Source organism: Erithacus rubecula (genome assembly GCF_903797595.1).
Source record: "Erithacus rubecula genome assembly, chromosome: 5".
NCBI classification, from domain to species: domain Eukaryota; kingdom Metazoa; phylum Chordata; class Aves; order Passeriformes; family Muscicapidae; genus Erithacus; species Erithacus rubecula.
In genome coordinates, this window is record NC_136687.1 from 25,246,635 (window position 1) to 25,371,181 (window position 124,547).

Here is a 124,547-nt window from a genome sequence, read left to right on the forward strand (position 1 = left end):
AAACCTCAGGAGAATCCCTTGTGCCCACTTCTCAAGCTAGTCCAAGTCTCTCTGGCTGGCATCCCATCTTCCAGGTGTGTTAACCACACTTCTCAGCTTAGTGTCATCTGCAAATTCACTGAAGGTGCACTAGATCCTTTTGTCTATATCATTGATGAAGGCATTAAGTAGTGCTGGTCCCAATACAGACTCTTAATATCAGTTACCACTGATGTCCTTTGGAGCTGTTGTCCTCTACCCTCTGGATGCAACCATCTAACCACTTTTTTACCCATCTCACAGCCCACCCTGTAAATCCATCTCTCTCCAGTTAAGAGAAAAGAATGTTGTGGGCTTTTGCAGGCTTTACAAAAGTTGAGATAAATGGCATCTGTAACACTGCCCTTGTCCACTTTCATGAGTGTGAAGGGATTTCTGCGTTCCCCTTTACTTTCCTAGTTCTTTGATACAAGATACTTATGTATCTTGTTTACAATAGCCTCCTTTTCAGATACTTTTTCCTTTGAAATCTACAGTTCTTTTTTCCTGGTTTGTTTCAGTATTTCATGGAATCATAGAGTGGTTGAGTCAAAAGGAACCTTGAAGATCATCCAATTCTCCTGCCATGTGCAGGGAACCTTCCACTAGACCAGATCACTCAAAGACTCATCCAAACTGCCCTTGAACACTTCCAAAGAGAGTATCCACAACTTCTCGAGGCAACACATTCCACTGCTTCACCACCCTCACAGGTAAGAATTTCTTCCTGACATCTAATATAAACCTGTCATGTTTCAACTGAAGGCAATTTCCCCTTCTCCTGTCACTACAGGCTCCTGTAAAAACTTCCTCTCCAGCCTTTTGCAGGCTCCCTTTAGGTTTTGGAAAGTTGCTGTGAGGTCTCCACAGGTCTTGTCCAGGCTGAACAACCTAAACTCTCCCAACCTATTTTAAATGGAGAGGTACTCTATCTCTCCAGTCATCTTTGTGGCCCTCCCATGGATTCGTTATACCAATCAGTTTATTTTCTGAAAGAATACATTGCCACTTACTCTCCATTACTCATGAAGATCCTCATGGTGTTTTTCTCAGGTGTAGAGTGTATACAAAATAGTGATGATGCTGACTGTTCTGTGTAAAATCAGGGTAGAAACTGTGGTTGTGAGAGAATCCATGACACAGTCTTTGCTGCAAAGGAGAAAGCAGCATTTTGTGCTGTTGCACTAGATGACAAGTATGACAGAATTTCTGTAATGAGCTACTTGTAACAGGTTTATTTCCTAAATAACAGAATTCTACAGAATAACACCAAATTTTCCTGAATAATAATGTACTTTCATACTGGTATACTTAACTCATGGGGTTTTTACTTTGTTACTCTACTTACGTATCTCACAGAGAAATCAGGTTTAGCAGGATTGATGGTTCATTAGTTTTGTGTAACAGTCATGAAATTGAGAAGATGGACTAAATGTAATACTGGCAAAAGCAAAGGAAACCCCAGTGGTTTCAGCAAAGGTGTGCCTCCTTGTTCTACCTCACTCAACAATTTGTTTTCAAATACCTGTTTCACAGTAGCAGATTGGTAATCAGGATTAATGCTGTGCAGCACAGCACCATGCTGGAAGTCTTGGAAATTACATTGAAGGGATGGGCTTACCTACATCACACTTAAGCCCTTGGAGCAGTGCTGCAGAGACCAGCAAATGTTTGAGGTCCAGGATCCCTGTACTGTGTGGCATGACAGGCTTGGTTAGCTCACTTGATGGACTTGAGATAAGACAAAGAGAAGGAAAGTCTCAAGCCTGTTATCCTTTAATCACTTTATTTGTACATTACCTGCCTAACAGATGCCGGTTCCACAGTCCGCAGTTTCCAGGTGATGAAGAGCTGTGGTAGGTATGATGTGAAGTTCTAAGTTTCTAGGCTGAGCTGCCCATGATGCTTGAGCATGTGTTCACAGCACCTGGTGTGCTTGAAGCCTTCAGCCCTGGACTCAGCAGTACTGGACTGCCCTCAGAGGCTGCAAGCAAACTCCTCATTTTGTGCAGCTTGTTCTACCACACACGCTGAAAAAGGCAGACCTCTCCTTTGTTTCAAGAAGTATCAGTGAGTTGTCACTTCTCCACTGCTGATGTGCCAGCCCTGCCACCAGCCAGGTACTTCCAAGTCCAATGCCTTTACATCACAGTTTGCTTATAACTGTTTCAGTGTCTACTCTGTCCCAACACTGTGGAACTCCCATTTACAGTTCATTGTCCTTTCTCTGGGAACAGTGAGAGTAATGCCAGGCTCATACTGATTGCATTTTAAACAACTTAACTCTCATTATATCTAAATAAAGATGGTATGCCTAAAGTCCAAATTGAGAGGCATTGTGCTGTTACTCCAGGTAGCAATAACCTCCCTTCCCAGTGACTTTCCTTACTGCACAAGGGGAGAACTTATACCATGTACAGATCTCTCTGACAGAGGTACTCACTGTCCTCAGAGCTGCTCTATAAGAGTTGGATACTGTAATCTAAACCAGATTTTAAATAATTTCTTTCTATGCAAATCTCTATTCCAGTTCCCTCTGTCTTTTCATTTCTGATTTTTTTTTACTTTCCTCTCTTTTATTGTTTTTCCCTCTCCTTTTTTCTGTGTTTCTATCCCAGTTCCCCCTTTGTAACTGCTTCTTTCCCCTGCTTTCCTCTGACATCTCAGTTGTTACTCACCTCATTCCTCACAAAGTCTTTGTCTTGTTTCTCCCTGTCTTTTCCTTTGTTAATTAGTACATTGTTGGAACTTCTGAAGGAAATCATTTCACACAACAGGGCATCAAAGAACAAGCAGCAGGTGCAGGCGTAACCTTGTTCTTTGAACTCCTACCACTACTCAATAGCAAAGCAAAGTTGGCAGGAACAGCTTCTCTTTCCATGATTAATTAAGAGAAGAGAGGTAGCCAGAAGGAAAACAAAAGTGGATGATGATAGCAAGGGAAGGGGGCAAGAAGGGATGGTGCAGAAGCCAGAGAAGAGAAGACAGAAATAACATACACTGCAGAGGGAATTTTAAAAAGCTGCAGAACTGTAGCAAACCTCTAAGGGCACTCACATAAGGCTGTGCTTTTCTTGATCTGCTCTGAGACTTGATCATCATCCCTTCCATTGACACAGAGCAACCTCTGAGTTGGCTCCTCTGTCCTACTTAAATGTCCCATTGCCCTTGACAAATCTGGATAAAGTGATCTGATGTACACATTTCTGCTAATGGCATCTGTGACCACCATGCCCTGAGCTTTAACAAAATCAAATTAAATTTTATAAAAATTATTTACTCTGTTGCAGAAACATGAAAAGGCAAAGTCAGGAACAGGTACGTAGCTAAAAATAGTTACTGTTAGAACTTACTGTAAAACTTACTGTTAGTCACAGCATGGTATTTGTTTGTCTGACCAATTTCATTATGTCATTTCATGCTGATTAACTGATTATTTTGCAAAATCCCTGTAAACCCTAAATAAACTAACCAAGATTTTCTATGCAAAAATCAAAGGGAAGTCTTGACACCAAACCATTATGCTAAGTCATATTTCTGTTTCTGACTTTATGATGCAGGATTGAGTGAGCTCAACTGAATAGCTCCACTTTATGTCCATTTTTATTAGTCTTTTTCCCTTCTGTCGAGCAATTTTTTTTTTTTGGTCCAACTTCCTACATTGCATGAGGTTAATGAGACGAGTTCAAAAGATAGCTATATATAGAATATAGTATTTCTGTAAGAGATTCTTTAAAAGTCATAAATAAAGTACAGAAAGCATAGATTACATGTAAAGAGAAAAGCAGATGCTTCCTTTTCAGAATTCCCTTAACATATAACAAAATGAAGAATAGAGTCCTTGTAGTACCATGTCTGTTAAAACTGTAGATGGATGAAGTTGGATGCTCTGGATCTTTCAAGGACCAAATACCTACACATTACTGAGGGCAGAATCTCCTAATCCATAAAGAATTTGTGATATGCTTGACTTTAAGATCTACTTGTGTTTCACATAACCTACAGGATAAACTCTTGGCTGGTTTTAGGCATTACACTGGGTTTTGTTTTCTTCTTGTAGGACTCATTGACATCAAATACACATAGCAACTTGTTTCTTCTCTTCCTATCAATATTAGAATCTAATGCAACATGCTGCTTGGCTTTTCAGTTTTGTTGCTTTTCTTGGTTGTTTTTTTTTTTACTATAATCACATCAATTAAACAGAAAAAGACAAACTTTTAAATTTTATGTAAGATTAATTTAGCATTGAAGCTAATGGGGTTTTATTCAGTGCTGAGAAACCAAAAGCATAAAGTCCACTAAAGCTAAATGTAAACAGAACTATATAAACATAGAAATGGAACAACAAGTTTTAGGTTTTAAAAACTTTCTTAAAATAGCAGATGTAAAATATCAGTCCTTTCTTCAGAAAGTCACCTTCAAGAACAATATCTGCTGGAGGTGCTGAAAACAAGTATAGAGGAGTAATGTGGGCTGAGTCCTCTGCTGTATATATTAGAGATAAAGATACTGTAACTTGGGTAAAGCTGTGGTCAACTTCTGTTCTAAAAAAAATGGACCAAAACATTCCCACACCAGTATGATCAATGATAAATGCAGGCCTCCTCCAGCTGCTATTGGAGTGAACAATTCCACCTCCCTGAATACCAGCACAGATTTTAAATTAATGTCTTTATTTTTTCTTGTTTCTTTGTTTTTCCATCCTTCCAATGCCTTCTTGTAGCTTATATTTATTCTGAGGACAGCTACTTCCTTCTTGATAAATATGACTGAATGACTAAATTTTTTGCACAGTCTTAAAGAAAAGTGGGTGACTGATTAACTACTGCAACAGAACTATAAATCTCAAAGTCACTGTAAAAAGAAGGAAGCAGCTTTTATATTATGAAATTGTTAAAATAAGATTTACTAATCTCTATTAAGGTGAAATGCCTTCATGTAACATATTTTAGAGAATTAGACTATGCCTTTGTCCATTTTTGCTTGAGAATCGAAAGTTTTTATCCTGCTTAAAGACAAATACCCTCTGTTATGCCACCCACATGTGCCCAATCTGTTGGAAAGCTAGAACTATGTAGTCCTTTAGGATTGAGAACATAATTCTTTCCCTGTCAGATTATTCTGACAAATTACATTATAATTACTTCCTCATTAGTTACTGTGACAAATGTTGATCTTAAGAGAATGGGGAAGGATGTCTTTCACATAAAATCATTAAAACATGAACAACTGAGATTTCCTCTGAATACTTTCAAGTTCATTAATATTTGGGAATGCTAACATGTTCATTCCTATTGCATATCAGCAAAGAGAGATTTCTAGCACCAATCTCTTTTTAAAATGTCATCTTTTATTTCCTTTTGCATATCTTTAACATAACATACTTTCTGCTTCCAAGTAGATATTTTTTTCTGTCAGATAGTAATGGGAACAATCCTTAAATAATGAAAATATATATATTCTTATTATGAGTTGTTTAAAGTGTGAAAAATTGATGTATAGTGGAATATATTACATTTCTAGAGTATGATTTCCTCAAGGAAGGTAGAGAACAAATAACAATTCCAGCTTTTGGTAAAGCATGAGAGAGGGGAATAATTTGCAAACTCAAAATAAATTTATTTTCCTTTCAAACCAAGAGAGACATTGGAAAATAATTGCCTTTCTGCAGGATCATTTCTTCAAGTTCATTTTTGACTGCTGACAGTCTCACCCTAAGCATCACCTGAGGCAGCTCAGTGAAAATCTCTCCTTTATCCAATCACTATGAGAGTGTGACAGTGTCTTGATGTGTGTGAGAAGAAGCAGCAAAGGAAAAATTGCACATCTGATTTGAGGGCACTTTGTGACCAGATTCACTGCAGGTCCTTTAAGACATTGGAGCAGAGTTTTACTCCCCTCAAAGGGTATCAATTCCAGCCTGCAGCAGAGAGTTAAATCAGTGAAGTCTGGGTAACTGATCTGTTTGGCCAGTTTGTACCAGAATGTTCTTGCAAGGAGAATAGCCTATGTAATTTCTTACCCACGAAGGAATGGGAAAGCTGCACTAGGCTTCCTCTGCCCAATGAGTTATTGAAGTGCAATCAGTTTCAGCAGACTCTCTGCAGTTGTTCAAAGTGCCTTATAAAGCACTGAAAATTACTGCAAGACGCTGAAAAACAGGAGATTTTGGGGCAAATCTCAGTTCTGCAACTGTCTTGCTCTGGGCACCTTGGACAAAATTGATTGAATATGTACACCTTTCCCACAGTGGGTGAATTACTGGCAGGGCTCTATTAATTGGGATGCTCCCAGGGGTTTTTCCACTGGGTAATATCTTAACATACAAGTGTTGTTTCTATGTATGCATCTAGGAAGTGTGATCATGGCTTTTATTTTTATTTCTTTGGTATCCTTGAAAGACCCTTTGTAGCTCTGGAGAATGACCTGACCTCTTTTGTTCCACTAGCCTGAAAAAGGTCATATTTTGTTTAACTAACCTTTGAAAACACCAGGCCAAATTCTACTCCCACTGCACCATTCAGAATAGTTGCAGAGTTATTCTGTCTTACAACTCTGAACTGAGAGTAGTATTTAACCCAAAGCTTTCCATCTTCTGACTTGTAACTAGTCTGTCTTAGCAGGTCTGAGAGTGCAGACAGCCACACCTCTTATACACTGTAGTTTTACTTGTATTCTAGACACGTACATGTTTTAATAAGAATATTCATTCCTCAGCTCAGCTGAAGTGTAAGAGAAAGAACACAGACTACTAATGTGGACACAGTTGTGTCTCAACTACTCTTAAAACTTTCGATTTCTTTTTGGCTGTTTCTTTTTTCATCTGGTCGATGTATCATAGTAATTTTTTTGCACAATAAATTTGTTACTTATACCTTCACGGTTACATCTTCTACCAGTTTAGGTTCCAATGTTTCTTCCTTCTTCAGAGGGCTTCATACTGTTTTAGATTATTTGGTTGGTTTGGGGGAGTTTCTTTCATTTTAATGTATTTTCTTTCCTAGAAGAGTGGTCTGAACTTTATAAAATTATTTTCAAACTTCTATTGTACTCTTTCCATTATATTTTGACATAGCCTCAATATTACAGCATATAAAATGTTTATATGCTGTTTATATAAAAGCTTTGAACTAATATACTCTACACAAGTAAGCTTCAAGTACTTCTGAGCAAAATTAAGAATACACAATTGCATGCTATAAGTCATTATATTACATTATATTACACATTATGTTACATTATATTGCATTACATTACTTCATATATTGTAGCTCCACCTAGGTATATTTCCTGTTGTAAGATCTCAGAAATATAAGTAAGTTTCACAAAATTTAAAAAAAAAAAATACACCAAAAAGTTAAATGGTGCTTTGCCTTTTGTTCTTTTGACGCTTATCTATACTTTATTCTCTTTTTTTTTTTTTTTTGCACAATAAAACATGTGAAATTATTTTGTTTCCATGATTTTTCAAATCAAAAGCTTCAAATACAAACTTGGACAATGTATTCATGAGAAATAAGAAGAGTCAGACTATGCAAAACTTTTTTCAAATTTTTTAAATAAAAATCTTCATTTTGGTTTCATTTTGATGTGCTCATGTTGTGTCCTTCTTCAATATGTTACTTTCTTCATAGGAAAGCAGAAGCAGGATACTTCTAACCTGTATTTCACTCAGATTCTGCTTCCTGAAACTTCTGGTTTTGTTCCTATATTTTAAATTGATGATTTAAAATTTATTTTAAATACATGTAAAAAGATGAATGTGATAGAGGGCTGCTTCCAGCAGGCCTTAGATATTTGTTTTCACGTAACAGCTGATCAGGCAAAGCTAAGACTATATTGTGAAAATGGAACCAAAGAAGCAAGAGGATTGGTTTATTTCTTGTAAAGGTTTACAGATTGTATCAAAATCAGATCAAAGTTTATTCTGAAAAAAACCTGATAATTTTGGTACATACTGTTTTTATTACACATCATAACAGCAAATGTACAGATGGAGAAAACCCAAACAAAAGAAACAGTTCCTGTTGGAGCAGTGGCAAAACATTAAATAGGCAATGAACAGGGATGGTATAGGGTAGAGAACAGGAAGGATGCAGCAGAGCACTACTTCCACACTTGCTCTAGGCGCTCTGTGAACCTTAGTTTTTAGGAGTACAAATCCAGCATATTTTTTAGACAACACATTCCCTAAAATAATCAACAACTAAAAATTAAGTCAGTATTGTTTCAAAGTGGATGTTAAGCAGAGTTTGTATGTGTCTTTAGTAAAAAAAACCCCGTAACATCAAAGCCTGTTATATAAGTCAGAAATGTGTCAAGTTTTCTCTTAAAACTACTTATATTTCATATTCCCATTGGTAAATCCCACAAAAAGTTCCAGAACCTTAATTCACTCAAAGTTAAAAGGGACTTTTTGCTTTTCTTCCATGCTAAATTTCTACATGGCCCGAGTATATCCACCTGTTTTTATGATTATAGTCTTACCTCACTGGTATAAACAAAAATCCTCACAGACTCTTCTCTTCTCATGAGGCTCCATGTTCTTCTGATTCTATGTTTCTAAAGCTGTTCACTGGATGTGTGGGATTTAATTTTTTTTTTAGATGGACACAGAAAACTGTCTGCCATCATTGATGAGGTTTCTCCACACACAGGGTCGTGGGCATTGACCATCTCCATGGGTTTCTCCATATGATGTGCTCCAGAGTGCACATGCACAGTATTTCTGTCTCCTTAGTGCAATGGCCTTACCTGTTCTGCTCTGTCATACCTGTCACCTGACAATACCTCAGCCATGCTTTGTAAAGACAGATTAATGTGTGCGGGTGCCCCAGTCACAATGCTGCATTCAGCCATGGAGCTCTTAGCTTATGTTGGCTTTGTCATTGCACTTCTTCCTGTACAGCACTCCAGCCTCCACAGGTATCCACCTCACCTATTTCCTGTGAATAGTGAAGTCCTATTGTTTCTGACAAGAAAACAAATTAAACAAAGTAATTCAACTGCTTCTGAGACTTATCCTTGAGAACTCGACCATAACTGTACTCCTCTCTGCTTTCTGCATTTGGAGGAGTGGTATTATTCTCCTTAGGTAATTCCTACATCAGTCTACAGTTCGTAAACTATCCCAAATCCGTACTTTTGTTACAGGAAAAAGAAAGAAATTATAACCATTTTATTTGTTTAAGTTGTGTGAATTGAACTCAAAATTTAGTTTTCTGACTGTGAAATAGCTCCTACAATATGATATGTTTGATGACCTCTTCATTTTTCTCACAAACAGCATTGAATGTTAGTTAAACGTTGAATTGAATGTTAATTGATTGTTGACTTGAAATGTGGTATTTCCTCTGGTTGAAAATTCAGAAGACTGCTTCGTGGTCACCATTAGGCAGAATGCTTCAACCTAAGCATGACACCTAAGGATCAAAATTCACGAGGTCTGAATTTCAAGGAGAGAAATGGAATGGGATGATTAGTATTACGCAGAATGGAGTGGGATGTTTAGTGTTACACAGAATCTCATGTTCTTTGTTGGAATGGGGCAGTATCACTACAAAGAATCACTCTTGTGTTGATTTGTGGTACATCACTGTAAAACCAAAACAGATTGTGATTGGTGAGTTCTAGAGTCCACAGCAGAATCCATCCTTGTTCTGATTCACATGACCTCAATTCACATCTCCATCTCCCAACATAAAACTTCACTGAGGCTGCTGCAAGGGTTTAACTTCATCCCCTTTAAAGGGAGACCATCACAGCTTTCGTTCACACATATCATGTGTAACAGCCAGCAATTTTAGCTGTTAGAGCTGTAAAAAACGGCCAGTAATGAAACCAGGGCCCAGACTGCCTGTAGTGTTAGGCCTGATGCTGCCCCATAACTGAAGAGTGCTAGAAACATGGCAGACTCAGAGAAATACCAGACTAGACTGTGATCTCACTGGGCATTTTCTTATTCAGTCTCCTTCACAAAATGTCTTAAAGAAGGCTGCTATGGTGAGGAGACATAGACAAAAGATTTTTGCTTCCAGACACTGAAGGGAACCCATCAAAGTGCTAACACTCTTTTTAAGAGTGGGAGAGAATTAAGGCAAATATATGAGCAGACCTCACTGACTTAGGAAGAACCTTGCAAATTTCGCACTCTAAATAAAATATGTAACAGAATTAAGCCTTCTGGCTGCTCTTTGCATGAAAGTTGTCACTCTAGGCCTGCAGGTGAAAGCAAAAGGACTGAACTGGGCTGTGAAGGGAAACAGCCAATGAAAGCTACTGCTGGAGCTCTTTGGAAGCAGTCATTTAGCACAAGTGGTCATAGTCGCCCTGAAGGACTCGTAGAAATTTGCTGCTAATCGTGTGAATGAGTAATTTTGTGAATAGCACCAACAACGTGGAGTAGCATCCTCTCTCCAAAGGCTGGAAGGGGTTGAAAGACATAGCAGGTTTCTCCCTATAGAGAGGTGGCCACTTCCGCTCCATCTGGAGCTCTGTGTCCCGCCATCCGCCACCATCCCCACTCCAGGAGGTGCGGGAGGGCACTGGGGCAAGAGGGGCTCACCAGTCCCGGGCAGGGCAGCCGGGGCCTGTTCTTCCTGAGCGCAGGAGTGCCCCTTCATTCCCTCGGAAACGGCCCCGTTCCCTGCAGGGGAGGGGGCTGCCGTGCCAAGTCTAGGTGGGGTGATTTATGATCGGGGATGGAGACTAAGGAAATCTCTCACGGAAGGGAAGGGCACCGGGGGCCCGCATCTGCGGGGAAAGGGGAGAAGCTGCCTTCCCTCTCGTCGGTCCGCGGTCAGCCCGCAAACCCTTGGGTGAGCCCGCTGGCCGCCGCCTGGCTGCGAGTCGCTCTCGGTGAGAGCTTCGCGCCCCTGCCCTCGAGCAGGGAAAGGCGGATGCCCGAAGATGGGCAGAGTGCGGGGAGTGCTGGGGTCTCGGCCTCCACTCTGCCCTGTTTCCCCAGGCAGCGAGGAGCTGTGCAGGCAGCACGGAGCGCTCACATCCCCGGGGCACGGTTCCCGTTCCCGGTTTGGCCGCCTCCTGGCCCTGCTCTTAATGAGATTCTTTGAAATCCAAAAAAGCGAGATTTAATGTTACATCCTTATCTTTGGAGGAGCGCGGTTTTCTTGCCGCGGCGACGTCACTTGTTAAACAATCCGCGGCTGAGCCCCTGAAAAGGGAGGCATTGCACCCTTCGTGCTGAATACGCTTCTCAGTGCGCATAACGCCAAGGCCTTTTGATGTCTCACAATGCGTGTTACGCCCAAAGATTGTCTCTTTGGACAGATCTACAACGCTTGGCTTCATGTTTGGAAGTTAAATGGACAGCGAGGTTGTAGAAACTCCCACGCTTGAAGCTGGCGCAGACACTCAGTACTTTCGCCTGTTACTTTCCATGAGTGAAAGCGGCAGGGGTGGAGGGAAGGGGCTGCTGGTTTAATCCGTACTCCGAGGCAAAGGGAGGGGGAAAGCAATCCAGACTTTTCCTCTCTTTTCTTCAGTTTATTCTTTGGCAGCCTTAAAATAAGAGCTGTGTGCAAAGCGTGCGCCCTGCCTAGGTAGCTTGTGTCTGGAAGTCGCTGGCAATGTTGCTGCTCCATGAAATCAAAATTTATGATTATTCAAATGTTGGGGACTGTGAAAAGAGAGGAAGAAAGAGGGAAAATTAATATTGCAGCTGTTCTTCTGATTAATGAGAGATAATTGCTCATGAAAAGTCACCCCTGTGGCATTTTGTTGTCTCCTGGATCTTTGTTCTTTTCCACTATTATTGAGGACTTTCTTGAAGACTAAGCGGTTCTTTTCAATTTTTGGTATTCAGAAAGTGTTGCTTGGTTACAGATAATGGAGAAATCTCGGGCTATATTGGGTAAGATGTGCCACAGACAGCAATATCACAATGCCACTTTCAGAAAAGGATGGATACAAGTTAACGATGCGCTTTCAATAAAACATTAATAGACTTGTTCACGCTTTTATAATGACCTCCTTAATGGGAGCTGGGGGCAAGTCCTGTCTTTAGATTGCGTTCACTTCAGAAAGGCCAGCTTCGGGATTGCCGATCACTTTGGAAACTAATAGGAAATCGATGTTAGAGTAGCGAATAAATGCGATTATAGCGCAGGAACCCGCGGCCCCTCGCTTACCCACGCACGGCTTTGTTTTGAGCGGGACTTTCCCGCAGGGGAACTGCCCCAGCCCGGGGCGCAGCCTGCCCAGCGCCACTGCATGTCACCCCGGTGTGACGTTTGCGACCACGGCTGCTCTGCAGGTGTTGTTTTGGGCTTGTTGTTTCGGGTTTGCGTGTTTATTTGGGTTTTTTTTTTTTGTTTTGGTTTGGTTTTTTTTAGTTGTTTTGTTTGGTTGTTGAGGTTTTTTTCTGCTCGAAACGTGTCCCCGGGCTGCGGCGCTTTCCGCTGAGGCAGCTCCTCTCATGAACTCCGCGGAGATGCGCGCTTGAAAGCCGGCGCTTTCTCCGGGCGGGCATGGCTTTTTCTTCTGCCGGGAGCTGACGGGGTTGGGGGAGGGAAGGGAAAGAGTTGCTTTTGTCATTTAAGCCGTGAATCTCTTCTACATAAAGGTGTTAGAGACATCTGGAAGAAAAGAGGGACCAGCACCCAGTCCTGCGCTCGGCGGACCAGGGGAGCGGCTCTGATGTTCTTTTTGAACTGCTCCACTTTCAAAAGGGGGCAATTTCGTTACATTCTCATTTGTTACACTGTCTTGAACTAAAGGCAGACAAAGCTATACTCTGTCACCCCGAGCAGAATGAAGGGAATCAAAGGATTTTCCCTTAAAAGGACTAATTTTCTCCTTGAATTATGAAAGTAATGGCTAGGTAACAGCCTGTGCTCTGTACCCAACTGCTTAATACCTTCTAAATCCTTCCACGTGGCTCTCCCAGTCGTAGCAATTAGAGCTCATTATAGGCTCATAAGAGCTCTCATTTTGGGGATTACTTAATGGACAATGAAATTTTATCGGACAGAATTATTGAAAAATAAAATTGTAACGAGGCCGATGTGATGTGGGCGCACGCCTTGCATCATTCCGCCTGGTTTGGGATGTCTTTGCTTTCAAATGACTTCTTTTCTTGCTCTGGCTTTCAGGGGTAGTTTTTTCTTAGTGATTTCTCTCTCTCTCTTTTATCACTGCATTTGGTTTATTATAACAATTACAAATTGCAATTTTGATCCGACTCTTGTTCTGTCTGCCTTCCCTTACGACAGCCCCCTCCCCAGATCCACTCTATCACTGCAGACAGTTTCTTTCACTGAGATTGGGGTTGTGTTATTATATTTTCATCTTCCAGAATTACCCCTCTGAAAGGGGAAAAAATTTTAAAATTAGAATAAAATGCAGATACTAGTTCAAATGTTCTCCAGATGTACTTTGCTTTAAACGGGGAAAGCCGAACCAGAAAACGCCACGCTTGTGCACGGTGAGGGCGACTAGAATCTCACGGGCCCCACTGGAGCTGAGGAGGCAGAGCCCCCGGGGATCCCCGGGGCCGCAGAGGCTGCGGGGCCTCGGCTCAGCCCTGAGCAGCAGTTTGGGGAAAAGTAGGTGAGGTTGGAGCCGACCCGCCTAAACCCCGCGAGCCCCTAATTGTTGTCACAAGACGCGGGATTAACGCATTGCTGGAATAGCTGTCTGTTTACACTCAGGAGCCCCCGCCGGCCGGTAAACACTTTCTAATTGAATTCTAATCACATTCAAATAGCCACATAACAGGCCTCAGCTGCAATTCATAAAACTTTAATTGCTATCCATAAATCCTCAGATCACCGAGCGCGGAGTGTCCCTAAAAACGCTCTTGCATCGTGCCTGCCCGGGGAGGTGCGGGGGGAAAAGGGGAACAGGGCTAGGGGACAGCCGGTCCCTGCACAGGGAAATTGTACAGCGGCTCTGCCGCGGCAGCTGGGGATGGTGACCAGGACGGGACAGCACAGCCGGCCGCGACCTGGACCCAACTCTTGCTCGAGTTATGCCGCCGAGCCTTGCTAGTGCCAGGGGTGAGGAAATACCGGCTCTGTCAGAAGGCGGTTTTATTTTGCTGGGTTTAACAGTGGGAGACTCTGTGTGCGGGAGGGATGGTAGGATGTCCGCGGCCCGGCCCTTGCGAATGATAACCGCTTCTAAACACGTTTCGGCTATTGCTGCACTCCCGAGTTTCTGTTCAGCCTCTGGTAATCAGGCGTAGTCTGTGTTTTCTGCTTTAAAGCACAATTGTCACTTCCCTTTCCCATTGTCAAGTGGGATGGGATCCGCAGTCTGTTTTAAACGCCGCTTCGCATCTGTTAAACAAGAACGCGATAGCCCTTCTATTAACGATAAGTCTCTTCTTAAACTCCCATAAAACAGGTCATTGGAAAATCGCGTAATATGCTGCGAATACCTTGGCTTTGTAATGCACTCTGAAATGCTTCGGAGCCACCGACCGTATTTAGCTGTTTATCCAATTTTACTTTGAATGATTGCTTCAGCAAATTTGGTGGAGATCAAAGAATCCCTCCCTGACATGTTCGCTTTTCATTAGCACTGCGGTCCTGGAGCGGCCGGGGAAGTTCGCTTGGAAGTTTTCCGTTTTGATACCGTTTGGCTGAGAATTGTCCAGATATTTGAAGGCTTTGTCCGTTGCAGTAATTGCCAATTTGGCAAGATTCACTTGAGGTGAAAAGGGCGAGGAGAAAAAAAAAAGGCACCCAACCCACCCTACGTGCATATGTAAGCGCAGACGCACAAACACGCTCCATCCCTAACTTTATATCCATGTCTGCACCTGTGTACCTGGGTCCTCTGATGCAGAAAGTGCCTCCTGAAGGAATCCTGAGTGCAGGGAGTGGACCAGGTTGGGGAAAGGTGTTGGCCCCAGGCTTCCGTGGGATCTAAAGCCCTTTGGATGTTCTTTTACTAGGGGTGAGGGGGGGCGGAGTTGAACCGCTTGTTTCAGGGCATTACCTGCTCTCACCTCTCGTTCCCTCCCGGCGAAGGAAAGGAGCGCTCTTCTCGGGGAAAACCCCCGAGCAGAAACTCCTTCCGATTAATTTCACCCCCTGCATCCCGGGTGTGTTGACAGGGGGACATGCCTGCGAGCGCGACGTGTGAAGGGGCCGCGGGGCAGCCGCCCCCTCCCAGCTTTCTCTGCTCCTATAATTTATTTGAGGCGGAGGCAAAGGAGTGAAGTCATCGGGCAACGAGCAAGCACGCACACTTTGCCCCCCTCCCCTACCCCCTCTTTGGTTCCCCCCGGCAGCCTCTCCTGCCGGCCTGGGAAGCCGGGGAGATTTAGATCTGCGAGGCTTTCAGCCATCACGTGTTTAAATACTTGATATAAAACCCCGGCGCAGGGGATCCAGGCGGGGGGACTTTAAGACCAGCCCTCTCCAGGGACCCTTTTGTTCAGCTCTCAAACATAAGCACCTTCTCGACTCGCCAGGACTTCAGTGGCAACTTGGCCAAGCAGGAAAAACCCGACTTGGGAGAGCCGCCCCCGGCCTCGCAACCCTCCGCAATGTCACGCTCCTTCTATGTCGACTCCTTAATCATCAAAGACTCCTCGAGGCCGGCTCCATCCCTTCCTGAGCATCATCACGGCCAGGACTTCTTCATCCCTCTCAGCATGCCTTCCCCCCTCGTCATGTCGGTGTCGGGCCCGGGCTGCCCGTCCCGAAAGAGCGGCGCTTTCTGCGTCTGCCCGCTCTGTGTCACCTCGCACCTGCACTCGTCCCGCGGCGGCGGCGCCGGCGGGGCCATCCCTCTGCTCAAGAGCCAGTTCCCCAGCGCCGCGGGCGAGGCCCAGTGCTGCCCGCGGACCGGCCACGCTCACCACCCGCCGCAGCACCCGCCGCCCGCCGCCTCGGTGCCCGCCGCCGCTGCCCTGGGACACCCAGCGCATCACCCACCTGCCTGCGCCGCCACCACCTACAGCGTCAGCGACCCCCGGAGGTTCCACTGCCTCGGCATGGGTAGGAGCCCTGCGGCCGCCGGGGAAGGGGGGCAGCGGGAAAGGGGGTGCCCCCGAGCGAGAGCGGCTGTCCCGGGTCGGAAAGCTGCTGGGAAGTGTCTTCTCTCTCTCTTTCTGTCTGCCTGTCTGTCTGTCTCTAGCCACTTTCCCCCACTTTCCCCTGTCCCGCTGAAGTTCGCATTTCTCTCTCGTCCAGGAGGGTCCGAATCCAGCCAAATTCAAAACGGGAAACGGATGAGGACTGCTTTTACCAGCACCCAGCTCTTGGAGCTGGAGAGGGAATTCTCCTCCAACATGTACCTGTCCCGGCTGCGGAGGATCGAGATAGCCACGTACCTGAACCTGTCCGAGAAGCAAGTGAAAATCTGGTTCCAAAACAGGAGGGTGAAACACAAGAAAGAAGGCAAAGGCACCCAGCGAAACTCGCACGGCGGCTGCAAGTGCAGCACCAGCCAGGGGCATTACCCCCGGTCGGAGGATGAAGAGTCTCTATCCCCCTCATCGGCTACCGAGGATAAAGAGATCTCCCCGTTATGAGCGCGGCTCGGAGCTCCGCTCCTGCCGGCGGGTGCCAGCCCGGAGCGAGGTGGCGGCACGGCAGCTTACCTGGCACCGCTGCCCACGGACGGCAGCCCGCCAACCTGCAGCGGGCTGGCCCTCGCCGCCGAGGAGGTTTAATTGTCGTCCATTCGCAGTAATAGAAAGATATATATATATATATAAATATAAATATATTTTCGGAATGTAAATGTTTTAGTCGTGGGAGTTCAACCGAAATGTTATTTATGTAACCCCAGGAAAGGGTACCTGCTTTTTCTAGAATTTAACATGGGACAAGGCTCGCATGGCCCAGGGTGCCTGCCTCTGTATCCCCACAGGCAACTTAAAGGAAAATAAAGAAACTTATTTGAAACCGAAAGGTGATACATAAACTCCCATAAACAAACCTGAAAAGCAAATTAAAACCTTAGAAAACCTTCTGGACGGACTTCTTAACAAATACAAGAAAAGACATAAAAATCGCCCGTTTGGGTTTGGGACGGCTGTTTGTCTGTGAATAGTTTTATATAAAAATTATATTTATATTTATTTAAATAAATGAGATCAGACAAGAATTTAATTTTTTTCTTCTTACCCCCCTCCCCGCGACCCTTCCTCACATCAAGTGCCAGCCCAGTCGCAGCAGCGAAGGTGGAATGGCTGGGCAAGGTGCAGTCCTTGTCCTTCAGTGAAAGCATCGCTGTGTATGTGTCAAATCTGCGCCAAGAGTGAAAATAAAAACCATCGGCTACTAACACGAACATGTTTTCTGTTCCCCTGTGACTCGGGGCGGCTGGGGGGTGGAGGAGGGGGGGACTCCGCTCCGGCCGGAGCGCAAATACAGCCGATCCTCTGAGCCCAGCAGCCTTGTATTCCTTCCCAGCCGGAGCCAGCGCACGCCCTCCTGGCGACTGACAGCTTTCTGCCGTCTGCTGGCCCGGCCACACCGCATTGGGGACACGCGGCTGCCGCTGGCCCTGGGCCGCTGGTCACGGAAGGGATGCTGCACACATCCCCCGCATCACCGGCCTGGCAGCCGCGGCACTTCCCCCACCGAGGGGGCTGGCTGCGCACCTCGGCCCCTTACCAGGCTGAAACTCCTCTTAAGTTATTATACGGGACGATGTTAAGCATAGATCAGGGGATCTTTTTTAATTTCCCAACCCCTCAGGGGGCAGAACAGCGTTAGCTCTTTTCGATGCTGATTTTATTAGGAGCCCTGGCCAGACTTAGAGAGAAGATCTGAGTGCAAACCCGCTAGGCTGAGACGTGGCTGAAGTTCTCTGCAATCTGTGTTGGGCAGTGCCCAGCCACAGGTCCTGTCCTGCCTCTGCCTTGGGCAGCCCATCCTTAGCTCCTTGCAGGGGTGTTACAGGTGGCTGGTGAGAGTGGGATGTACCTGGAGCTAGTCAGTCCCAAATGAGCCCCTTTATAACTTTTTTCCTAGCTCCTGCAGTACTGGCAGACAGCAAGTCTATATGCAGCAAGCAATATAAGCAAATTAGAAGTACCTTTTACACATTATGCTATTTTTCTCATCTTTTCCTTGGATGGCTTTTCCACAAATCCAATATACACTTTTGACTTCAACCTCTTAAACTGTGCCAAAACATTTTTCATAAATAACTCCCTCAACAATCCCTATATCTATCGTGCTTGATCCCTAACTTCAGAGCTTCAGCTTCATGTCTCCCTCCAATTTGACTTGCCTGCAAGCACCCTGGATGCTGAAGAGAGAGGCAACCCCAGCCCAGTGACACTTGCACTGCTTGTCTGTCGTGGAGGAGAGGCCAGGTGCATCGATAGGGCTGGAGTAGGATGGAGAGAGCCTGGAATGAGCACTTCCCCACAGCCTGGGCCAGCTTCAGGGCTTGGAGCAGAGGCAGAGTCAGTGCACCCTCATCTAACAGGAAGGGAAAGGAAAGGCAGGACTGAAGTTTCTAGCAAGGACTTGGAAAACAAGTACAAAATCTCACTGATCCATGCCAGGACCATTTCAGTGCCTGAGCTGACTACAGAGGCCAGCAGCCCACATGCCAGCTGAGTGCCTGGGGATGTTGGCTACCCAGTGGCAGTTCTCTCTCTTGCCAGGATGGGGAGACCTAAGAGCCAAAGGCTTGAGGTCCTTGTGACTCCTTCCCAGGGCGACTTCATGAAGGGTGTGGCTGAGGTGGTTGGCGTCTCTTCCCCTAAAATCTGCTGAGGTGGAATCTGAAAACTGTTGATTCTCTGCTTCAGTTCACCTGTGTCTGATTTGCTTCTATAATCAGAGTGGGTCTTTTCCAACCTTGAAGCTCTGTGAGGAGGCATTAGTTCCAGAGAAAGTACTGCCCACTCTCTCAGCAATGTCATCCCATGCTGTTACAGGAGGAAATCAACAGGCCTGCAGCAGCCTGAGACAGCAAAACTTTGCTGGGTAAGAAAAAGCACCAGCCTCTGAAATCTAAAACTGCTAAACTCAAAGGTATTTTAAAATTGGAAAGATTCGCTTAATAGAGTGTATATGTTCTCAGTGGAACTCTGTGGAAACATGCACCTCAGTGAGTAAACTGGTATTTCCCTCTGTTTCTAGAAAATAAACAGTGATACTTCTCTTCATTGCAGTATTTAGCAATTTATTAATAATAACAGAAAAATGAAATTAGTTGATCTTGTAGTAATCAATGCTTGCATGTATTTATCAAGTTTGGGGTGTAATTCTAGTATATTGTCACCATCATCATCACCATCATCATCATCATCATCACATACAACTGTCATTGGGACAGTTGAGATAACATTTTATTTCAACGTAAATATTTAATATAAAAAACTTTGGAAAAGAGGAATGATGCAATGGTTTTCCCTGATACATCTCAGAAGGCTGATAAAACCAGCTTGACCTGAACCTGGTAGCGTGAGAGAAGCTCCACTGGAAGTTGAATGTACCATAATTTGCAGGAAATGTTTTGTAAGTTTCCCACATCCAGCATTGAATATTTTGAAATGTAGGCAAATTTACATTAAAATTTGTTGGGTTTTTCCTTCTGCACCCCACCTCATCTTCTTTCTACCCTTTTTTTTACCTCCCACAAAGTGTGAAGTGCGATTTTTCCTCTCACTCATCCAGTGCCAAATACAGGCAGCATTCAGCTTCTGACACAACTTGATGTCAGAGTAGTTGCCTGTGTCCTGTGTAGATTTCAGGTATGGAACAGTCCCTAATGGCCCTCTGGGTCACTTGGCCCTCCAGCTGCTGCACTGGACCCCCTACAAGCAAGGATCCACAAGGGGAAAATCACAGAGCTAAAGCCTGAGTGTTTGCACAAGAGATGCAAGTCAAGGTTGTGTGAGTGACCCTGCTACTGACCTTCTGTGACGTGTTGGGTGAGCATCCCTCCGGAGCTTTTCTCTTGAGATATTTACTTACTAACTGTAATTCTATTTAACTCTTAAAAAAACAAAAAAATCAGAAGAAGAAAACATCCATCTTGAGGAGTTTCCTTGACCTTGGTCTGCATGATACCCACTCCCATGTGTCCTGATGAGATGTGTTAGCCCACAGGCAGCATTGCCCGTGGGCTGCTGGAACATTGCAGCACCGAAGGCACCGTGCTCCCTCGGCTGCTCTTTTGAGCCCTGCCCTGAAGTCCCCACAGTGCTGCTGAAGCCTTTCCCCATTGTCTGAGCTCTTGCCTCAATGCCCACTGCCAGCACCTCGCACCTCTACCCCAGCATCGGCGAGTGAAGGCCCTTGGGTCAGCTCCTTGCTTCCATCCATGATGTAGCTGGAACTCTCCAGACACTCCCAGACCGAAGAGCTCAGTGTTCTGGCTGGAGAACAGAACCCCTCCCTGGGGTGTATGGGGCAGGCTAAGCCTCAGCAGTGAAGCCCCAAGCACTCATAGAGAGGAGGGCTCACAGTGCAGGGATCCGGACCAGGGGATTGCGGGAAACTCTCCTTCCTCAATTTGCAGTTGTGGCAGAAAGGGGACAATCTACCTAATTCCGCTGCATTCACCTCTAGTTTGTCCTGATTTCCTGCTCCCGCGCCTCCCACTGACCGAACCCCCATGGGACACGGCCCCGGGTGCGGCTCCCCGGTGCCTCTGCTGCCCTTGCGGGCAGGAGCAGCCGAATCGGAGGCTCAGCTGCTGCCCGGGGCTCCTTTTCCCTCTTGCGTGGTTCAGTCGACGGCACAGCCGCAGGACGAGGCCACGACCAGAAAGGATCACTGGGGAGTTTCTGTGTGCCCACGGGGATAAGATGGTCGGGAAGGGACAAGTGTTATTACCACCGCCCCGGAACCACAGCGAGCGTCCTGACACCAGCTCGGTGGGCAGGGCGGGGAGCACTCCCATCCTGGATCCGGAGCCGAAAGCTGCTCTGTTTTTTATTCTTTTTTTTTTTTTTTTTTTTTTTTTCTTCTTCTTCTTCTTTCTTTCTTTTTCTTTTCCCACTGTTGCTGTTGCGTACGATTTCGCGGCTGCTCGAAGAGCGCGTTAAGTACGGGAGCGGGAAGCCCACCCCGCAGCATCCGCGCACCTCCGTCGGCCGAACCGGGTTTCGGGCAGGGCGAGAAAGCCCGGGCACGGTCGGCAGCCGGGCCCGGGGGTCCTGGGTGGGACCCCGGCCCTGGGGAGGCTCCGCCGGGGCCCCGCCGGTGGCGGAGGGCCCTGCCGGGCAGCTGCCGGGGAGTCCCGCATGACAGCGGAATAACAAACAGCCCGAGCCCACTGTGCCACTCGGAAAAGCTCGGGGCGTGTGTCCGCGCTGCAGCGCGCTCAGCCTCGCCGTGAAAGGGCCGATTTCACGCAGGTTCTGCTCCGCGCCCCTCTCCGCCCCCCTGCGCGCTTCCCAGCCGGCCCCGCTCAGGGCGATGCGCCCGCAGCGGCCCCTCCGCGCCTCCCCCCTGCCCCGACCCCAGCCGCCGTGTCCGGGGGGATTTCACGTGTTGGAAGCGAACCCAAAGAGATCGGAAGCGTGTGCTGTGTGCTCTGGAAAAATAACTAGTTTCAGATTAATGAAGGACTGACAATTTCAAGGCTAACGTTGGCACTGCCCAAGCCAGAGCGTGGGGAGCTCGCCAGGCTTTGCTTTATATTGTCTGCTTTTCTGAAGAGCAGACAAAGATGGATAGAGAGACATTGAAAAGCAGGAGGCGTATTTCAAACAGTTCAATAAAGAGGGTTGTCACTTAAAGACAGGAACCATAGTGCTTTGATGACTTTGTATTAGCCTTACCGTTTCAAATAAGTGACTCTACTCTCTTTGCGGAATTAACCGAGTTTTAGTAGATGACACTTCAGTGAAGCCGCTTTAGGAAGAAATGAGAGCTCGTAACTGCGGGGCAAACCTCCTCTTCGGGAAGGTTTTACATAGAATATTGTCGAACCGGTGCTTTCTTTCTTCCCGTCCTTAAATTAAGGAACCTTGGTAAAACCGAGGTTTGCAATTTACATGGGACCGCTGTATAAAATAGGGAAAAACGCTCCGCCTCCGTGTGAATGTAGAGAAAGCGAAAGGGACGGCGCGAAACGCTGCCTCCCGGCAGAGCCCAGCACCAGGGGCGGTCTGTCCAAACCACTTTCTGCACCCTTGGAAGAAGCACCGACCCAGGGCGCTGGAAATAAAGTTGCGTGGAATTCCCCAGGCAGCCCAGGCGTGTTCCCCGGCACGCCGGGTCACGGTCCCGCGTGTGCCCGCAGTGTCCCCACGGCCGTGTCCCCTCAGGTCTCCGGCTTTTCCTGCCGAGCTCTGGTGGGAACATCCCTCCCCTCTGCCCCGGGCAGCCGGGGTGCCGCAGCCCCAGAGTGCGAAGGGACAGACGTCGCAGCCCTGCCGGGGCAGATTTTGCTGTCAAACCCGATAATTATTTTATATATATATGTATAAAATCTTTTTTAAGATGAGGACCCCCGACCGCTGCAGCCCCCCAGGCTTTGAAGGCACAGCGAAAGGGCTTCACTGTGGGTTTGAGAGAACCATTTAGTCACTGTTTCATTAGGCACTATTTGAACCTTGCAACATGTGGTAATTTCTAGGGCAAGCTGAAAAGGGGGGATTATGTAGGAGGGACACAAGGAAATTAGCTAACGGTTAATTTAACTCGTTTTCTGGTAGAATTTTCGATACATTCCTAATTGACTGAGGAGGCAGGTGAAGTCTTCAGTTCCAGGCAGACTCATTCACGGTGAGAATAAATGGCTCTTTTTCAACTCTCACTGCTCACAATATATCATCAGGGAAAAGACATGCAATGAATATGTTGATTTAGGGGGTTTTTTATCATTATTATTAATGGAATTACACCCTGCTACGCAGGTGTGAGGGTAAAACCTATACTGCGATGAAATCAGATTAACAATGAAATGAGAATTTTATTAGCTTTCTATGTCATATAGACCTGGATTTAAACTGTCAAAACAAGAAAGAAGAGGGGGGAAAAGATAAGTCTGAAGAAAACAATGCCAATCAATGGGCAGAAATAGTAGCTTGGATTCCAAATGGTAATTAGCTATAATTCACGGTGAATATTGACACTCCGTACTCTACACCATTTATATCAAATAGAGAATATATGATTAGCCCATAATGGCAATTGTCTTTTGGGCCCGAGGTTCACCACACCAGTTTACTATGAAACCGGAACACTTGGTTGTAAGGTCCGAGTTTTAATAAAAGGTCGTGTTGAATATAAACTGTCTGACATTCTTGCCGTGTTCGCAAAGGAAAAGGGATCCGGCCAGATCGGAGCGTCCCGGGATGGTTTGGGAGCAGCGGAAAAGCAGCTGTGATCCTGCACCGCGCACCTTCGGACAGCGGTGGGCTGGAGGTGACCCTGAGCTGGGCGCGGTGGGCTGGAGGTGACCCTATTCTAAGGGCTGTGGGTTGAAGGGGACCCTGTTCTGGAGGCTGTGGGTTGGAAGTGACCCTATACTGGGGTCTTTGGGCTGGAGGTGACCCTGTGCTGGGGGCAGTGGGTTGGAGGGTACTCTGTTTTGGGGGCTGTGGGTTGGAGGTGACCCTGTGCTGGAGCCGGTGGTGGCGAAGGCGCTACCTGCGCGGTGTGCGGAGGTGTTGGGCGCAGCCAGGCAGGACCCGCCGTCGCCAGAGGAGCCCGCCACGTCTGCCAAGGGCCCCTTTGTAACCTGCTATAGAAAATGGAGATATTCTGCATGACAAAGCCCAATTAAGCTCGCTATTCAGGACTTCTGCAGCTGGTAGCCCATTGGGAGAGTGGGAGGAAACGCGAATATATTCATTATGCGAAGGGGCGGTGAAAAGTACCAACAACCGCGGGTCTGGGTTGGGTGTTGGGTATGTTTGTTTGGTGTTTTATGTGTCATTCCCGTTATCTATATATGTAATTTGGTGGCAGGGGTGGTAGGCGGAGGGGCGGGGTGGCGCTGCCGGGGGCGCACAGGTCCCTGCACACGGAGCCCCCGGCGGGCCGGGTCTCGCTCACAGCTGAAGGAGCATTCTCCTGCGAAGGGGAGCAAGGAAAGCTGCCTGCCAGGCTGCAGGACAGCGCTGGGAAACTGTCGATTAATATACTAGCAAAGCTGTGGATTTTCTGTAAGAATTCTCTCTCTCTTTCTTAATTGTCACTCAACAGGGGTCAGCTGTGAACTGCCAAGGGGCTTTCACAGGCTGAGGGGCATGAAACCCCAGGGTGGACTGAAGGCCATCCAGACAAAATACTGGAGACCTAACACTAAGATTGACCCAGGCAATTAATTTATTCATTTGCTTTCCAGTTCTACTTTCCTGAGCCAACAGGCCATAATATATGCATAGCTGTAGTTGGTATGTAAAACACAATTTCTCAAAGTGTCTGAGAAATAGCTTACATGTTGTAGTCATCTTACCCTAAATAATCTGACTCCTATAATAGCAGAGGATTTTTAGCTCAGGCCTATGTGCCACTGCACACAGAACTGTATTTGGGACCACAGAGTCTTCAGCACTGACCACCAATGCATACATGTGAGCACAGATCATTCCCTTTTCTTCCATAGAAGTATAACATGACAGAGAAAATTCCATTTCTCCATGCTCCCAGTCTTCTCAAAGCGCCATGAAGTTTAAGCCAGAATGTGGTCAACCACACATGAAGAAGATGAAAGTAGCACTAAGCCAAAGAACATAAGACATGCAAAATGCGTTTGATTTGATACCAAATACTTGGTATTCATTTTTTCTCCTGTATGTTTATATTTTAACTAACCTACCACCATTGTTGTATTCTTCTAGAACAGTTTTCAAAGTAATCATGACCTCATATCCTCAGTGTTGCTACAGAAGAGCAAGTAGATATCTCCAGTTTATGTACTGTGAAGGAGGGAGATTTTTTTTTAATTTTCTTTTTTCCATTCCCTTGAAAGACCGGTCTTTTGATACATCTTCTGGAGTGGATAGACAGGTATCCCATGCCAACTTGGTTTGAACTAGTGATCATAAACAGACTACATTTTGTCTTAGACATTTTTCACAATTAGACGTGATTCCCTCAACTAAATACAGGAGAACAATGGAGGTGAGTCAATTTAGCTTGTCACAAATCTGTAAGAACCCTGAGGGGAGCTAGAAGAGTAACAGAAAAATTGCTTCTTGATGCCATCAAGATCAGTTTTAATTTTGCTGTCATCATTTTCATCCACTCCCATAGTTTTGTTTTGAAATTGCATTTTCTGACAGTCAAATGAAAAGCCGTAAGGAGGGGTGGTTTTCTGTTTGTTTGTGCTGGTGTTTTTCAGCATGACCTGTCAATTTCATATTGCCAGTTTAAAATCATTGTTGAAATAGTGCTGCCATTAAGAAAAGATCACCAGAGTTTTTGGGTGTTTTGGTACTGTCTATTTTCTATTGCTAAAACATTTTTCAAGACTGATTTGTCTTTCGTAATTATCTCAGGACAGAGTGGGTTTAGGCAATGTACAGTTTAATAGATTGTGGCAGTTCAATGCACTGAATTTTTAGAAAAAGTTGTCAAATTGCAGTAAAGCTGTCAATTTTTTTCTCTTTTCCAATTGCTATTAAATATGAGCAAGTGGTTGTATGCACAGAAAGTAGCTCTCAAGCTTTTTTATTTTTTCTTTCTTAGGCAAAGGTAAAATTTATTGAGTTCCAAATGCACGTTACTCCCCACTAGTCTGCCTCAGCAATGGGTTACTTCTTGAGACAGTCTCCCTGTTTGTGAGAAAAGGAGCAGGCTTTTTATCTTCAAAACTAATTATCAGAAAGAGTTTAAGCTAGAAATTTGATTTAGGGATGAAATTCAGAACTATACAGGTGAGCTGCCATTATAGAGGAGCTTGAAAAGAAACCCCCAGCTAAAGATCTTTTCCAAAACAGGCATTGTGTCCTTCAAACTCCTTGTTTGGGACTTGATGCTTTTGGAAACATTCAGGAACAAGACTGAGATTATCACCTTTATACTTTGAGGGTTTTTTAATTGTCTGTACCATCAGCACTGGTAATAGGGACAGCAGTTACTGGAGGTGTCTCCATGGGGTGGGAGGACATGTCCCCTGCCACGGTCCTGACCTGAGCCACTGGATGCTGCTGAGATTGGAGCAGCAGGGCTAGAGCTCACCATCCTGAGGGTACAAGCATTGTACCCCCAAGCAAAGGGGGTAATGCAGCTCTTTGCATTGAGGGAAATCCTGCACAAGTAAATGAAAGTGAATCCTGAGAAGTGCAGGCTGCCAGAATGATGTGTGTCAGCCTTGTTTATGCTGGAATCTCATGACAGAGTACAGTGTTGTTGAAAAAGCTGGCCTTTGCCTCTGGTCATTCACAGTTCTCTGGACTGCTCCATGTTTTGCTCTTTTATTCTTTTCTGTGGAAACTTCTGCCCTTGCCTTCCTTCCATTTCTTGAGAAATATGCAAAATCAGAGGATGTGATCAGGTCATCCTGTTTACTGCCCTGCACCTACATGGGAGGAGAGAGCATCAGTACTGTATGACTTCTACACTTTTCTAATTGACATTGGCTAATAGATACCAAAATTACAGGGGAGCTGAGTGGGTGGGACAAACTTGAGAAACACGCAGATGAAGGTTCAGACAGATTGCTATCATAATTTTACTCTCTTTAGAATATGAGATTTGCAGTATCATCTGCTGGCAGAACCTGCACTCCCATAGCTGCTAGGTCAAAGTTGAGACAGTTTAAATAAAACCTTCAGTGTAAATGCAGGCTTTGAAAGAGTTTTTTCCAGAGGAAGACCTCTGCTGTGCTTGAGATATAGGAATATCAGCAGGAACCACAGTCTACCTGAAGCCATAGAGATGGCACACTTTGCCTATAAGAACTAGGGTGTTTTGACTTAAAAAGACTTGCATAAAATTACAGGAAGAGGAGAGAGTAAACATAGTGCATATTTAGAGCAAAGGACAGCACTGATCTGTTGTTGTTTTCATAACTGTTTTTTTTTCTCCTTGTTAGTCTTGTGTTTAATTCTTCCCATATTCTAAAGAGATATGGAAGAGATTCACTATTTTTTCCTTATGTTTGTGTTCTCCCTGATGCCCTTTCCAAGGCAAACTCTTGGGCATTTGAAGAAATTTGACATTCAAAATTAAAGACTATTTTTTGTGTAAAAGGTAAACAGGATATATAGATGTTTGAAAACTGTTTCTGTCTTACCCTAGTTTAGAAGGGCCAACTTCAACTTCCTCAGCCTCTGCAGCAAGCTGCAGTCCTCAGCCAGCATGTCCCTCTCTGTATCTTCACCTTGGCTTTTCCATTTCATCTTATTGAGGTTTCAGCTTGTCTTGAGGGAACCTGTGAATCTTCTAGGTCACATTTTGCAGTAATAATTTTTTTTAAAAAATTATAGGAATGCAGGGTATATTACACCCCAGCCTGTCTATTATATAATGCTGTTTTTCACAGAATTAATAACAGAAACAACTGGTTTTCTTTTTTTGGAGGCTATTTGGGAATGAGACAAGGAAATGTTTCTCTTTCACCTTTTAAGATTTATACTCTTTGAAAACAAGGGGGATAATGTTAGGCAGTGGTTTATTGTTCTTTTGTTGGTTTTATACACATGTGTTCTATTACACATATGCATGCACAGTTCTTTCTACACACTGAAAGGAACTATAGAAACTAACAGATAATTTTGTATTTGAAAAGATTATTTACTAATCAAAATGGTATACACTTGCAAACATATTTTTTGGCAGGGGCTGGAAAACCTACAGAATTAACAGCTCTACAGATGAGCAACATCCAGGTCTGAAACAAGGAGTGAAAGAAGTGGTCCAGCCAACTTGGAGAGGGATTTTAATGGGACTGTCCTTGGAGCAATTTGCTCCGAGATAGAATTTGAACTAATGCCACCTAATGGAGAGTGGGAATCACTGCGGCAGAAGAAAAGGTTGAAGTTTAGGGTCTGTTCAGGGGAGCTGCGTGGTGGTTCCCCCCTGGGATCTCTTTGGAAGGTGTGGAGAAAGCAAAAGGTGAAAGTTGAAAAAAAAAAATGGAGAACAAAAGTTTTGCCTAAGAAAAGGAGTATTTTGATTCACTGGTGATTTTACTGTTCAGGCTGCCAGACTGTATAAAAGAGGGAACAGGAATGACCATCAAATCAAAGAGGGGACGGGGATTTGAAAACTTCATTGTTATTGTAGCTGGAAGAGAAAATGGCACAACATGAATCCATTCTAGGGGCGATGATTGTAAATGAGAAAGGGAATGGCACAAAGGTAACCCTTTCCAGTCCTAACAAGGTACACTTGTGTGGTCCTAACACCCTTTGGCTCTCTATTTTGTGTACTTTGCTTGTTTCTTTGCTAGAATGACTGCATGCTTGTAGCCCTGGAGCAATGAATTAGCAAATACATTTTCATCTTTGGAAAACAGAAGTTTCCATCTTAATTACATTAATGCTAACCAATAAATACATTTTAACTCTTCTATAGCATCATGAAAGACATGTTAGAGTTACTAAAGCAATACTTTCTGTATCAGCTTTTTCCATCCACTCAGAGCACTCCAAAACATGTTTGGAGTTTGTTGGGATGTTTTTGCTAAGATGAACTGTATTCTCAGCAAAAAAGGTCAAGGGGCAAACATTTCAAACCCTGTGCCTGGCTCAGATATGTGCAAACACAACTGGAGGTACAAACAAACCTTGAAGTGTCCATGCAAACATAAGTTTGCAGAAGCAAAGCAGGATGTACATGAAAATAGGAGTTTGCTCACATACACCAACTAACTGGAGCAGAAAGTAGCAGGAGAGTTTTACTTTAATTATTTTAGAAAGTGAAGCATGATGGTGATATTTTCCTGGGCCACTTGACACTGCTGGCCATTTCCCACCCTCCTGGGAAAATACTGAGAAGGCTTTGCTGGTTTGTAGGCACAGCTTGGTGGGTTTGCATACAGCTACAAGAAAAGTGGGGCAGGAATTCAGGAGTGAATTACAGCAAGGGTCAAACAGATCCTTGTGGAAAACCTTCTGGGGACTGTAAGAGAGCTGTTGACTGTTAGAGAGCTGCTAAATCTTGAAGCCAGATTGGAGTAAGGCTGCAGCAGGACCGAGAGTTAAGTGTGGCCAAGGCGAAAGCCAAGTCTAGGTGATTCTCTAACTCTTATGGTATATTTTTTGAATATAATTTGAATTTGTTAACAGAATTTGTTAAAAACTGATTAAAAGATTTTGTGAGTACTACAGATATCTATGTATCTCTCAATATATCTCTCTACATGACATATTGTCAGAAAGTTAAGAAATCCCAGCATTATACATCTTTTAGCAAATAAATGACAATTTTAAGGGCTATTTAAGGGGGAAATATAACTAGGTTAAGGTTATAATGTAAGTTATATTTAAAAAAAAGATACATACTACAGATAAGGAGATGGGATGGGTGATGGCTTCACTTTTAGGTCTCAATTAGGTCTTCCATCTAACACAAAAATTATTCTTATACTTTTGTTTTAATTATCTGTGCCAGAGGAATTAGCTATTTTTCCCAATTTCCATTTCCCAGCAGTTTCTGCTACTTAATAATCAAAAAATGCTCATTTTTTAGGACCCTATTGCCCTTCTTCTATTGTGGTATTTGGAAGTTACCCACCATGTATGTTAAATTTATTATCAATATTCTGAGTCAAAGGAATAGGTTTAGAAGCATAAGAGAAGACTGGAAGTGCTGTGCACTGAAATAAGTGCAAGTGTTTATTGGAATGGGTCACAGATTCGTTTTTGCATCTCAGCAACATGAGGGAAAATAATTTCCCAGATAGTAGTTTATGAAATAGCAGGAGGTGCCAATGTGTTGTCTAAATGCAATTTGTATTCTCTCTGAAGGTTTATATTCAAATGCCAACCTGAAGAGACTGATGTTTGTATTGTAGTTAACCACAGGAAAAAGAGCTAATGCTTTTATGCAGCAATGGCATCATCAACAATGCTGTGGGCAGCCAGAAATAACAGCAGTGCAGGAGAATTTCCATCAGCTTTGTTTTTCTACTCTTCTAAGGTTTCATTAGTTCAATATTAAGCCTCAAGGAACCAAACTACTTTGCTGCATTTGGTATACAGAGCAAACTACCCCTTCATTCAAAATAGATCTCTGCTAAAATAATATGGAAAGCTGTCACTGTTTTTACACTGCTGTAGCAGATTTTATTTATTTATTTAGTTTTCTCAGTTTCTTGTAGAAAGTATTGTTTGTTGGAACTTTCCCTGCTCTGTTTCTTAGAGAACAACTAATGATACTTCTTGTCTTATATTGAGTGTGGAGGATGAAAATAATGCACCATTGAGTACAAATGTGAGAGACAAGACCAAACACCAAGTTTTGCAAATGCTGCTGTCTGTGTTCCTCACCACTCAAGATCAGCCCAGTGTGGAGCAGAGCTGGTGAACTGCTGATGCATTTGTTTGTACCCTGGAGCCACCTGACCTTTTTTACCCATTCAACAGATTGTCATTCCAGCATTCTATGTCTTCCTATAGGTTACTTAAAAGTTTTTAAGTAAGGAAGTGTTTCACTTTGAGGAATGCCTGCTCTTTAGAGCATGTTCCTCTGAAATCAGTGACAGTGACAAAGTGCTCTTTGATTCCATTGACTGCAGGGTCAGTTTCCAAGATAGTATTGGCTGATGTAAGAACTTTGAGAACTTTGAGCATACAAACCCTAGACTGTAATGTCACACAGGGCAGCTATTCCTGTGATATTCTTCTATGCATTGTCAGGCATTACTCCTGATACACCCACATTTTCAAACAACAACAACAACAACAACAACCAAAGAATGTGCCTTGCTAAATGCTCAGGGAGATAATTTTTACCTTGAATTATTGTGCACCCTAGATTTTACTATAATTTTGTGGGCAACAGACTGTTGGCTTTGAGATCCAGGTATCCTACTAAAGCTTTACTGCTAATTTTGGGAGATATATGTATTTCTGGCATTCAGTGTGAAAACTTGCAGCCTTTGCTCTGAAGATGGTGAGGCAAGTGCCCATTCATTCAAAAAACCACAAAAAATACAAATACAAAAAAAATTTACATTCAGTACGGCGTCTTTGGTGGAAATATGATTTTTTTCTGGTCTTTTTTTTTCCTTTCAAGTAGAAATGTGCATACAGGTTATTTTCTGTTAATACTGAATGGCAACAAGTACATGCATGAGAATAATTTTATTTTAAGCACAACAACCCAAGAAAAAATAAAATAACATGCAAAAAGCACAGTTTTGGCCCATTTCAGCATACCTATTTTCCTTCATGGACTATATTAAATAATTCAATTCAATTCTGCTTGAATAAACTCTTGGACTGGAAGCCTGAAGTGAGACAAGATGAACCCTGACTGGCAGGAAGAAAAAAACAAAGTACAAGGATTGGTGATGCTATATGTTTTACAGGGTGTCAGAGCTGACAATTATTCCACATTTCCTTGGACTGCAAAAATGTGAGAACTGTCAAAATCAAGACAACTACCCACTCTCTGCTGTAAGTAATGATCATAAAATGTTTTAAGTATGCCTCAGCATTTTCACACATGCTTCCTTTTTTTTTTTTTTTTTTTAATGGAATAGAGTATACAACATTGCCAAGGGAATATTTTTACTTCTATCATGCCTTAAGTATTCAGCAGTGTGCCCAAATTCTTTGGAAAACAGTCATTGTACTAGATTTCAGCTTGAAATACTCAAAAAGCACCAGAGAGAGACACACACACTTTACTGTTAGCAAACATTTAATTTGCTTTGAACACAAAAGCTATCTTGTTTATAGTGTTTCAAGTGAACCATTTTAGAGGTACTGTAGTGGATTTACAAGATGAGTTGACAGTGCTATTGTTAATCCCACTCATCAGTGTAAGTGCACAGGCATTTCCCCTTGGGAACCAAGTCCAACAGGCCTTTGAATCAGAAGACTTTCTTATGTGATTTCTTTACTGAACTGGTCCTGCTTCTACTTCTGCAGTAGGTCAGTAAGGCATGTGCTCTAAAGAGAAATCTCTAGAGCAGTTTCTAACTAGAGGAAGCAGGGGATTGATGCTCTCAGTGTTTCATGTCCATTGCATTTGTCATCACTATGGCTATACACTGGAAATGCTCCCTTTTAATTAGAGAATTCAATATTGTTTGAGCACACTTCAGAGGTTAAGTATGTGATTAAGTGCTTTCCTGAATCACTCTCTGGAGACACCTCTCTCTTTCCATGAATGCAGAGGCAACCAGCTGAGCTTGGGTACCTGCATATATAAGGCTGGATAGAGCTGGCTACTCTAAGTTCCTTGTTGGTGGATATGACTGTAAAAGGAGGTTGCAGGGTTAATTAAAAACAAATTTTCATTTCCAGATCACATATATCAAGGACCATCAGCCAGTGTCCTCTTCTTCAGGTCTGTCTGGCAGTATAAAATCCTCGTTCAAACTGGTTTTACAGTCTCTTGGGCAAATTCTGCTGCTCATTATGCTGTAGCTCTGAAGGCTGCAGCAGTGGGTGTCTTCTACTCACAAGTTTGTCTGGCAGTCCCACTGACTTTCTTACTACTAAATATTAATGCTTAATGTTTGGGAGAAAAATATTTGTGGATGTATTCCCTGCCAGCTCCGAAATTGTTATGAGATTTTCCTACATTTCCCCCCCCTTTTTTTTTTTTTTTTTTTTTTTTTTATTTTTTTTTTTTTTTTTGAGCACAGGGGAATGATGTAGAAAGAATTAGGAGGATTTTTCAGATGTGGGTAATTTTTATGTGGGTGGGAGGTGTATTTTCCTGCCCTGACCATATTCATATATTCATCTTCACCTCTGTGAACTTTTTCTGGATCTTCCTGGGGAAGGTTGCTCCTCAGAGTGAGTAGTAGCATCTCAAAGGGGTTTTGTTTTGAATCAGGTGATCTACCAGAAGAAACCTGGAATAATGTGACTTAGGAATAGCAGTTATGGATAGATGCATGGTCAGTCTGGTGTATAATTAGACATGAGTCATTTGGTAAGCAAGAAATTAAACCCACTGGCCAGAAAATATGGAATAAGTGAGGTCAAGCCCCATGTTCCTCCCAGTTCCTCCATCCCCATCCAACCTGTCCAATGACTGTCAGAGTGTGGGGTGTGCTTCACAGTGAACGCAGAGCAGTTCACACTTGGTTCCTCTATGGCATGTAAGTAAGGAAGTAATACAGGCTGTGATTTTCTGCTCTCACTGCAGTCAAGAGCTATTGAGTGAACACTGCTCATGCAGTGCTGGCAAAGAGGCAAAGATTGGGCAAAAAGCTAAAAGGCCTGACTGGTATCTACTGTGCTATTTTGACAACTTTATAAGACAAAAAAGAGAGGGTAGTACCATATTTATCTAATACATGAACTTCTGTGAGGATACAGTTAGAAGCATATTTGCACATGATATAGATTAGTTACAGATGGAGAAAGCACATACAGGGCAAAATAGTGCATACGCCTTTATTAATGGCATTGCTTCTTCATTTTGGTGTTGAGCTCACTTTCAGATCATCTTTATAAGTTTCTCTGTTGGGCCCTAGATTTACAGTACATGTATATTGTCCAAAGTGGGAGGATTTATTGGTATTCCTTGCTCCCTTTTCTTAAACACTGCTAATTCATGAAGCACTTCTGCAGTACCACAAATCTGGGAGACTCATGCTGTACACCAGTAATTAGATCTGGCATGTTGAAAGAAACTTTCTTGTGATGGGCAATAAAGAATGACACCTTTTAAATGGAAAATAATCTATATTTTAATATGCAAACACACACATATAAAGATTTCTTTTTCAACTACATATAATACAGATGAATAACTATTTTAACAGGTGCTTAGTTTGGCAAGTCTCAAGTGATTTTCTGGAGTAGTTTATATAAAATGGCAGGTAACATACAACAACTTGTTTATTCTCTTACCTGATTCTCCTTTTGTATATCTAGAGTGCAGAGATGGTGCTAATTCAGTGGGGTTCCTCCTGTTTTGGACCATGTAGGCAAGAGTGGGATCTCTTCTGAGTTGATGTACATTTTGTTACACTGCTCAGGAAAATATTTTGACTGATGAGAGAAAATGCCTGTAATACAGCACTCAATGTGTTTAGTTGGGGTTGTCATTTAAAATAGTGGGCTGAGCTTTGACAACATAAATGTTTGTCATCTTTTCCCAGGAAACTAAAAATCTTATTTCAGTGGTGCAAAAACTGGCATATCAAGAAAGTATTGTGATTTCCAGAGGACTTAGAAAATTTTCAGATTTATGGGGCTAAGTCCCTTACAGATGGGTTTAAAATACAGTTATAATGAGCTGTGTGAAGGTTTCAAATGATGCATTAGAGCAATATTGATTTTGCAGTAAAATGACCAACTGTTATTTCCATTCCTTTAGAGTTCATAAGAGTTATGGCCTCTTCCTGGAATTTGGAAAACAGTGTTGATTCACTCCACTTTAAAAGCAACATTAAAGCATGGAGGGAAAATGTTGCATACCACAACTCTTTGAGCAAAATTGCCACTGCTGCCTTTTTGATATTTAGAAAGTGCAATGCTAGTGAGAAACTTGCAATCATAGACTTTCTGCTCACACAGAAACTTAATGAACAGCCTCAAGAAGGAATTAGACTTGACAAAAGCAAAGTTGGGGGAAATATTACCCTACCATATTGGTGTTGGTGTGTTTAGGATGGCAGGGATTTCTGCTTAGAAGCCCATAGCAGATGGAGCAATATCATTCTCCCTTTACACTTGCCTTCTCCCTGTAAGGCCTGAAATTTGACAAAAAAAGTCAGTAAAGTATTTTCCTGGTTTTATTTGTAGTTACTTTACTAGCATTTGATGTTTTTTTGTCAACATGAAGTTGAATCCCAAATTCCTGACTGCAAGCTGAGCTGCAGCTTTTCTTAAGAACAAAACAGTGTAGAAGGCTGCAAGCATTGCCTGGGGTAAGATATTTAGGACTTGGTGCACTGTTTTTAAGTGAGAAAAAGACACAGACACTTTCAGATGACTGACCAAGGCAACATTTCTGGGGTAAACTCTTTGGTGGCAGCTGGGTGACAGATGTTCTGACACAGCTGTTTGTCATTACTCTCCCAGCAGCTCCACACCACTTGCATCTGCCCATAGAGCACCTCCCATAAAGCCTTTTTTTTTTTTAAATTTTTTTTTTTTTATAAATAATCAACAGAGACGGACCATATTAACTTAATTGGCTTAACGAGGTGATTTTGGCTGACCTGAGCCATTTTAGGAGAAATATATCAGCAATCCTAAGAGCAGGTGTGTGGATAGGGCAGAAATTGGTGGAGTTTCCATGTGGGGATGGGTGCAAGGAGCAGAGGAGCTGGGAAGCTCCAAAAGCCAAGCTGCTGTGATGTTAACAAACTGTGTTGCTCAGCAGGTCTTATTAGCCTGGGCATGGTGCCATGCAGCTGAGGGGACAATGTGCAGCCAGCAGTGGCTCTGGGCTCTCTGTAGAGTGCCCTGCTGTGTAGTGTAGACATCTACTTTGTGTTCTCTTCAGACCATTCATGCTACAGCTGTTTTTAAGAGGTTAAAAAGGCCTCAGACTTGACAAGATGCATGGAGTTGAAGCCCAAAATGAAATTATTAGTTTGTCTAATGTGGGCTCACATATATCTCAGGTTATTAAATTTCACCTACTTCTTTTTTGGATTCTGGAACTGATCCAAAGCCAACTGCAGCCTCTGGAATTACTCCAGAAAGTTCAATGGGTTGTGATTCAGGCTTTGAGTCAAGCCCTAACTTTATACATTTTTAATTATTGAAAGGACTCTAATCCCCTTTTGCCTCCATGTGTGCTGATACAGAGACCTCATTTTCCACTGGTTAATGCTGGAATTTGTCACTTTTTTTTTGGAAACATGCAGCATTTTTATCCAATGCAGTCAAACAATGTATTTTTCTGATAGATTTTGTGGATATGTTAATGGAGTTGTGGCACAGACTTAGAATGTGGCTGACACAAATTATTTCTAAAACTCAATGAGTTGTGAGCATAGAAACAGAAGTATTGTCTTTCAGCTTCAATTTCAGCTTTCTGTCCCTGAGTTGCAGGTGCTGTCCCCAGAGCTGAAGAGTGAGTCACACCCACAGAGGTGTACCAGCATCCCTGCTCAGGTAAGTATTCCCAAAGCTTTGAGAGGAAAAAAAAAAAAATCTGGCTGGTTGGTAGAGTAATGAAAAGCAGGCATTTGCTCACACCATTCACAAAAATAGCAAGTGGAATGCAGAAATGTTATTTCATGGAAAAATATTTTTGCTTCTGGAAGCAGGAGAGAAGAAGAGGGAGATAGACAAATGACAAGGATCTCACAAAGCAAGGGTGGCATCTACCAAGTGAGCCTGAGCAAGCAGAACAAAAGATTTTTCTCCACCTAGGGAAAATCTTTGTTTTCTGTCTGTCAGCAGCAAAAAGGCAACAAGTGTATGCAAATGAGAAAAGGTTGGCACAGCACTAGCCCATATATAAAATTATTTGAAGAAACTTGGATGTTGAGTGCTGAAAAGGAGAGAGAAATCCCTGAGACCACACTGATAGCATGTGTGTTCAGAGTTGCTTAAGAAATACCCACAAACTTTATTCCCTTTATCATTTCACAAAGAAGATAGAATGGAGTGCTGTAAGAAGAGTGCAAGGGCTGATTGTTTTACAGATATAAATAACATGAGGTCCAGGCCATTCTGCAAATATGACTTGAGTTGTAATTCAGCACTAACTCTCAGCATGAGCAAATATCTGCCTTTTCTTAGAGCTCTGGAAAATCAGACTGCAGTTACTGCAGCCACCAGCAAGGGATTAATTGGTGTATATACAGCAGAAGTTATTGGTGAGGGAGGTGCTTCCTACCCACAAGAGAAGCCATTGCTTCATGGTTTGGTTCTTCAAGCTGGGAATGGGACACAACAGTTTTGATGCCTACTTGCCTTTGCTGTCTCTTTCTTCTGGCAAAATGAATGCTCTTCAGGATTATATGGAGTCTGAGATGAGGGCCAGGAGAGATTTTTACCTCTCAGACTGCTGCAGTGCTCCTGGTGACCAGCCCAACGTTTTAGAGGACAAAATGGAAGCACTTTATTTATCATCCTAAATGATAAATTATGCATCATCAATATTTACTACATTACTGATATTTAATTTACTGGTATCTTTTAGCACATTTTTTTCTTTGTCTTTCTTTTTTTTATTTTTAAATTTTTTTTTTTTTTTATTTGTTTGTTTGTTTGGTTGGTCGATTTAAAGGGGTTTCTCCCTTCTGGTATTTGTTCTGTAGATAAAATTTCAAGACATTTATGCTTCTTTGGTTTTCAGTTTGACAGACTGAGGTGGCCAAGCTATCTGGATGTCCTCCCACTTTCAAGGTAGCTCTTCTTCTGTACCTAGGATTTCCTTCTCATGGATATTCTTGAATACAGCTGAATACGTGCCTTGTAGAATGGGATTTGCTCTTACATCTCTCTGATGTTAATTTCCATCCTGATATATCCTGTTATCTGTTTGCTTTTTAAATTTATTTATTTTGACCCTTATGTCTGTAGGAGATCAAAGTTACCCCATCAGTCTACAAGTCTTTCTTATATCCACAGCAAGAGGTGTTGATATCCCATTGGTAGATGATCTTGCACTTTCTCATGCCAGATTTCATCTTACTTCTCTTGTTTCAGTCCTTAACTTCTTTTTTGCCCACTGTCCTGGTTCTTTTGCCTACCAGTGATTCTTCCCAGTTTGATGCCAATGGAACATGTCAGCAGACTCTTCCTTGCTGTACTGCTCTGGAAAGGTTTTTGAAGAGCAGCTGTGGCCTTTGCACTCCTTTGGCCTCCTGGAAGAGTCACCATGGATAGTGTATGTTGTTACTGGCTGCTCAGCAAATCCAGCCTTGATCTTCATCACAGCCTTTAATATATATACAACATCTGGAACTGGAAGTTTAGTGCACTGTAAATTCTGTTTCTGACCTTTTCATCTACAAGGTGGCCTAATGGTTCTTAAAGAAAATGACCAACTTCAGTGGAGACACCTTTCCATACTTCTGATGATAAGTATAAATTCACTATAAATAAAAGTTCACCTAGCTTCTTGGCAACCGTGTCTATTTTAGGTTTTTCCTTAGTGACCCAGAAAACCCCATATTCTTTCTTTAAGATCTTCCTTCCAACAAACATAAAGAATACCTTACTGTTTACTTTAAACATTTTTGTGCTTCTCTTTATGAAATGTATGAGACTCTTCCTATTAATTTTCTGCCTAATATTTGCTGGTTGTAATTTATCTGATTTCACATTTTGACTTTGAGTCTTTCCAACCCTGCCAAATTTTGTATTGTTGTGTGGTACTCATCTCTCCTGAGTCTCTAATGATGCTTCTCTCCAAGGAACTCCTTGATGCTGGATGTGCAGGGGCTAAGAATCTTCTGGGGTAAAAAGTGTAACTGGAAAAATTAATGGACATTGGAAATTATTAAACATAAAATATTAAATGTCTCTTTCTGCATTTGCCTCTATTTCTGTGTTAGTACTGACTACAATAATAAATTTCTTCTGTATATGGTTTATTCATATGGTTCCCTATGTTATATTTTTCCAGTTCTTTACTCTAGACAGCAGTATAGCTGGTTTTAGCAGTGTCTGTATTGGAATATCAAATAATAGATTATTGCAATCTTTCTCTGCAAGAGGTGATTTATGAACTTATCTACATTGATCTAGAAATGGTGCAATATCCTTCTCTTCTGAAAACTGCAGATCTGTGCTAAGAGATGAAAGCACAGGAGAATTGCACAACTTTGCTGGTTTATGGGAATATGACAGGTCATGTAAATAAAACAACATTCTTGAAATCAAAAGGTAACACTACCAACTTGAAATTATGCCCATGTCTGCATATTAGGTAACTATCAAAGTAGCAAGTAATATACAGTATACTCAGCATACTTGGCATATCTTTTTCTCTTATGAGAGAGCTATTAATTATTTTTTTTTATAAAAGGTTCCTTGTGAAAATATAAAACCCAAAGATTAGAAAAACAAACTAGTATGAGCAAATAATGTGACAAAAATATTTCAAAGGAATTTCAAAAGAGATGCTTGAGATAGTATTTCAAAACTGTGCTGGTGGGACTTGATTTTTTCAAAGGGTTTCTCCAATAAGAATCATAACAACCCAATAGTGATCAAAGTTTGTAATGAAGCAAATTTAATGCCATGATATAACCTTTTGATCTATGTCACCACACCCTTCAGAAAAAAATGAGTGACCTTTGCACTTTAAAATCCTTTTAATATGAGTATAGGAAATGAAAAAATCTTTCTAAAATGCTATTTTTTGTCCAAAGCAGTTGTCAAATAATGAAAAAAATGTATATGCAGTCATATTCTCCTAATTATTTCTTGGATTAATTTTATCTGCATTACTGAAAGTGCTGCATATCTCATTTTCATGAGGCAGCATACAACTTATCAATATTTTCATAAAACTATGTACTTTTCCAAAATTTCCTGCCTTTTAGGATTGCAATTATCACCCTTCCTGTTCAAGCCATAGTGAGCCACAGCAGATGATACTGGAGGCAGAAGAGGCTGGAAAAGAAATATGTGCATTTTTTTTTATCCTGTTCTTCTTTTTCACCTGTCTGTTCTCAAAATTGTTTATAGAGAAGCCTTGCATCCCCAGGTTGACCAAATCTATCAGAATCTCTTTCCCTCTCAGGTATCTACCTGCTGACTGAGTCCAGAGCTGCAGCAAGCCTCTCCTCTGCCACAGGCACAGCTGAAATCCTTGGTGCTGGCTTTGCCACAAAGGAGCGAGCACCGACCTGTCTTTCTCTTGACCCAATTTTTCTCTGCCCCTGGTGCAATAAATGGGAATGTGCCACAGCCTGAAGACAGACAGATGGAGGAAGAGTCTCAGGATGTGACTGTTGCAATAGCTTGAAAGTGAGCCAGCACAACTTCATCATTGCACAAAGGAGTAAACAAGCTCAACTGGAGTATGGAGTTGAGATAACCCCAATGCTCAGTGTCAGCTTAAGCTGGGGAGAGTCACCATGCCACAGGGATGTTTCCCATTCTTGTCTCTCTCTCTTTTCAGGAAGAAAAAAAGAGAAAATTATACTCAAAGAAATGTGGAAGATCAAAACCTGATAGTGTTTTAAATGGGTTTTTTCCCCTCGCAGTTTGGATCTTCTTAATTTTGTCTGAAAGGAAGAGATTTCTTGGAGAAAAAGAGAAAAACTTCCACAAGATTCTGTTAAAAATTTTCAGCAAAAAGCAGTGATTTGTTTTGGCTTATTGAAGCTTTCTAATTTATGTTAACAACTGCCAGAAGCCCATTTGGAGCAGTCATTTTTGCACTGTTTGCAAGAGAGGGAGCTGGGATGGGAGATATCCTGTTTGATGACAGGACATCTATCCTGTCCTGACAAGCTGCATTCAATGTCCTGAGCCTCTTCCACAGTGATGCTGAAAAAGAACCCCTGACATAAGGAGATGTACATATTGGTATAGCTTGTTGAAGTTTAACCACCTTACAGTGAGTTTTAGGAACCCTGATCTTAATTCAGGCTTCAGGTAGTATGGCCAAGCAGAAGGACTTTTTAGATACAATATGCAGAGTTTTGCAGGGTTTTGGACAAATGCTTATGGAGTCCCTGATTAATTTTTATGTAGTTAATACAACAATTATTTTTTTATATTTGGGAAAGAGTGGTGCTTGCAAAAATATTCAGTTGTATCTAATTAATTATATTTCAAGATGAAAAGCTACTATATTACCTCTGAATAATGTTGCTCACCGCTTAAATCCCTTGGCAACTTCAGAAAATAGTTAGTAAAATATTTAGTAAGCTACAGCACTTTTTTTTTTTTTTTTTAGCCAGAGTGGGCACCACTAGGTGAGAGGAGAGGGAAGCAGGAGGGTGATGGTTTACCAGTCTATAGTAGGCATAAGCATCCCAACAAATTTAAGACTTTTATTGACCCTGTTGTCCTCTAAATATTAATAGCTGTCTGGTGGCTACAGAAGCCTCTTTATCTGCATCCTTCCTCTACATGATAGCAGCAAATTCAGTGACTCCACCAGATGCAGTGCACAACCTCTTTGAAGAGTGTCAGATGTTGCTAGCATGATGCACTTCAAACTCAGAGAGCATCAGCCCAGCTGATCTGCAGGGAATGAAAGACTGGCTTGGTAATATCTGCCAGTTCAGAATCCAGAGCCAGAGAATTTCTGCACATTTTTGGGAGTATGTGTGCAAAGCAAGTAGGATGCCTGCTGCCTCTGAGCAGAAAGTAGAATGATGAAAGACACTATAAAGAGGAGGGAAAGAAGCAAAATCTGAAGGCAGCCCTTACAGGGCTATGAAAGGATTTCATAAAGCTCTGGGTGTACTTTATGGAATCTTTTCCCCTGCAGGGTCATGAGCTGTTGTGTTAGTCTGGCCTCAGGTAGGAAAGGCTCTCCTGGCCTCATCACTCCATGCACTGCCACCAAGGGGCTCGGGGCAGTTCTGTCCCACCAGTTCTGCACACACTGGAATCCCCTTGTGTTTCTTCCAGAGGTGTCTGTGAATCTCCAGGGGCAGGAGTCAGTTTTTATGGCATGCAAGAGCAGTTGAATGCCTGCCTAGAGTCTGCTCCTCTGATGTGAGAGGCTGAGGAATTTAAGTGAACGGTCAACTTGTTGAGATTTAGGAAACAGTCTGGTATTTAGGCTAGAGTAAAAACAAATGTTGCCTGCAAGAGCAGATGAGGATGCTGTGTCTCACTTCCTGGAATTTAGAGCTGGCAAAGGCAGAATCCTTTTAATTCATATCATATCAAGGTCTTCTCCACATTCTTTCTGAATGGGAGATGCTGGAAGTGGAAAGTTGGCTCTGGTTTTTATTGTTTCCAAAACAAAGTCCTTTCGGTGGTGTTCCAAACAGAAACACTAAAAACTTTTCTTAGAACTCCACCTTCAGTATACTGATTTTTCTGAGAGACATCTAACAGATCCCTGTAGGTACAGCTTGTTCATATAAGGTTGTCCTTACACATTTTCTGATTCACCATTTCAGTTTTCTAAAAGTGAAAGCCATCATGGATGATCACTATGAGTTCAATGAAAAAAGACATCCTCTTGGTCCTATTCTTTGCTCACTGTAATTTTATGGATTTCAACCATGATCCCTCATTTACACTAGTGAAGTTACTGTAATTATTGTGAAATAATTGGTCTTTCTCCCTGTACAATTAGCACTAAACATGAGTCGATCCATTTCATTTACTTGGTTGAGCCCAGTCTTCTGGACCATAACACCAAAGGGTATTTCATCTGTTGGTAAACATGAGCCCAAAGTTTTCCAAGCTAATATGAACAGAAATAGTAGGTGATCTGAGCTTTCACCTTTGTAGCCCTGTAGATGGTCTAGTGAATGCTAAGTGCATAATTAACATAAATGCCAGCATGAGGGCACAGGCCTCTGCCTATGCTTTCTTCATAGGCTCAGCTGCTCTGTCTACCCTGGGTTTTCCCTGTTGCAGAAAAACTCGCACCCCTAACGTGGACCTGATCACCTAATCATCAGCAAAACCACTCTCCATCCAAATGGAGGGTTTGAGTACTAGCACGAAGGCATTTCAATATGCCTGGACACCTGTTACCATCACCTTAGAGATGAGAAAACACCCTGCCTGCACCCTCTGCATGTGGCATTTCTTGCACTGTGGTCCTGCTCTGATTCCAAGTCTCAGCATAATCCCTGACCTCAGGAGACAGCAGACTGCATCCAGGTCTTTTCCAACAGAAAGCCTGTCCTCCAGTGTGCTACTCTCCTGTCCCTCTGGCCATGTCTATGGGCTCAGATGTGGTGGAACTGATCCTTGGGCATCACTGGGAGGTGGTAGAGACACAAGTCCACAGGAGTTAGTCATTACATTGCCGTACCATTGTGACACATTCAAACTGGCATCAGGATGGTATCATATTTCTCAGCACTGACTCCTTATCAAAGCCACAGTGCTGCTGTATCTTGGATTCATTACTTATTCTCATAATGAAAGGGTTATTTTTTCACCTGAACAGATTAAAAATCATCATTCTTGGGACTTTTTAACCTCTGTAGAGATATGAAATCTTTTCTACCTGAAGGACACCTCAGCACAGACTACATTGGGTTTGATTTTTGTGGTGTCTCCTTTCTGTTGTTGTTTTTGGAGATGCTGCAGGAGTTGCAGAGATGGAGAAGCCATGGAGCTGGGTGGAGGGAGCCCATGGTGCCTGTGCTCATAGACTATGCTCATTTTATTTTTGCTTCTGGGTGGGAAGCCAGCAGTTGGTTTTAATCCCAATTTGAATGTGTCTTCCTCAGAGTCTGGCTCTCTTCTTGTGTAACACTGTGACGCTGAGATATTCTGGGACACTTTTACTAACCATGGCAGAGATGCATTCCTGGAGACTGGAGCGAGGGTGTTTTTCAGTGCAGGGCCACATGTTTGAGTGATTCCAGCTGGGAAACCCACTCTCTCTGGTGGTCTGATGGAGCTGAGGTTTGCTGACCTTCATAAAACCGTGCCACCCACTGCAGTATGACTGCCTCCCCATCACACACATTCCCCCTCACACTGCATACCCCTGTGACCTGGGGCTTCACCCTTGCTTCTCCTGGGCTTGGGCAGGCTGAGCAGCTCGGAAACAATGATGGCAGAGAGAAGGGAGGAAACAAAGCTACCCAAGAATGACAGCAGGCTTTACTCAGGCTCCAGTGTATGCCTAGAGGCATCCAACATGGTTTTTTGAAAGGCAGTTTGTTACATCCTTAATTCCAAATAATCCTCACTGCTGAAATGGGAGGCAAACATCCTCCACTGTGATCCTGCTTCTCTCTTGCTCTTCAAAATAATTGAGGAGTGATACTTACACAAGGTGACTGCCTACCCTAGCTCCTCTAGTCCCTTTATCTTCATTCAGATGCTAATGATGGTTTAAACCAATGTTTGTGATTCACAGACCTAAAGCAAAGCTAGGCACAAGGTCTGAAGACAGTAGGGGAGCCAGTTATTTTTAACTCTCCTCCTTTCCTAAGTCAATATTAGGATAAGCAGCAATGAAAAAGGCCAACATACGGAGAAGGAATTTGAAGCCAGGAGAGCTGCAGAAGCCGTCAGAACAAGCAGCCTCACAGGGCAAAGGGCAGCAGAGAGACACTGGCAGGTGCTAAGTGGGCTGGGGACCATTTGTCTCCCACAAAAAAAGCACTAGACTCCTCAGATATTTACAATGGCTTCTGTCCATTCAAACTGTCTAACTACCTATATATTTTAACCTCCCCTAAAAAGAGCTGTGTGCCTCCAACATCCCTGTTTATGGCAGAGGATACAGTTATTCTTCTGAGCCCTGTTTTGATCAGCCCCCAGCTGTACAGCTGCTAATGTTTCTGGAGTAAAGCATTTCCTCAACCCTTCATCTTGTCAAGTTGACTAAATCCTACAATGTTTTGGAAAAGGATAATCAGAGCAGGCTTCATAGATTTATTCAAACTACAGAAACTCTGCCTGCAGTTTGCTTAGCAAGAGATTCCCAACAAAGTTTCATGGAAGTTTGGATTTCAATAACACATTTTTCCTACAGTAGTATATAGTGCATTGGGAAAAAAAATAACTAAGGAAAGGAAAATATAACTTTGGTGATGGAAATTATGGATAGGAATTGCAAGAATTTATTTGGATTTATGTTGGCTTTACAAATGTTTTCTCCCATTGCAAAGAGAGGGAAAGAATATTCTGTATTATCTTGACAATAAGGAGAGCACGCTTGTATTTCCTTTGACTATGGAATAAAAATCAGAGATTAAGTGACCTGTGCCTATTCCTTCTCTGAGGTGTTCATGACTGATGGACAAAGATAGCAATTCTGAATTGGGCATTTGTTGGTATCCTTACTGTTATTCCTTCAGCAATTAGCCTGCTAATGAGGGACAAAGGAAGCAAAACATGGATGGGAATAAGGCCCAGGTTGGTGACAGATTACCCCACAAGCCCCTTTCTCTGAAAGAAATCTCAGATGTGTAAAATCTGAATGGGCTCCATCTTCCTGGCTCTTGCAGTACATGTTCTTTCAAAGCTGCAGTCTGGGCTCTCCTCCCATGTTTGCTTCCTGCAACCTCCCAAGGCACTCGTGCAGGACAGAAAAAGGCTGGTGGATAAGCTCATTGCAACAGAAGGTTGGGGTGTGATGTGTGTTTTGGTGCTCCCTGATTCTACAAACCTGCTCAACAGAGAGATTAAAAGATTGCTCTGTGAAAGCTTCACCAAGGTGTCTTTGTTCACTGATTCAGCAAGGAGTCCTCTACTAAAAAAAGGCTGACAAGGCTTGATAGTCATGTACTTGTGAAACAACAAAATAGATTTGACTCCTACACACCAGCTCCACTTAAAAAGAGCAAAATACACTTTCCAAATGCATATTCTTCATACACCACAGGAAATGAAAGATAAATTACTCTTTCCCCTTCACCCCTTCTTTTCCTATACACCCTAAATAGAGATCTGATTAATCCATGATGAGAATCTGGGGCCAGTCAAGAGAACGACAGATATCCTTGTGATTTCTTTGGGGCTGAAAGCCAGACCTAACAAAAATTGATCAGCATTTTCTCACCAATTGAAATCCAATTATGGTAACACATTTTGTATGAAGGACATGGGCCTAACAAATACAGTGATAGTGGACACAGAAACTGTTAAATGACATCTCATTTTCTTATAGAAAACTGTGTAGTAATTTATAGTATTTCAGTGTTCCTTTAGGAGTTCATTGCAGAAATATTTTCTAGGGATAATAAGGAACTTGACAATTGCTCCTTCTCAATGTGTTGAGTTTAGCAGTCAGGTAAAAAAGTTTGTACCATGAAAAAAGCCCATGTTGATTAAAGTATAAATTCAAAATTATTTCAATGCTTGTGTTGTGGTCAGAGCAGTGAAATTTGTGATTTCACCAGCAAGCAGAAGCTTACAAAAGGAATTTGTTTTTTGTTTGGACAATGTCCTGCAAAATTAGAAGTTTCTGTACGTAACATTTTAAGCACAGTTGGTCGTCAAGGGTTAACTTGGTTAGTGGAACCTAAGTGAAAGTTTTAAAATACTGTTGTCATAGAGAATAAATGCCTTCAAAGCTTCTATAGCATATGTTATTTGAAAGAGCACTGAAATAAAGTCCTGGTTCTAATTATTTTTCTTTGCAGAACTTCTCTAACTTTATTGCCAAAGAAAAGACTTCCAGAGCCAATTTTTAATCTTAATTATACCAGATTCGATCTGGAATATTTCCCTTGAAGTCAGACTTACACCAGGTTTACACAAAGCAGAATCTGGCCCAATCTCCACATTAGACTCTTTCTCAAAAGAGAATTTAGATTAAAAAGCAAAATATCTAACAAAAAAAAAAAAAGCCAGCAATCTAAGGATCATAATGTAAGTAAATGCTGCTGTATCCTCTGTTCTTGGGCTTTCCTATCAAAACCTGAATTGTAGCTTCGTATGCACATCTACAGGAACATTTACCTGCATTTTCCTCTCACCTGACTCTCTCATTTCTTTCTCCACAACCACTTTGCTCAAGAGGAGTGCATATAACTGAGTTCTCTAAAGGATTGTCAACAACAAACAGGCAAATGACCATGCAACTGAGGGAGAAAGTGCTCTCTGCTGAATTACATGAGGTGCAGACTAAAACAAGGTGATCCCAGAGAAAAAGGCCAAATAGTTTTTTGGAGAAGTAACAAAAGAAGAGAGGAACAGTTTTCCCTGACATTTCAGGGTTTCAGTCTCTCCTGTCTCTGGACTAAAGAAAGAAAAATGAGGACATGGACATCCTTTGGAATGGCTTGAGGTGTGATTGGCACCACTTGATTTCTTCCATCACTGGTCAGGGTCATAGAACATTGAGTACAGGAGACACACAGTGCTGCAAGAAGAATGACAACATGATTCATGCCTCCTGCTGACATACCTCCAGCATAATCTTGGTAAATATGAGTAAAACAAGTGAGCAAACCCAATAACTAAGAGGAATGGCTACAATAATTTCCAAGTCTGGAGCTTTTTGCTGACTGTGACAATGTGGATGCTGATTCTTGCAACTCCTAGTGGTGGCTCCGCACAAAACTTAATTCTGCAAGCTCTTAGGAAGCATTAATGGCTTTCCATCTTCTTAATCCATAGGATGGGGAGATCCATGTTCAGAAACAGTCTATGCCAGAGAAATAGAGGGAGAATGTTTTGTTTGTGTGGGTATTTTGAAGCAAAGTTCCAGTGAGGAGGAGGATCATTTTAGAAACCTAATCACAGTTCATAAACGTTGGTTGTAGCTCCAGTATTTCCAGAGCAAATCACCCCAAATGTGTGTGTTAATTACTAAGCATCAGAAGAAAACCTCTTGTAGAATGAAGCAGAAAAATGACATTTCTTGCCTGGAGCATGGGTGGTTCCAGGTACTCAGTGAATAGATATGTTTCTCTCCTGAGCCTGACATTTTATGATGCTCAGCCTATCTCGGCTCTACTGTGCCCATGTAGGAATGTATGGTGGACGTGATCAATCCAGGCAAATGTGAGGACCGACACTGACACAGATGTTGGCACATGCCCACCATGTCACGGTGACCACGACATCCAGGGTGGCCTCCACACCATCCAGCTCCCCCGTGCAGAACTCAGGGCTGGGCTCCCAAGCACAGTAGCCCGAGGGAAGCAAAGCTGGTACTAATAGTAAATAGCTGCAGAACGAAAGCAGGCTTGGTCTGGCTGTGGTTTTGTCCTGCTGTAATCCATTAATTGCTGCAGCTCGAAAGAACAAAGGCAGAGATAATGGTCTCGGGAGTTACGAACCGAAGTCAAACCTGGGCTGAATCAGCAGAGGATCCTTTGATTTTAGAGGGAAAATTTTTCATTTGTGGCACGGGAGGAATTTATGTCTCTGCCTTACTTGCAACACCCTACATCCCCCGGGCTGGACCTGCGGTGCTGGAGTCACTGGATTCCCGGGACGGCCCCTCTTCTCCATGTTCTCCGGAGCCGGTCGGTGGCTAGCGCAGCGCAGAGGCAGCAGCGGCCGGGGGCGCGGTGCCCTGCGGGCTCTGCGGCTGCTCCGCGGGCTCCGGTGCCCTCTAGTGTCGCACCGGGCGGCGGTGGCACTGCTCGGCCGGCGGGGAAGGCTCCCAGCAGCCGCCCCGGGAGCGCTGCCTGCCCGCCCGTCGGTGCGGAGCCAGCGGGGCGAGGGGCCGGGCGGGTTACAACTCCTTTTCCCCTTGCTTTGCCTCGCCCCTAAGCTCCTTCAGCCCGCTTCTGGACCAGAGCTGGCCGATTGTTCTGTCGCAGTCAAAAAAGTCATAAGGAAAAACAAAGTCTGTTTTTCAAAGAATGAGGCTTCCACGGCTGTTTTGGCGGCTTTTAATGTCAAGAGCCAAACGCAACAATGAAAGCAAAACAGCTCGATGTCGTGGCAGCAGCGGCCTCGGTGGGGAAGGAAAACGGCGGATGAGGGGAACTACCTCAAACAGTCATGTGGGGAATAAAAATAAAAAAATAAAAATAAAGGCTAGGGAGGGCAGGCTGGGCAAAGTTAATTTCTTTTGTCTGGCTCCCTGTCCTCTCAGTGACATGGGATCCCTGCCATTCAGAGCCAAATGCTGTTGAACAAACAAGATGAGGGAATCTGTACTTGTGGAAAGATGGAAAGAAATAAAAAGATCTAAAAATCTGGTAAAACTGTAAATGTACACAAGACCCTTCCACCACCAGAACACATTTCCCGCAGGGGCTCAGGCCCTTGGTGGTCTCCTGCTTAGCTCTCCTTCCTAGGCAAGGCAGCCCCCACGGCTGTACTCTCTTCCCTGGACGATAGAAGTGCACACAGACATGAGGCCTCTCTGCTTTCCCCTCTCTCAAGGGTTTGAGGGGTCTCTGCTCCAGGCTGTAGCTGCTCTTCACGCAGGGGTTCCCGCTCTGAAAGGTAGAAAGGGTGACTGCTGCTCCCTGCACCGCTAATCAAACCCAGACATGCCTTCCCACCCAGTCCAAAGGCTGAGGCCCCTCAGCGGGAGTTCCTGCTGAGCTCGGCCCGGGGCACCCCCTCTCGCCTGCCCGGTCCCGACGGTGGCCATGCAAGCCACCTCTTGGGCTGTACTATAGGCTTGTCCAGTTAACCGCTCCCCGGCTCACCCTCGGGAGAGAGCTGCAGGAAAGGATTTATTACTTGAAACAAATTGTGATTTCCCCAGGGAGGGGGATGCTGAGCGGGGGAGGAGGAAAGGGGCCTCGAAGGCTCCCAGCCCCCTGGAAGCGTCTGAGAGTGGAGAGAGCCGCCCCGCAATAACCCGAGCCGTCGGTGCTTCCGCTGCCCGGACTCGGCGCCGCGGGCCCGGGGAGGGGGACACACACCCCCACACATCCCGGGGGGCAGATCGGGCGTGTAAACAGGCGAGAGCGGCTCCAGCCTGGGCGCCGCACTTTCCTTGAGACGTGCAGCTTCCATCTGTTACCACATAAACACACGCTAACGGGATGCTTTATGCTCCAGCCCGTCAGCGGAGGGGAAGGCGGGAGGACAGGGGAGACGGAGAGGTAAAAAATCCCCCCACCCCCAGCCTGTCCTCTCGCTAACCCCACGTCCCCCTCGCCTCCCTGGACGGGACCCCCCTGCACCACACGGGGCGGGAGGTAGAGCTCAGCAGCCGTCCTGGAGGGTTTATTTTAACTACCACCTCTCTGCGCGGGGCCAATCCATAGGCACGGCCGGCACTGCGGAGAGGATCGGCCCGGGGCACAGCCCAGCTCCCCCGGCTCGGTGCTGCTCGGGGGGCACAGCACGGCCGGGCCCTCACTGTAGGGAAGAGAAAGCTACGTCGGGAAAAGTGCCACCATTCCCCAGAAGGGTCCCTGGGCGACGGAACACTTCCGTCCCTGTCTCCACAGAGCCGTCGGGACCCCACCCGAGGAGCCAGACTGGCCTAGCAGGCAGCCTTGCCAGTCCCTCAGTTTGCAATTTTTATTTTCGCTGGGTCTTGTGAGATCCCACGTGGAAGCCGTTAACGACCTCTCGATAATGATCATGACAAAGGCATTATTCAAATGAGGCAGGTAATTGCAACCAGAAGGCGCCTCCTCCTCTTTCCTTTTGCTCCTTTCTTTTCGAAAGAGTAACTCTCCCATTACATCCCATATTTCACCAGAAATCACCCCGCACATTAAACCAGGTACTCTCACGCCGGTATATCGTCGCCCGAGCCCTCCTGCAGGATCGCCCCTGCGCATAGCCAATTGACACTCATCTTCGAGGGACTTAAATTTGCGAGACCCCGTAGCTCTGATCCAAGTCATGATAAAGCATTTCCCTCCACAAATTAAGGGGTTCAGGATGCTGAGTGCTCTCACCCTCCCAGATGGAGAGTTCCAGGGTGCGGTGTGGTTTTTTCCTCCTGTGTTGTTTGTTTGTTTGACTATTTTTTTTTCCTTCGTGCTTTTTTGACTCACTGGGAGCCTGTTGTTTATTCACAAGCATTACGGTATCCTGTTAGCATTCCGACCAGGGGCTGCTCATAGATCTGACTCCGATGATTTCCTGCAGGAACATGTGGAAGCAATAGCGGGGTTGTGCACTCACCCGAGCCGAGGATGCACTAGTGGAGGGCGTGCAAAGGGCCGGGAGCGCTGTCGGGAGCCCTGAGAGCCCAGACACGGGTACCTCAGCCCGAGCGCGCATCCTTGGGAGTTGGTTCTCGTTTCTGCCTCTGTTCTATTCGGGGCGTCTTCATTTCAGAGGCATAACTCTCCCTTACTTAGGAAGGAGAAAAAACACTGAGTCCTGGCTCTTGACTTCGAGAATAAACTTCTGTTTATAATAATAAATGGGAGAAAGAGGTGTGGGTGGCGGTGGCGCTGGACTGGAGACGGAAGGAAAGGAGAAAAGCCCCGGCCCGCAGCTATGGGGCTGGTGCCGTGCCCAGAAGGGAGCAGGGACCCGTTCCGCTCCGTTCCTGGGGCTGCACTGCCCCCTCTCCGCGGCCGCCGCATCGCCGCGCCCCGCCGGCCCCGCTCGCCGCGCTCCGCACGAAGCCTGCAGCGAAAGGGCGGCGAGGGCAGCTCCCCGGCAGCTCCTGCGGCCACTCCTTATCGCCAGTGATAGCGACGGCCAACAGAGCAGAGATACCCAGCGCTGGCTCCCCGGCGGGGATCAAAGCTCCGTCTGGAGCTGTTCAAACAGGACGGGCTCGGACGTGCGCTGCCCGCGCCTCCGCCGGCACCTCCGGCCCTTGCTGTCCCTGGCTGGGTTATTACTGGGGTCTGTTTGCGCCGGGCAAAGCGAAGGCGGAGACGAAAAGAAGAGTATTCTCGGTCCCTTCGGAGCTGCGGGCTTTGGGGGGGGCTGACTCCTGGCGAAGGTTACCTTTCGTTGTGCCTTTCATTCATAAATGTTAGTGATTCGTCTCTCCCCCCGTCTCTCTGTGCCTCCCGGTCCTGGCTGGCTCACGGCCGTCCATCCAGCTTTCTAGCCCAAACCCGAGTTCAGCGGTGTACAAAGCACACGAGGAAGCCGCGAATTCGTTTCCAAATCAAACTCCCCATCCATAAACTCCACTGTAAGCGTGGACATCGAGTCCGGCGCCCTACCCATCGTCCTAGAGGGTCTGAGGAGGGAAGGCTCATTCATGAAATTTGTGAGCACTCTGAGTTTTCATGAAAGTTTTTTGGGTCTCTCTTTTTTTTTTTTTTTAATTTTTTTTTTTTTTTTTTACATTTTCTCCCCCTGCAGTGCAAAACTCCCCGCTTCCCCCCTTTCCTCCCCCTCGCCCCTGCCATATGGCCAACCTCCCCCTCCCCTGCAAGGCTGCTGAAATCTGGAGGCAGAGACTGGCCCCCCTGCCTGCGTAAGAGCCTCCCGCCGGCGCGCCCGCCTCCAGCCGCGGGGCTGGGGGCGCCGGGCTAGCCAGCCCGCTCTTATTCTGAAGGGGCCTGAGGGGGGCTTCATTTCCTGACAGCTATTTACTTAAAGCAAATGATTAGTTTTGGAAGGATGGTCTATAACATTGAATCAATTACGGGACGCGGTTTGTGAGACCATTACAGTCGGATCGGGAGGGAGGGCGAGCGGGAGGGAAAGAGCGCGGCTGAGCAGGGAAAGTCACAAAAGACGTGGACATATTTTGGATGTTTTACAATCTGCAGGATTGGGGCTGCGGGTTGTAAAGGAGAAGGTAAGAGGTGAGGGGCATTTTCCCCACCTTTTTCTTTTTTGTTTTTTGCACCTTTTCTCCAGCGGGTTTTTTCCTCGTTTGTTTTATTAGTTTTTATTTATTTATTTGTTGGGGTTTTTTTCTTCTGTTTGGTTTTTTCTTCTTTTCTTTTTTTTCTTTCAATTTTTTTCCTTCCCTCGATGCGCTGAGCCGAGCGGAGGGCTTCTTTCCGCGGGGCGCAGGCGGCGGGAGATGTCGACCCCTCGTCGGGGTGTGGGGGTGCAGCGCTGCGCCGCGCCGGCCGTCGGGGTGCGGCGGCGAGCAGCGCGGGCAGCGCTAATGACAAACACATTGGGACGGCGGGGCCACCGCGCCGCATTCCTGCCGCGGGGGCGGGAGCGACCCGCCGGGGCTCCGCGGGCAGCGGCGGTGCCCGCCCCAGGGGGGAAAGCGAGAACGCGCATCCACCAAGTAAGCGGCTCCCTCTCTTCTCGGGTCCCTCGCTCCCTTCACCCCGTTGCTCTCCCGCCCCTTCCCCCACCCTTTGTTTTTCACCACCTTCCCTCCTTTAGATCCCCTTTCTCACCTCGCTCCCCCTGACCCAGTAGCCTAAAATGCCCCGAGATTCCGAGCGGAGGCACGCACACAACCCCCGAAATGAGACCCGATCCATCTCCATCCCTGCGCGCCCCGTCTTGTTTTAAAAGTGTCTTGGTGAAAGGGAAGATGCTGAATTTAGACAGGGCTGGTACCTGGAGCCTTTCCAGCCTGCAGCCCCTCTCTCAACGGGAATGCCAGCCCTGCCGTATGCCCTGCCGGACTGCTGGACCCCACTGCTTCCTACCCCGGGAATGGCAAAGTCTTCGCGGCCACCTTTTGGATTTTGTCAAGCGCGGAGTTGCAAACTGGCCAGCCTCTGCTGGGCTGGAGTCCCCTGGAGAAGTCCTAGGAGAAGTAGGAAATGGCTTTTTGGCTGTCCGAGGCATTGCTCAACATTTTTGGACGCGGATTCCGTAGCTCAGGAACCGTTCCAGAGAACAGGACTTGGACAGCTTTTTCTGGAGCCAGCAGCGACAGATCTAGCAAGGCAGCAGCGGTCCCAGGGCACAGCAACCAGCCCCCGGGACTCGTCCGCACCCCGTAGGGGAAGCGGCTGCGGACCAGAGGAGGGAGCGATGCCCTGGCCCCGCCAGTGCCGAGGGCACGTTTCCAGCGCCCCTCGACGGTATTTTCGGCGCATCTTTTACCAGTGCTCGAGCTCCCTAGCGCTCCTTCGGGGCCTAAGTCTGCACGCCCCGAGAGGGCAGCGCATTGCCTCGGCCCTTATGGGATCCTACGAGCCCGTTCCCGGGGCTTCGGGCGCATCGCTCTCTCGGTCCCAGAGATCCCAGGCGGGCGCTATCTCTGTCCCCCGTCGGGACTCCTGCCCCTCTCCAGACCCCGTGCCCTGGGGCTTCGTGCTTCGCCTGACGGAGAGGGCTGGAGAAGAAGCGTCGACCGTAGGGAAACACGTCTGTGCTCTGCTCCTCTCCGCCTCCCCTACCCCGTTTTTCTTTTTCCCGGCTACCTCGCATTAAGGAAAAAAAAAAAAAAAAAGTCATCTCTTCAGCTTGGCAAAGGCTTTCCTATTGTTTCCTAGACAAACAGCGAAGTGGCTGGGAGCTGCCATCTCTGCTAGGTTTGCTCGGCGTCCCGGGCAGCCTTTGATCTGCGGCGGCTGCAGCCGTCGGGCTGCGCCGAGGGTGGGCGTGCGAGGGGGAGCCGCTGTGCTGCTCCCCGGGGGCTGCGGCCGGGCTCCCCACGGGCCGAGGGTCTGTCAGGAGCCTGCAGCCTGACGGGGGCTGGAGAGTGTGAACTGAACTTCCCAGCACCATCCACACCCCACGGGCTGCAGGCGGCCGCTGTCTCCCCGACGGGACGCACCGGGGAAAGCGGGATGGCTTGTTGTGCTCCCGGCATCTCCCAGGGCCAATGCGAGCCCAGCTGGAGTCCCAGCTCGGCTGACTAAGCTCTGTGTCCTCAGATGGGACAAGACACAGGATCAAAGCAAGGAGACAGGCATCAAAGATTCCTCTGTCATCGTCTCACCAAAATCTGAGCTGTGGAGATGCGACTTTTAACTCTGTGTGTAGAAACGCTAGGGGAGGGTCTCCCAGCAAGGGACTTCGGGTTTGGCTTCTAGTTAACAATGAGTATTTTAGAACGGCCCTCAGCTAAACAGCGGTTTAGCCAACCTCAAAGCTTGGGGGAAAAAAGTTTGCAGAAAAATGAGACCTCACAAAACACTGGGATTTAGGAGTCCACAAGCAAACCAGCTCTCTCAGCCTGCAGGCACTCTCCTGCTGCTTTTTACCCTTGTTCTGGTACTCGTCTCCAGACACTGAGAGGGGCAGGAGGTGTGCCAGCCCAGCTGCCATGGGGCACTGGGGCCATTTTTGCTGTTACTAGTTTGTTGATGTATGGGAAATCTTCCTGTGGCTCTGAGCTTGGTATATAGGTATTAGGTTTCAAGAAAGCAGGAAGTAATAAATATTTTAATAAAATACCCTTCTGTGCTATTGGACTAGGATTGAAGTAAAGTATATATAGACAGAAAAACCTTGCATAGTCCATACCTCACAGATTATTTCCAGCTATACCAGTTGGTCTAAAAAGGAGGCTGAAATGTATAGCTTTATAATCCTTGCCTTGCTTGCTTCTTTATTTCATCATGACTACAATGGTACCCACTTTTGCACGAGCACTTTAAAATTTTTAGTGAAAGATGTTTCCTTTTTTTTACTTTTGAAGACTTAAAGACAAAGGAATGGCTTCTGAGATGCGATTTTTCCTGATGGAGGCGAGAATTGCTGATAATTAAAAAAAAACAAGCAAGAAAGCAAGCGATCCTTTCTCTCCCTCTTGCCTTGTTCTCCTGCTTGACTCATCTCTTGCAAGCCTATAAACTTTGCTTGGGCACCCAAGGGAAAAGTTTGCAATAGCTAGGCTTCCTAGCTCTTGTGGTCAAGAGAGATGGATATTTTTTTCCACACAATATTTCTCAGCATTTGAGTTGGGATCTGAGGTGTTCTTTGATTTGACTCTGAGAACCTAAGGAAGGTGTATTGAAATGCCAGCTGGTTTTTTTTTTTCCTCTTTTCTCCCCTGTTTTCTGGGGCAGTCTGGAAAACCCACCTTGGATCAAGTTGGAAAATTTAGGCTTTGCAATTCACCCACCGCCTTGAGCTCCTAGACTGAAGGACTCTGTCCTGAAGAGTTAGACTGAAGAATTGGGACTAGAAGGCTTGTTGGGAGGCAGCCTTACTGTGTGTCCTGAAGAGCCCAAAGTACTCAGCAGGAACCCAGTACTGGGCTATCCTTGATGCATCGTTGTTCCTTGGGCTTTTCTTGATGCACAGTTTTTCTATTCAAATATTTGTAAAGGGACATGGAACACGCCTCATTTTGGGACAATATTTATGCCAGTCTTTTTCATTGAAGAGCTTTGAGCCTTTCCCCAGCAAAACCATCAGACCCACATGTTAGTGCTGCAGGGCAGCTCTGCTCATGTGGAGAGTTGAGTTTGCAGTTTGGGAACAGGGAAACAAGAAACGTTTCAAGAGATCCTGTCCGAACATCTACATTCAGCTTTTGACATGTACCACAAGAAAGAAATGTCTTTAATGTCTTTTCTTGGGCTGGCCTTAACTCTTCCTGGAAAAGATCAGCTTTCCCAGAAGGACAGAGTGCCACTCTGACAAAATCACGACTGAATTTACCCAGCCCTCTCATAACAAGGATAATCATATCATTACGTGCCAAGATTTACAATCCAAATACTGTCCTATCACTTATGTAAATACAGAGAAAATGGGACCAGGGTTGGTGTGTTGTTGGTTGGGTTTTTTTTTGTTGTTGTTTCTAGGGGCTTTTTGTTGTTGTTTGGGGTTGCTTTTTGTTTATTTGTTTGTTTGACGTTTTTTCTAGGAGTTTTGGTTGGCTTCGTTTATTTTTTGTTTTGTTTTGCTTTGTTTTCTTTTAATCACATGAAATTAAAAATGTAGGAATTGTGAATTCTGAGTTGATTCGTGGTTTAGGTTTAGGGTGCTGTGCTGGGGACCAGCGCTGCCTTTCGCCGGGCAGGAGCCGTGTCTCGTTAACATGGATCAACATTGCCATCCTGTGGCGCCGAGTACGAGCTGCAGGGGCTGGCAGGAGCTCAGCCCAGCAGCCTCCGGGGTTGGGAGATGGGCTGCTTTTCCGTCCTGGAAGAGGTCTTTGGTTGATTCACTGCGGTATGAAAATGGCATATACCCTTGGCTCTTCTCTGTCCCCCTCGGCTCTTTCTCTTTAGATCCCTTAGAGCACTCATCTAGGAATATCGTAATTTTCTAAACATATATTTCTATTGAGTTTCTGAACTCGGTGATTTAAACTTGTCTTTTGTGGCACGGCCAATGAAACCTTTCTTTATAGGAAGCCAGTGCTTGGCAGTTAGTGTTTGGAAAGTTCACTCCTGAATGATAACAGTCCTTCAGAACTAGTTTTCTGATTTTAATTTTTTTTTTTTTTTTTTTTTTTTAACTACTAAAACGCACAAAAGAGGTACCAGGATTTCAGTCAGAACCTTTCAAAATCTATGTAAATTCAATGTTCAATTTACCCCTGTTCAACACGGGGCAAATCCCTGCAAAGAGTTTGGCAAATCCCCCAGGGCATTACCTAGCTTTTACCATACACACCCATGTTTCTATTTTAGCTAGCAATATCCTAAGTGTGCAAGAAGTTAAGGTTTGCTCAAACTCACATTGTACATGTCATATTTATATTGGGTTTCAGCTTGCATAAACCTACTGGCTTCTGCAAGGCTACACCAAGTTATGGATTGATAGACCAGGGTTAGGAACTGAATCTGATGTATTTATCCAGGGCTGAGATTTGGATAGCTGGGAACAAAGACAACTGGTCTGCCATAAGGAAGGTAAAGGAGCTAAAAAGGTGCATACAAAGGTGTATGTGATTGTAAATAAAGAAAGGCAGGATAGATGTACCTGCTTAGTGTTGGGGGAATGAGTAAACTCTCTTGCCCTGAAGTGTGAAACGGTGCCTGTGCTAAACCTTGAGTCTGACTTGAGTGTGTAAGGATTTGCTGGTGATGGCACTAGCATTCTTAAGTCAGATGTGTGATGCAACTAAATTCAGTCCAAATAAGTTTTGAACAGGTGTGATGGTAAATCCTTAGTACATTATTCTGTCTTTCACAGTGAAGAAGTGTTGCTTTGGGTCTTGATGAGATTAACGGGTCATTGAGGAAAGATCAAAGCTCTGGGTTGTGAAAGAAGAGCCAGAAGGAGAAAACAAATTTAACTAAATCCTTGCGTTTTTTAACTGCAATGCTACGTTGAGACACTCCTTGATTTCAGTGTCAGCCCAACCAAGACAGCCAGTTCAAAGTGGCACTTTGGAAATGCCATCATCTGTATTTACATCATTGGGCTTCAGTCTTCAATTACACACACAGCTCTGCAATGACCCAAGCCCAATTCAGCAGAGTTTCTGGTGTGCAAGAGATGAGCTAGCTTTGTGTTTTCTCCTCCTGTGGTGCATCATTTGGGTAGTCTGGCAAAACAACACAAGAAGGGGAGAGTTGAAAAAGGGAAGAGTTAGAAAAAGGAGGGAACTTGACAGAAGTGGGGTAACATTGTCTTGTGGATCTTGGGAGATTAGGATTCAGATCAATAAAGTAGACCATGGTAAATCTTTAAAGAGTTACGGAGGGTTACTTTATTAGAAAACAATGCAGGGTCTAAATGTGATAAAAATGAGTAAAGAGCTTGAAACTGAGGGAGCAATTTGATATCCAAGAGTCTGTTGTCGATGGGAGACAGATACATAAACACATGGCAATTATTGGTAATTGAAGAATCAGGCAAGATGCCTTGTCTCTGCTGGAATGCTGTCAGCTGAATTTCTGAAGGTGTTTGTACGTGTTTTTAAGGCAGGTAATCTTCTAATCCTGCTTCTGAGACCTTTATGTTTGAATATGAAATTCTTTTCCTCTGCAAAGGTGTGCTGTCTGCTCTACCCATTGCAGGAGGAAAGCAGGACTAGATCAGAAACACTCCTTGGCATGTTGTAAGCGTTTAGTTCCCATATGGCACTGCCACAGTTGCAATAACTAGACATACCTACGTGCTTTCATATCTCAGCATCAGGAACTGAATACCAAAGGATGAATAGAAACTCTCCAGAATCTTTGAAAAGTAGTCCCTGTCTTGGCACATCATCCTTTATTTTACTCCTTGGTCAGTGTTTCAAATTAGGGGCTCTTCTGTGGAGTGTTTTTTAAATCTCTATTGGATTAATGCCAAATCCAGTTGCTGTTAGAAGTCACCAACAAAGCATCTGTTGGTTTCAACAGGAGCAGGGATTGCAGGATCTTCTCCTTTAGAAATTACCTAGCATGGTATTTGGGGGTTTTATGTACAAATGTCATTACATGGCACAAAAAATTCATAGAAGCTGATTACTATTGTTGCCTCTATAAGACAAATGCTTTAGGATTATATGCTTGAAAGCTGAAATAATTGCATGTGATCTATGACTCTCTGCACTGTTGGGGAGAATAGATTCTCTATGAATGGCACTGCTGGCCTACAGTCTGTCATGGATTTATTTCATTAGAAAACTTCAGCATGTGTTTTAAATAGCATGTCTCTCGATCAAGGGAATTCTTGCTCAATAAGCAATAAGCACTATTGTATTACATTGTATTCTGTAAGCTATATATACACATATGTACAATGGCAAAACAAAAATATCACTCAGGGTTGTACTATTTGTAATAAGGGTAGCTTCAAAATGTCCTTTTTCTCTCATAAAAGCTGCTTGCAGCTGAAAGGTCAGAACTTACTGTGTTGAAGATGTTACATCTTCTTTGATGCATGTGAGGGTGCTGCCTATGTGCAGGGGCATTTCTGTGGGCTCAATCCCAGAGGCTGCCATGGGAGCAGAGCTGCTTGCAGGCTGTTGGAGAGGGTATACACCAGGATTTGGTTCCTAACACCAGGACTTGGCTCCTTACACTACCAGTGGAGAGAAGGTGTCACAGTGTCTCCTCTGCCTGTCATCTGCCTATGGCCACACACACCTTGTGGCATGAGTCTCCTTGGGCTGTGCCTGTGAACTGGGGTCCTCGGGCCGTGATGGGAAGCTGGACTTGGGCACTGTAGAAAAGGGGTCCTCCTAAGTCTTATAGAGTTGCCAGTCCACTAACAATCTCTTATCTTTTCCTTTCTGTTTCAGTTGTTGGTAGCTATGGGTACTTCCCCATGGATGCTCCTGATTCTGGGATGTTTTCTCACAGGTAAATTTTTCTCAGTCCTCTAAGCCTCTCCACCCCTAATTTTTCATAAATCTGTATTTAACCTGGCTTTCATTCTTCCCACAATATCAAATGCCACATGGTTGTCGGCTGGTCACAGACCTGTTTTTTTCTACTTTTCCCTCTGGCAGGCTATGACCAGCCCTACTGAGAGGGCAGCACTTTTGCTGGCCCATATTGGCCACTTTGGCTCTCCTCTGCTGCTATAAGCTCCCACAGACTTGTGTGAGTGTGCAGGGAAAGTGATCTGCCCAGCTCCAGCTGTCCCAGGGCAGAGCAGTGCGGGTCAGGCTGCCTGTGTGGGCTCCCCCATCCTCCCACGCCGCTCACCGGGGCTCCCAACATCTGCTGAGCTAGTTCATGGTGATGGGAGGGCAGGGCAGGCTGTGCCACAGGCTGCCAAATATAGAAAGGGCCCGTAGACTGAGGTAAATCTGGGCAGGAGTGGAAAATGATTTCAAAGGCAGTCTGTATTCCTGGTGCAGGTTTATTGCAGAGAGTGCCAATTTCACTCAGTGGGCCTAGGTGCTTGTTTATTGTACAGATCATTTGGTAGACTGAAACCACAAATATATTTCCTTTGTGAGCTCCTCATTTCATACGGTTTGGATCCTCTAATTTTCCATCTGAGAGCTGGACATGCACCAACCCACCTGCAAACTATCTAGACTCGCAAATCTGTAACTGGAGATTGCATCTGAAAACCAGTGCCATCTACAACATCTACTTCAGTGAATTGCAGTTACAGTTGGCTAGAAGCATTCTGTACATTTTGGCTAGAGGTAGATATGATGTACAAGCTCCTGCTCTGGCTCTTTGCAGAAATTGAAGACAGATGTAAAATGCAAGTTTTAATCTTGGGAAGTGGTTTCCAAATTTCAGGTGTAAGCTTACTTGAAGGCTGACAATGCTGCTGGTTTCCTGACCATGGCTGTAAGAAGGTGTGAGATGTCTGAGACCCAGCAGCCAGGGTGTGGAATTCAGTGGTCTGCAGTAGAGCTGTGTTTGCCTTTGGGGCTGGAAAGCTCTGGTGTGAATTGGGAGCTATCTCTAACTTCACCTCTGTCTGTCTTTCACCTCTTGATTTGACAAACAGAAGTCAGCAAGCAAACACTTAACATTTCAAAGGAAAGCCATTTGCTATTCCTCGGGCAAAGCTTTGGCTTTTAACAAGGGCAAATTTCCTGGGACATCAGCAGGTCTAAAATAGTCAGAAAAGAAAGCTGCTCTGGATCCTCCCTGCTTCTTCTCACATCCCTGTGCTGAGGCTTTTTTGTGTATTCACATGCTATTTATTTGTGTCTTTTTGCAGGACCATTCCTAACATTTTGCCAGCTTCCTCTGCCAACTATTGTTCCCAATAGGAACGAAATGGTGGTCCAGCTGTATTCCAATTTCACACTCAAATGCTCTGGGGACAGCGAAGTGAGCTGGCAGTACCCAGTGACCGAGGGAAACCACAGGGTAGACATTAGACATGAGGAAAACAACAGTGGCTTCTTTGTGACAGTGCTGGAAGTGAGCAACGCCTCGGCCGCTCATACGGGCTTGTATGTTTGCTACTATAACCACACACAGGTGGAGGATGGGGAAGTGGAAGGGAAGGACATCTACATCTATGTGCCTGGTAAGTGGGGCATGCCACTGCTGTGCCTGGAGCTTTGGGTGGGAGAGGTGAGCCGTGGATGTTCAGAAGAGGTGGTGTTGCTGGTGGCAATTTACTGTCCAAGGAGGAGAAATAACCCCAGGGCCATTTCCTCATGTGTAAATCAAAACCAACCCCTGTAAATCTATGGATATGCTTTCCCTTCTTCCTATTGGTTTTCACATTTTGATGAGAGTTCTAGTTCTCAAGAAGAGTGATGAACTCAGAACTTTAGAGCTGAGGGGCTGGAGAGCACACCTTGGTGGCCAGGTCAGCTCATCTGTGAGAGGTTTGCCTGGCTCCCAGGTGGGGATTAACAGAAATGCCAGTCTTTTCAGGAGGCACTTAGGGGGATATTCTGGGATGTGTACTGACCAAACCAGTGCCGTGTATGATACTAAAGCTTCTGCCAGATGAGGAAGGCAATATCTTGTTCTTAACCTGAATTAGGCTTGAAGTGAGGACTGGAAAAAGCTCATGTGTGGACAGAGCCTGGGAAGTGTAAAGCAAGGGAGATGTCTTGGGAATGGCTGACAGAAGGAGGGGAAAGAAGTGTTCCTGCTGGCCAGTCTGACACAAGATTAAACACATGGTGCTACTGTGCAGTGCCCTGTAATTTTCAAGGCAAACACAGACTTCCCAGGCCCTGTATTGCATTTCTCTTTAGTGGTGGAAATCTGTTGGATTCAGAAAACATAGCATCCCTTCTTTTTGGAAGTACCTATTTACAGCTTTGCCCTCCCACCCCCTTGTTCTGACTGGAAATCTGCTCAAAGGCTTTCCCCAATCTCTATGGGATGAAAATCTTTATGGTCATAGCTGAGATAGGCACCAAAGGCTGAGCCACGACTGACTGCTTTTGTAAAGCCCTGTCTGGATGTTTCCTCAGCATTGGCTGGGCTTCAGGGCATGAGGGTCACAACTGCAGGGACAGAAGAGATCAAGCCACTGGATTTGCAGTAAATATTTTGAACAGGGAGCAAAAGAGAGAAGAAGAGATTGCAAATCATCCTGCAAAAACTTCAGCATGTTCTGAAGTAGATGATGCCTGCAATGGCAAGGAAGATTCTGGAAGGGCAAAAAGCCAGGAAGCAATAACAGGACATGTTTTTAAGGCTATTTTGCAGCAGCATTCAGTTTTTGCTGTTGACAGTGTGTGTGATTCAAGGACAGTGATTCTTCCCAGACTTTCTCTCCATTTGCCACAACAAATGTAAAGTGTTTGCGTTCGTTCTTGAAGCAAGATGTTTCAGCAGAGGCTGCCAGCTTTGGCACATGTATCTCAATATCCAAGCAGCTCTAACCAAATTACCAGAAGATGCTGTTTATGTTAAGCAGTCTTGAAACTCACTCAGGAGATGAATATAAAGGCAAGAGATGGAAGATTTCTTCAAGAGGACTTTTTGGTTTGGTTCTGAAAAATCTCTAGACATCAGCCTAGCAGATTTGCAGGGCAGAGACACCCTGTAATTTTTTCCACTTGCTAACCATCAAGATGTCATAAATGCAGAAACATATCCTTTCCTCCAAATTATAGAGAATGTCTCTGTTTCCACTATAAACTTTGTCTTTACAATTGTTTTTTCTGCAATGAATTAGGAGGGCAATGGGTGGCAGCAACCCACTTCAGCCAGGGAAGATTACTTTGGGACTTTATACAATATCCTATTTTCACTAACAGCATATATTAAACCAAACTAGGTGAATCTTGTTTCTGCTTTAAATTACAATGGGAAAATGAATACATGGAGTTGGCAGCATTTTTGGGATGGAGTGCTGTGTTTGGAATATTGCTACAAAGAGCCTGCCAGTGCAGCAGAAACTCTATTGTTGGAGGGATTTGGATTGCTATTTATTAAATTTTATTATAAAGCTTTGCACAGAAGCTTCAGGCTAGCAGAGATTATTTGTTTATTCTGAATGGCCAAATGGAGACGATTTGAGGGATATGCTTTTTATGCGTAATGTTATGCAATTATGTTTTAAACTCAGACTTTGGATTGGCTAGGGAGGAAAGTTGGCATGTATTTTGTTGACTTTAAAAGAAATAAAACTACTAGGCCCTTGTTTGCTTTTTTTCCTAGTTGAATACCATATTCTGAAAACCACATGCAGTGACCATAATTAACTATGTCTCATAACTGTTATGTTGGACATGTTAGAAATACATGAAGATAAGTACCTTGAACTATTTTTGATGAAATGTGGCTTTAGTGGTGTTCAACATAAACAACATGAAACTGACTTCTACTTTTTTTCTTGCTTGGAAAGTGTTTGGATTTTTTTTTTATATTTTTACTTCCCTCCCTGCTTATGTGCTGGTTAGGAGACAGCAACTAATAAAAAAGGGGAAAAACATGCAACTTGAAATCATGTGAGTTGTGATTAATAACATAACATTTTGGGGGGAGGATCTTTTGTCTTTTTCATTTTTCACCCTGAATTGTCACCAAAGAACCTAAGTTCTTTCCTGCTTTGTGCTTAGGAGAGATGTTTAATTACATGTCACATCAAATAGCTAAAATGAGATAGCACATGAAATTAGCAAACCATACCTGCAATATCTGAAACACTGGGGGAATGAACATAAGCTTCACTTATGACCTATAAGTGATCACTGAGATGCAATTCTTGTGCATGGACTTGCTACAAACAAGACAGTGTAAGATTACCTCTTGTTTTTTTACAGACCCAGACATGCCTTTTGTTCCTTCCATACCAGAAGACCAGTTCATCCTAGTAGAAGAAGGTGATCCTGCAGTTATCCCTTGCCGGACAAGTGACCCAGATGCTCAAGTGACTTTAGTTAACAGTTTAGACAAGTCTGTGCATGCTTTATATGACACCAAACAAGGCTTCATAGGCAATTTTCCTGCAGGCTCATACACATGCAAAACTATGGTTAAAGGCGTGGAGTTCAAGTCTGATGAGTTCCTCATCTATATTATAAGAGGTATTTATTTCTGTTCATTTAAAAAAGCAGAAAAGTGATTGTTTTCTTTCTTCACACTGTGAGAGCACCAGCCTCACAGGTTTATATCAGATATTTCTCCAATGATGAGCTCCTTGCTCCTCTGGCAGTACTGCCAGTTACTTAGTTGTGAGTTTACTTACAATTCTGATGAGAATAACATGTCCCTAACTTTGTCCTCTCTCCAAAATTATTGCAAGAAAAGGGTTTTGTAGTCCGTGTATTTTAATCCTATTTGCTGAAACACAAATTAAAAGGCTAGTGTTTCCCAGTGACTTTGAGCTGTCAAACTCATGATAGTCTGAAAAACATAATGATTTAATTATTTTGAAAACATTTTTCCTGGCCATCAAGGAATTCTCAAACACAGTCACTGATCAGCAAAATGGAAATGGCTTTTATACCCAATGCCTTTTTCTAGAAGGATTTGAGATAGGAGCCTGTAATTAAAATTTTATTTGTGGATCATTTATTTGTGGAATTGAACTCAATGCCTGTGCATTCATGCTTTAAATACAAATTGTTTATATTAGTATAGATCAGCAGTACTTTTAATGAATTTTCAAGGTGATTCCCCAGTGAAGGAAATGAAATGGAAATCTTCCTCTGAAACTGCACCATGTGAAAATTGTAATCTTTCAAAAACTAAATGAGATCTCTCTCTCTTCTCTTAGCTACTTCACAGCTGCCTGTTGAAATTGAAGCTCTTAAAACCGTCTACAAAACCGGCGAGACCATTGTAGTAACATGTGTGGTCTTTGACAATGAGGTGGTTAATTTACAGTGGAATTATCCTGGCAAAGTGGTAAATATCTCTCCCTTTTTTCTTTTTTATTTCACAATGTTTGTAGTTACTTATTAGGCAAGCAAGTGGGGCTGTAAAATATTATTCTCTTATCTGAATGAGGACAGCTGAGGAGAGAAAACCAAGTAAGTTCTTTTAATTTTAGATTGCCACAAAAGAAAGTCAGCCACAAAAGGTAAATTTGCTGTTAGTAACTAAGCAAAGCATGGGAAGAAGGTGAGGTATGGCTGAGGAAGGAATACTGTATCTCAGGTCTTGTGCTGTTGCAAAAAATAAATGTTGTGAAAATAGAAAGATGTAGGTTGGACATCTGAGTAGAGCTCTGCTGCTGAAGGTCTGAACCTCTAAAACAGCTCTTTCAAATCCTGGTTCTTGAGGATAATAAAGGACAATGAAGAATCAAGTCTACAATCTTAAATGTTCTTCATTATGCAGATATAAATGGAAATGATTCATACAGTCTCTGAATTTACTAATGAGAAACATCTAGTAAGAAAATTTAAAAAGTTTTATAGTACCCTGAAAATTTTCAATTTTTTTTACTGGTTAAATAACATTGGTTTACTGTTAACACTGGTTTAACATCCTTTTGCAGTGAAAACTTTTATTCAGTGAAACTGGGCTAGGGCCAGTCTCAGGCAATTTCAGAGTATCCCATGCAAAAATCTGGTTGCTGAAGGAATGATGTAATTGAAGTGTACCTAGCTGTTACTCCAAATACCCTCTTTCATTAAAGCAAGTTAAGAGCCCAAGAGGAAAAAATATTTGAGCAAGTTTTGGTTTGTTTTCCATCTTATCCATCAGTATAGTGATACCTTTCAAAACTAGCCCCAGCATATTTTTTTACCAGCCCCTCATGATAACATAGTCTGTCATTTTCACCATCCTTTGACTCTCAGGAGTTTTCTCCTTGTCCATAAATTATTCTTGTTTTGAGAGGAGGCAGAACATAGCATCTATTTACTGGCTACTTTTTGTCTGGTGAAGGGGATAAAAATTCATCTTACTTCATGGGCATTGAACAAAGGGGACTCAAGTGGCTTTTACATCTGAGGAAAAGCTAGTGCATAAAGGGTGAATTGCTCTGTAAAGTTGCTTACCCAAATTTTCAAAGGTATTTGTTTCTTGTGAACAAAAGAAGAGCTTTCAACCTCAACCTTCTGTGCCTGCCCCCAAAAGGGTTATTTTTTATAGGCACAGCTTTTCTGTTGTGGCTGAAAAAGGCATCCTTAACTGAATAAACAAGTCTTCTGCCATACAGGATTTAGATGTTTGCTCTCACTTCAGGGGTATCAAAGATCCTCAATGATGTGCTTTTGGCTCAGTTACTTAAGCAAGGTTTTTTTTTTTTTCCTTTTCCAAACTACAGAAAGAAAAAGGTCAGATAAAACTTGATGATATCAAAGTCCCGTCACAGAAGCTGGTTTACACCTTGACCATCCCTGAGGCATCAGTGAAAGACACGGGGGATTATGAATGCACTGCTCGCCATGCAACCAAGGAGGTCAAGGAAAATAAGAAAGTAGTCATTACAGTTCATGGTATAGTCTGATTTTAGTGTCCAAAATTATCAACACATCAAAAAACAGCATTCTTGAAAAATGTTGCATAGTGTAGTTTACACAAGACTTTTTCATTTACAGACAAAGGCTTTGTTCACCTGGAGCCTCAGTTTAGCCCTCTGGAAGCTGTCAACCTGCATGAAGTCAAAAACTTTGTTGTTGATGTACAGGCTTACCCAGCACCAAAAATGTATTGGTTGAAGGATAATGTGACTCTGATTGAAAATCTTACAGAGATTGTTACTACTTCAGGAAGAGTCCAGGAAACGAGGTAAAAAGCCTTCTGACCCTTACTTTGCCATGCTGACTTGAGTTCCTCCCCCAGAAACCTGGGCACTGCTCACTCTTTATACCTCAGTTTGTTGGTTCTTCCTCAGTGGCAGTTAAAAATAGTTGATTTGTTTTCCATTCCAAAGGGCAATGCCTAATTTACTTCTTCTTTCTGCATTCATAACATCAACTTCTTCAAGGTTATTGAGCAAGAAACCTCTTTGCTCCCTTTAACATGTCTCCACACCAATAATTTCCAGCTCTTTCCAGTAAAATCAGCCTTTGTCAGGTCCTTGCAGAAAGTGACTAAGGCCACTTCTTTCTCAGCTGTATGTTGATAGTTATTTACCACTTGAGTAATGACTAAAAGGCATGTTAGAAATGCTAAATGTCACTATGTTATAATTGCAGCACACCCAGATTACATGTTGCATCAAAATGATTTTTTCATGCCTGCTTTAAAAATACAAACAAAAACTTGCATTTCTGCAGGTTTCAGAGCATTTTAAAATTGATACGGGCCAAGGAAGAAGACAGTGGATACTATACTTTGGTGGCTGAAAATGAAGATGAGATTAAAAGTTACACCTTCTCATTGCTAATACAAGGTAAGAAGCCCCAAAGCCTTGCCCACCAGAACTCATGGCAATCAGCAAAGACTTGATCCAGTTACACATTGCATTGCCTGGAATAGGGATACAAGAAAGGCACAACAGGGTGAGCAGAGCAGTGCGTGCGTGTGAGTCTCTGGAGCTTTTCTAGCCTGATCCTGGCTTTCACTTCTGCACTGGCCTTCAGCCAAAAAGAAACTTTATCCACCCAGCTAAGTCATTCCAGCTGACAGTAGGATGATAGCTCATTTAGCATGACATGAAGACGTGGCACAACTGCAGCACTTCCTTCTCGCTGCTCTAGCCTAGAGTCCACTCTCTGCTCAGGAGACAAACACCTCCTGGTTGAGTCTGCTCTGTAGCTCTTGCTAAGGTGTTGGCCAAACAACACCTGCCCTGCTTTGGAATTTGAAGCTGGTTTTTTTTTGGTAGGAACTGACAAATATTTTAACAACCTCCTGACTCTTTCCCAGTTCCAGCTCTGATCTCAGCCCTCGTGGATGATCACCACGGCTCTGCAGGTGGGCAGACAGTGAGATGCTTGGCAGAGGGGACCCCACTTCCTGATGTGGAATGGCTGGTTTGCAAGGACATTAAAAAGTAAGAGGAGTGGGTGGCTTCTTACCTGAAATATGACTTGTGTCCTCAATTATCTTAACATAATTAGTTACTGTACTATGTTTTCCTTATCAAGAGCCAGTAAGTTTCAGATAATCCTTTTCAGAGGCATGTTGCTTATATTTCAAGAGAGGTTGTCAGTGCCCTTCTTTTTACATCCCAGAGGACACAAAACAATGCATTAATTCAGGTTTCTCTCATGAAAGCTTTCTGTTCAGTAAGCCAACACCAAGGATTTCACAGTCCAGGTTTGAGTAAGAATTTTGAGAAGTAGCTCAGGGATTATTTTTATCTTGAAGGAAGAAAGGTGCAGGTTTTTCAGAGATGCAGTCTAAAGACCCTTCTGGCCCTTAAATGTGTTGTTGTCAGAAGAAATTTGCAGGGAAGGGTAACTTTTGTTCTGTTCACTCTTATTTATCCATACCTACACCCAACACCCATTTTCCCCATTATTCTTATCTGCAGGTGCAGCAATGACACCTCATGGACCCTTTTGACTAACAATATCTCTGATATACACATGGAAGTCCACCTGGATGAGAAAAACATGGTGGAAAGCCAGGTGACCTTCCAGAAGGTAGAGGAAACCCTGGTTGTGCGATGTGTGGCAAGGAATGACCTTGGCGCCGTTACTCGAGAGCTGAAGCTTGTGGCTCCCAGTGAGTTTGTTCTGTCCTTCAATGCAATTACAACAGCCAGCTTGACCCTGCTCTCACTCCAGCTCAGTCCTAATAGATAAAAATATTAATTGTTGTAGATAATTAATTAAAGTGGATTTTTTTCCACCCTGGTATTTCTGAGGATGAGGCAATTTACAGGTCTTTATGATGCATCTGCTTTTTGTTCATTATGTGGTTCCATAATTCATTTTACCATGCTAGTAGTGGCTATGGGACATTCTTCTAGACAATCTGCATTTGGTTTTGAAACAAGATGGCAGAGCAGCTCTGGGCTTGGAAAGACTTTATAGTCACCAGCCTCAGGAACTGCTCCTGCCACTTCTGCAGGACATAGGAACTGCAGAGGTGGATGTGTGGGGAGTTGGGTGTCTTCTGTGTGGGATGCTCCTCATGGCTCATGAGGAAAATAAGGTCTATCTTTTTGCTCCACAGCCTTGAGATCAGAGCTAACGGTGGCTGCTGCTGTCTTAGTGCTGTTAGTGATTGTGATCATCTCACTGATTGTCCTGGTCATCATATGGAAACAGGTATGTAGAAAAGATTTACAGTTTGGGTACTGAGCCCTGCTGGGTTTTGATCTGCTCTAAAGTCAGGTCCAGGACTAATGCTTGCTTTTGCATTCAATGTGCTCTGCAGAAGCCAAGGTATGAGATTAGATGGAGAGTCATTGAGTCTATCAGCCCTGATGGCCACGAGTACATTTATGTGGACCCAATGCAACTGCCTTACGACTCCAGATGGGAGTTTCCTCGAGATGGGTTAGTGCTTGGTAAGTTTTCTGTAAGGGACTAGCCTCACCCTTCCTTGGGGAGAAAGACATTCAGTGACCATTCTGAGGTCTCTGCAGGACTTGCAATGGAAGTTATGGCCACAAAGTCCAGAGTCTCGCTCTGTCTGTCTGTTTTCCTCAGTTCTCCTTCCTGATCCTCTTCTAGAGTAGCATCAGCCCTGAGGTCCTTGTATTGGTGTCTCCTGTGCCTCTGTTCCAGTTCTTCCCCACATGCCCTGTGTGTAGTGTCCACCCCTATGAGGCTTACGGGACTCTCTCAGTGTTAAACACCCTTTTCAACCCTCACTTCTGCTAAGGCATCCATAAGAAGGATGTCAGTACTTTTAATATACTTATGTGCAGAGGCCAAGAAAATCTGCAACTAGTTATGAGTTTTATTAAAAATATTTTTTAAATTATTAATCCATGCCATGCACGTATCAGTGCCGAGTAACTGCATATTTTTGTGGCTACTGTCCTTCTTTCTTCTTCCTTCCCCTTCTGCTTTCTTGCTTTGCTATTCCTCATTGGAATTCATACAGAATTCAGTCGTAATTAATTCCTCAAGGCTGGCCCAATCTTTCATTTATATCAACTGAAAGTGTAATGACTATAGAAAATTTTAATGTTATATCCAGTTAGTGGTTAAATATAAAAGGCTTCCCTCTCTTGGAGATATCTATGGACCAAACCGTAGTGCAAAACACAGGGGAAAAACACAAAATGTGTCTTTTGTTTAATACATTTCAAGAAACATACTGGCCTGGTATAGCTCTCCACCATCGAAAGAGTTAATTCTTGAAAGAAGCAAGAGAAAAATTTCCAGTTCAGGAACAATATCCTTTAATTAAATTCATATTGCTAATTGAAGACTAGAGGAGGATGAATGTTTTATGGAATTATTTTATTACAACCCAGACTTTAATTATATGATTAAACAGGATTTGTCAGATCTGAGTTGTTGAAGACCACCACTGTGACTTTGTCTCCCTCTGACTCATGAGCACCAGCCTCCTTCAACGCCTTCTTGTTTACAAGTGTATTCAGAATAGTCAGCAACTTTAAAACCCAGTGCACCAAATCCTTTTGGCAATCTGGATTGTACAACTGCTCTGCTTGACATGCTTACCTGCCAGCACTTTTGCCATATTAGTACTCACTGGTGAGGGGGGGGCCCTCTTTTGTTTCTGGGGCTGGCAATTCTGGTCTGTGTGGATTTTCTCTTATCTAAGTGGGAGATGACAGCAAAGCAATTACACCTTCAGTTCAGGGAGCCTCTGAAGCAGGTTACAAACCCATTTTGGCCCTGCCAGATGAGTATTTCCTATCCTAGCTGTGGAAGCCAGCTGGCATTTTTTTGTTTTTTTTCTAGCCAGTAGTGCCTGGAGTGCAGTGCTGTGTTAAACGCCAACTCTGAACACTGGCTGGATGGAGCTAGATTGACAAATTTGGGTTAGACTACAAATTTCCTTTTGCAATCACTGATCCACAGTGTATGCAGTGCACTGCTGTTTAAAGGGCTCATGAAGCAGTGCAAGTCCAGGTGATGTGCAGCAGAAGGAACAGCACATAATGCCATGAGCTGTTTGAACACCACTGCCTTCTGCTGGCTCTGTTGAGAATTTGTGAGGTCCCAGCAGGACCTGGACCTCCTCATCTGGCTGACAGAGCTGAGAGCAGCACCTTTTTTGGCATGGGGTCAGAGTGCTGCTGCTCAGGATACCAGGGTGGCTGTACAGAGACAACAGAATTGCTTTCATCACTTCCCAGCAAGGCATTTATTTGTCCTGGTGACCTTAATAAAATTAAATGCTGGTCTGACACAGAATCTGACCTGTGCCCATTTGAATAAGAAGAGTTAAGATTCAAGTCACACCACAGTCAGAGATGTGGTACCTCATTTCATAAGGCTAGAAACTTATAGATTATAAAGCTTGACAGTTTTTTTGGCTTTTAATATAGACTAAGAGACGTATGGTTTCATTTGGGGTAGGTTAATTACCCCAGGCTAATTTTAGCAGAAGAAGCATCCAGCTGAGATGGTTGCATCTGGAACAAATTCACACACTTCACCCTTGTGTCCTCTGAGCAGAAAAGCAGCACCTCTCTGCCAGGCACAGCAGATAAGCTTTGTGGATTGGTACAGAAGCTGAATTAGCTGCTGTTCCTCCACTAGTTTGAGGGGTCTTGAGCTGCTGCTGTGTCTGCACTGTCCCTCTGTGGTGGTGAAGCAGCACTGCTCCCTCAGCAAGCAGATCTCAGCAGGGCCTTTATACTGAAAAGTAAACTCATACTATAATTCTGAGCTTCAATGAAGCACTCATCAAGAACATGATAGCATTACAGATGCTTCCAGTTCTTGGGCAGTTAGCTCCCACCTGGCTCCAAATTGCAGATGCAAAAGACATGGGGCTTTGGGCTACATCTGCAGAGAGGGTTGAAAAGGGGAAATAGCAGTGATGGCTCCCTGCCATTCTGGAAGTGCTCTCACTGTCTCCACATGCACCCCAGCCTAGCAGAGGTGATGGAGAGGGAGATGTGTGCCTCGTGCTCAGCTGACAATATGGTTTTGGGGAGGAATTGGCTTGTGAAGACAAGAAGATCAAGGAGCATCAGCAAATGCCATCACATTTTGAAGGGCTGCATCCTGCCATATGGCTCCCAGACCCTCAGTCTGAAAAGTTTCAGGGGCCAAATTTCAAACTCAGGTTGTTTGAATTAGTCTGAAATTTAGTGTGAAGCTTTCTCACATCCTGATTGGGAAGGGTAACCTTTGGAGCATGGGAATCTTGAAAAGAAATCACACAGTTTCTGTGGGCATGACAAACTATGCTGTCATAATCTTGGAGAGGTTCACCAGTGTTAACCTAGCTAAGCATTCTTTAACCATTTCTTGTGCTTGTTAATGATGTAGATATTGTTTGGCTGGAAATTTTCTTTCAAAAGCATGTGTGCAATAAAAGTGGGGGCAGTAGCTAGAGGATAACAGAAACATATGGCATTGCATGCCAGATAACACCTTCAGAAGTGTAAGAGGTGACAAGTTCAAACTGCAAATGAATGTCAAAGACAAAATGCTGTATATCTCCGTAGTGAAATTCACTATTGATTCTTTCTGTGCTCAAAGTTAAAAAGCAACATAAAATCAAAGCAACAGCTTGTCAGGCTTGTGATTATATTCTGGCATCTGGACATCATATACAGGTTTGTTCACTAAGTGCTCCCTTGATGGACTTGGTTTTCAATGCAGAAGCTATGAAATACAATATTTTGGAGTATGTTTGTGCAGTTCATGTTTCTCTAAAATCTCACTCAATCTGTGCAAAATTCTTCTGGAGACTGTATCCAGATTAGAAGACAGGATATATTAATCCCAAACTTTTTCTAAATTGATTGTGGGAAGAGTAAAGGGTCTATAAACATTAGCTGTCTCATTATAGCACTTGGAAATTTGCAATACAATTTCTTCCAGCAGATGAAACACACTTGTACATTAAACTTCAGAGAAGTTTCCCCTCATATGTGATCAACATGTATTTCAGCTTCTTGCAGATCTGAAATGCTGCTGGCTGTCTACTTCTGAATGTGCTATTGATATGCTTTAGTCCATTTTACTGTTGGATGTATCCAGCTTTATATAATAGACCAAAACTACAACTGAGGAATCCAATTCAGTTTTCTAAGTCAGGAACATGCCTGTATTGTAATCAGGTGCTGTCTCAGGCAAGGAGATCAGCACAAACCTGGGACAATCCATGATGTGAGAGGATGAAGTGAAGATGGCAGAGCACAGGAAAGGATGAATTTGAATGAGCTGAGCTTCCAGGTGCAGGTGTTCTTTTGATGTTTGCTTGCATCTTTTAAGAATTGTACTTAATGACAGCATTTCACACCTGCTTTTTCTGTTTAAAAACAGCAGTAATAGCAATAATACCAGTAGTCTGGCTAAGGGAATGTGTTCCTTTCCACACAAGGATCAACTTGGAGACAGGAAAGGAGCTGAATTGTTGTCACCTTCTGAAACAAATAATGTTCTCCCTTGTGTTCAGGTCGGATCCTCGGTTCAGGTGCATTTGGAAAAGTAGTTGAAGGAACTGCATATGGATTGAGTCGCTCTCAACCAGTGATGAAAGTGGCTGTGAAAATGCTGAAACGTAAGTTGTCATAGTTCCATTTTCCAAGCTAGCTAGAAATCAATTCTTCATATCTAAAGTAAAAAATGAATGGTGAAATGACAGGATTTAAAAAATTATGTGTTAGATTGCTTTATGACACTTCAAGCCTGAAGGTACCCAGGCTTTTGGAAACATCCAATGTTTAGGTTTAGCTGAACAGCTACAATAACTCAACAAATATTGAGAAAGATAAAGTAGCCATGAATGCCTGTGAAAAAATAAGGGCTATACCACCAGGGGAAATAGGCAGGTCTTGTATAAGAGTCTAAAGTTCACTGAAGATTTTCTGATTCATGAGAATCTGAGGCAGTGATTCTGTAGGAACCATGGGGAGCTGCTTTTGTTGAATGAGAAGCTTGTAGAGTGCTTCTGTCCCACTACATCCCTGGAGAGGGACAAACACGCTGGGTCAGCTACTGAACTGCATCAAGCAAGTCCCTTATTAATCATTTGTGGCTCCTCTCTAAGGCTTAAGAAAGACATGTATCAAATAAAGGATATGGTGGCAGCAATGCTCCAATGAGACAAGCAAGGACAATTTTTTTGTTAATATGAAAATGGTGACTTCTCCCACTGAGTGCCTAATGTGTTTTTCTACAGCTACAGCTAGATCCAGTGAAAAACAAGCACTCATGTCTGAACTGAAGATAATGACACATCTTGGCCCCCACCTGAATATTGTGAATCTGCTTGGAGCTTGTACAAAATCAGGTGGGTTTTGCTGACAAAACAAAGGTTTGCTGTGGGATCATCATTCAGTATTTAACAAGCATATTGATGACTAAAGATTTTTAGCTTTTTATGCAATCTTGATATATTTGTAGCTTTGTAGACTGTTAAATGCCTAGATATAACTTCTAGTACTTTTCCAGCTTTCTTCCCCACAGTGAACAAATGCTTATTGATGCCTTTCTTAAATTTTATCTAGTCTTGTCTGTTAGTTTACTAAGGACCTTTTATTTTGCACCATGTAACCATAGACACAATAAAGGTGGTATAGGAGATCAGGGGACAGAACCAATGGGACAGAACCTGGGGGGAGATTGGCTAATCAACTGCTCCTCTAATTGGACAATATTGACTAGATATTCTAATTGTCCTATTTTATAAAATTGTACAAATTTAATTTGGGGTGCCTTTTTTATTTTTTTTCCATATTGTGTACATGAAGGTTTTTATATTACCATTCTAACTTTGGGAAAGTTTGTGTTCTATTTCCAGGCATCAACACAGGTTTCAAGTAAAGGATTTACCAATAAATATAAACAAATATAGGTTTCTGAAAACTTCTTGATATTTTATATTAATTGCAGTCATAACTTAGTAGATAGAAATGTATTAAGTTTTGTAGTATTTTTGTATTTGTTTCTGTTTTTCAAAAACTGTACTCAACAATGCACAATTTTGCTTTATTTTAACAGGTCCTATTTACATCATCACTGAATACTGTTTTTATGGTGATTTGGTGAACTACCTTCATAAGAATAGGGATAATTTCCTGAACCGACACCCAGAAAAGCCTAAAAAAGATTTGGATATCTTTGGGATGAACCCTGCTGATGAAAGTACAAGAAGGTGGGAGAAAAAAAAAAAAAAAAAAAAAAAAAGATGTGCAACGTAATGACTTAAGTCCTTATTAACCCTTGTTGCATTCATAGGTTTAAACTCCTCCCTACATTTTTTTGTTAGATTTTTATTTGTCAGATTTCATAGGTCTGGGAAGATGTCAACAGTTTTTATTCAACCTCTCTGACATGTGTCCTAGATTTATGTTTCCTGCATGTAGACATGCCTGCAGTCTGAGGACCCCTGTGGTTTCTCCACAGATATCCTGATGTCCCAAAGACTTAATAATAAATCACAGCCCAGTGTTTCTTCTTCTTCTTTAAAATAACAACACAAACCAACCAAAAAAAAAAAAAAAAAAAACCAAAAAAAACCCAAACCAACAAAAACATCCTTTTGGCTCTACATGCCAAAAACTTTTAAAAGTAAAGTGCATCTACCTGTCTCCTTATTACCATGCTTGGGGAATTTCCAATGTCTAAAATTCCTTTCCTTCAACAACCTGGCAGAAATTGTTCTCCAAGCTCAAGTGTTCTTCTTTATCTACCAATGGCCTAATCAGTCTCAACAGTGTCCTAATTGCTAATGTCCATCCCAGAACTTTTTCCAGATGATGGTAGAGGAAATTTGTCATTGTACATTCAGCAATAATGTAATGTCATAAAATGAGCCAGGATTTAAAAGATGAACAGAGATTCCTTAAAAAAATCACTCAGAAAAATAGATTAACTGACTTGGTAGCTGAAAAAAGCCAGTGCAATTTATCTGGGAGTGGGTTTGTTCAGCAGGACTAGATTTGGTGCAAACTGTCTGGGTGAATAAATGACACCTATCATTTGGAATACCTTGAGCTAAAAGCCCTAGGTAGTGATACTTGAGTTCAGTATATATATATATATATGTATATATATATATATATATATATATTCCCAAACAAGAAGCCAGCTGTTGAATTTCACACCAGTACAATGGTACACCTTATGTGAATGATTAGATATGCATATGCTGTGACAGGGAAGCCACTGGCTGATACACTTGTATTTTTTTCCCAATTTCAGTTATGTGATACTATCATTTGAAAACACTGGAGAATACATGGACATGAAACAAGCTGATACCACTCAGTATGTGCCAATGCTGGAAAGGAAGGAGGGCTCTAAATACTCTGATATTCAGAGATCTGTGTATGATCGCCCAGCTTCATATAAGAAGAAATCCCTGTCAGGTATGTAGAATGTAGAACTGTCCCTTCTGCATATATCATTAATACAAATTACTCTCATGTAAACACATACCTTATTTTTGTACTCTAAATGCACACAAACTGCTGAACAAGTTGTGTTCAGCAAGAGTGTGAGCATAAGCTGTAAGAGAAAAGCTTGTGGTAGTGTTCTTCCTTTCTTCTCCTCTCTGGGGTGGGAATGCATGTTGCTGGTGCAGAAGGGGTCCTGTTGTGTGTTTATTTCTGTGCTGAAGCACTTTGTAGTTGTGCTCTGCAATGGGGCTGTAGTTATTCTTTGGAGGCAGTGCTTTTATCAGTCTTGTAGTTTGAAGGATTTTGAGCAATAGCTATGACCAATAATAATAGTATACATTGTACTATTTCCATTTACATTTTGCATTAAGTGACACTTATCAAATGCAGAGCACTCCCAAATACTTTCCTAGATTTTGTAATGAAGATAATGCATGCATCCTGTCCCTGTTCTCAGAAACCAGATATGCTTTTCTTTAAAAGCAGACACCATCACTTCTGCCTCCAGGCCTCAGAAACTGAACCATATCCAGTCCCAGATTTACATGGCAGACTTCTGTACTCATGCTCTAGGACTGTCAGGGAAAATGAATCACTGAATTCTGACTGGTTTTTTTTCTGGCATTTTTCATAAAAGAAACAAGAACTGTTGCCACAGACTTACTGACCCTTTTTGCTGGTATTGGATTAGTCCCAGTGGATACTTCCTGGGAAACAACAATGTTCAGCAAAAGTAAAAGGATAAGAATGTACATGCATGCAAAAACCCCTGATTAAGGCATCACCTCTAAACAAATATTTTTGTACCACACACTGAGTAAACAACCTGTGTCATAGCCCAGTAATGTCCAGTAACACTTCTTTTTCACTTTACTTTTTCCTACTCTTCTCAGGGGGAAAATTACAGACAGGAGAAAACCCAAACCCATTATTTAATACTGGCTGTTTTTTAAAAATGCAGTTTGTGCCAGTGACTGATGCAGACATTAGAAGTGGTAATAGTTACTATGAAAAGACTGTTTTGGTCATGGTACTCTGCTAAAATTATCAGCTCAGAATCATGGTAGGTAGGGGAAGATGGATGCTACTTTCACACTCCACAGCAAAACTGCATTTTTCTTTTTTTTTTTTTTCAATAGAATCAGAAGTCAAAAACCTTCTTTCAGATGACAGTTCAGAGGGCCTCAGCCTACTGGATTTGCTGAGCTTCACCTACCAGGTTGCAAGGGGAATGGAATTCTTGGCTTCTAAAAATGTAAGTAAATAAAAACATAAGCAAAATGGAATAAGGTGTAAAAATGTCTTCTGCAGGTATGATTTTAAATTTAGATTTTGAGCATATGACACAACATAGTATTCTTTTTTGAGACATAGACAGTTCTCTCACTTACCTGGAAACAGAGCGGGATTTGATTTTTTCCATGGTGGGAAAAAAAATCAAAGCAGCAGTCACTTGTCTTTCCCTGCTGGATCTTGTGACATTGCTGGAGTCAGGGTGCCAGAGATGGTGGAAGATGAAAGCAGGGTCTGGGTGATGGGTCCATGAGGTCACAAACCAGCATGGTCAGAAGCACATGATTAGTACATGATGGGTAGAATGGAAAGGGTGACCTCACTTTTTCCTCCTCCCTCCTAAAATGCATTTGTGTGAGACTTGTCCTGGAGCCTGGGGCCTCCCTGCCCCTGTTAGCAGATGCTTGTTCAGTAGGTCTTGTTAGTTCTGTACCTAGAAAATCAAGCCTTTTGTAAGGGCAGAGGCCCTAGTGGAAGAAGCATGTCCTTGAGCAACTTCATTTTTCTCCATACAGTGTGTGCACCGTGACTTGGCTGCTCGTAATGTCCTCCTGGCTCAAGGAAAAATCGTGAAGATCTGTGACTTTGGGCTGGCTAGAGACATCATGCATGATTCCAACTATGTCTCCAAGGGCAGTGTATGTACTTAATCTCTGGAGCTCTGCTTTAACTGAAATGAAAATTGTCAGTTTTAAATGCTATTTCATGTTCTTGCCATTCAGTGTTGGTTTCAGTAATTGACCATTGGGATGAATGCGCCTCAGAACAATTTATTTTCAAATCATTAATTCCTGTAACTTTTCTAACTCTGTTTTAAAGCCAAAAAGTACACATTTAGGACTTCACAGTCTGGTAATTTTAACTGGCAGGTTTTGTGACTGGATAAATTATTAAGGAATTGTCAAACAATGACCTATCAGACCTAGTTCAGCAATGCCAGATTTTGCATCATGCATTCAGTCATTTGCTACCTGGTCATTTGGTAGTAATGAAATGAATACTCTCATAGTTTAACTAGTTTTTATGCAGGGCAACAAGTAGCATTGCTTATAATCCTGATACCTCTGTATTAAATTGAATTAAAAATAAACACTACCAAGGTTAACATTATTTTTCTTATAGAGAGATGTTATTCCTGGCTATAGAACAACAATGGTAAGCATTTACTTAATGATTAATCTCTTGTGTTTGGGCTTTCTTTGTTTTTATTACAGACTTTCCTCCCAGTAAAATGGATGGCACCTGAAAGTATTTTTGACAACCTGTACACAACATTGAGTGATGTCTGGTCTTATGGCATTCTGCTGTGGGAAATATTTTCTCTTGGTATGTACTATGAATATTTTCCTTTGTGTAGTGATTAAGTTTTTTTAACTCAAACTGTTCTACATAAATATTTCAAATTCTGCATATAAAAATATGTGTGTTAAATCCACTGTTAGTTGTTCTTCTGCTGTTCTGAGATTTCAGATTCCAGTGTTAGGTGTGAAGTGAAATGTACATACTTTCCCAAAGTTCTCTTTAGTTTTGATAAGGATTGTTTGTTTGTTTGTTTGGTGGTTTTGTTTTTCATTTATCTGTTTGTTTTAGCAATATACTTTTTTTCTGTAAAACTAAAGGAACTGTGTGAAAATATTTTGTGGAAAAGTATTGGTGTGCCACAACAGGATTGATTTTCTGTCTAATATGAGAAGGAACATATTTCTCCCTTGCAATGGGGTGCCTGGGGCTGCAGCCCAGCTCAGCAGCTGCTTTGGAACAGTCTCTTCATACAGATTTCAAAAGAGCCTGTCTTAGTCCCATTACAGAATGAAAATAAATGTCAATCTTCTGGGACACCGATTTCTCATTTCCAGGTCAACACTGTTCACACAGTTGGTTTATGGCAGTGTAAAGTGGTTATGACAGTATATAGCAGTTGCAGACAATGTACAGCTCCCAGCTGGGAACAGCCTGGCTCTCTCCTCAGCCTCATTAATTAGCCTCCTGGATGGGTGGATAGCCAGCTTCAGTGAGCATGCATTGCCCAGATTTACTGCCAGCAGGATTACTCATGCCTGTGTGGCATCTACTGCTGCCCCACGGCAACCCCCAGCCTAATGTAATTTGATAGAATAAGTTGTCACATAACTGCTTCTCAGAAAACAACAGTTGCTCCACTATTTATGGTATTGATTCCTGTAAACTCTGGCCATCATAGGATCCTGTAAATAACTATTCCCCCATATCCCTGGGAGGCATTGGTCAGTGCAGGAACAGAGGCACTGCACTTCACTGCTCTACCTGTAGAGGTTCTGAAGCTCAGTTTTAGGTGAAAATCCTGCTTTTGAAAGGGCAGAGGTTTCTGAAGTAATATTATAGTATGGCTCTTCCATCTGAGAAAATAGTTGCTTTTTGGAAAGCAAAACATATCCTCAGCAGTATTTGTTAAGAAGGCAATTTTTTACATCTTGCTACCATGCTGACTTCAGTTAGAATTACCCTTTTACACATCAGCTACAACTGAGCATGAGTGCAGTGATGTCTCTGTTCAGCAGCCCCAAATTATCAGTTAACTGTGTCAGCTTGGGCCAAGACCAAACTTTTTTGACAATCATGATGTATCAGCTATTGTCTAAAGCCAGCTGATGAGTGGGGTATGGAGGGATTTACACCAAGGCTCTGTCCTTGCAGTCAGGATGAGAGGTGTTACTCAGGCCCTGTCCCTCTCAGCTGTCCTACAGGTGCCAAAGGCAGTAATGCCAGACAGAGCATTATCTGGGCTAAGTTCTCACAGAAAGGCAGTGGCAGGGCAGAGCAGTGACCTCAACCATACCAAATGCAGGATGATGACCTGATCCAGGTATCACCCAATCTCTGTCCCCAGTGCATTCTACAAACACTGTAAAGGGTTTTTTTTTTTCTAACTAGTACGTACTTCAATCTTTACTAGCCAACGTTTCATGTTAGGGCTTACTATCACTGAGACAATAGCTCTGATGTGAAATGCTGGCTAGGAAAGAATCATTCTGATGTCATGTTTAATTATAGTGTTAACAGTTCATGTCATGGACAGGAAGACAGTATTTGGGAATTCTTCATGGATAGTCAAGTCCAGAGTAGTACTTTTGCTTCTCTTTTATCTACAGGTGGCACACCATATCCTGGCATGATGGTTGATTCTACTTTCTACAATAAGATCAAGAGTGGATATCGAATGGCCAAACCTGACCATGCTACCAATGAAGTGTATGTGTGCATTTGGCTTTTTCACACCTGCCCAGCCTCCAGAGAATTTTGGCTTTAGTTTCTGTTTGCTCAGTTATGTTCCTCTACCAGCTGATTGAACTGGTTTCCTTCTTATCTGCAGGTATGAGATTATGGTGAAGTGCTGGAACAGTGAGCCAGAGAAAAGACCTTCTTTCTACCATTTGAGTGAAATTGTGGAGAGCTTGTTGCCTGGAGAATACAAAAAGGTTTGCTCTTTGTAATTTTCTCTGTGTTTTCTGTAAACTGCTTTGGAAGGAATTATAAGCATTGCTCCAGCCATGAGAGCCATGAGCACCAAGCTGGCACATTCTAATCTCTGTGAATGATGTGATTGGCACAGGGATTCATGTTCAGTTTCTTCATTTGAGCTTGCTGAGAGAAACCATTCTACAGTATTAACTGGGAAGCAGAATTCTTCACTTCTAATTAAATCCTAACAACTTATTTTTTCTACTGGAGACCTAGTTATATATATTTCCATGGGATTTTGTAGGCTGTGAAATAATTTTATAAAAGGGATTTCTTGTCCCATGTGTATAATCTCCCTGCTTCCCTCTTTGGACCCTGAAACCAGCAAGTTTTCCCCTCACACTTCTGACAGCTCTGAACAAGTTGTGCCTGTCCCATCATTCAGTGTTTCATTTTTCCCACCTACCTTAACTACCTTCTTCCTACTGTTCTTTTACATCTGTTTGTCTGCTTTGTGCTGCCACAAAACTTCGCTCCTGCATCATCTAAAACTTATGTGTCACTTGTCCCTTCAAAGCAATTGAAGATTCTGGACTTCTCTATCCAATGTTGCTGGCTCATAGGGCAGATTATTTGCTAGGCTAATGAATCATGGCTGCCCATCTGAAGAAAAGCAGCCTTACTAAATAGCATCTAATGAGAGGGGGTTGAAATTAATATTTTCAGAGCTATGAGAAGATTCATCTGGACTTCCTGAAAAGTGATCACCCAGCTGTCACACGCATGAGAGGGGACTGTGACAATGCCTACATTGGTGTAACCTACAAGAACGAAGACAAGCTAAAGGACAGGGAGAGTGGATTTGATGAGCAGAGGCTGAGTGCTGACAGTGGATACATCATTCCCCTGCCTGACATTGACCCTGTTTCTGAAGATGAGCTCGGCAAAAGAAACAGACACAGGTAGGTGCAGTTGACAGACAGATCCCTTAGCCCATAGTCACCATTTGGGGTCATGTTTGGCAATGTCCATTTACAATTCCCAGCATCATACTCTGCAAATGGTTTCCTTTGCTCTGTTGAAACTATTTATTGAGGGAGCCACATATAAATATGGTAGTATGACTGGCCACAGTGTTTTCAATGGGAAAAAATCTATTTTGCCTGTTCTGTGGTTGCCAGGGTAAGGAGACTGCTGGTAGGGTGCTTCTGTGTGTTTTAGGGACTCCTTTAATAGCTTGGTCAAGTCACAGTGGTTGTCTGGTGAATCTATGGGCACATTTTGCAACATATCTTGCCTCCTTGGAGCTTCATATGAGACCTCAAAGGATTGATTTGTTTATATGAGACAAAATTCAAAATTTGGGAGAAGTTGTTAATAATATATTCTATGGTATAGTTTTCTATGAAAGCAGGGTGCCCAGAACTTTCCTTTTTACTTCTCTCTTGTCAACTTGCATGACCAATGCCACTACAACACAACACAACATAACACTGCATGACCCTAATTGTGAATGGTGCAGGTTTAATTCAGCACTTAATTCATCATATATAGATGCAGCAACCTAGAAATGTCTTTTTTTTGTTTGCATTTTTTTTTGTGCTTTATTAAAGGGAATGAATAAAGAAGTCCCTAAAAGTACTATCAGAATTAAGACATAATCTTGTTATCCTTATCTTACTGTTGGTATTGCTATCTTATTTTCACCTGACCTCCTTAGATTTATCCTAAGTGACCTATTGTCACAGTAGTGTCATAAAAGTATTTCTCCAACAAGTGTCTGGCTGAGAGTGCTTGGAGGAACATAAGAACAGCATGCTCCTTTGAATTCCAAGGTGGCTCATTACTTTTGATATACAAGATATGTCATGTCCTAAGAAATTGGTGGTCATAGTTACCCAAGGCTGCACCATGGGTTGGAAAGCATCTGGGGAGGTAGCATCGAGTTCTGCTAGAGACTGGAGTATTTACCCAGCCACAGGATCTCTGAGATATTTGTCTCTTCCAGTTCACAGACTTCTGAAGAAAGTGCCATTGAGACTGGTTCCAGTAGCTCTACCTTCATCAAGAGAGAGGACGAGACCATTGAGGACATTGACATGATGGACGACATTGGGATCGACCCCTCAGACCTGGTGGAGGACAGCTTCCTGTAGCCCCCCTGACACCTGCCAGCTCTGCACGCAGGGAAGCTCCCGTGCTGTCTACAGAGTCCTGCTCCACAGAGAAAACCACTTTATTGCAACGCCAAGGATGTGAAGAAGAGGTGGATTTGTAGAAAGGAACTCCCAGAAATGGGCAGAGGAATCAACCTGAGTATAAATGAGAGACGTGTTGAAGATGGATTTTTTTAGTGTTGCTTCTTGCAGTACTTCAGTAGCATCTCAGTGTTGTTTGCCATTCCATCTGGTAGGAGGATGAAGGGAAAAGCCACAAACTGACCAGTTTTGTGTTTCAAGGGCATTCATATGACTTTGATGGATCAATTTTCCACTGCAGCAATACTTCACCATTGTAATTATGTAAATAACTGTCTGCTCAAGGATCTTTTGAGATGCACATTGAACATATGCCATGGGTTTTAGAAGAGGTCATTCATGAATTTTGTGTACTTCCTCCCTCAATCTCAATGTCAGCTGCTGTTGAACTATCATGTGAATTGAAGAACATGCAAAAACCACTTTTGGACCAAAAAAGGTCTAAAACCACAAGGGACTGACTGGTACTATAAAACATGTTACTTTCTACCATTAATGCAATTAAAGGGGAATAATAATGATAATAATAATAATGATAATTAAAAGTCAGTCTATAATAGGTGTTAGAAACCTAGTAAGTCTATTAACTATAGAAGGTAGCTGTTTTCAAAATAATACTACTACTGTTTTCAGTAACACTAAATGTATATTTTACAATCCATTGTCCTTCGGTAAAAGCACAGCATCAAAATACTCTTTTAAGTGCAGGGGAGAAATTTCCACCCCCAAAAAAATTTATGAAATATATTTTTTTTATCTACACAGAATGCTAATTGTTCTGGTTAGCTAAAACTACTTTAACATGGAGAAAAAATTTAAGATTTTTTTCTATCATGATCTGAGTAACTTTCTAATCAGATATACTAGAAGCAATTAATTTTACTCTGATTAAGTGAGGTTCTAAACATTTAAATTAAAAAAAAATATGCCTGATTTCCAAGATGCTGGAGGATGGAAGATTATGATAAACCACCAGCAATACCCCATTATTAGTGTTTCATGGGTACTCAAAAGAAATCTTATCCTGATGTTAGCTGTGAAAAATTGATTTGATATTTGAACTATTCAAGGAATAAAGACATTTCTCCTAGCCTGAAACACAAATTCAAATAAGCAGAAATAAATATACAGAAAATATTCTTGTCTTAGTTTTCAAGTTTAAGCAGGAGCAGAAAACTCTACTATCTTTGCAGACTGTAACTACAGAAGGTAAATGCTTCTAGGAGTGTTGTTTGAAAGAAGGTGCACGAAAATGAACCTGCTCTCAGCCTGCAATTGTTGGTTTTTGACACCGCTTATACAAACAAAGTATTATGATTACTGCTATCACTGTACAATGTCTAATTGAGATATGATGCTTTGGAAGACTTACATGTGAAAAAAAGTACATCATTGCCAAGGGCCCCATCGTTTCTGGTACTCAACTTTCAGACTTTGCCTTAATTCAGTGCAATGAGCACCTCGTAGGATATGGCCAGCCTCTGGTACAACACAAGCAATGCAAACGCAGTGTAAACTCGTTCCTGTGTTGCAGATTTATCCTAGGAAGCGTGAAAGAGTGACTGACAGAACATGCTGCCATGTTAAACTACAGTTTGCCTTCAAATGGCCCTACAAAAAGCTTAGTAAGTCCCCTTGACTTCACCTGTGGACAGTTATAGATCAAATAAAAGCAAATGCAACATTGGCAGTGTTACAGCGTGGGATGCTGTACAGGCAAATAATTCTGGGTTTGGGTTTCCAGCTGTCACCTGGCTGAGGCCATGCACAAGATCACAGCAAATGTGAAAACAGGACCTGAAGTGAGGAGCCCCTACATTTTCAACCCTGATGGAAGCTGACAATCAGAAGGAATGGTGAATGACAGTGCATTCTCTACTTGTACTCGACAGATCAAGAATAAGTGTCTCCCTGGGACCATGCTTTTGCTAAACATGTCACTGAGCTTTGTATGGGGACAACTGTGAAACACAGACTCTTGATATAGTAGCCAGGACAGATGTGATGGTGTGTAATCTCCCTCCAGTTATGAACTATGAATTGAGGAAACACAAATTGTATATGGATATCCCAGATATCTGAATGGCCACTTGAGACGACGTGCTTGAATTTGCATGTGTAGTTACAACTACACATTCAAATTAGGCAAGCAATTTCACCTGCATTTTTGCACATGGCCTAGTGTTCTTCAGGGTTTGAAAATCAGCCCCAGCATGTTTTATTTTATCAGTTACTGGAATCTAAAGACATTTTCATGCAGAATTGCCTTCCCCTTACCAGCCTCATTCTGTATCTCACAGTGCATCTCAGGCTAGACTCAAATGGTGGACCAGAGCTGGCTCACTTTCTGGTACACAGTAATGTAAATTCCCCCTCTTGTCACGAGTATTGTGCAGATCAATTGCATCTGTGGCAGGGGTCTAGCCAAACCCAGCTCTCTGCAGGCTTGGAATCAGACAAGCTGGCCTGGAAACTGGAATGAGGAGAGGTAGAGAGAGGATTTACTAGAGAGGGAAGTGTGAGAGGATGAATTGTTTAGTTTCACAATATTATCAGTATTACAGACTTTTTTTTTTTTATGGCTTACTTTTTGAGAAGCCACTGGAAGAGATATTCCCAAACCTTTTGCTACAGTAATTGTATAACGACAATCAGTGTTATCCTACAAAATGCAGCTTTTGATTTGGAATGGCCAACCAATTCCTTACAGCATGGTCTGCAACTTGTACAAAATGGTCCTATTACATGATGAAGGACGTGAGATATGATGATGTTATACATCAATATGTATATAAGTATTTTTATATAGACTTCTAGAATACTGCCAAAACATTTATGACAGCTATATCACTGCCTTTGTTTATATTTTTTGTACTGTGATATATTCCACAGGCACGTTAACTGTTGCACTTTGAATGTCCAAAAGTTATATTTTAGAATAATAAAAAAGGAAGTGTTTCCAAAATGATGGCTGTTGTGAAATGTTTGAAGAAGGGCAAACTGGCCTGAGTGACGGTAGGCACAAAATGTATTTCAAAAATGCCCCTGTTGATATTTTGTCTTTGAAAAAATCTTGTAAATTAAGATCTCTATATTTCAATAAATGTTATATAATTTAAGGATATGTGAGGGGTCTATACTCACTTATTGAAAGATGGTTATAAAGAATCAATCTTGTTCAGGGATTTTTTCCCTCAAGAGGTCTTTGAGTTCTCTGCAAAGCCATCAGGCAGTAATGCACATCTCTGAGCCCTTCCAGACGGCATAGTGAGGAAGTGCTGGCAGCAAATGACCAGGATACCAAGAGACATCTGTGGGGAGTCACATTATCTCCCAAAACACAGCAGGTGAGGTGGGTGCTCTAGCAGTGGGTGGGTGGGAGTTGATGCCTGCTGATCTGCACACACTCAGGAGAGTTCCCTGGCCACAAAGTGTTTAGAACTTGTCCTGAACTCATCTCCTTTGTGAATCAAAACAGAATTTTAATATGGTTCTCTGCTCCCACAGTAATCATTTTTACACAGTGTACGTAACTGAATGTGAATTATAGAAGACTTGCAAGATTTCAGCCTGAAATCAGAGTTAAACTTGACAGCTGCTCTTCCTGCACAAAAGCCTGTCTTGGTTCCCAGTGGGAGCCAGGCAAGGCTGGCTGTGGGAATGCCCTGTGAATGGCTAGCAACCTTCTGTCCTTGGGTGATCACTGTTCTTGCTGGGAACCTGGTGGGAAATGAACTCTCCATCTACCCTCTCCCCCTCCTTATTGAAATGGGGTGCAGCATCCTGGGCTCTTGCCTCAGATACAAGTTACAGTAGGTTGTCTTTTCTTTGTGTGTCCTTGCTGAAAGGAGTCTTTATCCTGTAACCCTGCACAGACACACAACACTTCCTGTCATCACAGGGGGACAGGAAAGAGTCCTGGAAGTGCTTGTGCCCTCACATCCTGCTCAGCTGTGCACCTGCTCCTCTGGAAGCTCAGCAGCTGTGTGAGACATAAGGACTAATGGACTCCTTATTTCTCTCTGTGGGGCGAAGGGTGGGGGTACTGAAATCTCTCTCTATGCAGAGCCTGGGTGCAGAGCATTCTCCCAAGCACAGGGCATGGCTGTGTGTGCCTGTGAGCATATCTGTTCATGCTGGGCAGCATGGATAGCAAGTTTCTCACCTTCTTGCTGAAGTAGACCCATTTTAGGCAAAGTTCTAGCTCCTTGCTACACCAGACTTGGGGAGATGGACATGAGTTCCACACATCATCTCCTCCCTGTCTTAAGGCCTCATCAAGGATTTGTCTGGAAATGTGCTGAGGGCATGCAATGGCACATGGCAGAGGCAGTCTGCCCAGGAAACAGGAGCTGTGAGAGAGCAGCACTGTGCAGGACCAGAAAAAGGCAGGCTTCTGGCCAGGAGGATAGGAAGAGAATGGCTTTAGGTTATGCAGGTAAAAAGATTTTTGGCTAAGCTTCTGTATTGCTATGAGTGGTGCAAAAAGCTGCAGGTTCACGAGCCAGAAGGAAGTTATCCAGCCAGCTTGAGATGCTCCCCGGGGCTCTGGAAACCTGGGGCATGATGACTTTGCAACTGTCTCAGCAAGATTGCTGTGTCCCATCAGCTTATTCCCATTGTGAGAGGTTGTGTGGTATGGGAGCTGTGTGCTGGCATAATCCCCAGGAAAAATGAAAGGGAAATGAAGAAAAGACTTTGTAGGCTCAAAAACAAAGAAGAGAGAATGTCAGATCCTGGATCTGGGCTAGCTCATGAAGCCAGCAGCTGAAGCAGAGCCCATACTCTGCCAGGGTCCCATTCCTGCTGCCTACAGCAAGGTGAGGGTTTGGGATCAGCACTCATGGGCCTGTCCTCCTGACCCCATCTCTGTCCTGCACCTCTTGGCACAGCAGCTCACATGAGACCAAAACAGAGTGTGTGCAGAGGAGGCACCAGCCCCTTGCTCTGCCAGCATTGATGTTCAATGCTTTTCAAAGGGGAAACCTAACTTCCAACCCCAATTCATTCCCATCCAAACAACTAGAGGTAAGGATTAGAACCCTAAAAATTCCAGTGTTTCCTTCCACTTGTTAATAATAACTTTACTGAAATAAAGACCCAAATTTTTCTTTTCCAAGTTGGCCACAAGATGGAAGCAACAGACAAAAATATGTGAAATTGTTTTTTTCCTCATCCTTTCTCTGGTTTTGCTCGTGCAGCAACAGAGATGTACTGCCATTGCAGAGGCAGAGCAGCTGGAGCTCTTAAAGCAATAGGAAGGACACACAGTGTCCATCAGCTCCAGATGTTTTGTTTGGAAGAACTTTGAACCTATTGTGATAACTGTAGTTTTTTACAGGATGACACTGGCAACTGCCTTTCTATCCCTGATAGTGCTGAAGGGCGCTCTGCCTTTTTCCTCAAAAACTTGCCTCTTCTGGAGAGAGAAGGGACTTAAAATAAAATATGATTTAAAATGAGGCAAGAAGTGAGACCTTAGATATCAGCTGAGATGATGTCTGTTTCTCTGCACTCATTCCTTTGTCACTTTAGTGTTATGCTGGTGCTAGATGGGAGTTAAAGAGCTGCTGAGCTGAGGGCCACGTTCATGTGCTTTCATGAGACTCAAAAGAATAGTTGGGACCAGCCTACTTATGTACCAATACCTCCAAAATGTAACCCCCAGAAGGCATGGGGGTTGGAGGTAAGCTTGAGTTTGCAAGGTACTCCCTGCAGCAATCTGATGTATGAGATTTTGCTGTATCCATCCTGCCACTAGCTCTGCTGTGCTCTGCCATCAGGAGCATTGCCTGCTTCATCCTTTCTCCATAAAAGTAATGCAAGCTTTGAAAGAAGGGGGGTGTAATTTATTAGACCACCTGATAAATCTGAAAAAAATGAGAAGAAACTAACATCAGGTACTCAGGCCTTTGAAACAAGGCTTGGGTTGTGTTTTGTAGCTCTATTAATTGGCCTCATAAAAGCTGTCTTTTGCATATTACTCCTGGGTGGCTGAGACAACAGCCCTTGTGTTGCCAGCAGAAGCACGTGCCAGCTGATACCCAAGTCTAAGAAAAGCCTATTTAAAGGCAGCTCTAAGCTTTGAAATTGCAGCCACCTTGTCTAAGGTAAGCCAAGCATGTGTGGATTCCCAGAGACAGCTCCAAAAATTTGGCTCCTGCCAGTGAGCGCATATAGGTGTGATTGTATTTGTACCAAGTGCATTTGTGATCTCGTTGCTTGAGTACTTTTAAAGGTAGAGTTCTACTTTTTTCACAATCTATTCAACATGCAAAATGATGGGTGCTTTGGTAGGTAAAAATGCTACTATATTGATGTGGGAATGCTGTCAATGCTCTAATGCTAATCTTCAATTGTACAAAAAATAGAGTATACTCTAGTCATTTAATCTGGCATGCTGTATGATAAAAACCAGAGGGTTTTCCCAAATTAATTCCCATTTGAACCAGAGCCTGCCATCTAGGAAAAAAAAAAAGCAGGCTTTTCTCATCTCTGTGAATCCTTGTGTAAATATCAGGTTTTGCAGCTGCTTACATATGAGACAAGTGTTATTAGTTCAGCACTCTGGGCATGCACCAAACCAAGACTTATATTTTCACACTGTTTGCTTAGAGGAGCTCAGTAACCCCATCATTTCTAGTCTGATGGGCTGGATGAGCAGGGAAGTGGGATTTCATCAGCATATTTTAATTGTTTTTAGTGTTTTTCGTGGTGTCCACCTGTGGCAGTTCTGGTTGTATGTGTGCAACACTCTGATGCTCTGCACATGAAGGGGGAACTCTTTTAGCCAGAAGTTAGTGAAGGTGGACTGGCCTGAAGGAGAAAAGATGCCTATAGGGGAAAAAAAATAAATGGCATAACACTTCTATTCAGTAAAAACAAGCAGGTGAATTTAGTTAAATGTGTTTTCCCACTGTCACAAGACCTTCCCATGCTTCTTTGGGCCGTGTCTCCCTGTTGGTTGGCTCAGAGAGATTGCTCTGTGAAAAGCAGGAACATCACTGCCAACCCCTCCTGGGCTGGGTCAGAGCTGCTTGCACTTGGTTTTTATGTATGCAAAAGCAGGAGTGTGTAGAGGAGCCCCCATAGCATTTCCAACCACAGAGTAATGTAGCACCATGGAGGCTTTGACACTGCCTTTGGCTGCAAATACAGGGGACTGACCATGCTGCTCCTACAGCTGTGGGCTGGTCAGGAGATGCTCTCTCTTGACTGCAAGGCTTGCCACAAGTAGTAGACAATGCTGGGGCATGGCACAGTCTGTTTTTTCAGCTGTCTTGCTAAGACTGCACCATTTGATCAAAGGTGCATTTGACTTGGCTGTTTTCTCCTGTGCCTATCCTTTCCAGCTTCCTCCTGGAGGTGTCCTGGGAGCTCTGCTGCATCTCTGCCCCTCAAACTTGGACAACAGCAGCTGCTGCAAGGGGCCAGAAATGAAGGGGTCCAGTGCCACTTGAAGCTGCTCTCGAGAGCTGGCATAGCTAATGCATTTCCACAGCTCCTCCCTGGATCCTCGGCTGTTCCCTGGCAGTGAGAAACCCTGAGAATCAAATACCGTGAAAAAGCGTTGTTGAAAATGTTCAAGAGAAACTGCATTTCAAGAGAAAATGCATTTGAAAATGTCAGCATACTGTAAAAGAAGACGAAAAAAATGGTGCGAATATATGTTGCTTTACTGTCAAAAAACTGAGCAGCCCAAACCTGTCCTGAGCTGCCAGAAATTAAAAACTTTATTTTTTGGCTTGAATATTTTGGTTTTCAGTTTTTTCCTGAAAATTCAATTTTTACTATGGACTAAAAAGCAAGGTATTGCGTTTTTTGACCCGGTGAAATCCACTTTTACCTCCTCCCTCCCGAGGTTCCAAATAAATGCTGGGAGAGGATAGGGGCACTGGGTTTTGCCAACCATGTGGACGGGGCTCATAAAAGACATTGCCAATCTGCCACATATTAATCCTGAGACCATCTCAGCCAGGGCAGCTCTGCTGTGCCAGCACTGAATTTTGTCACAATACTGCTCAGGTTTTCTTCTCCCTCACCAGGGTGTGAGCAGAAGGCTTGTGAGAGTACTGAGTCAGTAGAAAAGAAGGATTTTCTTACATATCTGCTGAGCAGAGGTGGTGGAGCTCATGGCAAACCTGCCTTCCTATCCTCTCCTCTCTCCAATACTGTGTATCTGATTCCAGCAGGCTGTCTATCATGCTGTCCCCAGGCTCCTGATGAGATCCCTCAGCCATGCACATCCTGCTGTCCCTACTGCTGAGACCTGTCTGACTCAGTGTGGGGGAACAGTAGCTCTGTTCCAGGAGACCTCTCCAATAACAGGATCTGCTGCTGCTGAGGAAGGTAGAAGGACCCCTGTACAGTTGTAGGCAGTAGGAGAGGGAGTCATACCATGTGAGCACTAGACAGGATAAACATCATAATATGGCACTTCTTAGAGTGCTAGCGGGATTAAACTCTGTCATCTTGCCCAGGACAAAGCACCTCTGTTCTCACTCCCACAGGAGCATTGGGCAAGACTCGGTCAAAACCAGCAAGTCAAAAGTGTGACACTCCTGCATCACCAGGAGGGACAATTAAAGATTTAGCCTTGAGGTTATTACCAGGACACCTTCACAAAAACCTCAGAAGAAGCTACTGCAGTGAAGGAGGCTTCTTTATGACTCAGAGGATGTTGTGATTCTGGCTTGAAGTTTCTTATTTCTAGATGTACTTTCCAACACTCGAGACATCCTCACCAAGTTTTTTGCATTGACACCTTTCTTCTGCAGAGTAGTCTGAGAGCTTTTTTGGCCCTGTCTAGAGAACAGAGGGATGAGTAACCTAAAACAAGGGTAGTAGGTCAATGTCTCGTTTTCCTCCACAGTCCAACAGCTGCCAGAAGGTAATGGCAGTGACAGTTCCATTACTACCCCTACTGCTGTCGACAGCCTGGGCTAGATTTGAACAGCTGACAACTGATCACAGAATCACAGAATCACTAGGCTGGAAGAGACCTTAAGATCATCGAGTCCAACCCATGCCCTAACACCTCAACTAGACCATGGAACCAAGAGCTACATCCAGTCTTGTTTTTTAAGACATATCCAGAGATGGTGACTCTAACACCTCCCTGGGAAGACCATTCCAGTGCTTTCGGCTGCTGACCAGCATTCCCAGGTCCCTTCCTGCCTGGGCACTGTCCAGCCACACTGTCCCCAGCCTATAGCACTGCAGGGGGTTATTGTGGCCATAATGCAGGACTCAGCACTTGGATTTATTAAACTTCATCCCATTGGACTCTGCCATCCATCCAACTGTTCCAGATCTCTCTGCAGAGCCCTCCTCCCTTCCAATAGATCAACACACACTCCCAGCTTAGTGTCATCTGTAAATTTACTAATGAAAGACTCAATACCCTCATCCATGTCATCAATGAAAATATTGAACAGAACTAGCCCCAGCACAGACCTCCAGGGGACACCACTGGTGACTTATGTCAACTCCCTAAATCACCCATTCTTCATTTTACCTAGAGTTTTAAATGAAGTAGCCATGCAGCACATAAAATACTGTCAGATTATTATTTTTATATCATTATGTTGTTGAACCTGATGTGATGTGATGTAATGAGATTGGATTGTCTACATATATTCAACTGTACCTTCTCTCTTTTTTAACAGATAAGCACTCCAAATATTAGGAATGTTTGCAAGTTCCTAATTTTTTACTGAACCTGGAAAAAAAGAAGATACTAAAAAAAAGTTAAAAATATGTAAACCATTCAAAAATAGCAATAAATAGAATAAATAATAAAATAAATTATTTTCTTTCTCACATGACCCACAGCCTAGGCTGATATAAAATCTTTTTAGTACAGCAGGCACATCTTGAAGGAATATAATTTTTGCTAACCATCTGAATTCTTCTGGCTTTAGTAGCTCTGTGATTGGAAGCACTCAAAGTCTAGACACAAGCACTGATACTTCAGAACAAAAGTGAATATTCATTTATTACAGAAATTGTACATATTTCAAATTTTTCATTACATTGCCATGACTACATAAAAAACTGTTTGTTGAAATGCAGTTTTAGCCTATCAACCTTTGCATGTGATCTTATTTGTCAGTAATTCTGTATAATAAATTCTGCTAAATATGTGAATGTACAGCTATATATCTACTTAAAAGGGCCACAGTTTCTCAGTAGAGAACATTTTGCATGAAAATGCAGCTATTGTTTTGGACAGAGTAATGAAAGCAAAGGATGTTAGGTGATGAGAAGGTCCTGGGAGAGCTGGAGGAGCAGGGGCTACCTGGGCAGTGGCTGGGATTGCCCATGTTCTGTCTCAATATAATGTCCTCACTTTAGGATTCAGTAAGCTCAGGTTTTTTTAGTAAAGAAATTGGCAGAAATATTCCTTAGCACACAACAAGCAGAAAGTGGCAACTGATAAATACTTGTCTTTCTGACTTCCCTCCCTTCCTCCCTCCTAATTCTGCAAACATATAATTATGGAAGTCACAAACTAACAACACTGTTGTCCTTTCCTGTCCCTCCTCTCCCTTAAGGCCACAATCACCCCCACGATATGTCCATGGTCAGTACTTTGGAAAATCAGTTTGACTCCTTCTTCCCTCCCTGCAGGTGCTGTGAGTCATTTGCCTGAGCATTGCTCTGGAGGACACAAATGCTTTGCTCAGTGCTCACTGAGGTACTTCGCTCCATGCTCACTGCAAACTTTGAATCACATATTGGCCTTGGGTTTAAAACCTACAGATTTTGAAGGGCTGTACATGTGAGTAACTGTGCAGGAACTCAGTGGGATTGTATCTTTAAAAATATGTACTTTGATGCAAGATGTGCTAATTGGAGAAGAGACAAACAAAGCAGAGAAATAGCAGATAAATGGAAAATATGCAACAGTGTCCTAATATTCTCCCCAATTCTTCAATTCACGACTCTTCAGTCCTTTGTAAATGAAGGCACATTTTCATCTCTGCTTCCAAAATATAATCAAAGGGTTATTAAAAAAATCCTCATATGCTATTTTATCCCTATTCATCTTCCAGTACAAGTCTGGAAATATTTCTACCAGCATAGAAAGATTTTGACTCAAAGTCTGTCTGGATTACATAGTGAGCAATCTGCTTCTTGCTGGCTGACCTTATTAATCCTGTTGGTGCCTAGGAGGCAAGATGATTATGGTGCTCAAGAGAAAACCTGAAGCACTGTTGTACCAAATAACAGGAGTCATAAACTGATCCTCCAAGGCAAGATTTAAAATCAAGACAAAACATGCTGGGTTCTTTCAGTTCCACTTGATGGACTTTCAAGTTTGTGCTTGTTTTGCATGATGCTGTTTATCTTTAACGATGAATGTTAGCAATGCACAAATGAAAGTGAACAATCTTGGATTCCAGTAGCTGGGACTTCAGCATCCACCACAAAGAGATGGCAAATGAATCTGATACAGCCCATTACCAGTCCCACTCTCCTGCCAGAAGTCCACAGGAACTCACAGATTACAGGGCTTCTCCAGAAATTCACTCTGTGGGAAAACCACCAGTATCTAGCTGATTAAGTAGAGTTCTATACTCAGTTACAGGCTTTGGCAGGGAAAAAAAAAATCCTTTCTCTTGTCTTTTTCAATTTGCAAGTAACTGTTAAAAAATAAGAATCTCAGAATTAGTTACTAAATAGTTCTAGAATTTGCCTGTTGAGCTTTAGTGACTAGCAGCAATCTGAATAAAACTGAAATAAAGTTCAGGAGCTATACAGAATACGATACTCAGGCACTGCCTTCAGTCTCAGATATTCACACCCATAAAGCAGAACTTCAAGAAAGCCATGAATTATTTCAATTTATCCATCCCATTTCCAAAAAGTCAGGTTTATACTCTGCCCTATGTGCAGTCATTAGCATGTAATAACATAAATAGCTATATTCCCTTATCAAATTTGAGTTGTTCATCTGCTTTTCATCTTTGCAGTTTCAGCTGGCTGTGTGTACACAGTCACAGGTGTACGTGCAGGGTCTGCTTTGGATTTGATACTTCCCCTTTCATCTCGTCCATTCTGAGTGCAGCAGTGATGAGCGTTTTGTATCTCTGAAGTCCATTTCCTTTGGCTGCTCCTTGTCATTTCCTAGCAGGATTTGTCTGTGTATGTGAAGGCACAGCTGGAGAGGGGTGATGTCTGTCCTTTTTTTCCCTGCAGCTGCTCTCTGTGTGTGTTGAAGCTGTCGAGGAGGTTTCTTGGTCACAATGAGGAGCGGTAGAGGATGGTGACCTTGGAGTCTCCTCAGGAGAGGAGCTCCCTGGTTTTAATTTGGTCCTTCCTGGGGTTTTCGATGTATAATTATTTTCACTTTTTCCTTCTTGGAAAATAAATTAATAAGAAATGGGGAACTGAGAAGAAAAGCTGAGTGGCTTGGGTTAATGAGAAGAGGCATGAAAAGAGCAGAGACAAGTCCACAGCTAGGGAAGGTGCTAGAGATTAAATGAACCAAAGTTAAACCTGGCTCAAAGTTTGCAGCAAAGGAGCAGCTATAGATGAGGAAAGGCCAATATCAGAGGCAAAGGTGGTGTTTATACAGAGGCTGTGAAACCAAGGGCAGGTACTAATAGACTTCCTTCAATCTATATCACACCATAGCTGTCATTGAAAAACAACATTAAAAGGCACTGAGAGCTGAATTTAAAATGTCTTTTCCTAGACTTATTTCACAAAAACTCACATTCCCAGCTATGACTGGCAGTCAATTTACCAACAGAATGAGGGCTAGGTCCTCTATGAAGAGCACATCTTACCACGTAAATGTCTACCTTTATTTGTTAAAAGCCTGCTGTCAAAATGATACCTGCGCATTTCCTAAAACGAGCTAAATGTAGCTTGAGGATTACACCTGTCTTTGCCAATTTCTATCATTAAACAATTTCCTGTCTCCAGTTTTGTGCTTTATTTCCTGCTGATGTCTAAAGGATGCACACTGACAGCTGAAGAAAGCGGCTGTTGTGAAACAGTGGCACTGCCTGTGGGGCCGTGATCCGCAGCAAGGCTGACTGGTGAGCCTGGGTGAGATGTTTGCTTTTGTTTTGATCAATCGTTTAGCGTGAGAAAAATGTGGCTTTGGCAGATCTGGCACTATTCACTAATTGGGCTGAATGTACAGATTGACTAAAGCACATGCTTATGGTTTGGGTGATCCAAGTTCAACTCTGCCATCTGCTTCAAGCCTCGTCTTCCTGCAGCCCTTGCTGAGCAGGCTCTGGGCTGAGCAGAGCTGGCAGGTGCAGAGTCTCTCTCAATGAAGCTGTTACACTTTGCATGCAAAGATTAAATATTTATTAGTGCTGATGGCCCTCTGTGTCCCAGCTCCCACCTGGGTGCCCCAGACACTGCACTGCAATGCTCCCTCTGGAGCAATTCGTGTTCAGTGTAATGTGCAAAGTGAGACCACACCAAGGGGAGAGGGGCTAAAGCCTTCCAGTGCTGTGTAACAGTTTGCAAGGATAAGACAGCCTCCTGGGGAAGGGATGCAGCCATGAATCTCCTTGCACAGAGGAAAGCAGGGCAGAACTGGGTTTTCTTTCACTCTGAATACGTGCCAAGCCTGAGGCTCTGTGGAGTTTCCCTTTGGGTGTGGAAACTTCTTGTCTCTGAGCTGTGCAAAGGATCATGAAAAGTGCCAGAGCCTGCAGGGGACATTTTAAATCCTTTGTACTAGCATCCTCACCTGGCAACTTTGGGGAAATTCAGTTAATCAGAAGAGCTGGAAACAAGTTGAGAGATGCTGGGGTAATAGGCTGCAACACTCTGTAGAAGAATTAAAACTAAGACTAACTACATTCTTCTTTGGCTTTTGTCAGTTCAGGTGAGATGCATTCAAGCATTTTTGAGGGCTAAAGATTGCCCAATCAACAACAACTGCAGAATTGATTATTTCCTTCAAAATTTCACAGGCCATTAATATAGTTCAGACACAAATATGTTTTTAGATGAAGAGTGTTCTTTTAAATCTTTTCCTCTCTCTTCTGAGAGTGCCAAGTAGCACCAGTTTGGAAGTAATTTCTTAAATGTGGACATCTGTCTTCCAGGATCTGTGCTGAAAACACCATCCTTTTTCATATGGCTTACCAAACAAGTCATTCATTAGTAACTAGTTTCAATTTTAATGACTTTGGGTCTGATTATTGGTTGTAATTTGAACTTCATGCCACTGTCAGTGGGGTTTGCATGAGCATATGTCTGAGTGCAGAATTGAATCTGTTGCTCTTTCTGGTCAGAGTGATTATCTCCATGTGACATTTCATAGGTCTTCATTGATCCCCAGAGCACTTCTAATGTCTGAGAAAGAAAAAGTTGCAGGAGAACAAATATGCTATAAAATTACTCTAAAAGTAACAGTCAATCTAGTGTTTGAGTTGTTAATTTATAGAAGGAAATGCTTTGGAATATACCCTGAATCTTGTAATTAAGTGACTGACTTTTTCTTGAGGTGCTTAAGCAATCTTCTTAGCTGAGCAAGTATGTCTTCTACACCCAGATCTTTTAGCAGTAGTTGAAAGGTATTTCACATCAGTCCACATGTAAGAATAAGTATTTCATCAGTCTGAAGTGAGATATAAACAACCTCAGGAAGTTTGGAATATGTTATTAAAACTGTTCTTCAGTATCCTTGTTACAGGGTGTTTTGGCATCTCCTCCTTTAATGTAAACTTATTATGTAAGTCCCTTGTTGGCTCACCTCTGGTCTGTCTCATGATCTCTTATAAGAAAATCACATTGTTTTGTAAGTGGGTATGAAAAGAGAGACTGTTGTGTGCTGATCTTCATTTAATGATTCATCTGTCTTGCTTTCCTCCTCTTCTAAACCTCCTGTGTATCTGAATTTCAATCTACCTGTTTCAGGCATTCCTTCTGACTTTCTTTTTCCCATGTCTTGGGCACACCTGCACTGGAAGATGTCCAGCTTGGCTTTGGTCACTGAGCATGGTGTCAGGGATGTGCTGGCCCTTGTGCCCTGCTGCAGCCAGGGGAGAGGCCATGGCACCCAGAGCACACAAAAGGCAGCAATAAATGGAAAGGACACTGAGGAGGAGCCCCTTTGCTCCCCTGTTTTTGGGGTTGAGCTGAGCCTCTCCAGAAGATGTCCCTCTCTAAGGCCCACACACCATCCAATGGCAGGCATGCTGCCACAATCAGGCTTTGCAGAAAGAGGTGATGCTGTCCCTAAACCTCTGCAGAAACCCAGAGGTGTTTAAACCTCTTTAAAAAGGGAAATGGGGCACCCAGATATTTGTGTTTCCAGTTTCCAGTCAGTGCCTTTGCCTCTTACCCCTTACCTCACATCTGATGTATTAAAGGATGCCACAGACAAATCCCATACCTAGAGAATTTTGAAGATCAACAAAAGTATCACTCTTTGAAAAAGCTTAGAGGCCCTGTAGCTGTGGATGCAACAAGTGCCATTCATTCCTGCTAAGGAGGTATAATTATATGTCGTCACAGGAAAACATGTAACATGAATATGAAATATTTACAGCATTGAACAAGGAAAAGCATCAGGTAGTTATATTTCTTTGACAGCATCTCTTGAAATGAGTAGGTCAATATGTTCCTCAGAGCCTTCAAAAATTTTCAGGACTATACTCATCTGTCTCTTTAAAAGACCCTTGACCCCATCCTTTTATCAGTCATGCTCCTCATGCTGAGTAGAGCAAAGTTCATAAATCACCCTGCAAATCAAGTAACAGAACTGAAAACATCTGAGCAATGGGAACAGCTGAGCACCACCACCAAAGAAAAGTCAGCTTAAGCTTGGGGTGAGGTTATCTGAAATGTCCAGAAGCCCCAGAATCAGCATGAGCTCAGCCTCCCTCAGGGTTCCTGACTGCTTATGGGACCATCAGGAATTGCTGGCACTGGGTCACAGGTGCCATTGCTCACAGGGCACTGGGGGTGGCTGCAGGAGGAAGAGGATGAGGACAGGGATAAAGCAAACCTTCAGAAATATTCCTGCAGTTTCTAAGGGATTACCAAAATTTGACATCCTCATGCAGGAGTAACTGGAAGAAATACTTTGGTGGAAATGAGTACATAAAGAAACCCACTGAGTGGACATTGCTGGTGCTTGTAGATGCTATTTCCAAAATTGCTTTGGAGGTGGAATCAACTCTGAATATTTCTTTGTTCTTATACAAAGGTGTGTTTAAGACACTGTTTTGAAAAGGCTATTAAGTGGCTGCAAGGTGATCTACTGGGGACTTTATGAACAGAGCAGTGGGATGAGTGGTGAGCAGCAGGATCAGAGAAATGCAGACCTTGTGGCAGCTGCTGGGGAGGAGAATGGGTGGCTGCAGTGGCCAGGAGGGAGGGCAGCAGCTTGCAGCACTGTGGCAAGTGGAGAAAGCCTAAGAGAATGAGCTTGCAGAGGGAGAGAACACACAGCAGCTGGTCATCTAGTCTGTCCTCCTGGCAAGTTGAAGCCCATCAGTAAAGGCTGCTATGGTTGTTATACATTATAGTTATGATATATAACAATAGCTACACACTATTGTCCCTCAGGAATTAATATTGTGTTAATGGTACCTTATCTATTAATAAGTAATAATAATAATAAGTGCTATAATTTAGGTACATTTTACTCCACATTTTACTCCTTCTGAAAAAGGCTGCTCTGTATCTACTTATTTGCCTATCTGAATTGCTTTTGCTGCTTTTGCTACCACAGCTATAAATTTCCTAGGAAACCACCCTGCAAAGCCACGGTAGGAATTCAAAATTTCTTCAAGGTCACTCATATCAGAGGTGTTGTTCAAAGCTTTTAAAATAGCTAGCCTGGTGCTGAGTCAAACATATTTTTCTTGACTTGGTTTGTATTAAAGGCCTGAGCCACAAACCTTACTCAGGCAAAACTTTATTTTAGCCAGGGCTTTGGCTCCTGTTGTGCCCTGGCTTTGCTTGCTTTAGTAGCAATCAACTTGCATGATACCCTGTCCTACATATAGAGTTTGACACTAATATTCTTTGACCAAGGCATCCTTGCTCATCCTGTGCAGGCAGATATGGTTATCACAACAGATAAGGATGTAATAGAGAGGGAGGGTTTGGACAAACCACTGGGACACAGCCTTTTCCTGAACCTCAGGCACAGCAGGGTAAGGTCATTGTGAAGACCAGTCCATTCTTCTGGGACAGCAGATCTTTGCAAAATATCCCCCCTCAGCTCCAGCACCCCTGTCCAGCTACCTTGATGCTAATAAATCTTCCAAGGCTCCAATTTTTTCTCACTAGAGGAGAAGCAGACTTAGTAGCTTGAAATGTTATTTTAGGGAGCAGGAGAGTGAGGTGAGGCAGCAGTAACTGAGCAGAAAATGAAGGTGGCCCGTTGTGCAGCACAGATGTTCCCAGGAGGTCCCCTAGCTCCTGGGACTGCTCTGGCTGTGGGGCTGGGCTCTGTGACTGCATGGAAAGAGCAGAGTATCTGGCTTGACTCTCAGATCGGTGTTTACAAGGCAGGCAGAGGAAAAATGGATGTTTTACTTGAAATGTTATGGAAATTGTTCAGAAATAATGCCTGCAGAAGGCAGTTCTCAGAGTCTATTTCTGTTTGTGAAAGGCGTGCACCAGAATCAAAAATTCTGCAAATCCATTTCCTTTTGTTTTATCACTGCTAAGTTCATGAACTAAAATAGAAGTCTGAGCAATTTGACTCAGTTTCCAAGGGGAATTATTAGGTTTAACTTTTTAAAAAATATATATACTCAAACCTATTGTTTTTTTAAAGATAAGTTCAGATTTTTCCCTCTATATAACAATAGTTAAATCTGATACTCAGTTGCTTGGCTAAGAGACTGATAGGATTAAAACCTAAAAATACAAAAGATAGAAACCAGATTGTGTTATCTAAAATATACATCCTCTTCTGTCGTGCTGGTAACTTAAGTTCACACAGTGTAAACAGAGAACTAACAAGCTCTGGTATTGTCATTTGGACTAGGGATTTTTTTTTAACATAAACTAGCTCCAAGCAGCTCACAGAGCTCCCTGAGAGAGCAGGTACATAGGTTTCAATGTGTCTTCAGCCCACAAGTGTTTGATTGATATAGTACAGTACTCCTGTTCATATAAATATTTGAAGTTTGAAAAACCTCCTGGTTTTAATTCTGTTAGAAAAACCCAACAGTACTTTCACACACACACACACATATGTCTGTGCAGTTCTCTTTCTTTTGTGTAGATCCCCACCAAGAACAATGGGTTTCATGCAACCACCTGGCCCTCATTGTTTCTTACAAACCAACAGGTACCAGGGGCCTGATCCAAAGCCAGCTGATTTTTCATATTCCTCACTGACTTTGGAGAATACTGGATTAAATAGTGTTGTATCACTACTTGCTTTCTGGGTTTCATGTGTTTCTAGGGATTCCAGTTTTTCTCCTGACCCCTTGTGCAGTCCCAGCAGAGCAGTTCCAGAGGTAACTGTCCTCACAATAAAAGGCTTGGAGACCTCATGAAATCTGCTAGTCTGGATCTTCAATTGATATGGAAGCCTTTGTGTTGCATTCACAGCTTTCTGAAAATATAATGCTACATTTTTTTCTTGCTGTTATGAGAAAAAATGTTGCCAATTAGATAGATCCCTCATAAATGAGTATCTGAGAGAAGGGAAATGAGAACATTTGCAGATTCATGTCGTCCTGGGGCATGGGCAAAAGCAGTAAGGAAACCCAGAAGAGAATGGTCAACAAAGAAGAAATTGCAACTGACATTAAAAGAGATTTCTGAGATGCTTTGCTTGACAAGTTCAGAACTGGAAACCATGTGTGAGAAGCCTCAAACAAGGAAAATAACAACTAAATTTCAGAAAAATCATGAGGCTGATTCCATAATCAATGAAGGCAAAAGACACAGCAAAGTCAAAGGCACAAGACAAAACCAGACTCCTGTGCTCTGGGATTTGCCTGTTCTCAAGTTTTTATTTTTTTTATTTCCCACTTCTCAGTTCCTCTACTAGGACTTCTCCTTGCCTACAGTCCAACTCTGAAAATACCATTCTCCTGGATACCAGTGTGGATCAGGGCACTGACGAGCTCAGCTATCACAGATGGGGAGGAGATGTCTGACACACTCCACTTCCAGCCTTGGAAGGACTTTTAATTCAGCACAAATAAACCCAAGCACCAGCAGAAGTCAGAAGCAATCTTTCAGATGCTGCTCATGTGTGGCTGGTGTCTGCAGCAGCTGGTGACAAGTGTGACTCACCGAGCACAATGCTGCTCCCAGCACAGCAGGGAAAGGCTCAGAGGTGCCTCCATCAGGTGAGGCACATCCTCCAGATTCTGCCAAGAGTGTTGGGAGCCACAGTTTGGCTCCCAGGGAGGAGGGAGCTTCAAGGCTTTACCACTTCACTAGCCTAGTTCCTCCATGTGTTGGTGTGGCTTTGTCCAGTTTTTTTCAGTGAATTAGAGATTGCATTGCAATGGCAGTATTTTTAATTTTAGGCTGAATTGTTAACTGAGTATCTACCCATCTGGGAAGTAGGAGCCTCCAAGCACAGACAAAATATTGAGAGCCATCTGTACTGGTTTCATTGTCAGGGGACATTTGTCCTTCATCTTACACAGAATCATGGAATAGTTTGGTTTGGAAGGGACCTTAAATCATCTAGTTCATCTCCCTGCCATGGACAGGAACACCTTCCACAAGAGCAGGTTGCTCAAAGCCCCCTTCAGCCTGGCTTTGAACACCTACAGGGATAGAGCACCCACAGTTTCTCTGGACAATTTACTCCAGTGTCTCACCACCCTCATTGTCAAATTTTCTTTCTTACATCCAATCAAAACTTACCCTCTTTTTGTTTAAAACTGTTGTCCCTTATCCTGTGACTACAGACTCTGGCAAAAAAGTTTTTCTCTGCCTTCTTATCTGCATGTGCCTACACAAAGTCTGTGATGCATGGAGGAGATAACAAATGTGTGTCAGCAGGGGAAGAGGTAAAACCACCTCGTTGTGAAAACTGGGGTGAAGCAAGGTCACTTGTAGTGTTTATTCAAAGCTGCCCAGACCAGATCTGTTCTATATCCCTGCATGCTGCTTCCCTGGAGCAGCTGCCTGGTAACCTGCAATTAGCAGCTTCCCTCAGTCCTGTACCCTTGTGAGAGACACCACTTTTCCAGGAGAAGTTATTTCAGAGTCAGAAAGCCTGTGGAAGGTATAAAAGGCTGCCTCTAGTAAGGTGAGAGCTCAAAAGCATATGCAGTATATTGTCCTGTACTTCTTGATACTTGGAATTTTACAATTGCAAAGTTTAAGAAGGTAGGCTGGCTGATTTAACTTCACCTTTGTAACTACTTTTAATTTTTTTTTTTTTTTTTTTTTTTTTTTAAATTCTGGCTTATACAGGTGGAGTCAATCTATGCATTAGCTTGTTCCTGTCTTCCTGTGGCTTAGCCATGTATTTTAAGACTGTTTTCCTTTACAGGAAATGGGAAGCTGTGGAATGCAAAGTATCATTTTAGTAAAAATAATACTGCCTAACAAACCCCAAATGATTTAGTGTGTGCAAAAAAGCCAGATATACCAGAGAGACTTACTTGGAAAGTGTATTTGGTATTTAACTTTTTTTCCAGACTGCACTTTTTAAAGTTGGTTGGATACATGTAGAGAGGCTGACTTGAGTAGGTGGTTTGTTATTCGTTGTTATTCGTCACTTATTTTTCAACCATTTCTCTGAACATACACAAAGTACAAACATTCATTCTGCACCAGTGTCCCCAGCAACATTTCTGCCTCTAACAAAGTCAATCTGAAGCCAGTATCCCAGACAATACAGAATTGTCACTGACAACATGAAGTCCAAGGAAAGTGGGCAGCTAATTATCCTTTGGGATGAGTTACAGGATAAGAAACTAATATGAATGTATCAGAGATTCCTTATACACAGGTGAAAAATCTTCTTAAAATAATAGAATGCTACTGCTTTTAGTGTTATACTGAGACTGAGAACTTCATCAAAAAGGTGATAATGACTGTTTCTAATTACCTGGAAGACAGATTAGTGCTGAGGTGGTCAGTGGCCTGCAGTACATGACTATGGTCTGCAAGTGCAGAGCCTTGTAGGAAAAAAATTTGCTTTCAATAACTTCACCTCCTCAGTGGTCTGGCTGCCATTCCTTTCCTCCCTGTCTCCCCACACATGCACAGGTGAGGCAGATGAGCTTATCAAGCAGAAGATGAGCCAATTTGTGAATATTTTCCATGGGCAGAGGTGAATACTGGGACAGTCCCTACATTTTGGATGTGGGGTACAGGTATAGCCCCTGAATCCTTTGCACTTGCAGGTGCTGCAGGTTCATTGTGATTGCAGTTTGCCATTTGCAGCTTTCATACTGCAGGCACCAGAGCTGAGGTGCTGGTAGCTTGGCAGAGCTGGTGGGTGTTGGAAGGGGTCTGTGGCTTAGCTACCCACCAGGCAAGACATGTCCAGCAAATCCTTATGGGTCAGGATGTCTTCAAGAAAAGCAGGGAATCTGTTTGCAAGCTATTAATTTATTTACTAGCAAATGGAATTTGTTGCACACATTAAATTGATTTGCACAGAATAATTCCATCCTCACCAGTGAACAGCTAGCTGTGTTTGTGGACAGACTGCAGGAATGAACATAGACTTTTCAGCATCTGTAACTCAGTTTTGACCATGAGAACATTTGAAGAATATATATTAAATAAAGTATGCTTTAGCTTGCATGTTGCAGAGGCTTCCCTTGGCAGATCCAATTACTTTCAAATGAAGTGACAGGGTGGCATTGTTCTGGCAGAAACTCTCCACAGCAATGTTATCAGAACAACCTTCAGCCAGCACACATGGACAAGAAAGTCAGCCCAGGTTCCATGGAACTGGGACTATCCCTAAGAGCCCTAAGGCTCTGTTTTGCTTGCCAGGGAAATGAGAAAGGATGTGCATGGTGCCACAGCAGAAAACAAATTAAAAAGAAGCTGTGAATCCACTGACAAGCAAGGTAACCATACCAAGCATATCTCTGCCATGCAGCTGTGTCAATTTGGTTAAAATATTTACATTTTATACATGTCAAAAATACAGAGCATGCTACTGTGTTTTTCTTAGAAAAAGATAGTAAGTTTAATAATGTGAGACCAACCCTTATTTTATCAAAAATTGTGCTACAGATATTTTTCTTCTTTTATATGACTGCTTATAATAAAACATCAGTAGGAAAACATAAGCCATTGCTACAGCAGGTTATCCTTCCTGCTGACCACAGCATCAGGCATGTACAGCTTCCTGAGACACCATTTGGCATCATGAGTTTGTTTCTCCTGGACATCATCCTTTTGTTTTGAATGAGGGGAGAAGAAAACAACATTCACCTGCTGTTGTCTCATGGATGCCTCATGCCTATTCATTTCATTTAGTTGTTTTTCGTATTCCAAAGTAAACACATTCTTCCTCAGTGTTTGGTGTTTGCCATGTGCTGGAAAATAGATTACTGCTGGTCTGGTACCTTCCCTTCTGTTGAAAAGGAGTCCAAACCAGCAAAGTCTTCCACCTGTGAGTAATATTTAAATAAGTGGGACACTGCATAGAAATTACTAACTTGAGCAAAGATTGGAAAGTTGGTTTTGGTCTTATGAAAACACTCCTGAACACAAAGAGAAAAAGGCAGAAAATCAAGCTGAGAGAAGGAAAAGAAACAACAGCAACAAAAAAGACAAAAACCTGAAGGCCAGATTTTGAAATCCTAGAATATTCCTCCTGCACAGTGTTTTCAGATAAACAAGTTGCAGGCAAAAATGTTATGTCCACAGTTAAGCATTAGGGAGTTCATTCCATTTAGGTCCTTCAGTGCTTGATATGTAGGTAACACCAGGTGATTGATGGTTATTTGTATCAATCACACCTGGTCAAAAATACTGGCTGTGAAAATTATACCTCAGTGCTTAAAATCCCAAAAGCAAATCAGGTGCTAACATCAGGGCAGCCCAAATAACATGCCTCCTTTCTTTCAAAGAATTACAAGTGAGAAAAACCCCATCAGTGCCAGTGTTTCTTGCTTGTAGTGGATTTGGGTCAAATCATCACAAAAAAGAGTAAACACTGTAAATGAAACCATCCACATGTGAGCTGGAGTTTTAAAGAGGTATCTGCTGCCAAAAACATCACATAAAACCTGACACTTCCCCTGTGATGTGGTTAAAACTCACACCAAGGTCACTGAGGGAAGGATCAGGTCCAAAAAAATGTGGTCACAGGTAGTGATGGCAATTTGGAAGTTGGAAAGAGTGAGCTCTTAGATGTCAGGATGCTCTCCAAATCCTCAAAGTGCCCCTCACTCCCAGCTGGGAGCATTGCCCTTGTTTGGGAAGGCTGGCTCTGATTATCAGGGAAGCTTTGGCTCATCTGCTGGGCTAGCTCTGTTTTTATGAGACTGCCTGTGTAATACTAGTTTGAATTACTGGCCTTTTAATTTTATTCACAAACAAAATGAGGCTTTTTAAAAACCAGAACCTCAGGAGTAGATATAGGCTTTCCAGTAGACTGTATCAGCATTACCAAACTCTTCAGATTTGATTCCCATCGCTTTGCAATGTCTTTCTGGTTATTAAATGGAAAATCTTTGTTCAAGAAAAAGTGAGAAAAGCAAAAATTAGCTTTTGCTCTTTTGTTCTTCACCTATTAGGCCATGGTACCATTTCAGTGGTCCAGTGTGTTGGAAATAGGTGAAGATAAGGCCATTTAGTAAATCTGGGTTCCTCACACCCTATCACTTCATTGTGAGATTGGTGAAAGTTTTTTTTGCTAAGTTGGTGTAGGTCCAGCAGTTGAAATGCTGCATTAAGATGTATTTCTGAGTTGTGCTGCTGGGCCTAGCTGTGTCCAGAACAGAGAACTAGGGAATGGTTTTTGTTAGCTAGAAAAGGCCTTTAATAGATATTTTATTCGGTGTAGGTCAGTCTAGCTTTGATATTCCAACTTTCAGTGTATTTTTTCATTACTTTTTTCTTTTGTAATAATGTCCCACTTGCAATTGGTCTTATTTATTCTTACTCTTGAAGGGACAAGTTTGCTGCTTTATTTGTGCAGTTCAGTTGTAACAATGTAATACTAAGATTATAGTGCAAAGGTACAGGATTTTTCTTTCTATGCGTTCAGTTTTACTTCTTGAAGTCTCTATATCTAATATGTATGTATGAAAAGTGCTGCTATGGAAAATTCAATTTGTTGAGAAGCATAGCCATTGATTTGTGACTCTTCTCTTCTGCTGTAGTCTCATCTATTGCATTAATGCTAATAGAATCACTTTCTTTGTGAAACAATAGCTTTTATATACGTGTACAGCATTTTTATTACAGCTCCAGGTCACAAAAGGTATAGATCTACCTTAAAAATTCAACTTCTAGGCTTCAATTTTTGTCTTTGTTTTTAACTTTAATTTTTATTTTTTAGTAATGAAGAGTTAGCTCCAAATAAATATTTTTTTTCAGAGCATTCTTGTTACGCCTGAATGGTCTTTAAGTTGTTTAAGTGTTAGGTATTACAAAAATTCAGTTCATGAGAACCCTTCAGCAGTGCTGGTAGCTGTGGTCCAGCTCTCCATTATTGCAACACTCTAAGGAAAGATGTCACTGTATGAGCTTGTGTATGTGCTGGGTGTTGCTCAAAAGAGACTTGTTTCTCCAGCTTCGTGGAAGTCTAAAATTTGGAAGCCTTTGTTTTCAGAAAATATCCTGTGCACTATTTAATGACCGCCAGCCTCTGAATGGCTCTTCTCTTGCCTGACTCCAAAGTTTCCATGACACCGGATTACAGAACCATGAGAAACATGCCTTACAGATTCAATTACAGCCTGAGAGAAGAAAGGTGAATAAGATGGAAACTTGCAGCCAGGGCCAAAAGCTTCTCTCTAAAGAGAATCCAGAATAATACACTTAGGAAAGGAGGGGGTTTACCTTAAATACTGTGAAAAAATGGAACAGCAGTTTCCTGGAAATAAAATGAGGCTGATATGTATTCTCTTGTGTGTGTCATTCTTGTAAAGTGTATCTTTTTCACAAGCTGGTTGGAGTTGAGATGATAATTTGCATGTCAAGCAAACTGTCTTAATTTTCTTGTTCTTGCTTCCCTCCTAGGATGACACTGCCTGATATGTGTTCTAACAAACATGTTTGTCAATGAAGAAATCACAGCAAATGCACAAGTTAATGACAGTGTTAGCTGCTAGTCTGGCATCCCTCTTTGACTACATTGTCAAAAATCTTTTGGTAAAGATAGCCAGCAACACACTCAGGGACACACAGACTGGCTCAGGGAATCTGTACAATACAGTATAGTCCATAAAAGTAAAATAAACTTATAATTTAAAGTGTTTTAGAAGTTATTTTGGGGCTCTGTATATGCATACACTCCTGGTCTGAAATGCATAAAAAGCCCAGTCATACAGCTCTAATTCAAATTAACTTTATCCTTTGTAGCATTAGCATTAATTCTGTGAAACTAAATGCACTGTAATTATAATAAATCCATTGGGTTTTCTAGTCCATTAAAAACACAAATGAGAAAAAAAGTTCCTCCGTTTTTTCCCTCCCCAGAAGGCAGCGGTTTTGAACTTGGAGACAAACAGATATTTCAGGAAGTCCAGGTGTCAATGTGAATGACTTTATCATTTTTGCTTCAAAGCATCCTATTGTGGCGATTGTAAAAAATATGAATGCAGACATTTAAAATCAATAATTCCACACGGATAAGGAAATACCTTTGTCAAGTACAGTGTTAATTAGTGGCACAATGATATTACTAAAATGAGAAAAAACCTTAGGGGGCGAAAAAGAAAAAGAAATTAAAAAGAAAAGGGAAAGTGTTATAAGGGAAAGCCATGCTACTATCTCAGAAAGAGATTGTAAACTAGGTAATATCTTCTCATTTCAGGGTTCACTGGAGTTAATAATCTTGAATGTTCTGCTCATTCCCAAATCTTCATGGTCAAGTAGCAAATATCTAGCCAAGGCTCTTTGATGTGAAGCAATATTAGAATGCATTCTATGCACCAATAATAATAATACCACCTCTCACTTCTGGCCAGGGAGTCTCAGTCACGTTTTCACACTGGACACTGCAATAAGAGCCTTTGTCCTCACTGGCTGAACTGCTGAACTCTTTTAGCACAAAGCTTCTGCCTTGTCAGAAGATAATCTTTGCAGACCAGCTTTTGTGTTAAGTAAAATAAATGAAACATTTGTGAATTTTGAGTGCTTGTCCCAACAAAGTCACTGTTCTGATATACCTCTTTATTAACATTGCTCAGATTTGAAAAAGTAGCAAGGGTGAGTGTACACTCTTGGAGTACAGGAGGCACTTTGTGTTCACCTCCACTCAGCCTAGAGGTGTATCGCAGCAGGCTTATTTCAGACATGGGGTTTTGTTTGTTTGATTGTTTGTTTTATTTTATTTGTTTTTGGTGTTGTTGATGTTGTGGTTTTTCAGTTCCAGAAACTAGCACTGGGATTTACAGCAAACACTCCTGCTTTTGGGTGGCTGAACTGCTTCTCTGCCTCTCATCCAACTGCATGTACTCTTTCCACAGCAGGTTCTGCTTAACCTGGTGTAGTCAGCAGTGTGATCCAAGAAGAGCTGGTGGTGCCCAATCTCTGCAGCAGGGTGTCTCTTTGTTCAATCAAAAACCTCCCTCCTGTGTCCCTGGGCAGGACACACAGCAGGTCCCTGCAGAGCCTGGGGAGGCAGACCCTTCAGAGGGTGGGAGGCCAGGACCCTGCCTTCTTGGCAGGGATGAGGAGAGCTGTGTATCCTCTCCTTTCTGAGCTACACCAGAAAGCACCTCTTTGCAGGGATGCACCACAGGGCATAAGCTACCATAAAACTGTGCACAGTAACAGCTCTGGTGGTTCATGCAGCATTCACCTCCTGGCAAAGCTTTTCTTTTGTGAGCAGAAGCCAAAGGATTTTGGATGTTGTGTCATGTTACACGTGGCAAAAACTCAATGTATGCATTAATGGTCTTGCACAGGATCCTAACCTCAGCAGGCATCCACTAGAATACACCATATCCTGGATGAATAGTCAATGCCACTGAAAAGAGAGGTGTACCTTGAGTGGCTTTTGAGGCAGAGTTTGGAAAGGCCAGACTTACATAGGAAAACAGCAAAGGCTGGCTGTCACTGTCTGACTAGGAATGGTGAATAATGCAGCAACATACACACGACTTCTTCAAAGCAGCAGGAAGAAGCAATTTATTGAAAAGTCATGGCATTTATATCAGATAGATCATACGAAACAAAACAGAAAAGGCTCATTGGTCAAAGAAGGCAACACCTCTTTGAAAACATGCTTTCTGCAAAACATCCCGAGACACTCCCACGGCTCAGTGGTCAACACCAGGTGTTAATCTGTGTTACTCATTCTCCTTTCTCTTGTTTGTCTCTAAGAGAAGTCCCCAGCCTGGGAAAGATACAAGCTGGATTTTTTCACGAGCCTTCAGCAGTGTCCATTCATGTATAGATGGCCTATACACTTAGTTTCAAATCATTCCTGCACTGGTGAAACTAACTCCTGCTTCCATGAAAACTACCCAGCTTAACTAAGCATCCAGGACTACAGACTGTGCTTCTCAAAAATGAAAGGCACTAAAGGAATCAATTAGAGATGAAAAGGAGATATACATACAGTACTGAATGCTAAGTAAATCAGCTATGTTTTTTATTTACTTAAAATAGGAAGATCCTATGCTCCTGAGAGTGATAATATTTTACCACACACACTTCAGGTAAAATTGAAATACTCTAATTGAAAGTCTCTGAGAACACTTTTATTGAAAATTCACCTTCCAACAGAGTATCAGTGGTTTTTCATGGCGTCAGAATGCAATTTTGTAATTTTATAATCCAAACAGTTACCTATTAAAAAAATCTGTCCTGCGATAGTCACCACCAAAATCTTAATATTCTATACATCTGTGTTAGGGAAGAGGTACCTTAGCAATTACAATCACTTGCAGATGTGTGTTTTATAGTGTGTTGCAAAGATTTTTTTTCCTGAACATCCTTTTGCTCTGCAGCATGTGTCAACTGCAGCGAATGAATTTCTCAGTGTTTCACTGGGCTCAGCCATTGAGAGCAAAGGCTCTTCCTCTGTCTCCACTGATGCTTGTGCATTGAGCATTGTTGCTGCATTTCTATCGTTCACAGATGGATTGCTAGGAAATGTGTGAAACTGCCTTGGGCACCAAGAAAGCAGGGGCATCAAGCCAGGACGTTAAAAGACTATTTCCAACAACTGCAGCTGCAGTGTGCCTTACTCCACACTGAGCTCCACTCTCCTACCCTGGCTGGTTGGCTTCCTCTTTATGTAAAAAGAGGGCATGTTTCAAGTGCAAGCAAGTTGGGGAATTGCATTAAAAATGAAAAGAAAATCTCTTTTAAAGCATGTGCAAATTCCTTCTCTGGGCCTCTAAATCTACACATTCCCACACATGAGTTATGAAAGTGCTTAGACCTGAGCATCTTTGATCAGATCCCTCCCTGTTTGTGCAAAAGTACAGAGAATGCAAAGGGCACTACATAAACACCAACAATTAAACAGTGATGTGATTAAAAAAATTTATTTTAAGCCCTATTTTTTCACTTTTTATTTGTCATCATTTGACGAGAGCAATAGTCCCCAAAACAATTTGAGAGGAGAAATTGGGAGCAGGAGGGAAGATGAGCCAGCTTAGCATCAAGCTGTAAGGAAAAGATAGGAATTACTGTGCCATCTCAGTGCCCAGCAGACCTGAGGCACATTGCAAGCACAAGAAAGCAGCTCAAATTCGCCTGTAAATTAGAAGTGTGGGAGGCTGCAAAATCAGCTAGTAACAGGCTCTAAGAGGTGTACCTGTCCCTGGAGAAAAACAGAACTCAGGGACATAAGAAATCTTGCAAAATTTTGGCTAAGTGACAAAATTGCAGATACTACTCAAGCTTTTATGAAGTGTCTAAGAAAAAAAAAAAAGAGAGAGAGAAAAAAAGGATATATTTGATACCAATGAAAAAGACATAAATGTAATCTACATCAGTATAAATTATACTGTAGCGAGTCCAGGGCATCAATTTTCTGTCTTACAATATCATCATAAGTGTATTCTCTGCATATTGCAGTTCATTTCATCATTCTGCATCTGGAATGCAAAAAACCCAAGCATACCAAACTGAAAACAGACAGCATTCCCTCTACCTAGATTAATATTTCCATTTCTAGACGTTTAATCTCAAAGAGACACCAGAAATGGAAGGGACATAGGAAAGTGAAAAAAAATGAGAAGAGTACAGGGAAAACTTCCCTGTTGAGAGAGCTAGACTGTAGAGGAAGGGGAAAAAAAAAAGACAATAAACTGGTAAATCCTGTTTCATGTTACAAGGACAAGAGAGGGAGCCAATGGAACTGGAAATCAGTAATCAGAAAGCTAATTAAATCACCACGTTTTGTCTTTCCACAATGCATAATTAATCTATGTCACAGATGTTCTAGAGTCAGGAGAGATTAGATGATTGTATACATAATATGAACATCTGCAGCCATGTGATATAGGATGTACAGTACAACCCAGTATAACCCAGGTGCTTACTGATGGAGATTTGGATTAAATTTTTCTTACTAACAGGCTATTTTCTAGTTCCTCTGCACTGGGCTTGCATTATATTTAAAGCAACTGGCAAGAGAGCTGATACACTGAGTTCCTGATTTGTTAAACTATTTGGCCTTTTCTAACCTGTGTCATTTATCCCACTTTGAATTAAAGACAAATATGTCTGTCTGTCTGTCTGTCTATCTATCTATCTATCTATCTATCTATCTATCTATCTATCTATCTATCTATCTATCTATATCAATCTCACATAATAAAAGTATCTCCAGAAAGAAAAACAAATGCATCTTATTTCTTCACGTGGCTTAAAGCAAAGATTGCATCTTAGACACTTTGATTATAAAAATATATATGAATTCTGCATATATTATACAGAATTCATCAGATGGATGCAGATCTCTTCCATCAGAAGGCTGGCTGCCTTTAAGCAGCTTTTCCCTTTGAAAGCCCTGAACTCTGGATGTGACAAAATCATTAGTATTTAAAAAGAATTACAATGAATGCTAAAGAGAGAGCCCCACTTCCCACATACAAACTTTCTGGCAATAAAGAGTCTTTTCACACTGTATAATCCTATTTACTGTTCTTAATTGGAGAACTGTGTTTGTCAAAAAGTACAGAAGTCTTCAGTTGTTTGGAAGTGAGTCTGGCTCATCAGCTCCTAAGGGAAGAAAAGAACTATTTATTTTAACTGTTAAGCCTAAATGCAAACCACACAATAAATTTGTCTATCCAAACACTGACCTATTTCATGTAATGTCAGGATGAGGCTGGCCTTGCTCTATGAGGCTATTGTGGCACATAAAAAAAAGAAAAAAGCAAACCCCATTACTGAGTCCTGGAACCAGCTTCTAGAAGGTGGCAGGGTGAATGCCTGCCAACCCCACTGCCTCCCCCACTCCCCCAGCCTGCCAGGAGGCTGGAAATTAACCTCAATTCCCCAGCTCCATCTAGTGTTTGGGAAACAGATTACTCCCTGAACCCCACCCTGAACCAGGTTTTTATTTCCTAGAGAAGGAGCATCCTGCAGAGCTGGCAGAGTGGCAGGGCTATGATGGATAGGGGTGCTCACATATGGATGAGCATGGCCAGAACCACTGTGTTCCTGTGCCCAGGAGCTTATTCTGTAGCAGTGGGTCTTGCTGGGATCTGTGAGCTGCAAGATATTGGTAAATACTTCTAAGACGAGCAGGCAAAAGAACAAACTCTACTGGGTATGCATGGGATCTGAATTTCCCCATGAAGAGTTACCAGAAAACCACTGTTCCACACCCAAAAGTGGTGGCCAGGAGGAGATGGCTTGGAAGCTCCTCAGAAATGCACCAAGGTGTGGCAGTCAGAATGAAAATGCCTCTGGATTTCTAGACAGTAGCAAAAGCACCCAAGCCAATCTTACTTCCCTTAAGTGCCTTAAAAAATGCAAGCCTGCAGAAAGCAGAACCCAAAGACATTGCAGGAGAAAAGGTTGTCTTTGGGGTCTTCCAAAGATTTCCTTTCTGAAACTGCTGACAGTGGTCCTCTGCTCACTTTCTCTGGCTCACAGGTGACTTCTCTTTTGCAACCACTAACAGAGCTCCTAGAAAACATGCAACAGCTCAGCTGCCAGTCACATTTCTCAAGTCTGGCATGTTTCAACTATATTTCTTTAAGAAGGAAATAAATTTACAGCTCTGGAAATAGGAAACCATGGCACTTTGCTTCCAGTACTTCAGTCTCAACATTTTGAATAGTGCTGAGATGGAGCAGTTTAAATAAACAACATGACAGTGTTTTCAAGAATGAACCCACTGTAAGGACTTTCCAGGAAATACTTGTAAAATTTCATTAAAGATCTCCATTTAAAGCCAGCTGGTTTTCTTTCTGGTCAGCTCAGAATCAAAGTTTCTTGCTTTTCTCTCTCCTTAATAATTTTACATAGTTTGATTGGCAATGCACTCCAGCCAAATTTCCTGGGTGATTCACAGTTTTTTCCAGCAGAAACCCCATTCTATTCCAGAATCCCCAGGACTATTCCTGCTCTGGCTCTGCAGATCAGAAAGCTATCAAGCTGCTTCTTCAGGACAGGCTGAATTATAGGCTTCAATCAAACCTTGCCCTCATACTGCAATGGAGTTGCTTCACTGAATGTGGAGAAGGCTCTTTTCCTGAGTGCTAACAATAGTTGCAACTCCACAACAGCAGTCGTGTACTCTCTGCTTCAGGGTATCTGATTTGCATAATAACTAGAGAGATGGTTATTGTGGAAAAACATGTGCCATATGCAAATTCTTATGCTGTGGGAGGATGGCAGCCTTGGGAACCAGTTACAGAGAAGAGATTTGAGTAACTCCTCCACATCCGTTTTTGTAGGGGTATGCTGCCTGTGAGTTATTTTGAGGTGGTGCAGCTAGAGACCACCAATTCTCCAGCCCTCTGCTGCCTTCACAGGCTGCTTTGCTGGCCCCAGCCCCCCACTGTTTAGGGAACACCAAGGAATCTCAGACTGCTCCCCAAGGCACAGCTGGCTCATGCACTAGGTGAGCCTGGGTGTCTCCTTGCCCCATGGCAGAGCGTCTCAGCTGCAATTCCCAAACCCAAGCACAGCCAATTCCTCGGCCCCACCTCCAGGTCTCCACACAGCTTTTCAGGATTATTAATGTACAAGCCTTTTGCCACAGCAAGGTGTTGATCAGCTCTCCTGCAGCACGACTGGATCTGCAGCACCTCCTCCTCTACCTCATTCCAACCCCTGTTGCCTCCTTCTCTATGGTCTCCTTTAATCAGCCTGAAGCTAATCCCATCCATGCCTAAATAAATGAAAGGTAGTATAAGCTTCTTAGATTTACTTAATGGCCCATACCTCCTCCTCCCAGCTTCCTTCAAACTCTCTGAGCTAAAATATAATTCTCTTCACAGTAATCCATAAAACAAAGCACATTTGTAGTTCTTTAGCAGTCCATTTTACTGATTTTCAGAGTGAATACTTTGAAGAGTGACAATCAAAAGGGAACATACTTTAAAAACCATAATTTTGCACTCCTTTTCTGTCTCACTCTAGGACTAAAGTAGCGGACAATATTTGTTCTGATTAGAAAGTAGCATGGGACATTTTATACAGAATTTTTTTGGGGCAGAGAATGCTGAACAAATTGCAGATATTGGTAACTGGACTTGAATTCAGCTTTAAACTGACCTGCAGTGAGCTTAAGCAATGCAGAACTGAAGAACAGTCAGCATTGCTAAGACTTTCTACTATTATATCTTTCTGCAGACATTAGCATCTGTATATTGCTTTATCTAGTGAGCTGCTGTAGATACCATGAGACCTATTGACTCATGATTATTAGTAAAGTCATAAACCCACAGTTACATTTATCTACAGTAAAACATTTTGCCATCTATGCTATCAAAATAGAGCAGAAGTCAAAAGAAAAAATGTAATTCTTTATCAGGATTTAAAATGTTTTGGAGTAATTACAGCTCAGTGAAATCCACATTGGAAAACAGTTCACACATCCTTAGGGTTTTGGGATTTAATTTGCTTACACAGAAGACGTCAGTGCATCATTTTAACATGGCATCTGATAATTTTTGAGAATAAGTTTTCTTGAGGACAAGTTTCTGCAAATTTGTAAATCATACCAAAAAACGAAATGAAGGAATAAATCTGAACCACTGATGAGAATGTACCCAGAACAAGTTCACCTTTCACTGTTCCCACACTGCAATTTTCTCATTTCTACACTTCTTGGGAAGAGAAGTGGGTTTTTTGGTAGTTTACTCACAACAGACAGGAAGTATCAGAATTCTAGATTAAAAAAAAAAAAAAAAAAAAAAAAAAAGAAAAAGTCTGAATATAAGAGATTTCCAGACAGATTTGTCAAGCTCAAAGTTTCAGATCTGTGTGGCTAACCTTAAATATTTCAGCTTGTCTTATAACTTCCCTACCTGTACCCTTTAAAATTTAAGGAAGTGTTTTGGTGTTCTGGATTGGATTCTAGACTGGAGAATAACAACTGGAAAAAAATCTCTTTATTGCATAAATAATCATGAAGGGGACATTTGTTGCTATTTTACAAATATTTCCTAAGATCTCTGCTTTTTCATAGAAGAATGTTGAAATAATTAAATTAGTTTCAAATGAAATGTTTAAACAGAGCATAATATTCTTCTGTTAATGAGGAAATTAAGATCATATTGTGGCTGCTCAGGGGTCAGCTCTACTCCTGGGGGGCTGCTGATCCCACCTGTCCCTGTAAGCCCCCAAGGCTTGCACAGCATCACTGTTGAAACAGGGGCAGCTGCCCCAACCCCAGACTACCCAACACCTCAAGCACAGATCTGAAAGCAGCTTTTGCAACATTTAAAAGAAAACTGAGGTGTTTCTAGACACCCTGAGGGGCTTAGTCACACTCCCAGAATCCCTCAGGGAAATCTTTCCAATTCTGGCATATGGCACCATTTCCCAGGATATTTCTTTAAGCAGAGAGGAGGGGAGTGCTCTGCTCCTCTTTTCTCCTTGGCAGGATTGGTCATAGCTAGAGATGAGGAAAAGCATCCCCAAACCATGGGAAATAGAATTGCAGTAACATCTGGAGAGTATGCCTATAAAGGAAAGAGCAGTTGAAATCATGCAAGAAGTAGGGGCAACCACTGAGTAACATTTCACTTCTGACACCTGAAAGCTCTGGCTGCAGGTCTGATTACTGACATGCCCTGGGTGGGTACCAGAGGCACCTGATGGGGTGAAGTTTTCTGCCATGCCAGTCAGAACGATCAGCAGCTGATGCCAAAAAGCAGGAAAAGAAGTTACCACATTCCCAGAGGGCTCAGCCCAGACCTTGTGGTGTTGTACTCTCCTTCTCCCAGCATGTTGTTCCCCTGGCTACTATAGGAAATTATTTGAAGCAGCATGTTGTGTGGAAATCACCAATGAATGCTGTGCTGGCATCATCCAGTAGCAAAAGCACTGCAGTTTTAGCTACCACCACTCCAAAGCTTTGTCAGAACAAAACCCTTCAGTGGAAATTGTGGGTGGTCTCTGAGTTTTCACATTGCCAGCAAGTCTAGGAGATACTTGGCACAGTCCAGACTTTCCAATACAAGACTGATTTCCACTAGACTGGCTGAATTGCACTGGCCAGAAGAGGATGCTTTTCTGTAAGCAATAATTTCAACCTTTGCAGGGCTCCTGTAATTTCTCCTCTTATGCAGATGGCAAAGGGTAAAAATAAACCCCTGTGCACTTGAGGATCAACAGTTTTCCACTGTGGTGTTGTATCATGTTCATTTTGTCCTGGTTCTTCATACCCACACTGAGATGCCGAATGAAACACTTGAGAACATTCAGAGCACAGCAGAATATGACTTTGAGAAGCTACAAGGAAATTGGAAGAGTGTGCTCCATGACTAATGTGCTCATTATAATATCTGCCTGCTGAATTTTGCATAATACATGGGAGAGAACGGCAGAAAAGGAAGTCAATAGACTTGGACCACTTTGCATGCAAACATCTTGGTGATCTGCTGCTGCTGAACTTCCACAGAATTGGTCAAGATGAGGGAGCTGTAGTGCTAAGCTGGGCTGGTTCTCTGCATGTGTTTTCAGATCAGTGCTGGGAAACTGGAAATAGATGAGTGAAATTGAGGTTATATTTGGTTTAAATGTAATTATATGTTGCTGGCTTGATCTGTACTTTACAAATGTGCGTTTATGAATTTTTTCTCATGATTAGCAATTTCTGTTTGAAAGGGTGAGGAAGTGCTTGGAAGAATGAATTACTGCTCACCGCTGCTGCCAAGTCTCATGTTTTAATTTCAAGTTTCATGATTTTGATGCATTTCTTAAAACTTAACATTCTTGGAATAAAGATTCTATAACATTTCCAGCTTTTTTAAAACGTAAAACTTGAAGAGATTTTACCTAGGAGATCAGATCTAAAAGGCAAATAGAAAGAATCCAAAATGTGTTACTTTAAGCATGCTTCATGATGTTAGGTAAATCTGGTGGGACCTGGGAGGCCTGATTCCTGAGGGTTTAAGCAAATTCTATGCTTTATTTTGTGAAAAATAATATGTCAATGATACAATTATATTTTTTTTCAAAATCAGTTGCAATAGCCAAATGAAGAGAAACATTTGCAATAGCATGTAAAATGGAGACGTTGTTTGTTTCACATTTTCATACAGTCCATTCCAGTTAGCTCTCAGTTTTTCTTCTCTTTAATATGGTAACTATCAGAAAAGAAGGACATGAGATTTTCAGAGAGCAGAAGCTCAGGAAGTATAGAGTTCTGTACTTGAGCAGGTGGTGTAATACCTGTTGAGAGAAGTTTTATTTTCCATTTAAAATACCTTTGGTATTCTGGAATTTTTGATTCTGGAAGACTTTCTTAGCTGGTTCCCTCTATTCCATCTCAAGCTTTGTGCACTTGCAATAGTGGCTTATTCAGAGAAATACCTTTGATCTGAGCTCAGGTTCCTCCTGTCAATGCATAGACAGAAATTAGGCTTTTATATTTTCCTGGGATTTGAGATTTTTATTCTCCTCCTGCCACAGATCCAATTTGCCTACTCCAACCAGGTCTATTTGTCAGTGATTACTACAGTGCATCAGCCGCTACCACCTAACTGAGGAAATTAATGCAGATTAAAGGGTACATTGCCATAAGAATATTCCATTCAGTCCTAGAAAGACTAAAAGAGTGTCACTAAAACAGCATCTTTAGGCCAGTCCCAGTTTCTTGCAGCTTTCCTTCCCATTTCATTAAAGCTGGAAGCTCATTTAGTGTGGAATATGCAAGAGTGCTAGAGAGGTTTGCAAAAAAAACAGATGAAAGGAATGAATTAAAAGGAAGAAGCAGGATGGGGGAGACTGCTCTTATCTGGGCTGATTTTGTGAGCTCAGCATGGTGCGTTATAAGAGTCAAATGACTGTAAGTGTTGCAAATTTCTGCATGGCGTGTCAGATCGAGGTCAAATCCTCGCTTTCTAACAGATGGTTTACTCTTGATCAGCATTGATTCTTCATGCAAACAAGCTCAGATTTTTTTTCCTATTCATAAAGGTCAAACATAGATTCTGTAAGCTTTGCTTCCCTTTGTCCTTAGTACAAAAAGAGCCTCTTCTGAACTTCTCCCCTGCCATATCTGTTTCAGTGATCTTTTCCTCTAACTTCACAACATTTTTTTCCATAGTAATATTGTGCTAGCCCTCAGCTGGATGCAGTACAAACATGTGATCTAACAGGATTCTTGTTCCCAAGAGCTTACAGTGTAGGTAAAGCAGAATTATGATATAAGAAATACACTTAGAGAGCAGTTATAAAAAGCAAAATTCAAGTCCTCCTTCAGTGAGGTATGACTGAAGTAAAAAGAACATTATGTGGACAGTTTTGGCCCTTGAAATACATCTGTCCCTTTTTTGCTGTCTCTCTTCTCAGAAGAGAGGTCACTCACTGAAAACTGGACTCTATTTTGTCATGTGGCTGGGCATGTCCTGGAGGCTACAGCTTTAAAGCTTTTCTTATGAAACCTTTCTGATCTTTGAAATTTAGGACCTGAAAGAAAGGAGATATGGGTGTAATAAGGAAATTATGGTGAAATACTGTAAATGTTTGGGTTGGGACACGTAAGATTCAAGATCACAAGAAGAAAGATGATTTCACCTGAATTTGGTGCAATGGTTTCTGCCCTGTTTACAATGAGAAACAGGGCAGAAAACCAAATCATGGCTCTTATCTTGGAAAAAAATGTCCTCAATTCTACTGTTATTTAAAGATCTGTGTCATGAAAGCAGTAGGGAGATTAAAACAAACAGATTTTAAGATCATTAGCTTCTAACCTCCTTTTGAACTCCTCTGTTACGTTATGAGGCTCTGTATTTTCCTTTCTTTAAAGTTTCTTTTCAGCTGCCTTTTCTGTTCTGTGAAAGACCCACACAGAACAACTGGGGAAAACACACTAGATAAGGGATATACAAATAACACTATCTGATGCACAGATATAAAAAATTATCTTTTGTATCATTTCTCAGAATAACCTATGCTTCATGCAGCAGATTTAGGTTTCTTAGAGGTCCCAGGAGGTGTTTTGAAGGCAGCCAGAGGAGTACAGCTACTTCTCCTCTTGTCCTCTTGCCACCAGAGTAGGAAAGAGGATGTTTGAGCTCCCAAATCCTTCCCTAATTCCTCAGCTCTAGCAGCAACAGAACAATGACAGGCAAAGGAAAGGGCCATAATGTGGTTTGATAGTCTCAATAGACAGCTTTTACAGCCAGTGAGAAAACATATCATGAGCAGAGGAATAAAAAGAAATTAAAGCTTCACACCTGTCTCTTTGAACACTATATTCTGTGACCTTGGGCTGCTGCTTTTTTCATTCCTAGCATAACTTTCCAGACTATAACTTACCCTGTTAAGTGTGTAATTGCTACAGTGACCACAAATAAAAGTTTTTGATGCATGTAATCTGGAACTGAGGACCTTCTTCTTTTTCAGCTTTGGTGCCTATGTGTGCTGGGATATGCATTGAGCTTTTGAGGCAGGGAAGGGGAGATCACAGTTCCTACATAGCAGGATTGTCTGTCATGTTTACACTGATATTCTTGTCTGCAGTTTGCTTTACACTGGGGTGCAATAGCAACAGTTAAATGTAAAGGTCACTCTGCCCAAAAAAAATCCAAACACAACAGAAGAAAATCGACCCTACCTGAGAATCCTGTGGTCCAAATGCACAAGAGACTTGGGAGGAAGAAAGCATCCTTGTTATTCACAGCATACACAAGTATTTCTGAAGAATACATTTTTAAATCAGTGAAATGTCAGAACATTTTGTTGTTCTAAGATATATTGGACCCATATTTTGCAAAATGGTTGGAAATGTAGGGTGTTTCTCCTCTCAGTCTCTGTTGATCCAGTGGAGTACCAATGGAGTGGCACATTAAGTAAAACTGGTTTTCATAAGGTAGCAATGCTCAGAGTAGCTTAAATAAATCTCCAGGTGAGCATTTGGAGTAGGTCAGCTTGTCCCACCAGCATTTTGATGTCTGCCAACTCTGAATGTATTTCTCCCATGGCTGTTGATATTTACAGTATTAATATTTTACTGGCCTGGGCAAAGTTCACCTTGCTTGGTCTAAACTTCACTTGCAAGCTGTCAGTAATGTGAAAAAAAAAAATTCCTATCCTAACTTAGGAATATTGCTGAAAACTCTACAGTACATATAAGTCCACATTAAAACAGTTCTTTTGCTAGTGCAGTTTATTTTAATTGGCAAAATAGTCTGACCTAGACTGATAAAAAGTCTGTTCTTGAAACATAAGCTGACCTACTGCAAGGAAGATGTCCTGCTTTCATAAAACAAAATTAAACATTTTCTAACATAAACTGGCTCTGGAGGGCAAATGCATAAAGATGTCCAGGTACTCAACTCCAGAGAAATTAAGTGGGAAAATTGCTTAGCTGAGTTTCTATCTGCAATCTGAAGAAGGCATGCCAAATGTTATTTCTCCAACCAAAAAATACTGGTAAAATAAAAATTGCAGCACACATACAAGTTTAAGGACATTCATTAGGAGACCTTAAATGTTCTAACAACATCTATTCCTTAAACTTGCAATATTCTTGCAGGATCCATGTATGTTTCTTTGCACCCTATTAAAGTATCACAGCATACCTGCCTGATGGGAGTATTATTGTGGGTATCTGTGTAACCTTACCATGGTCCTGTTGTTTCCTCTGCCTGATCCTGCTCCTGCCCTAAGAAGCATTTACCCTTCTCTGTAACTGCAAGTCATGCCTCCTTCAGGGATGGATTTCAGGCAAAAGCCCCATCTTTTTTGTTTGGGTCCCAACCAGCATAAACCAGCACACAGGGTAAGAGAAGGCAGTGCTTGCATGCTTGTAACTTTAAGTCCAGCTACATGAGGCTGAGTGGAAATGCCACATCTGCTGATTTCTGAATGCAGACAAGCGTTTCCTCAGACTGGGCTCCTGCAGCTGCCTCTGATTTGTCAGCTGTTTCACCAAAATTGCCTGGACACACCTCAAGAGACAATAAACTCTAAACTGAGCAGGAAGGACTGGAACAGAGAAATGAGAGTAATCACACTGTGGCTAGGAAATCCTGGCTGAAGTTAGAGCTGAGTTTATCTGATGACTCTCTGTTTTCAGTGCTCCAATGTAATTTAAATGGGGAAATGCAGGTACCTAAACACGATGCTTTTGAAGATGGCAGGAGTTGCTGGAGTCATGTAATGTGTTGGCAGCTTTGACACAGGATTTATGGCAGGATTTGTGCCCTGCTGGAGCAGCAGCTGCAAGCCAGACGGGCTTCTTGGAGCATCTAAAATGACATTAGACAGCTCTTCTTATATTTAGGCACCTGAATCTCTTTAAATGTTCCTTTCTTGGAAGTGTTTTAGCATCCATTCAATGCTACCTCTAAATTACAGGAATGGTACAGTTGTGTAATCAAATACAGAACAGAAAATTACTGAAAGAAGGGGCCTCAGGCAGTCTCAACATGTCTTCTTGCAAGTGCACATCTTGACAGAGTCCGTAGGATATTGGATTTTTTTTTTTTTTTTTTTTTTTCTGTAAAACCCACATTGCATTCAGTTTTTGGAAGGTTGATACTTATGCAAAACTTTCCACCTTTTAATTACTGTGTACCTTTCAGACTCCAAAGTGAATATGAAATTATTAATTTCCTCATGGCAAACTATTAATGAATACTAATGAATACAACTTTACAGTGCCTTTCCCTGAAGAAAAAATTACCTCAATTCCCAATTTACTGTGGTAGAAATGATGTGAAAATCTTTAAAGTGGGAAAGGGGGCAGGCAGTGTGGGTGAAACACCTCGATGCTCCACCTGTGTTGTGTCCACATCCGTCTCACTCAGAATACACTGGGGTTCATAGACTAATACAAGGCTTGCCCAGTTTACATGATTCACAGTTGTATGACACATGCTGTTACAACTTAACAGTGGCTTCAAAAGGTGTGTTGTGTCACCTTATCATGGAGAGGGGTACTGGTGAAAGGGAATGATAAAGCCCAAATCACTACATTTACACTTTCAGTGTAAGCAAATTAGGAGTGAGAAGACAGAATAGTGGGATATAGGAGTAAAGAGAGGGATAACTGATTCAGATGAGAGAAGGTGGGTAGGGAAAGGGGAGGACAGCAGATGAATTGCTGTGGGAATGCTTACTGCCCATCTCTGCAGCCTGTGCACACTGGAGGACTTTGTGGTGACACACACTGAAATGGTACAGAGAGAATGTTCTCAAGTGTAGAACACTGCTCTGTTTAACCTCTGATTGGAATCTCTGTTTCCAATATTAAAATGATTAGTCCTAAAAGCCCAGCCTTAGGTCCAAAATGTGTCCTATACTTAATAGGCAGGATGAGCCTCAGG

General features: G+C 42.7%; 2 protein-coding genes and 2 long non-coding RNA genes across 6 annotated transcripts; 3 read left to right on the forward strand and 1 right to left on the reverse strand.

Annotated features, from left to right (window-relative positions):
• Positions 1-13,824: 13,824 nt before the first annotated feature.
• Positions 13,825-17,106, forward strand: GSX2 (GS homeobox 2). Its single transcript, XM_079307386.1, has 2 exons — positions 13,825-15,992; positions 16,188-17,106. Exons 1-2 carry the CDS (start codon positions 15,539-15,541, stop codon positions 16,526-16,528), a joined length of 795 nt encoding a protein of 264 aa, XP_079163512.1. The 5' UTR covers positions 13,825-15,538; the 3' UTR covers positions 16,529-17,106.
• Positions 17,107-23,556: 6,450 nt separating this feature from the next.
• Positions 23,557-40,095, forward strand: LOC306802241. Of its 2 annotated transcripts, XR_013774319.1 has the most exons (5): positions 23,557-23,830; positions 24,271-24,319; positions 31,408-31,495; positions 36,071-36,133; positions 39,523-40,095. It is a non-coding gene; the product is annotated as an uncharacterized lncRNA (long non-coding RNA). The 2 variants fall into 2 exon arrangements; XR_013774320.1 differs by lacking the exons at positions 23,557-23,830; positions 24,271-24,319 and having other exon boundaries at positions 31,359-31,495.
• Positions 40,096-48,300: 8,205 nt separating this feature from the next.
• LOC306802569 lies at positions 48,301-49,966 on the reverse strand. The gene is made up of 2 exons (XR_013774405.1): positions 49,858-49,966; positions 48,301-49,821 (listed from the first exon to the last, which is right to left on the reverse strand). It is a non-coding gene; the product is annotated as an uncharacterized lncRNA (long non-coding RNA).
• Positions 49,967-52,009: 2,043 nt separating this feature from the next.
• On the forward strand, positions 52,010-86,623 carry PDGFRA (platelet derived growth factor receptor alpha). 2 transcript variants are annotated; one of them, XM_079306125.1, is made up of 23 exons: positions 52,010-52,248; positions 59,505-59,565; positions 60,896-61,210; positions 63,918-64,181; positions 64,874-65,004; positions 66,374-66,545; positions 66,648-66,837; positions 67,329-67,444; positions 67,921-68,047; positions 68,531-68,724; positions 69,178-69,272; positions 69,382-69,514; positions 73,564-73,668; positions 74,290-74,400; positions 75,111-75,264; positions 76,314-76,480; positions 77,650-77,765; positions 78,319-78,441; positions 79,018-79,129; positions 80,932-81,031; positions 81,153-81,258; positions 81,968-82,203; positions 83,250-86,623. In XM_079306125.1, the coding sequence occupies exons 2-23, from the start codon at positions 59,517-59,519 to the stop codon at positions 83,395-83,397; spliced, it is 3,264 nt and encodes a 1,087-aa protein (XP_079162251.1). In that variant the 5' UTR covers positions 52,010-52,248; positions 59,505-59,516; the 3' UTR covers positions 83,398-86,623. The 2 variants fall into 2 exon arrangements, with proteins under 2 accessions (XP_079162251.1, XP_079162250.1); XM_079306124.1 differs by having other exon boundaries at positions 52,011-52,241.
• Positions 86,624-124,547: the final 37,924 nt, after the last annotated feature.

Bases quoted from the DNA above. Each gene is read 5' to 3' on its own strand.
- GSX2 (XM_079307386.1), top strand. From the start codon at position 15,539: ATGTCACGCTCCTTCTATGTCGACTCCTTAATCATCAAAGACTCCTCG. The intron at 15,993-16,187 runs GTAGGAGCCCTG...TCTCTCGTCCAG, and splicing joins GTTCCACTGCCTCGGCATGG to GAGGGTCCGAATCCAGCCAA.
- PDGFRA (XM_079306125.1), top strand. From the start codon at position 59,517: ATGGGTACTTCCCCATGGATGCTCCTGATTCTGGGATGTTTTCTCACA. The intron at 59,566-60,895 runs GTAAATTTTTCT...GTCTTTTTGCAG, and splicing joins TCTGGGATGTTTTCTCACAG to GACCATTCCTAACATTTTGC. The intron at 75,265-76,313 runs GTGGGAGAAAAA...TCCCAATTTCAG, and splicing joins GCTGATGAAAGTACAAGAAG to TTATGTGATACTATCATTTG.